The sequence below is a fragment of the Phoenix dactylifera genome, unplaced genomic scaffold (assembly GCF_009389715.1).
Source record: "Phoenix dactylifera cultivar Barhee BC4 unplaced genomic scaffold, palm_55x_up_171113_PBpolish2nd_filt_p 000153F, whole genome shotgun sequence".
NCBI classification, from domain to species: domain Eukaryota; kingdom Viridiplantae; phylum Streptophyta; class Magnoliopsida; order Arecales; family Arecaceae; genus Phoenix; species Phoenix dactylifera.
In genome coordinates this window covers 357,148-477,255 of record NW_024067702.1, presented here as the reverse complement: position 1 = coordinate 477,255, position 120,108 = coordinate 357,148, and the positions used below count along the sequence as shown (strand labels likewise).

At 39.1% G+C, this 120,108-nt stretch overlaps 4 protein-coding genes across 6 annotated transcripts; 3 read left to right on the top strand and 1 right to left on the bottom strand.

Annotated features, from left to right (window-relative positions):
- Window positions 1-24,088: 24,088 nt before the first annotated feature.
- LOC103718729 (homeobox-leucine zipper protein HOX20-like) lies at window positions 24,089-25,835 on the top strand. Its single transcript, XM_008807674.4, has 3 exons — window positions 24,089-24,539; window positions 24,646-25,037; window positions 25,130-25,835. The coding sequence occupies exons 1-3, from the start codon at window positions 24,491-24,493 to the stop codon at window positions 25,553-25,555; spliced, it is 867 nt and encodes a 288-aa protein (XP_008805896.1). The 5' UTR covers window positions 24,089-24,490; the 3' UTR covers window positions 25,556-25,835.
- A 17,952-nt stretch (window positions 25,836-43,787) lies between these two features.
- LOC103721050 (probable DNA helicase MCM9) lies at window positions 43,788-98,044 on the bottom strand. Of its 3 annotated transcripts, none has more exons than XR_005507370.1 (20): window positions 97,797-98,044; window positions 97,621-97,723; window positions 97,438-97,540; window positions 97,191-97,329; window positions 93,729-93,795; window positions 93,301-93,490; window positions 89,886-89,985; window positions 87,670-87,767; window positions 87,135-87,200; window positions 86,832-86,924; window positions 85,717-85,833; window positions 54,580-54,652; window positions 50,592-50,658; window positions 47,135-47,216; window positions 46,259-46,380; window positions 46,027-46,097; window positions 45,010-45,119; window positions 44,897-44,944; window positions 44,663-44,793; window positions 43,788-44,295 (listed from the first exon to the last, which is right to left on the bottom strand). XR_005507370.1 is itself a non-coding variant. In XM_039116985.1 (20 exons), exons 1-20 carry the CDS (start codon window positions 97,925-97,927, stop codon window positions 44,237-44,239), a joined length of 1,992 nt encoding a protein of 663 aa, XP_038972913.1. In that variant the 5' UTR covers window positions 97,928-98,041; the 3' UTR covers window positions 43,788-44,236. The 3 variants fall into 3 exon arrangements, 2 of the variants coding, with proteins under 2 accessions (XP_038972913.1, XP_038972914.1); XM_039116985.1 differs by having other exon boundaries at window positions 44,663-44,815; window positions 97,797-98,041; XM_039116986.1 differs by having other exon boundaries at window positions 44,663-44,815; window positions 93,301-93,475; window positions 97,797-98,040.
- A 12,186-nt stretch (window positions 98,045-110,230) lies between these two features.
- LOC120104967 lies at window positions 110,231-110,707 on the top strand. Its single transcript, XM_039116976.1, has one exon. The coding sequence runs from the start codon at window positions 110,231-110,233 to the stop codon at window positions 110,705-110,707; it is 477 nt and encodes a 158-aa protein (XP_038972904.1).
- A 4,617-nt stretch (window positions 110,708-115,324) lies between these two features.
- LOC103721047 lies at window positions 115,325-116,087 on the top strand. The gene has a single exon (XM_008811081.4). The coding sequence runs from the start codon at window positions 115,366-115,368 to the stop codon at window positions 115,876-115,878; it is 513 nt and encodes a 170-aa protein (XP_008809303.1). The 5' UTR covers window positions 115,325-115,365; the 3' UTR covers window positions 115,879-116,087.
- The last annotated feature ends 4,021 nt before the right edge of the window (window positions 116,088-120,108 follow it).

Genomic DNA, 120,108 nt, shown 5'->3' with positions numbered 1-120,108 from the left:
ATTTAGAATGATATTCTTGATTATATTTCAATCTTATAGTTATAATACATTTTATTATATACAACTTATACTAATTTTTATAATATATAAATTATTTACATAAGAGTATTTCAAGCTAATTTGAGCCAAGCTCAAACAAACTAAGTCTAGCTCTAGCTAGGCGTTTTTTTTTTTTTTTGTCTTGAGCTAGTGAAACTTGAGCTAAATTTTAAGTTGAACTTGAGCTAGCTCATAACGGCTTGGTCATCCAAACCTAAAACTTGAGATGTCAATTAATGACACTATGATCCGCCAAGTCTTTCACTTATACATATATGTATATTTATAATTTAAGTAAATTTCATAGTCGTTTCAAATTCCTACTTAAATAATTATATTTAAACATAATTTATATTTGTTAAACATAATTTTTGTCTAAGCATGTTTTAAGCGTTTTCGAGCCAAGAACGAACAAACAAGGCAACTCTCAAGCTTGACCCTTTACCAATCAAGAAAACATGCACCAGGCTGAGTTTCAAGCAAAATATAAGCTGCTAGAAAACTGTTTGCTTGTCTGCAGCCTAATCATACCAACACCCATAGGGTTGTTAAAATGGAGGCACCTTAAAAACTATTTTGACTGTCTTTATTAAAAATCCAGGTTGCTCTCCATGAATGAAAAAGAGTATGTAATAGATAAAATAAACAAAAATAAAAATAATAAATAATTGCTCTTCAGAGTGGAGACTGGAGAGCTCCAATTTAGTGAGGCTATACCTAACAATAGTTACTTGGCACCTGTTATTGCGAGGGACTTCCTCTCTTTGCTTTGATATAATCTTTGATAGCTGTGAGGAGGTAGAGAGGTTGTTATTACACTCTGAAAAGTGTTTTTTTTTTGTTTAATGAGATTGCCCCTCCTACAGGAGGAGACATCTCTCTCTGTATTATTTTAGCCTCCTGAAAAATATTGGTGGCCTTAGGTCCTCCATTAATTACACTCAAAAATTAAAAAATAATAATAATCTAGTAATGTCTTTGTAATTATGGATTTAACTATTGGTCACACATGATATATATATATATATACCATACTAGTATTTGGCGTGATATTCGAGATAATACGCGCCAAGTATACTAAGCTGACACAGCATAGCACATCTAGGTAGCATCATGCAAATACCATGTTGTCTTGCCACAATACCTAAATCCTCCATCTACCTAGCTTGTCCCTGTGCAGAAAAAATACCTGCAAAACAGGTTGCAAGGATTGTGACTGCCTTGCAGGGCATTTGAATTACATCACAAACATGCTATCATGAGCTAATTACAGCCAATCAAACATTGTAAGCTAAGCTAAAATTTGCTAGCCAAACAATTGCATGAAAGTACAGTTACTGCAATTGCTGTAATAAGTGATGCCAACCATACAAAAATCTAGTTGCTTGCTTAATAACCAAATAGGCTCTAAATGTAGGTTTAAGGTTCAAAGCGATATTTCTTGTGACTTGTGAGGCTGCGACATATAGCTTTAATGTTTTTATCTCCCATTAGTCAGTGGTCATCACCCTAGCAAAACGCCACAACGTAGACGAATTAAACGTGCCTGACTACGATCAACTCGATTCTTGGGCTTTGGCAAAAATAAATGAGGGTGGTGGCCTACAGGTGATGGCCAGTAGTCTACCACTTCCACTTCAACAATGTCAAGGTTCTAGTGTTGCACTACCGTGGATGATGGTGCACGGCCTCCAGAAGGAGTTTATTTGGGTTAGATATATTCTGAAGTGACATGGTTGGTGGGCTATGAACAGTAATAAACTTGGCATTCACAAGCTGTCACTATATGGATTCTGGCTGTGTTGAGTCGACGCATCATTTTCATCGGAAAAAATCGATCCATTATGGTGCACATGAAATGTGAGGACCCATGCGGATATATATTTAGTCTCATATCAGTTATTTGTCAAAAACATCTTGGATACTTATATAAAACTAAGAAACCCAAAAATACTTTACGACTAGTCTTTTTGGGTGAAGTCCCAGATTGGATAAATAGTATCAGGACGGACTAGTCCATAGCTTATGTAGACTATGAAGCATCATTGAGGTCGACTATGGACCTATCGTGGTGCTTGTGATTAGATTTGAATATATTTGTATTCTTAGCCTGACGAGGACTAAGAAATATGTTTAGTCCTACATAGCTATTCGTCGGAGAGATCATGGATATTTATATAGGACTAAGGAACCCAAAAAATATCTTCCGATTAATCTTCTTGGGCGAGGTCATGGGTTGTGACGTGAAATATACTTCAACGCTCTATGGTTACTTGACTTGCTTCACAGGACTACAAATGCTGCATCACATACGCTCGTGTGCCCACAAGAGCAAAAAGTTGCCTGCAATTCATTTGAAGTGAGCCCCTTGCTATTCTTTGAGTAGACCTGGGTTTGCCTCTCATGCTCGCATCCATGCAGTTTGCTGTTTGGATATGGGTAAGTAAATCCTTCTGCTGCTGCAAATAAAGCACGCCATAAACTTAGCCAAATAGTTAGGGCCATTGACTAATTAATCAAAACTTCCACAGGTTCCATTGTAGTAGGGAATTGGGAGTAATCCGTAGGGAAGGCCTCAAAGACAAAATAAAAAGAAAAAAGATCCTCTTTAATGAGTTCGCTTTAGGCCGGCCCATCGCGAGGAAGATTTCAAAGACAAAATGGAAAGAAAAAAGGTCTCGCTCAGTGAGTTTGCCTTAGACCCCCAAATGCATTGAGCCGCTCCCGGTAGTTATGCAACCTTAGTTTACCTTAGTTTTAGCTTTCCCCCGGGACATGGACTTTGATACGCCAGTAGTAGCTAGTCTGGGGTTCGGCAACCCTATGCCTCCTTAGTGGCACGTTGATCTCATTGTATCACCCTTTGGTCAAACTAGGAGGTCTCAAGACATATCTTATCCGAAAGGAAGCTTGTGTTGATGGCTTGATGGGCTTTTATTTGGGGATAATGTTCATCCCTGAATGAAGTAACAGTTGATGTGAGCCTCACCCACCTTTGAAGCAACAGCTAGAAGAGGAAAGAAGGAAGTTATGTGAGTCTCTCCCACCTTTGAAGCAGTCTTATCTTTCGTCCAGTAGTCCACCTTTACAGGCACTATTAAGTTATAGTTGCATATTAGAACCTTGGGAAATGAATGTTGAGGTTCTCAAAGCACAAGTCTTCGGATCCTTGAATTCGTCTGGGATACCATAGGTACCAGCTTTAACAGTTCCACCTTTTAATGGGGTTGCAGCAGTGAAAGATGAGGTTGCCCAAATGTAAATTTATGTAATGATTACCTGTTGATAAATCACAAAATTATGCTCTCAAAGGGACAGTCCTGTTGCCTTTTTCACTCATGGGCCATGCATTTTAATTGCTTGAGCAAAAAGTATGCCATTGCTTTGTCATCACTTGACCGAAAGGAAAAGTAAGGAGACCCACCCGCCTCAAGATGTAGCCTTCAGAGGACAAGACTTTTTAACTTCCCACTTCGCTGGTACTGTTGTTGAGGATCTAATGCGTTTCACTTTTAATAGTGAGGCTTCCCCTTTGGAGTTCCTTTCGCTTTAGTTTGTTACTAGGACAAACACTTTGGCAAAAAGTAGAGATTGAACTGAATCTCTAGCAATTCATAAATTTCGTACACTAACCCAAAGTAATATAATAGAAGGATAGATTTTTTTTGAAGGTTGATTTCACTTTCTCTCTCACTGGCCAAATCAGCCACCTGGATCAAAAGTTCAAAAACCATAGACAAATATCGGCTCTAGCTCGTTGTTTGATTAGTATCTCGTAATTCATGAAGGAATTCAGCATGATATGAACATGCCGATCGATAAGAAAATGATTATTGGCTCCTTGCAACCTTAAAATCTTGAGTTTTACATGTATGGCAATCCGAACACAACTACTCATTCACCATGATCAGATTAGATTAGATTAGGTATCTCAATTTACCCCTTGTATAATGAATTTAAAATAGCAAAATAATAGCTATACTTATTAGTATTGCACAGAAGTTCCATTTTAAGTGCAGCTAATACCATTTAAGAGTACTCAACACATAATTACATGACCAAAAGTGACTCCTTGACCTACAAAACTGAGGGTCATAAGTGGTCCTTGGATTTATTTGAAGTCCTGATATTGATTACATTGACGAGATTTTCTAATTCTATAATCACTTAACACCAATTGGAAGTCGTTTAGTTTCATGTATGCAGATTAATTATTCTCTTTTTGTTATTTTTTTGGCTGGATAGTTGAGCCATCCATTTAGGTGGGTTCTTGTCATTGGTTCCTTCGGCCAAGTACTGAAAAGTATATAAAGATTAGCCGACCCACTTAATCTTTGGCATGAGGAGAGTCTCGTACCACAGAATCATAGATTGCTCCTATCAAACACAACATATCATGAGCTCATAAAATTTCTCATGTTCTTCCCTTTTTAAAAAAAAAAAAAAAAAAAAACATTACCGAGATCATCAGATACAATTGGACAGCATGGTAGGGTCAGTGATCATAGCTTGGAAGAAATCAATGAAAAGATAAAAGGGAAGTGTACCCCCATGGCCCAAGGCAGAGACAGTGTCTAATGAGTACCACACTCATATGACATCTTTTATTCTGCTCCATGGCATGCAAGTCCGCACACAAGTTATGCCATCACATAGGATTAGCAATCAATTTCCAAGGACCAGCTTGCCCACACCAACACCCAAAACCAAGTGGAGCCCCAACTAAACTCCATGGCCTGCAAACCTTAAAGAGGAGGACCCCCCGATTTGGCTGTGATCAGGCTCTCTTTAGTCCTTAGAACCATTAGGAACGTGACCACAGCTACAGCCTTGTCCGCCACTCGGACGTAAAGGAAGACAAAGAGAGAACCCTTACTTTCTACAGTACTGGAAGCCATGTGGTCTTGTGTCAGGGCACCTTAAGTTTGTTGTCTGCAATGACTTAATTTCTTGCACCTTGATAAATTATATGATCAACACAATCAAAGTTACAAGCACACAAAATGGTGAATGGTACTTGACTTTCTATTCTACTCCTGTAGTTGTTTATTATGGTTTAGTAGGCTGTTACTTTTTTCTTCATCAATACCTACCATAAGCTAAGATAACAAAACATAATATATAACTTTTCCTTTAATACCTATGTATAAAATAAATGAGCTACATGTAGGGTAGTTGATTATTATGGTTTATTAAGCTGTTGCTTTTCCTTTTATACCTATGTACAAGCCAGAGAAACTTTATTCAATAGAAAAGTCTCCATCTATATACTCTTTCAATTTTCTTTATAATTTCTTGTCCATATGTCATCTGGATGACAAGTATCCACTTAATAATACTCTTCTAGCATATCCTCTGAAGGAAAAAGAATTTATAATATCTCTTCAACAGGCAATATTATCCAACCTAGATTTTGGATATTTCATGATACCTAACTTAAAATATCTCACCTTCTTAAAGGTGATACCACTCAACCTCAAGGAAACCAAAAGCGCACACGCAAAGATGCAACCATCCTTGGGAGAAGACAAACTAAAAGGGGAGATTTGATGCCTAACTTGCTCTGGAAAATGTAGTACAGAAGTTCCACATCAATACTCTTTAAGTATTGCCTTCTACTTTCAACAAAGAGCAGATGTGGTGGTAGCAAAGTTTAAATTTTCATCAAAAGGCTTCAATCTAAAGCTTCCTTTTATAAAATCTTTTTTCCCAAAGTACAAACTAGGTAAAAGATGGTAGGTTATGTGGACCTAATAAAAACCATACCTAGTGACGGGCTAATAATAGGTTGCTAGGTTAATTAACATCTCTTTAAAACTATGCAACTTGATTGCAAATGGAGTTTGTTACCATACCCAGAGTTTGTTACCATGTTGTCCTTATGACAACCTACAATCTCACTTAGAAAGGCTAGCTAGAAGGTACTATATAGGTTTTTTAGCCTCGTATAAATATTCAAATTTTTTTCAGCTCATAATTAATGTGGGACTAAATAATGCTTGCACAGGCTCTTCTTACTTACTTCCTAGCGTCCTCACCAGGCTAACCATTCAAATCTAATCAAATTAATCACCAACATGATGAGCAGCTCCTGAACAAAATTTAAAAGATCCATGCAATAGTGTTTTCTAGTCTACACAGTCTCTGGTTCAGACCTTGATGTCATTGCTAACAACCCAAAACCTTACCCAAAAAGACTAGTCAAAAAGTATTCTTGGATTTCTTGCCCCTGTATAAGTTCCTAAGGTCTTCCCAATGCAACCAATATGGAACTAAATACATGCTTGCGCAGATTTTCAACCAAAAAGGTTAACCAAAATGCACTATTTGGGTTTTTTATATAAATATCCAAGATCTCCTTAGTGTAACTGATGTGAGACTAAATACATGACCTATGGGTCCTCACATATTCTCCCCTTTAAGTTCTAGCATCCTTGTTAGGTTAGGAGTCTAAATCCAGTCAAATCTAATCGCAAATGCCATGATTAATCATTCATAAAAGCCCATGTTCAGCCCCAAACAGGTTGGTATTGTAGTATGCCCTAGTCAATACGGATCATGGGCAGAATCCATTCTAATACCATCTGTAATGACTCAGAATCTAATTCAAAAAGGCAAGTTAGAAAATATTCTTTGGTTTCATTAGCCTTGTATAAATATTTAAGAGCTCTACAACAATAAATGATATGGACTAAACATACACCTGCATGAGTCCTCACACGTCTAGATCTAATTCAAACTAGTTCTAGTTTGGAAAGGAGTGATGCATCTAGTTGATAGATATGGTCTAGGTGGTTTCTAAATGAATATTTAGCTCAGGATGATGCAGGATAAAGGGAGAAGAAGGAGGATAAAGAAGAAGAAGAAGAAAAAGAGTGAAGAAAAGAGAGTAAGAAGAAACTAAGAATCAAAAGGAGAGGGCAATTCAATATTCTCATATATCAATAATACAAAACTTAGGTTCTTAATTGCATATCAGTGGATATTTGTAGACTCCAAATTCTAATAAGAGTCCAAATGGAAATCCTAATATGTATAGAAATAGAAATATTGAAGTCCTCACAAAAGTCTAGTCTTAATACAAATAGAATTTCTAATAAAAATAAAATTCTCTAATTTCTATATTTGTACCTAATGGTAATGCGCTTAAATCTCTTTTTGGATGGTCCTCCATCATACACCTCCAATTGGAAAGAACTCAACTCAGGGGAGTTGGAGTGTAAATACCACTCAAAAAGCTCTGGATCCAAGCACACAACTTGTCCTTTGTAATCCAAGAAGCATCAGATGATGGGTGGCCTTTCAATTTTTTTTAACAAGATAACTATAGAAGCACCATCAGAAGAAGTAACAATCTCATCATTCAAGTCTACTTCAGTCTCATCTCTTTGTTGAGGAAAATATGGCGCCTTCAAAACTGAAATACTTGCATGATCACTAGATAGCAAAGCAGGAGGCTCAAAGGTGTAATAAATCCTCCACATTTAAAACATGGCTAATATTCAGTTGATCAGCTAAATTACGTAGATATGCATCAGATCCAAGTTTTCTACTAATGGGGAATGGGCCAATGGCTTGTTTTAGGCAATCATTTTGGATAAATGCGAACCATGACATTAACCCCTACATGAAACTCTCCATCCCTGCATTGTACCTCAACAACAAATTTATAATTTTCATTACTCATTGCAATTTTACCCCTTATCTCTATATATAAATTATGCATGTATTGGGCAAAATTTTTTGTAGGTTCAGAAACATGGGTATACCTATGAATAGAGTTCTTATAAACAAATTCAGTAGTGGCAAAGGAACAAGATCAATAGAAGCATGAGTTGATATCCATAAACACACTCATTTGGACTCTTACTCGTATACCTATGAATAGAGTTCTTATAGACAAATTCATAGTAGGTAAAACACGCCTTATGACATTACAACGGTGGTCAAATGCACTTGAATTATCCTCAAACTTTTTCTCATCTCTAGAATATTCTATAAAATCTATTATTTGATCCTCAATCTCTTACGAATCATTAGACTCTTGCTCTGAGGCTAAAGCTCGCTAAGAACAATGTGCAACTATGTCACCCTTATTATGATAGTGATGACACCACACTGAAGAACCACAAGGACGAGTAACAGTCTGGAGTTCCCTATTCTTAGTGGTATTATCTTCAGAAGCTGTTTGAAAAGCAATCCTAGACTGAGTAACATATGTAGATTGACTAGACCATTCACTTTAGAAAAAAACCTATATTGAGGAGTCCTAAGATATCTTTCTATAGCGATGGCCTTTTAATATGCTTCCTCCAAAAAATTAGGGGCATATAACTCTACTTCCCTTTTAATATCTTCCCTAAGCCTATTGATAAATCTCCTAATTGTATGGAATGGATCTTTCTGTATCCTGGTCCTAAGCATAAGCTCATCAAATCTCTCCATGTACTTGGACACGGTTGAGATTTACCTATGATTCAAAAGCTGATCAAACAATTGGGTTTTATAATAAGAAGGTAGGTATTTCTCTTGTAACTTCTATCTTATGACTGCCTATTGGGTGATAAGTAGTTTATCACCCAATATGTCGAAGGTTTTGCTGGATACTGCCAATATTTCTTGGAGCTCCTACTAACTTCATCTTAGCAAAATGATCTCTCTATCTCTCTGAATCATATCATACCAACAGATGTGGCAGGTGGTATGGCACTGATGTGGCAAAGTTGCTAATGTGTTGCTGACATGGCCGACGACGTCCACAAGAGTAATGACGTGGCAAAAAATTAGTTGGGTCGGCTAGTTGGATTTGAATCATACCCGAATCCGCAAGGCATTTATCGGATCTAGATTGGATCTAGGTTAGACCCTGATTCATGGCTTCTTCTTTCTCGTAAAGGGCTTTGAGCCTGACACCCTAATCACATGGTGCAGATGGCCTCAGCCAAAGGCAGCAGACTCGGTTCGACTGGCAAGGGAGATTGAGGCCGATGGTGAGGGTCAATGGTGACAATATGAAGACGGTTGAGAAAAGCAGGTAGAATCAAGGAGAGGGGAAGAAGCACGGATATCGCAATGGAACATGGTAGAACTAATGGATAGGGAGAAATGAGAGGAAGGAGAATAAGAATCAGAAGGAGAGGGTAATTCAATATTCTCAAATCTCAATTATACAGAATTTAGGTTACAGTAGATATTTATAGATCCAAAATTTTAATAAGAGTTCGAGTAGAAATCCTAATAAGTATAAAAATAAAAATACTGGACTCCTCATAAAACTCTAATCCTAATAAAAGTAGACTTTCTAACAAAAATAAAATTTTCTAATTTCTATATTCGCACCTAATGGTAGTACACTTAGATCTTTTATCGGAGGGTCCTCCATCATTTGATAAAGTGCCTTCCTGAAGAGCACATGTTTTAAATTTTATTGGGTTTAGTTGGCAGAAAACTTATGATGGTCAAGTTCGGTTGTGCTAGATTCAAATGGGACAATGTGAAATTTTTTTAGCAAAAGGTGACATGACCTAGACACAGGACAAAATCTCGGTTTCGGATCGAACTCTACCTACGGAGCAAGAGTTTGAGCTTTGGTCGAGCACTAGCTGGAGTAGTCTAGGATGAATAGGGCATCCACTCTATGAAGCCATGATAAATTTAAGAAAAGTAATATTTCTTGCTTTGTGCATGCAATTTAATTGATTATCTACGTAGGAATACGTAACAAGATCACACTAATATTTTGGCAAACCGATACCAGGTAAGTGCTAGTAAGTTACATAATTCCTGCTGATCATATAAAGGGCTAACTGTGATCCCTTGTGATGCACCTTTCAAGCACTATGGGTCATGGGATCTTTTGTTTTCTTTTAAAAAATTATACTTGTAAGCCTTCATGATGATTAGAGAAACCCGTCGACTCATTGACTCTGCCGATAAATTTTATGCCAATCTATACCGATTGATAAGGTGAAAAATAGTTATAGAAAACTGTGTCTCCATGTATAAACAAGAGCCCCATTTCCATCCTCTCTCTCTCTCTCGGTAAAACCTGCACGCATCTTCATCACCTACCAATGAACGCAAGCAGAGCCTTAAAGCACTCCAGTAAAAAAGCTACATAACTAATCATGCTTTGGATCACAATTCGGACAAAAATGTGACTCATAATAGATGCTTGGATGATACTTCTGAAATACCTCTGAAGTCCAAAATTTGGCTCCTCCTTTTCTGCATACACAAAGGTCATTCGAGATCCTATAAGCCTATATCCAATAAAATAAAATTTATCCAAACAGTTGAATAAAATAAATCTATCTAATCTATATAAAACTAAACCTAGACTTCTAGAATGTCTGAAGATCTACCATAAAGTTCATTATAGTTCCTTGAGTCAATTCTCAGCATCTTTTTAAAAAAGAATTATTGCACACCATGAGACTTTGAAAAAGCTATTTCTCCTATGAGCAATTTATTAATTTATAACATACATGCTATAATAACCCAGAATCTCCTCTAAAAAAACTAGCAGACGATGTTATTTAAGTTCTATGATTATACATAAGTATCCAAGATTTATCCAATACTACAAGACGTATTCATGTAGGACTTTGCATATCAGCGTGGATCCTCTCATTTCCTGAGTTTAAATTCTAGCATCCGTGCTAGGCTAAAGAAATCCATGCGGACACATATTTAGTCCTACATCAGCTATGCAATTGGTAAATCTTGCATATTCATATAGGATCAAGAAATCCAAATAACACTTTCTTAGCTAGTTTTTTTTGAGTGAACAGCTAAATCTTATAAATGGAATCAGAGCAGATCTAGTTTATGGCTCATGTAAACTAGAGAAAACTGCAGTACAAACTTTTTTTTTTGGGCTGACCACAAATTGATCGTAGTGTTTGTAATTAAATTTGTTGTATTTATGATTGGATATGAATGAGTTTGGATTCTTCACTTGATAAGAATACTCGAACTTAAACTGGGGGAACATCTAAGGATCCATGAGAACTTGTATTTAATTTCATATCGGCTATATACCAAGTACATCTTAAGTATTTATACAAAATCAAGAAATATAACTAACATCTTATAGATCAGTTTATTTGGATGAGATGTCATGTCATTATACATGCTCTAGAATCTAATTTACTAACAAGGCTTGACCCAACCGTGAGGAGAAAACAAAATAAAATCATTTTAATGCATGTATACATGTTGGCCCAAGATGGCGTGTGTAACGTTACTCTATCAGAGCTTTTGTTCCAACCCTACCACCATGTGACATGGACACATGACATTGGTTGGTGTTCCCCTACTAAAAGCATCATTTTTTTATTCTTCGAGCCCTTTCATATGGACCACAAGGAGTACCTCTCTTGTCAATTTGGACAAAGGAGAGTGGGTCTCGGAAGTTGGAACCACTTTTTTTTCTTTTCCATGGCAGCTTCCAACCCACAAGAATTCCTCTTTGGCCTTGGCAAGTCTCACCACCCAACTTCCTCCTCCCTTCCCATTCCAAAGAAGTCATTTCCTTCCCGTCTACTACTTCCGCTCTGGCTTCGCACCATATTCAAGGAAAGAAGAACACAACTAGTAGAACAACCAAAGAATGCTGGTCTACGGTCATACCCATGAATACCTTCCATAAAATTAATGTTGTGCTTGAAACGACTCCATTTATCGGCATCACTTCAGGTAAAGGATGCATGCATGCATGTCTCAAGAAGGGAGTGCAGAGGAAATATTAGGTGAGACAAAAAAAATGCCATAATTTATGGCTGGCAAGCTCTTTGGTTGCTCAATTTTAGGAAGACTGCTGATATCTTAAGAATAAAGTACGACTCTTCTATCTTAAATTTTGTGATTGGCTGATAAATAAGCAATGACAGGGGTTGTATTCATCTTCCTTTGCACGTAACCATCTTTGGATCATGCGACTCTTCGAGATCTTTGCAAGTGGATGACCCAAGAAGCTCGGAGTGCTTTGAGATTTATGTACGATGCGATCCAATGGTCGATGCTGCGAAAAAAGATCAACCATTCTTTGGTGCGAAAGATGCAACTAATTCAGTCATCAAGGGGCCAACTAATGGTTTGATTTATTGTTTCGCAACAGATGGTCTAGTCTGAACAATTGGAAAAATTTATGCCTGACCCAAAGCCCAACCAGTTGACATCCCTGCAGATGGCCTTTCTTGCCAAATACAGTGCATATATTTACAAAATACAGTTGTCCTTGTAATAGCTTTTTCTCAGTTTTATTTTTGCTAGGGAGAATTAGGGAAATGTTTAACCAAATATCCTCTCAAAGTATTCATTAACCTTTAAGAGGGATTAATTTTTAAATTTTTTTTACATAGGTGCATCCGTACTTTTTCTTCTTTATTACAGATTTCTTCTTTTAAGAAATATACTACTACTTAAATCCAAATAAGTAAGTGCAGCAAATGAAGAACCATGGATATCTATATTGTAATAACTTGATATCCAAGTTCTAGAACAATTTTCATGCAAAAGCTTGGACACAAACTTCATTTGGTTTCTCAAAGGCTAAATTACACAAAAGCTTCAACATTTAAGGAGGTAAGCGCAGGGGCGGCTCAATACATTCTGGGGCCTAAGGCGAATCCAATGAATGAGGCCTTTTTTTTAATAATATTTTTTTTAATAAATATAAAATACTTAAAAAAATATATGAAAATAGATAGCTATCAAGTACACTATTTCAACCATGAATCTAACAAAAATAGACAAGAAGCCTTTTCAATTTAATATAATTCTTGAATGGGAGCACATAAAAGTAATTATTCTAAATGAAGGGCCATGAAACTGATTAAATAACTGAGATAATACTTGGCAATACTGTTTACCATGTCAAGCAAGAGCCGGATAGGAAAATGTCATCTCATGGCACTTCATGGTCAAGGTAAAGAAAAGAATTTGTCCATAAAGAAACCTCAGAAAGTAGGGTTATTATGGGAAATTCACTCCATCAAATTAATAAAAGTCTCATCCCACATCCCACCGTCTCCCCTTCAAGTGAGTACCCAAGCAGCAACTGCAACATCACGGCACAACAGCCATTCAACCCCCTCCCTCCTTTTCTCTCTCTACCACCCAAGAGGGGAGAAGAAACCGAGAGGAGAAAACTAAAAGAATCTCCACCCTCCAAGACGTCCATCTCCAATCCCCCTATCTTTCTTCCGGATGGCCCAGCTGGATCAGGAGTAATGTGAGGGAAGGAAAACCAAGACCAAAACCAAAAAAGAGAAGGGATGAAAGGTAAGAGTGGCTTCAGGCGTCTATCAAGCCAACCAAATCCCTCCTCTCTCTCTCTCTCCCTCTCCCTCCCCCCCTCCCCCCCCCCCCCCCAAAAAAAAAAAAACAAAACTACTGTCCCCAACTTCCAAATTGCCCCTCTGCAGGCCAGTAAACTCTCCACCGATGGAGGGGGGAAGATTCGTAGCCAGCTCCTGATCCCGTTTATATGGGGCCTTTGCTTTCTTTTGGTCAGCCTCCCGGGGCCTTAGGCGACCGCCTCAGTCGCCTAAGGCTCGGGCCGGCCCTGGGTAAGCGGATTAGTTTATAACTCATACTTGTTTTTCCACCTACAGACCCAACATGTACTGACTATTATAACAAAAAAGATCATTAAAGATCTTCAAATAGCAGACAGACTACAAAGAAAGAAAATTGGTACTATATATATTGCTAGTTTCTCTGAAAGAATTAAACAATGAAGCCAACTCATGCAAACTTTCAGACCGAAATTGCCCAAAAAATGTCGTAATGTGTCATGTTCTTCTGCCATTAGATCAAAATTAGATGCTAGCTAGATTGACATTAGACACCCACCATGCATATCTTATTAATTAATCAATGGTGAGTTGGAAAATGGAAATGCTGTGTGATGGGGATTACATTAGTGCTTAATCCGCTTTTATAATGTTTTAAGTACATTTTTTTCACGATCCCGGCGCACTCGACTCGCCGCCCTGTTCCTTTTTAGAACGGCGATCCGCTGACACCACTCCGAATCTTCTCGGCGATTAATTGAATAAGAAGACAAAAGATCGGCTCCACCAACGGTCTCCTCTCCATACTAATTTGTTTTGCTGTTTTTTTTAAACGTTATCCTCCAACCAATCACAGCTTTCCATCTCTCTCTAAGTCTTGCTGTTCTTCTAGAAGCTCGGACCACACGGTGGCAAACAAACGCCCTCGTACTGGATCCCAGGTTCTGGGGTTAAGGTCACCTCCAAATAAGGTTAATCTTGCTAGCTAAAAATTATAACATGTACTGCACCAATTACAGAGACGTATTACTATAGGCCAACCACTAAACGCATGATGAATGGAACTTATAACAAAATTTCTCGATGATTAGTGGCGTGCACAGCTATGTGATAATTTCTCATTAGTTAATATACTAATCAATAATAAGTTAATAAAATTTACTATTAAGCAAGAGCTTGATCGTGTTAAAATCACTCATTTGAATTATTTTTTAAGATTCAAAAGGACTTTTACTAACAAGATACCTCGATGATTGGTGGCATACACAGCCATATGGTAATTTCTCATTGGCTAATATATTAATCAATAACAAGTTAATAAAATTTACTATTAAGCAAGAGCTTAATCGTGTTAAAATCAGTTATTTGAATTATTTTTTACCTGTACCAAAAAATATTTTGTACATTCAAAAGGACTTTTTGTATTGTCATATTTGCACAAAATTGTAATTATTTATGGTGATTTGAACTATTTTAACTTCAGTAATTGTTATGTCACTCCCATGTAACTCTGAAGGTATATTAAAGAGATTTTTCATTAAAATTAAACTAAGATATTGCTTTTTAAATAAAGATATTGCCTTTTAAATAAATATATTTTGGTTGGAGTTAGCAGCTCTTGTCATTTCGTTGAGTTATAGAAACCAACATCATGCATGGGATATATACATAATTGATTGAAAAGAAACGGACAATATGAATTTGTAATCCAGTTGTATCTTTTAATAGTGCTCATGTCTTTCATTTGTATGTTATGAATCAAAAAAGAGTAATGCATTTATAATGAGACTTAAAAATCAACAGATTTAAGACTTACACAAATCACAATACTGACGGTTGTAAACATGATTTTGGGGAAACCATCTCATCTAGCTACCCTACAAGAATTTCTTGCAAAAATTAATGCTATTAACCCTCTTTCTCCTCCTCCTCCTCCTCCTCCTCCTCTATTTCACAGATTGATATGTATTGCATCACATAATTTCTTCTTAAGTAAGGGGAGTGAGTATGATTTAGGGGTAATTGAGATCCAACTTTGCATTCATTTCCATTCTAAGTTTAATCCCTATTTAGTAGAAGTTCTATTCCTGCCCCTTGATGTTGATCATGTCCATTTTATCTTTAGTTTTTGGTACAAATAACCACATGCAAAATATGTATTACTATGTATGCATGGATAAGCATAACTGTATGCGAAAAACTATGTATTAAGATAGCTCATTTATTTATTTGTTTGTTTGTTTGATTATTTGTATAGAGAGCACATTTACTTCATCCAACATAAGGAATGATGAAGTTTTCTACAAAGTGGTTCTTTAACAAGTGTCCTTATTTAGGAGGGTCATCATTTACCCTAAGAAGCATGGCATGTGCAAGCCACTTAGTATTTATATTAACTGTATGTTTAATTTTGAGAAATATCATGCAGAACTATCTTAAGTTTTATAACTCATATGAGAGGCCTGCAACTCTATAACATACTCATGATTTTATAAAGTCGTCTTTAGATGTTTATATCCTGCGGATGGAAGCTACCTATAAAGGAAATTATATCATGCTCATTGTCTCTTTCGGAGGATCTTATCTAAAGGGGTCCAGCCAAGTTGCATCCTTGAACAGTGTTAGTTGAGATGCAACAAATGATCTCATAAACCCTTTCCACTATTCTTAATTTGTTAATTAGTGAACTTCTATTTGTGTTAACTATTGATGTTTGTCCACAAGGAAACATCTGATATCTACATCTAAAAATAACTTGTTATAAGAAACCATCAATTAAGACATCACTTAAATATCAGTGACTTTAGGTGAGCAGCCTTTGCTCAAAGTAGTATTCAGGATATTGAGATGTTTGTTTTCTTCTTGTAAGTACTGAAACAACAAGTGTAGAGGAATGCAATAATTTGATAAGGAGAATAAAATTTACACTAAAGAAAAACAAATTTTTACTAGACATCATTTCTTTCACATGATGCATCTTGAAGATAAGACGTTGATGTATTCGGAATACGCAAAATATTGATTTAGGGAGCAAGTATTTCAAGAAAATATGGACTTCAAAAGCCTCCATAAGGACTTGGTAGCTTCACCCTTTTTTACGATGTTCAAGATGGACTGAAATGGAGATGCTCATGCTCACAGGTTTCTCCATAAATTCTTATTTTAAATTCCTTAATTTTGGTGGGATTTTGATTCTTGTTGATTTTTATATTTGAAAAACTTCTATTTCTTAGCAAGCCAAGATGTTCACTTCATTAGCATCCAATGGAATAATCTGAAAAGAAAGTAATCTCAGCAAGAGATCATGCATTCCCATCATTTGTATTCCTTGTCATTATAATGAATCCTCCTCTCAATTTAGTTTTAGAATGTGGCTGTTCTACCAAAATCTAGCTATGTTTTTTTTTTATAAGGCAGATAAATCATATAAAACTAGTATGAGTACATCTAAGAAGATCAAAAAATGAAACATGATGGAAGGGAAGAGGGATAATATTGTAGTTAGCCCATAAAATGTTGTTAGAATGCTGTGCCAGATAGAAAGCGACCCAATCAGTTGCCCCATTTGTCTCCTAATATACATGATAATAGAAACGTGACATAATCTCTCGCTAGTCTGCGAATGTTCTGCAGTAGCGGATGCCTACTACGAGCCTTAGACTAGCTCCAAACTCATCCGGTCATCGTAGCTGAGTCCTCTTTGGGGTGAATGAGGTTTGCTCCTAGGATGAGCCTCGCACAGATGATGCCCTCCCAAGTTACCCTCAACTCATCTCTAAGAGTAAAGACATCATAGATAAGGCTGCCACTTGCCACTACAAGTCTAGAGTCAGGAAACTTGGTCATAAACTTTGCTCCTTCACTACTCGCACAATTAGTCACACTACCATCAAAGTTTATCTTAAGAAAGCTCGAGGATGGAGTCTCCTAAGAAATAAACATCATTTGGGTGGCTATAAGAGCACAACAGGAGTCCCAGATATTCTTTGCTATCACATGTTCTCCAATGGAGGGGAATTGAATGATCTCTGCCGCTTGAAGCAAGGCTTTGTCCACAACAAATCTTGAATGCTACCTTTTGTTCTAAAATACCCGGGCATTCCTATTGTTGTGGTTCAAATCTGGCATGAGGGTGACCACGCCGGGGGAGTAGAGGAAGCTGCCGGAGTGTGGGAGAAAAGGACGGGAGCTGCCTCCTGCGCGGCGGCATACCTACACAAAGCTTCACCGGTGTTTCCAGTGAGGGCCCTCCGACGATCAAGTTAGGATGGTATTTAGTTGGTCCAGCCAAAAAAGTTTCTTAGGTGTTACCTAACGGGGCTATTTATAATCCCTGTGGAGAGGTCCAGGTAGCGGAGGTATTACCTGTCCTTATCATGAGAGAGGATGGCTCTAAGTCGGATGGCACGCAGCTAGAGCTTGCTGGTGGCATGCGGTGTCGTCCGTTCTTAAAAACAGTAAGGCGCTCACAGTCGCAGCAGGGTATGACCGGAGTAGCACGGTGTTGTCCTTGACTATCGTGGGCCAGCAAGCAAAGCATGGCGTGGTGGCGTCGCTATGTACGGCCACGTAGGAGGGCATAGGCATGCATATGGGTGCGGCCGTTGGCAGGGCCGAGCTCATTGAGAGGTCGCATCATGCATTTCTTGAGGACGACCTGACAAGTGTTGAGGTTAGCCTAACATCTTAGATTTCGAGGTGTGCTTGGTAGAGCGCCCCGAGCTCAAGGATCGGGCGTATCATTGGAGAGGGCGCTCCGAACTCGATTGAGGTGAGTTAGCAAATACAGGAGGTGCCCCGAGCTTGGTCGGAACGAGTCGGCGAATACGGAAAGCGACCCAAGCTTGGTCGGGGCGAGTCGGCGATCGTAGAAGGCGCCCCGAACTTGGTCGGACGAGTCGGCGAATATTCGAGGTCCTAGGAGCTTTCGAAGGAGTCCGAAGTTGGGCTGGTTCTAGGCCGGACTGAAGTTCCGTTTAGCTGGTGTTGGTGTCTATTGGGCCGAAATTGGGGGTGGCCCTTTTATTGTGGGCAGGACCATCTATTTCGCCCCCCATCACCTATCATGCCAAATATGGTAGGCAATGTATGTGGTACTAATGCCCTATAGAATGGTAGCTGGTCTCTCATGGTTCCATTCATAAAGGCAAGAAAAGGTTCAACAGGGATTGTAGACTAAATAAAGCTCGAAAGGTGGTCCTGACGAGCCTCCATACCTGAGCCAACCTCGGACAACAAAATAATATATGCGCCTTGGACTCCTCATCAGGTTAGCCATCACAAGCAAGAGCCCTCTTCCACACAAAACACTCCTAATTAGGAGACAATCCCGCATGATCTTTCATAAAAAAGGGCAACATGGGGGTGAATGCGGAGCTTCTAGATCCAACCTCCATCAATCAATTGCATGGGCTCAACTCTGAACAAGTCACGAAAGTCCTTGGCTTTCACCTTCAACCTACATGTTGATCTCCAGATCCTTCTGTCAAAAATCTCATGCTTGGGGATAGGCATAGAAAGAACCCTCTCAACGAGCTGCTCCCTAAAGGTGTGCAGGACAGCAGCAACATTCTAACTTTTGAAGGAACATATCACAAACCTTTAGGCCATCAACACTATCTAGGTTGACCATACTAGGCAACATCCTCAGCGGCAATTCAAATACCTAGATATCATTCATCACGTCTACCGACTACCTGTCTTCGAAATACCATCTAATATTGGACAACACCACCAAAGCATGGGCGCATATCTCTCACCAAGTGAAAGAGGAGTGCCAGCCAACTTGGAGGTTTGTTGCTATGGTCCACAGGCCATACTTAGCCCTCATCACAGAGATCTAGAAACTATCCAGCTCAAGCAAGTTTTCAATAGCGTGCCTGGCCACTAGAGCCTCTTTTCTCATCAACAATGATTGGATACCTAAGCCACTGCTACATAGTGGTTGACATACCGCATCCTAGGCTACTGGGTGCACTCTTCCCATACCATCCTAAGTGTCCCATAGGAAATTTCTAAACATATGCTCTAGCATCAGCAACAGGGCTTTTGGCAAAATGGTGTTGGTTAGAAGATAGATTGAAACAGAACTGAGGACAGATCTCACCAGACTAACTTTGCCCCTCAAGCCATTGACAACTACTTTGCTCGATAGTGCTACACTCCATCTTCCATAACTGCCTTTCTGTAATGAGCACACTAAGATAACTCCAAATTCCATCCTGCTCTCTGACTCCAAGGCTTCTTTGAGATGTTTCTAAGCTGAGGCTTGATTTTCAAGCTAAAGTGGACAACAAATTTGGACAAATTCACTTTTTGCCCTGATGCAGCACAGTAGGTCTCCATAATTCTCAAGACAGAAAGTGCATTCTATGTCGTGGCCTGAACAAGGAGCACAGATCAAGTAAGAGGTAGGATCTGATCTGTAGGCCTCGAGGACTTGAGTCAGGAAAATAACCTAGAGTGCTCTAGATAAAGCGTCAGCACAAATAATAAAGAGATCAGTTGAGAGGGGACAACCATATCAAAGCCCAACCTTGGAGTTGAAGAAGTCTGTCAGTATGCCATTTATCAAGATAGCAAAGGAGGGAGTTCGCACACAACTAAGAATCTATCTAATCCACACCTCATGAAATCCAAAACTTTTTAAGAAATGAATTATAAAATTCTATCTCATACTATCATAGGCTCTCTTCATATCGAGCTTGATTGCCATTAGGCTGCGGCAACATGGGGCCCTCTGAAGATCATGCATGAACTCCTAAGCGATAAGAACATTAGAGTTGTTGGGGCTATGAACGAATGTCTCCTGTTCAAGGCTAACAAGGCGAGGAAGGACCATCTTTAATCTGGTCACCATAATTTTTGCTATGACCTTGTACAAAATGGTACACAACTGATGGGTTTGTAATGGCTGAGCTCAAAGGCATTCTTTTTCTTCAAAATTAGAGTGGTAAAGGTCCTCTTCCAAGCTCTAAGCATTGAGGCCATGTAAAAGAACTATTAGATAGCTGCTACCAACTGATGATGGATAATAGTGCAATACCTCCTAAAGAAGAAAGGGGAGAAGCCATTGGAACCTGGAGCTTTGTCGTCTACCAGGGATAAAATAGTATCTTGGACTTTCTTGGACGAAACCAGACTGGTAAAAGCAGCATTCTCAAGACTTTGAGACCTTTTCAGAAAGCATCAGTATGGAAGAAAGCCCACTTTCCCCAAGCTATGCAGTTCACCTCTGTCTGTAGAATGACAAAATCTCCCAACTGATAACGTCAGCATTATCAATCATTTAACCGCTACTGTCCCTTAGGCGCTAGATCTTTTTTCTCTACATACTGATAATCATCTACCGATTTATGAATTTGACATTCCATTCCCTCTCCTTAATCCACTGCACCTTAGACTTTTGTCACCATAGAACCTCTTATTGACGTAGTAAATAATGGTGCGTGGATAGCTTCATTTTGAGCTCAGACAGCTCCTCCAGAGATAGCCCACCACATTGCTCCTCCTTGGACTGGAGATAGGCAATAAAGTTTCAGCCTCCTCCAATCTCTTGAAGATATTAACCATCTTCTCTTTGTTCTACCTCTGAAGTCGGCGATTGGTTAACTCCAGTTTATAGAAGACACGATACATAGCATCTTTCTGCACCACATTCCTCTAAGCACCTTGCATAATATCCCAATATTGCGGATAAGATAGCTAGATGTTCTCGAAATAGAAGAGATAGTTATATGGAGTGAAAGAATCAGTACTGATTAGGATCAGCAATGATCTGATGCAATGATAGGCAAATGGCACACATGGGAGTCTAGAAACCATTGGATCCCCCCACCATGGTGAAAGGCATGTCAATCCTCTCAATTCTTAATTATCCTAGACAGTTATTGTACTAAGTGAATCTAGGCCTGGAAGAACCAAGATCAACAAGGCCATTAGCCGAAATGAACTTCTAGAATTCTCAAACCTCAATCTTGCCTGAGAAGATTTTGCCTATTTATCATGAGGCCCATCAATACAATTAAAGTCACCTGCCACCAGAGAAGAAATACTCTGTTGAATTAGACTACCCACATCACTCCACAAAGTGCGATGCTCCCTATAGTCCATGCTTGCATACACAGTAGACAAAAGCCAAGAGTCCCCATTGTAGTTAGAAATCACCATAACAACTTATTGATTACAGTTGTAAAAGACATAAAATATGGCAAAGACCAACTCCACATCACTACAATACCCCAAACAAACTTCGGGATACTACGACATAAAATCTCCAAGAGGGTGGAAATTGCCGAGGGACACGCAGAAGGCTCCCATTAGATAGACGTGTCTCAAATAAGACACACATATCCGAGTTGTGTAACTATAATAACCTCCTGAGGGAGCCAATGAAAGTGGGCTTTCTAGTGTGCCTACACTTTCAAAACCTGAACTTCATTACTAGGAGGGAGGCGGTAGGTTGAAGCATGCCACCAACATAGTCCTGGCCTCCGACGATTGTTGGCCTAATGCAAAATTTCCTATCTGCTCCTCCAAAACATCCAGATCCACGGATCCCCTGACCAAGGACAATTTGATCCTTCAAACCATTTCGCCTCCCTCCCCAGCCCGATCAACTAGCAACCCTGCCTCCCTCCCTACAACCCCACCGGTAGTTGCCGGTCCGCTTGTCCCAACATTGGTCGCGGCAGCCTCCGAGCGGGTGGCTTCCTCTGGCGGCCGAATCCCATCATATTATGGCTAAGAGTCGAATCAACTACTGTTGCCTGACTGACCTCTGTCGAGTCACCAAGGACACCAACCACCATAGGATCTGCCTTCAAGGTCGGGGTTGAAGGAGCTTGTTGGTGAGGGGCTCCATCTTCCTCCAGCATGCGAGAGCTAGTCAATGAGGTCTGCACCCCTCTCTAGGCCATAGGCGAGTCGACCCCATCTAGGGCGGCCTTTTTCTATGGAGAAGGTGGGCTTCTAGCCTATTTGAGCTGGACCAAGCCTGAGCTCGAATCCACCTTCTCCACGTCTATGCTGCCTGGTCCACTTTGTCACTATCTTGGGCTCGGCCTGCTTCAAGTCGTGGTTATAGGCTCAACTCAGTTCCTGTGCCGAGTTACCCCACCCCATCACCTTTCTATCGCGAATCATTAACCACATAGGCCTTCTTTAGGGATCGATGAGCACGACCTTAGTTAGTTTCTGCCAGCTGTTCGAATCTAGTGGGAACCTTAGTGAGCTTGGCCAGTCTGAAGTGAACTTGGGCTAGTTTCGGATGAACTCGACCTCGAGGTTGACTTGGTCTCCTTCCTCAATTGCAACACTACTTTTGAAATCTCGATTGTCAGATTTTTGCCGTGACATGCTAGGGGACAAACACCGGTCACCACTCAAGGCCTTGATGCTCTGCCTCTGTCGGAAAGGGGGTCTCCTTGCTGATGCATGTCTCCACTACTATAGGAGATGGTGAATCATTCCTCAGCTTGTTGTTCGCCGTCGCCGCAAGGGCATAGGGAACTTGCACTCTTCATTCTTGTGGCCTATCCTGCCACACTGGTAACAAAAGGCCCGGATGTTTTCATACACGATTGCTTGCCAAAATACCTTAGAGCATCCCCTAATGAGGATCCCTAGCTTGAGCAGTTTTGGTCCTCTACTATGGAGAAGGATTTCACGTCGTACTCTAGCTTGCCTCTTGGTTTGAGATCCCTCAACTCAATCGGCTAATACTCTTCAGCCAAAGCTTCGAGCAATCACAGCCGTCGACTTCCATGCTTGCCTCGATGCCTCCATCCTCTCCTTCGGCAACTCTAGGACCTCCATAAAATAATGTTGATAATTCTCAAGCTCCTCATGGAAGATTAGTCCAGATGGCTTGCCTTGGGTGTCCTTGCACCACATTCGACCACGGCTGGTACTTATCTACATGCTTAGAAGATAAATGGTCCTCACTACAGGAGGATCTTCTTACGGTTTTTCTACTCCGGTCATCCATTGCTCGCGTACCCACCAATTGCTCGATAGAATAATGCAGAGCTATGCAAAAATTAAAGCACCCGCTTCCGCATGGCGCTAATCTAGCTATGTTCAAAGAACAAACCGCATTACAAAAAGAAATTAAAAAAAATTGGCTACAAATTGGAGCAGTGAAATTGTGAGTTGTGGACCACATCTTGGATCTGACAAAGCCATCATAATCGATCTATAGGTGCGTCCCCCTTTGCACTGTTGTATGCCAGAAAAACTCTATGGTCTACTATGCATAGTGAAATTAATATCTACATAAAATTAGATTACAAATTAAAGCCTCTAGCATAGTTTTTTTTTATAATTTATTTACCTTAAGCTAAATGCATAGGAATGACAAAAGAAGGCAGGTGAAAACAAAACTTAACAAAGCAAAACTAGATATTGTGCACGCTCCAGCATGTGGTGTATATCCTCCACACGGCAGAGCGGAGCAACCAGCCATTCAAGAAGGGAGGCGCAACGAGGGTGTCATCAAAGCACGGTGATGCGGACTCCTCCTTTTCATCAAAATATCTCCTCTTTTTCCCACCGTCCACAACCAGATAATATATAACAGCAATATAAAAACATACGATCTCATAATAATATATACAAATAAAATAAGCTGCATTTGCGCCGAATTTCATTTCATTTCTCATTTCATTTCCTCTTAACCGGGGTTGCCTCTCAACCCAACCCCAACCCATGAGCTTTTTATTTATATTCTCCGGGAATCCCCCACCCCCCGAGCTCTCAGTTCTCCGCCCCCTCCCTCCCTCCCCTCCTCCCTACTATTCTTCTTGGGCTACGAGGACTTGTGGGGATTCACTCGGTGGGATGCGTCTAAGGTGATGGGCTCTGAAGGAGAGGAGATGGGGAAGAAGGACACTCCGACTCCTACTCCTCCATCTCTTGCAGTCTCTCACTCACCCACACGCAGCTGCTCCCCTGGCCGCTGTGTCGAATCTCTCCTCCCCGCCTCCTCCGAAAACACAAGCAACAACACATCTCCAGAAGAGAGGAAGTGTGTGTGAAACCTTTCAATTCTCGCACCATCTCTATTATTCCATCAGACAACCTCTTGCACAGCCAGATCCCAGATCTAGTGTTGGTATTAAGTGCGTTGACCGTCGACCACGTCAACAGCCATGAAGCGGCTCAGCAGCTCAGACTCTCTTATGCCCATCCGCCCGACCGGTACATTACGATTTGTTGCTTGCATCTTTTGCTCAAGTTCGAAGTTATATGAAACAATTTAAAATTTAGATTTAAAAGATTGTTTGGATGTTTTGGAACGATCTAGGAGAAGAGAAGGGGGGGATGTATGGAAGGGGATTCCAGCCCATGATGGACGGGCTGGACGAGGAGGAGTGCGGCGACGAGGATCTGTGCTCCGGCATGCAGGGCGGCGGCGGCGGCGGCGGCGAGAAGAAGCGCCGCCTGAGCGTGGATCAAGTGAGGGCTTTGGAGAAGAATTTCGAGTTGGAGAACAAATTGGAGCCGGAGAGAAAGGTGAGGCTGGCCCAGGAGCTCGGCCTCCAGCCCCGGCAAGTCGCCGTCTGGTTCCAAAACCGGCGGGCCCGGTGGAAGACCAAGCAGCTGGAGCGCGACTACGCGGCCCTCAAGGCCAGCTACGATGCCCTCCGCGCCGACTTCGACGCCCTCCATCGCGACAAGGAGGCCCTCCTCGTTGAGGTCAGTAGCGAAAATCTTGTTGTGCAAACAGGTACGCCGAATTGAAAAGGACAAAATTCTGAAATTTTTGGGTGACCATGAATTGCATGCAGATCAAGGTGCTGAAGGAGAAGTTAGGAGAGGACGAAAGTCTGAGCCTGTCCTCGGTCAAAGAGGAGCCGGTGGTGTCGGAATCCGAGAACAAGGCCTCGGAGGAGCCACCGGCGCCGGTGTGCAAGGACGGGTCGTCGGACAGCGACTCGAGCGCAGTCCTCAACGACGTCCTGAACGACGAGAATAGCCCGCATGATCGCGGGATGTCCTCGCTCGGATTCGAGAACTCCCCATCCTTCCCGTGCTCGCCGCCATCATTGCTGAATTCCGACTCGAGGCAACCAAAGGGCGGATTCTTCTTTCAACACCAGCTGCTAAAGATGGAAGACGGCGGATTTCTCGGTGGCGAGGAGCCATGCTCTAGTTTCTTCTCAGATGACCATGCAGCCACTCTCAATTGGTACTACCCCGAGCACTGGCCCTAAACGAAGGATGGCGGCGGAGGAGGAAGACAATAATAATAGTATTGGAAGAAGAAGGTAGGGGGAGGTCTTTAAAATTTTTGTAAAATTGGAAATGTATGTAGCTTTTGGGATGGGGTGCTCTGTGATGATGTACAAAAGCCTTTTTCCGGGTTGCAAAGGAAGAGAGACGAAAAAGGACGGGAAGGTGAGGAGGAAAGAGAGAGAGAGTGAGAAAGCTTGATCTCTTTTTATCTCAAATAAAGAATCCTTTTAATATTTTAGTAAAATGAATTTAAAAAAATATGGAGTAGAATATTGGGTGATTGGCGAAATAATATTATAATGATGAGATGGTATTTTTTTTGCTTCATGGGTGGGAGAGGTGGAGGGTTCACGTGGTTCTGGTATGCGTGACGTTGCCATTTCCTTTTCTTCTTTTGTCGTGATATAATATTATGAAGAAAGGACCGTTGGGGTCACCCTAATGGTTAGAAGTTTGTGCGAGCTTTGTCCCGTTTGATGCCGCATCATGTCGCGTAGAATTCGCCAGTGCACGGTGGTGATTGAGCTCATACAAGCTCAAGCTGGCACAGGAGAAGAGCCAAACTCTTGCCACCAAGATGGTAGCTCAGTTGGAACGGAGCGTTTACTTCCAACCAAATGGTTACAGGTTCGAAACGCGCGGGCATCGATTAAATTTGGGGACCGAATGCTCCACGCCTGGACACGGGGTCTGGAAGTGCTACTGGTCGGCTGATAGCCTGGGTGGTGCCAGGTGTGACGTACTCACACGGAGGGTCGGGTCGGATAACCAAGCCGGCTCACGGGTGGGGAGGGTATAAGTAAAATAGGTCGGCGTGCCCAACACACGACCCGGTTTGCCCGCATCGAACATTCTCCTGGCGGGGTGGGGGGCCCAGTGGGGGCTGCTACGCGGGGTTGGGCTTGTCCCTTCCTCCCCCCTGCTCCTTTTTTTAGCAAAAAAAAAAAAAAAAAAAAAAGAGCCAAACTCTTGAATCACAGATTCACAGCTGAAGACCTGTCCATGTAGTACCGTTCTTAATCACAGCTGTGTTGTACCAGGGCATTCCCAATGAACTATAAATCTCTTCAGTAGGTGTCACGAGAGGAGTCCGTATCCTCTTTTAACCTGTGATGTTTGAACTGGAGAGGTACAATTTCTCAGTCCTTGTCTTGCTCAATTATCAGCTAGTTTGCAGTGTATGAATAATTGCTGGTGATCGAGAGTTGGATGTCTAATTAGGTTCAATCTTGAAGTACTAGAGAGGGTCCCTAGTTGATCCAATTAAATGGTACAATTAAGATTGGCTAGTGTACTTGTACCTATTTGTGCATTTGAGATTTTAAGGGGCTGAGTTTGCTTGAAGATTGACCAGTGTGCTTATATGTTTCTACTCTATACTTGGTGCATTTTGAGAATTGGAGGGGGTAGATTTATTGGAAGATGAAGCCAGTGTAACATGGAATTGAGTGTTTGAGCCAAACTTGTTGGAGGAATGAGTTTATAATGGAAATGTGCATGGCTGACGGATTTTTCCACTATGGAAACGGCGCAAGAAGAGCGTAAAAATTGGATTTTAAGCTGATCAATTTATAGGAAACTAGCCATTTTGACGCTGATAAAAGAAGGCTTTGAGTTGTTTAAAAAATTGACATTTTGATCCTAAATTATGTTTCAAATTGCAACAGGAAAATCAAACTTACACTTATATCTTACATCCTTTCAGAGTACATTGTTGGATATGTTACGCATCCATAAAAGTTTCGTTCCCTTGCTGGAGAAAGATTTCAAATTCAAAATAGAGATAGATACTAGATAGATAGATAGATAGATAGATAGAGTGAGACTTAACGCATCTGCTATATCTATGGAAGAAACAATTAGAAAGAGGTTCAAGTTAAATTCAAAATAGAGAGAACAAGAAAACATCTACCATTACTATGGAGGAAAAAACTGTTGTGGCTGAAGGGTCTGCTATTACCACACACACCCAAAAAAAAAAGGAATTGTGATTTATGGGTTGAGGGTGCAAACTGGCATTGTCACAAGGGAGTTGTACCAACTTGGGTTTAAGTCATGCCCTCACCCAAATTTTAACCAGATTTTATCTTAGTTATAAAAAACCATTATTGCAGGCAATATATTTTTGTTTTTTAGGTACAACAAGGTGAAGAGTACCCTCATCACAAATAAGGCAATGAATAGAAGTAGCAGCAGTAGCAACAACAGGTTAGTATACAGGGGAAACCATGAGTTAGCCTCAAGGAGGTCCCATGCCATATTGGCCTCCCTAAGAAAATGAGTTGCAGCGAAAGAAACAAGAGGCTCCCTCATCCCTTTGACGTGCCTTAGGTGCCCATGAACACTTGTCCATGCCCATTAAGCCAATTTATTACCGTAAGTGAATCACCTTTAATTCATAAAAGAGCTTAACAGCTTTTCTAATTCCTTCCCAAGCTCTGGAATTAATAATGGGTGCAAATCTCTGTCGTAGATTACCTCTACATGGTAACTCTCTACTGAGAAATGTGGTGAATGGGCTTTTGGTTCAATATCACAGTCATACGAGGGACAGTGTCTTCTAGAGACCAGAGAGTTCACCACTTGTTTGTGTTTATTATGTATTGATGGAGATCTGATATCATCTTCTAATGTATTCAAATGGACCACACCGTTCATCCCTTCTTGAAAGCAGCTGGGGCCCCATAACGAGCTTAGAATTTAGATTGCAACTACGATGCGGTCTCGATTCATCATTCTTGTCACCTTTAACACCGACTTCTCCAGTGAGAGCAAATTACTAAACTTCGTCACCCCAGTGAAAAAGCAACCATACTATTTATTTAATGACACCGAACCTGGTCAGCCCCTCGTCCACCTTCGGTCCTGTGCTCTTGTTGGGGCCCACAGTCTCTTTGCCACGTACAAGTAAACAATTGAAAGCAGTTATAATTAAAGATGTATATGATGGTTAAAATTTTAGAAGGGATGATTGGATTGCCCCTTTGCTGCTTGCTCATATTTTGAAGTGATTTTCTGTGCCTACTGTGTATCTGTTTATATCTCTAAAGTATATTTTTTTTCTAAACTTGTACGATAGTACTTATATAAGATTAGTGTGAACAGCCGATGTAAAATATATATATATATATATATATATATATATATATATATATATATATATATATATATATATATATATATATATATATATATATATATATATATATATATATATATCTTAGAAATGGTTTCTTTCCCTTTAGAATCTCATCTCATGTCAGCCACATGGCCTTAACATGGCTTTAGTTATGTTTGGTACTCAGCACAACGGTCGGAATAATTACAAACATGGGTTAAAAAAAAACTTACATGGCTGTTATTCTTTCTTTAATGAACTCCTTGGAAGTTTCTACCGATCTTCTTCTTCTTCTGCTTTACTTTTTTCCTAATTGAAAGAGACCCATCGATTTCTTTTCTAATTTACAGAATTCTTTAAGAGATTCTTCTTTGACAACCACAACCATATTTGTTTGGATGTACGAGCATGATGGAAATGGAAATCTTAGTGGGGACCGATACCGCGAGCTGGGATGTCATTTAATCTTGAGATAGAACCATGGAGGATTTATAAATATATTGAATTACTTATTCATAACTTATATAATAAATAAAATAGTAATTCATGGATATATTGATGGTTCGATTTAATTTTCAGTAATTAAAAACCCTAGCGCTTTAGAGTGTGGTAAGCCTGGTATTATCCCTGGTCTTGCGAGGGAGATGGCATGCATTCTCTACTTTTTCTAAAAGTTTTGTCTTTTCTTTCTTTTCCGCTCTATGGAACTAGTTATGTTGATGCTTTTTTCTCGCGCAATCCGAAATGTGGTTTCACTTAACTTTGAGAACAAAAAAAAAAGTTTAGGAAGGAGAGAAGGCATTTTGGTTAAACAAGTAGCGGGGGGGACTCCACCCCCAATAGAACAGTATTAAAAGTATCATTTGGAGATATATTAGTTCAAATTAATCAAGTGAAACAAACATTGAATGCGAACGGCTCTAAGATGCCATGTTTGTCTAATCACGTGGAATTTTTACACTTCTATTTTGACTGTGATTTGTTGCATGCCCCAATTCAATGCCCCTAGGACTAACTCAATTGAGCCACTGACTTTGTGGGAACTCAAGCTATCACATTAGCCGTCCTTCGGTGCATGGATGAGTAGTAGGTTAGAGAGTTCTTGTCTTATTGCAAGTCTGATGTCTTGATCACAAATATTATTCTCAACAAGTCTTTCACAAAAATTATATATAGTGCATTCCTTTATTGGCATGAGATGATCAATGGGAATCCCCAATCACTATGCTTGTTTCAATATCTTGAAAGATAGAATCCATTTTAAGATCACCTTGGCACTTTGCATGCCAATATTGAGTCAACTCTGTCCATAGGGATGCCTTTGTCCCAATTCACCATCTTTGTTTTAGCTAAAGTCATGAGTTGGGGACCTGGGGTACTCTTTGCTGTTTTAATCTTTGTTTTGCTCTTATTTTTTGAGAAAATACTTGAGAAATGTAGCTTTATTTTCAGATCAAATTCAGCATGTGGAAGACACAGCTGAGGGTAGATCATTGGTTACCAAGCTTTCCACATAAGTAGAAACTGAAAGAATGTACTGAAACAAAAGCAGCATTTCTTTGAGTATCCTAATACAGTTAATAATACTGAAATCATTAGATACTTCACATTTTATACACAATGCATCTATAAGCTGTAATTTTCACAAAACACCAACCAAAGGAATTAATATTAGAAGATATTGTGAGGCAAAGACCAGCCTTACAAGCAACCATTATTAGCAACTGTTATTTTCATCCAACCATGCACGCAAGGCAACAGATAGAATGCCAAAAATAATCGACAAGACTTAGAATTCAAAGTTCTCTTTTTAGTTTTTACTATGGACAAATTCAAGGTTTACCTAAATCAATATAATTTTTATGTGAAGATAAATGTAGAAAAGATGTATAAGAAACAAGAAATAAAAGAAAACTTCACAAATAAAATTCCATTAATTAATCAAAAATTTAAGTTAAACTAAACCGTTGGCCACCTTTATGGATGAGTCTTACAAAGCTATAAAAATTAAAAATGGGGTAAAATTAAAAAAAAAATAATAAGATTGTTCACCCTAGTTACGTATCTGGTAGACTTCCCAAAGTTTGGTAAAGTTCAACTAATTATACTAGCTATGGTAGGCTGTGCAAAACTTTTTGACTAGAGCGAGATGTAATGCACTTAATTTCATCATATAGGTTTCCCAACTGCCTTGTTTACATCATTTGCTTAGTAAAACTCCCAAAGTCGATGGTGCCTTGTGCACAACAAAGTTTGTTGTATTTTTTTCTCAGGAATATAATTTAAGGTTTGAACTTGGAACATTTTGCAATAGCAAGATTTAAAAGAATGGCATCAACCAAACCATCGGGCTCAAGTCTTGTTGGTCTTAGCAGCATGCATGATATCATTGTCACAAATCAGAACCTTATCTAAAAAAGTTAAGCAAAAAATGTTATTTGGGTTTCTTGGCTCTGTATAAGTACTCAAAATCTATCCAATACATATCGATATGGGACTAAATATATGCTTGTACGAATTTCCATATGCTCTCTCTATTTAAGCTATGACTTCCTCTCCAGACTTATTAAGGATCTAGATCCATTCAAATCCATTCACAATTACCATAATCTAATCATGAATATTACGATCAACCCATGACCAACCCAAATAAGCTTGTGCCGCAGTATCTTTTAGTCCACATGAATTATAGGCCAGAACTGCTTTGATACTAATTATCAAAATCCAAGACATTCATCCAAAAAGCTAGTCAGAAGATATTATTTCCCTTTCTTGATTCAACATAAATATCCACGATTTACCCAATACATAGCTGATATGTGGGACTAAGTACATGGCTATATGGATTCTCACAAGCATACTACAGGGAAACACAAATAAACCATGTAGATATATAGGGCAATTGGTTTGAGAAGGTGGAGGATGGATCTAACATATCCACATAGAGTTTCACAGAAAGACTCATCAATAACATAGTTTCTCATTTCACATCGCCATCTCATATCTGCCATGGATGCAATCTTTTTAGAACTTGGGGAATTGGAAAAAAGTCTTCTTAGTATTTTTTGCATCGTGCATGTTATGGGGAATCTTTCTTATTTTTTTGTTGGTAAACATTGTTTTTTGTTTAAAGATCCTTATTATTTATGGTGCGAAAATTTTTGCATGATACAAACCTAGCATTGGCCATGAAGGATTAGCTAACGAATAATCTGAGCTGTCCCATGATTCCTTCCTTAAAATAAGGAGTTTTTGGATTGTTTCTTGCAGCTAGTGACTTGTTTGTCCAGTTGCTTCCATTGGTTGGTTGGTTTGCTCTTTAAAGCTTTTCCTATCCTCCACTTCTTGTTAATAACATACATAGGAAAATATCTGCTCAATAGATGAATGCATTTGTGTCTTCATACATTTGTAACCACTTTGATTTGTCTATATGATTTTAAGAATTATTATACAATATAATAGAACAATGTTATTCTTCCCATGCATTTGAATCCGGAAACGGCCCATGCACTAGAGCATCGTTATGTGTGCTGACCATCAGACTTAAGTCCATTAACTTCACAATAGAGCACATTTTAAGCAATGTATTAGCTTCAATGGCGTGACCCTTTTTTCCTTGAAACCTTAGGGTGTAAAAATGGATATATTTTAAAAAGGTGTTATGTTATTTGATCTATTGAAGATGTTTTATGATTTTAATTACAAGTTGAGATTTTATAAAATTGCGTCTCTGTTTGTCCAACGAGTGTTCAAAAGATATCGATCTCAAATTTAGGAGGGGCCTCATTCTATCATAGTGATCAAGATGTTTAGATTATCAAGATTTTAAGTGAATGCAATAACGTAACTCATAAAAGGCAAATGAATTATACATTGGGTCAGAGTGATCAGATTGGGAGCTTATGATTATTCCACTTTTGAATACGTTTGTGTATCAATGTACATGATAGAAATCCTGTGGAGTGAGCTTTTCTTCTTATCTCTAAATTATTGTATTTTATGGCATGTTAGACATGGTTGTAATATAACCAAGCAGAGTCTTACAACAACTATTTCTAGCATAAAGAATTCCAATTGTAATCTCAAAATCCTCCAAATCCAAAATACGAATTCAAGATGCGCGAGTTATTGAACATTGGAATGCTAGCAACATTTTTTGAGGACAAGGAACGATAGCAACTTAAGAGACTGGAGCCGTATCCAGAAGCTATTTAGCAATCCATGAATTTTTCTAAAATAGTTAGTTATAAAATGTGATTCTTTGTAAAACAAGTATTATAGAAAATTTAGAGAGTTATTTTTTGTAAAATTGATTTAGATTTTATGAGTTGTTCATTTGGGCAAAATAAGTTTTTCGCAAAAAAACAAATGACCTTTATTAAAACACATTCATTTAGTTTTCATAAACATGTTTAGTAAAACTTCGAGCAAAGCATCTCCTAGCGAACATTATTTGTAATTATAGAATAGCTGAATAGCTAAATGGCAATTTTTTCCTCATGCTACAATCAGACAGTATATTTAGTAATGCTAGATAGGCATTCGAATTTCTAGCTAAAAAAGCATAAGTATAATTTGTGAAGTAATTATATTTACACGCATAACTTCTACTACTCCAATGTTTTTTTATTCTCCAACCAAAAGCAGCCAAAGTAAACTGATGGAACTTTCTCATTTTTAAAGGGGAAAAAAATAAGAATAAAGAAAGGGGAGGGAGTGGCTAAGTAATGTACAGGAAATGAGGTAACTTTTCCCGGTTTAGGAATCTTTCTAGAAGCATTTTTGTCATTTCCAAAGTCTATTTTCGGGAGGATTCTATAAATGGGGTATTTCCTTTGCATGGTTATTAGCTATCAAACGTGTAAAGCTCTTCTTTCTTTTCCCTCTTTTTAACATATCATGGTTTGGTACCTGTCTCCATTTGTAGGGCCAGGGCATTGAAAAGCTAGGCCAAATTAACTGCTACGATACCACTAGTGCCTTTATTCCCATCCCGTACACACAGTATGAATAAATAAATAAATAAACTAAGTGACTAACTACTAATTATGGGCCATTTTAGCCCCTCATTAATCATTAGCAATATCATACAGAAGAATTGTATAACTACTATCAAAAAAATTACCATACAACTTGAGAATAAATCTACCTCTCCACACTTGTTGTGGTAGAGGTGGTCTGATCTTTGTGAAAAAATGAGCGTAAACATGATCGCGTCGAAGCTTGGAAAATTATTGTGAACGATGTCTAAAAATTGAGCAAGAAATGGCTGAGGATGAATTTTTACTCCAGTTATTTGCTTAGCATTGTTGAAATGGTGATGTATTAGAATCCATTGTCCACCAGCTACTAGTTTTGCTTCTCCCAATCGTTGAGCCTGATCGACTCGACTCTTTTTCCTGCCCCCCGGGCACTGTTGAAATGGTGATGTATTAGAATCCACTGTCCACTAGCTACTAGGAAACTTTATGGAGGACTTGAGCCTCTAATCAATTCAGTTTATCATGTGGAAGAGGCTGATGTTTCATTAGGCTATATGGTAAAATGATTAGGCTAGCTGATGCCAAATCTCTCTCAAAGTGAATATTGATATATGGTTCAAAATAAAGGGATTTTGTCTAAAGATATAGTTCGTTAATTTGCAAGTACTATATAATGTTTCATTAGAATGGGGTACTTTTTTGCCATGAAGTGGGAATGATCTTGAGTCCTGACATGCTGCGATAGCTACATTTGCATAAATTTATAACAAAAATTGTTTAAGTTTCGAAACTCACTTATGCAAATTTTAACAATAACGATTCTAAAGTATGGATTAATAATTTTATAAGAAAATTTACTGAAATCATCAATAATATTTGCATAACTTTTGATAGTGCATTGCATAATTCTTTTTGAATAGAGGATCCAGGGAGTAGAGGAATATAACAAGATAATAAGGCCATGGACATTTCTAGCGGTAAAAAAGAAATGTTCCATTCTCGTGAAGAAAAAGCATATCAAAGTTGCAAATGATAAAACCAATTTTTCTTTTAACCTGAGTTTTCTTAAAATAATAACCACTGGTACAAAAATTTAAATGCTACTGCAGCAATTATGAAGTTCCCTATTATGTTATACAAAAGTATAACAGGCACTAAGATTAGCAACTAGTGTATGATCTATTCTTCTTTTTCTTTTCAATGGTACATTATATGATTGTACTTGTATAACAATTAAAATACAAAATCTTATTTTACATTTTCAACAAAGTAACAAGAAATAATGAAATAACCTGTAAATTGTGATACTATCAAGTAACACAGATTTTATTGTTATTTTAATGACCAAGAACGGCCTTAATTATAAACTTTTTTCTTTTTATTTCCTTTCTTTTCTTTTTCTTTTTTGTTTTGTGTGTGTGTGTGGGGGGGGGGGGGGGGGGGGGGGGAGCTTATATAGATTTGCAGCCATTGTTTTATCCTCGCAAAAATTTTATCAAAATGCCCAATAGTAATTGCTGTAGGGTCTCAATCTGATAAACAATGTAATAGAGACCTTGAAAAGCTCAGCTCTGAGCACTCTTAGCTACTCTTATGTGAGAACCTTTTATCCTAAAAAATGGACATTGCTTGTAGCATATTTATCTATTTTTTTAACTAGTAATAAATGAATGCATAGAGAACTACTCCAGAAACATATTCCATCAAGTGCAACGAATAAGTTGCATTTTTCGAAAACACATTTGCACTAATGATTTGAAACTTTGTTTGGAAATGTTTGACAACAAATTTCTCTAATATTTAAAAATAACTGGTTTTCAAAATAATGTCCAAACATATAAGCATGTATCACTATATGCTCCGTTAATAAGAACTTGTTTTCGATAATTAAGGAAGTTAATTATGAAATGGGAAATTTCATTCTGGGCTTTAATTAAGCTATTAGATTAGTTTATTGTTGGATTACAATGTCTTTGATGTTAATCTTTAATTAAAATTGGGCTATTAAGTTTGTCACTTGAGCAGCTTACCCAAATTTTTTCAGTGCTTTAACAAATTGCTCAATGACCAAGAGTTAACTATAACTCTAAAAATAATTCACTTGTCAAGTCGAGCTTGGGCTCATGAATAAATTAAAACTCATTACAAGCGGTAATACTATAAGGCATTGTGCCCTTTGTGTATGGAATGTGAACTGCATGGACAGTGAGATTCTAATTTAATGAATGGATCAACTTCTCCTTTCCTTCTTTATTTGCAGCAGCATGGGATTTTTATGCAATGGTGGAAAATCAAATTACTATTGATTCAAAGAGTGAAATTTGGAAAAAATGCAGTTGCTACTCACCACCACTCAAGTTTGAACTTTCTTACATCCAACCTACTTCCTTTTCCTCCTTCTTCCTATACCTTTCTTACATCCTCATTCTTTCTTTATTTGAATAATTTTTCCTCTCCATTCCTCATTATATCTCACTCCCTAACTTCTCTCATAATTTACCCTAATTTTAATGGTGAATGGAGGTGTCTAGGAGAGTAATTCATAGGAAAGTTAGCTTGGGACCTTGGTATCTACTTAGGCTTTCAATTGTTGTCGAAAATAGAATTATCATCCTTTCAATTTGTGAGTTAGCATAAATTAAGTTGGGAAGTAAGTAGAGGAACCCTAAGGCTAGGATGGCCCTTGAAAACCAAGGTTTTAGGGTAAGGGATGCATGGTGATGCTTAAAAATATTTAATTAGGTTAAATAGGCTAAGTTGAACAATTAATTCTTATGATTTTTCTAAATATTAAATGCTAGTTGTGTGGACCAACACCTTCAGACTAATTGAGATTGAGCCATGCTCATGTGGACGAGTTTGGTCAAACTTTCTAGCCTGAACTTTATCGCTTAGAAAGCAGCTGAGTTCGAGTATGCTATCTCTTAGATCCGCTGTACCACACCCTTGCCTTCTTTGTTCTTCTCACATCTAATTTGTGTAATTTGGTTCGATCATCTAGACAAGGAAGGGTTTGATCATCAAATCTTGAGATGTTCTTCTCCTCCACATTTGCAGCTGTACCATCACCAGCAGTCTCTTTTATCTTCTCTACAGTTTCAAGACCTTCTCAATCCTTTTTTCATGTTCACTTTCTCTAAGGCGCTCATCTTTGTGGATTCCTAAGGCAGAGTCTGCATACCCCTCCCTTTGGTATCAACCATAAAAAAAAAGGACGTGATTCTTACATCCTCTCAAACAAGGACTTTGATTCTAACACAATTGTTTACGGATCTTCACGTTTTTCTTGATTTGCCCATTATAGCTTTATCGTGTCTCTTGTTTTAAAAAATAGGGACCTTAAAGCTATTGTCTTTTGATATACCCATACCTATCGATAGTATGCATCTGAACTCATCTCTAGAGCTGGATTAACAAATAACAAGATTACTTCTGCATCATTTGAGATTCATGCCATATTAACACCTACGAATGGAACTTCTCTTTTAGATGCTGCCCATTACAGCAAGTAATTAGTTGGTACTTGCCTGATATAGCTTATGTCATTCATATGATTAGTCAATTTATGGCAGTTCCTAAATCTATTTATTATATTGCTATTTTGTTAATTTTATGTTATGTCAAGGGTCCTTTGTTTCGTAGTTTAAATTTTATTACAAATTCCTTGCTATGCCTGAGTGCTTGTTCTTATGCTGATTGGGCTAGTGATCCTACTGACGTACACTTTACTACAAGCTATTATTTATCTTTAGGCGCTCTCTTATTTTTTGATGTAGTAAGAAGCAGATTGTTGTTTCCAAATCCAGGACTAAGGCCGGATACAGGCTGTTGCTGATACTACTGATGAACTTATTTAGCTCGAATGATATGGGAGTCACTCATCATGGTATTACCATTTTTTATTATGATAATCAAAGTACCATTTAGATTGCTCATAATGATGTTCTTGATGAGTATACTAAAGATATTGAAGCTGATTGTCACTTTGTCTGCCAATACATTTGCTATGATACCTTACATCTTCGCTCTATTTCCTTTAGCGACCAAATAGTAGATATCTTCACTAAGGCATATCCATCCAAATATTTTCGAGACTTAGTCTCTGAACTCAAGTTAGCTTCTATCCACTACAGAAAAAATGGGCTATCCCGACGCTTTTTAGAACCTCTACCGACGCTTATAAGCATCAATAATTTTAGCGTCGACGCCTCCAAAAGCGTCGCAAAAACATAATGTAGGTGGGGGTGGAAAGCTATGCCGATGCTTATAAGCGTCGGCCCGTTTTGGAGTCCGCCGATATTTATAAGCGTCGGCGAAAACCGAAGATAGGCTGACGCTTATAAGTGTCGGCATAATTATTATTTTTGAAAAAAAAATTATTTAGAAACCCTAACCCTAGAGGCCTTGAGGATGGCTTCCTGGGGTGGTCCCTAATCGTCCGAAGACGAGGAAAAAGAAGAGGAAGAGGCGGGGGAGGAGGCCTCCATTCCGAATCACTATCCATGCTTTCCATTCCTTTCAAACTATTGGAGAAATTATAAGAAGAAACATCAAGTTAATCACAAGATAAAAAGATACTACACACCTCAACAACGGACGGAGAAGTCTTAAAAAGATAAACATATAGTAATTCCACACAAGGGGGAACCCTATGCATTCTGAAATCCTAAAAATCGGCAACATACTAGTCAGGTAAATCACACGACAAAGGCTTAAAAAACAAATCAAGAAAAAAGATAGTGAAGTAGAAAGTTAACGGAAGACGATACTAGGGCTTGCATCAAGAAGATGGAGGAGTTCATCGATAGCGAACGGAGGAAAGGCGAGCCGGTTCCCAACCTCCTGAAGCTGGTCCTCTAGCCCTTTCTGCGCGGACATCATTCCTCCAGGCTCGAGATCGCCGACGCTCCGAACTCCCTTGAAGCGTTAGGGCATCGGAACCCTAGAAAAACCCTGGAAACCCACCATGAGGATTTGAATCAAGAGTCCAGAAGAACAAATTGGAGAGCGAAAAAAGCAAGAAAAAAAATCGAATTATAGGGTTTCGAATGGGAGAAAGAGTTAGGTTTTGGAAGACCGAGCTCGATGATATCGAATTTAGGGTTTCGAATGGAAAAAATCCAAAAGAAGACCCACCAGCCGCCCAGATGGACGACTCCTCATGCTTCATCATCCAGACACCTATGGCCCTCGATTCCCGTAGCAGAAGAAGCTTGTCGCCGCGAATCCATCTCGAGGCGAGTCTTTTTGCCCCTTCGCCGTGAAGAAGCTTGTCGCCTCCACAAGTTCTCCATCTCTCTTTGCTCTAGGAATCGAGAGGGGTTAGGAATCGGGAGGGGGCTGGGGATTTATGTGGGTGGGAGCGGAAAAAAATGGGTCTCGGACGACACTTTAGAGAAAGCGTCGCGGGGCTACGGGCAGGTGGTTCATTTAGATTCCGACGATGCTTTAGAGAAAGCGAAGAAGAGGGGAGAGTTCATTTAGACTCCGACGACGCTTTAGAGAAAGCATCGTTGGGGTATTTGGACTCCGACGATGCTTTTAAGCATCGTCTTATCACATTCTTTTTCGTTTGGCCTCCGACGAGGCTATCTAGCATCGTAATAATATCATGACCGCTGACGCTATTTAAAAGTGTCGGTATATTTTGGCGCTGGAGCTAAAATTACTGATACTTCTACCTAGAGTCGGCATATAAATGTTGAGATAGCCCATTTACTCTGTAGTGATCATACTATTTAGAGTTTGAGGAAGCATGTTGCTGTACTAGTCCAAATATGATTAATATTCTCTTATTAATTTTGATTCACTTTCTTAATATTAAAAATAATTTAAAGATTTTATCTTCCTCTTCCTCCTCCATTTTATTCTCTCTGCACGGTTGGACGATGACTAACGTGACTGAAAGTTTGAAGGAGCAAAGACACGATCAGACATATATAAAGCAGAAATTGCTGCAGACTGAGGACCAATGGAGACACTCGATAGTCCTACTGTAACTGAGGATTTTGAGTCAAAAATTTCGGCCAACTAATATGTCATCTCCCTGTTGCTCCTTATCAGGATGACGACGAATTTTTAGGTCATATTTAGAGCACCTTGGCCCCTTTCACTCCGAAAAGATTGGTCAGAGTTGTCCACTGCTATTATCTCGACAAGGTGCGCCTCAATACATTGCCCACTAAAAAGGCAGCTGCGTGACTACTTGGCTAGCCTTACTTGGTAGGCTTTTGTGATGGAGGATATAAATAAGTTGGAAAACGAAAAGGCCAAACAAAAAATCAAAAGGAAAAACGACATATGCTGGTACTTTGTATTGATTAAATTATGCAAGGTTATTGGAGAGGTCCAGCTCAATCCCATGCTATCAGTGTATAACAGCAAGCGTTCGGAAATGGTGGAAAGTACGTATGTTCCTGCCTTATCAAATCATTTATCTTGTAGTACAGCTATTGCACGATGAATGATTTGCGCTGGATCTCTTGAGCTCGAACGTGAACCTGAAAGGATTCAGACTGCCTACGGGGCCAGCTTCTGTTCACAACATCTCCAACAATGGTGGAATTCCTCGAGCTGCTTTCAAGTTTGTCCTCATGGGCCCACTCCAGGTGGACCAAACTCCCATGATTTGCATCCATTTAGCTGTCATCTTGCAGTTTGTCATTGCATTTATGGCCTCTGAAAGCCAACTGAGAGAGAACGATTCTTATTTCTTATGGTTGTGAATGTGAGAGAGGGGGGGAGAGAGAGAGCGAGAGCCGCTCCTGTGAGTTCGGATCCTCTGTGACCTTTGAAACTTGTGGTCTAAGATAGAGACCATAAAGTAAGATAACAACAATAAAAATTAATTCTATGGATCATGACTTTCATGTTAAACTAAGGGCGTGTTTGGTTTCTAGGAATTATCTGGTGACTAAGAGTGGATTATTTGTTTAACAGGCCAATGCATGAATTAATTTTATTTGATCAATCCCCCTCACCCCCCTCTCCAAAAAAAAAAAAACCTACTTAATTTGGTTAGCCTTATTTTATAAGGATAATAAAACAAAGTTAACTGATTCAGCTCATATTTTATGAGGAGGATCAAATGCAGCCTAATAGAAGTATTATAATAATATCAAAATCTCGAAAGCAGATGTATAATACTCTCATTGTAGCTATTAGTTACATCTAGCTCTTGATATATTCATATACATAAACATGTAATACACACACACACACACACATATATATATATATATATATATATATATATAGAGAGAGAGAGAGAGAGAGAGAGAGAGAGAGAGAGAGAGAGAGAGAGAGAGAGAGAGAAAGAAGGGAGGAATGGAAAAGTTTCATGTCATCTATGAAACTTTTATCTGTTACTTCAACAGTTCTCCTGAAATAACATAAGGGATGGAGAGCAAATGGTATGATAGAGTTTGTTGCACAAACCATCAATTTTCTTGTGCCAAATGGCTGGTTAATGGTGCAGAAGTTTCTCTGATATCAAAACGAAATCCAACCGAAGAACAATTATAAAAACAAATTATTTAGAAATATTAAACATTAATTGAAATCTTTTATGGATATATTTGTCGCCTAGAGGAATCCCATTGACTACTCCCTGCCCTGCTGCCTATCTAAAGCCACTTATCAAGCTCGTGACGGTACCAACCTTGGTCCCGAAAACACGCACCAAAAGAAAGCAACAGCCCACTACGGCAGTGGTCCTCGACCTCTTCTATCAACTGGACCCCACCCTAACATTTCTTTAAGCACATAAATTATTCTAGAGAGAAGAAAGAATAAAAAAGTGGACCGCGTTAGAGAGAGAAAAGGTGACAGGCGGGCCCACCCGGAGAACCGAACCTCGTGGCTTGAAGCCCCAGCGGAAAGCCGCTTTTCCACGGGCTGCGGACTTTTAAATGCCCGTGGTTTCTTGGTGGACCCCATCTCCTCGAGAGGTGTCCGTCGTAGCTCCAGACGAAGGGTGTGGGCCCCCTCACAAAGACCACCACCCTCGTCGTAAAGAGACTTACGGAGTTTTACCCTAAAAAAAAGAAGAAAAAAAAAAACAGAGACTTAACGAGAAGGAAGCTGGCCAACGGATAGCGACGAGTGAAAGGGTGGCGAGAAAGCGATGGCGAGCTTTTTTTTCTTTCTTTCTTTTTATTTTTTTTAATGCAAGAAAGGAGGAAATGGAGACATAAACACAGCATTCAGGAAGGAAAAATTGGGCGTCTGTAAACATGGCAGCAAGTATTCTTCCCAAATTAGGTGGGAGCTGGTGTCTTAATGCTTTGGCCGCCGTCCAATCCGCAGCTTGAATAGCTTCACACAGTATGTGTGTCGCTTTGGACGCCCATACTGGCCTCTTTCATTGCAGAATATCCTTCAACGATGCCTTTGGACCCCTGAACGCCTCCACGGCAGAAGCCATGGGTCGTTGCTTTTATTTTATTTTAGAGGTGTCAGATTACATTAATTAGATAGGCATGGCAGAATTTGGCTCATACATGCAAGAAAGAAGAGAGCTCTGAAAAAAAAACCTAGCCGAGGATTCTCGGTAATGAGCTGGGATGTGAAGAGAGAAGACAGGACAATCTTTTTCCCTTTTTTTTTTTTGCAGTTTATATGTGACTAGTTTTGGACATGTGAAATGCATATATGAAAGCAGATATATGTGGCTATAAATTATCTGGAGGTCATGTGAAACCTTTCTCTAATCTTTAGGGTCCATTGAAATTTATAATTAGTGCAGGACCATTTCGATTCTACAAGAAGAGAACATAGGGAAAGACAGATTGTTGGTGGAGAATAGAGAATGGATTCTCTAGAAAGATGTGTAAGAAGTGAATTGGGCAGATTACGTGAAAAGAAAATTCTAATTTATATTCAATGTACTTGAGAATAATACTACACGTAGAAGCCCTTGCTGATATAAACAATGTATGATCTGATTCTACTACAGGGAAACTATTTTACTGTGGCCAGTTATTTGTGAAAATATAGATTCTTCTCACAAAGAATGGCTAATTTGTGATGACTATTAACAATCCTCATGAATTACAAGTTCTGGATTATTTACTGTGATAGCGGAAAACCTTGTTTCTATTTAAAAATAATCTCCCCATGGAGAATGAAGCCATAAGCTGCATGACTGGCAAAACACTTCCTAACTGTTGCTTGTCCAGTCATACAGAAAATTTGCTTCTGCCATGAGGGAAGAGAGAAGAGAGTACTGTTGTGACTCATGGAATTTGGTGTGCTGCATGTAGGCTGAAAGAACTCTTTCTACCAGTTCCGATAATCCTTAGCCCACCAGCATTTCATAATATTTCTCATAAAATTCTGATGCGCCTGGCCAACAATTATCACCATGTTAGTTGGTTGGCACCCAGATATTTGGACACCAGAAAGCTGGTTTATGGGTATTTGAATTCTGCATTTGGTTCAGCAACCATCTCAAAGTGATGAATTTTTGTGCGAGCAACAGATACTTGATGATCTTGTCCTTGACCATGTCACTATTTTTTTACCTGTACTGTAAAAGGAAGATCGTAGGTTATTTCTTAGAAAACAGGTAGCATGAAGTTTGCAGGAGGGAGCACATCTGTGACTGCAGACATAATCCATGCAGGCCATCTTGAACTTACCCTTGTTATCATTCAATTAGCATGGTGTAAAATGTAAATCATTTATACAGTGGATGCCTTTTGTAGCCCTTCGTAACCAAAACAAGAAAAATTGCAAGAGAAAGCCTGATGGGTTCAAGAAATACAGAGAGGACGAATAATTGGTGACACAAGAAACCGCATGCCTGGGGGAAAAAAAAGCCTAAGAAGAAATACATTGACATGCAGTATTGCCGCACGCTCATGCACAAAAAAAAAGAGAGTTCCACTTTCCTTTGTCATTTCATCACATTCTTAAGATCCATTGACATTTAAGAATCAATTTTAGTCACACAAGCCTTTACCATCCATTTTATTATCTCCCATGGTATATACCATCACAGGCAATCAGTCAGCAAAATTATGTAGCTTTCAACGGAGGCTCTGCATCCATTCTTCATTAATGCACTCATTGCCCTTGAGGCAAGTCAACGGGCAACGTGATATATCAATTCAATCTTAATCAAAAATCTTGATTGAGATAAAATTGTATGCTTATAATGTTGTACATTGCATTGAATGCGATTGTGAAATATATATGATTCCTCTAACCACATTAATGGGGATGGTAGGAAGGACTCTAATTTCAGATGAAGGTGACAGCCACCTAACATAAACACAAGCTACATAATTCAGTGTATCAGTTCATATCACTTAAGGTCATTGACCCAAAATCCTGCACCTGTTAGTCCATACAAAAGCAGTCGAGTTGAAAATCAAGCGCCCATTTCTTCTTTTATTATCATACAGGTCTAGCTGCTGCCACCAAAGTAAAAAAATGATGTCAACAACTTCCATGCATCAAAATAATCCTTCTCATTGGTGATATGCACTTGAGTAGCACACCCATAGATAATTGCACATATGTAATTCAACTCTGCCATGTTTCTACAGGTTTCATAGGAACTCATCTATCACTTGAAGCTTCTCAAGGATCGTCTTCTCTTGCTTGGCATCTATGGCATGTTAAGAAACATTCAGAAGTTTGCAACAAACGAAAACAAGAAATAGATATATAGTGGGCAGAATTTATTTAAATAGTACAATTTGAAGCTAAGATGGTGGGATCCAACTACTAGTTGGGCATAGCTAATAACCAGGCATGGATAATGCTAAAAGAAACACAACTTCTATTCAGAACCAAAGAAAATCACTCATACAATATAGGAGCTGCATGCAGGGATATCTTGATGGTGCCAAAGATATAGAACATATTCTATTCTTAAAGGCAATAAACCATGGTACTATGATCAGATTACTCATATGCATGTAAATACTAACAGCACTAAACCACAACTATATATGAATCATTTGAGAGGATACATTCTTGATCAGGGTTATCAGCAAAGTTGGAGTGTAAAGCATTCCCAACACTGTCCACAATGGCGGATGTTGTCATTGATGATTCAATGCATAAGATGGCAGCAATGGCATCAAGCCGGGTGACCACATTCCTGAACATGAGCCTTGCATGTGCTATGATAGACAGAAGTTCAATATCCATAGATTAGAAACACTAGAGACTAGATGCATGAGTCCCAGGAATTTATGACGTACCTTGGGCTAATCGTATCAAACTTTCAAGCATGCGCACAGTGGTCCTAGCTGCATAACAAGTCTCAAGTGTGAGCCATTGCAATATATATCTTGGAAGAGGTGTGTCATCTAACCTGCGTTATGTGTTGCTGATCTTCTCTGAAGTTGATAATAACTTGAAATAACACTTTCTGACTCCTTTGTAAGCACTGGTGTAAAACATTGCTTTACATAGTGGATATACCTGCAGAAGAATCCTTGAGAAGCCAGAAGGAAATTTTCCCAGTTAACTGGAGAAATTACTGAAATTCAGTCACAGCACCAGGGCATCCGACTGGATATTATCCTCATCTAAAACCATATACCAAAGTCATCAATTAACATTTCTTTTTATCCTAGTCATATTAAAGCTACATCACCAGTTTTTGTCTGGCAATCCAATTAGAGATCACAAGAATCAACAGAACATGAAGACTGAAATTACACGGTGATAACTGCTGTCTACAGCTTCGGCCAAGAATTCTGCATATACAAGTGCTGATCAAGAAAGTTCAAAATGTCGAGTATTGCTGCCATTGGGAAAAACAGATCCTATGATTCGAACATTGATAACAATCAATTTGCAGAAATGTTCAAAATATAGATTAATGTGAAAGTGCATATCACTTTAGAGCAACTGGACTATTAATATTTGTGCCGTAAGTAACCGATTTCTCTATAATTATCCAAATTAGATACATTTGACTACACACATGAACTAAGGGCTGTGGAGTGCTGTTGCAGTCCTTTGTGAGTGCAGCATACACCATCATGCTTGTGGAACTATTTGAGCAGATCTGAGTGCTTGAAGGCTGTACTGGACTTTGTGGGCCAAAGTTGGCATGTTACAAACTCTCGATATGGAGATCTATTGGATAACTCTTGGTAAACATTTTTTACAAAAAAAGAGCATAATTTGAAGCATTAGTCCCATATTAAAACCTAAACTTCCTATCCATTTCACCAATACACTTCAAATACTAGAAAGTGAACTAACTATTCTTGCCAGTAAAGTCCATTAACCACATAGATGGATGAAAATGCTCTCTAGTCATCACATTAAGAACCTGCAAGGGATATATAGAAATGTGAAGAGTCGGTTAGGACCTTACCTCCTCAGCATTGGTACTGACCAGACATTGTCAAAGTCTTCACCTCTTTTCTTTTTTCCAGATTCTCCTTTCTAAGCAATTCAGAATAAGTGGGATTTAAACATCAACCAAATGCTTCATGTCCAAGTTAATGCAGAAAATGTATTTGGGATGAATAAAGAATCACACATTTTTGTTTTGGTAGCATGGCACTAACATACAAAGTTATGGATAAATAAGGATGAATATTTACCTCGGCTAAAATATGAGATGAAACAATGGCATCCCATTCAGGATTTTTTGTATCCAAGAGGACAAGGACTATATCAAATCTGCTCAACAATGGTCCAGATAGAGTTGTATTGACAGATAAAGCTGAAGTTACAACAGAAGATAAGTATTGAAACATTTAATAATGTATTGAATTTTTTTTTGCAATATAAGCATTTCAATTAAGAAAGTATGTCCTGAAATTAGAATTTTGTTGTTGTTGAATTCTTTAAGTAGGTGTCACCATTTGGTTACAAGGATGATTTTCTACAAAAATATACATAAGTAAATTTTGAGAAAACAATGTCTTATATTTTATGTTGAACATTAACAAAAAGAATAGAAAAAACTAATGCAGGACTCTTATTTACTTTTGTTTTATTTATTTTCCTACAAGTAGCCATGATAGAGGTGGTTTAGTTTCTTTTTCCCAAAAAAGTGATCTTTCACAGTGGTGGTAAGGCAAAATGTGTAACACCTCCACAGCCAGGAGGAATAACAAAAAAGGCAAAAAAAAATGCGGTAGTGCTAGCCAGTGGAAGAACAAGGTGGACTCAGAAACTTGGATGCTTCAAAAATTCTCTTATTCACAGAAACGTCCATTTTTATATGGTGGAGTAATAGCTGGGTTATCTAGGTATTAATGTGGATATATAGGGCCAAAAATGGAGAAAATAAAAGGTCTAGTGTTTGTTTGTTAGCATTGGTGCAACAAGTTCCAACAATGATCCATCTAACAATTTTAGGTAATTGCAGTTAACAATTAAATATAACACACTTCATAGTTGATCAGAGATAACACACTTCACAATTGATTGCAGAATAACAGTAGTGGGAATTCTTCAGATGAATGAAATACATTGAGTAGGATCATATTGTCCTTTTGGATTAGTTGCACCAAAAACAATGGTCCTGGTACTCAAAGTTGTCACGAGGCCAGCCTGAAGCATAAACAATTGTCAATCTAAAGGTCACAATCCTTTTAAGTAAGAAATCTCATTCATTAAAAGGAAAAGTAAAAGAAGATTAAAAATGCATGATATCATTATCTTTATAGATGCATGATAAAAAATGCATGATATTGATAAAGATAGTAACCATGATAATTGGCTCTTTGATTTAGGTTGAAGGAGAAAAGGAAAGATCAAAGAAAACTGGGAAGAAAGAGGTAGGAGAGGAAATCATGAAAGAGGATTTATGGTGTAAACATGAAAAGGCAAGAACTCATTATTTGTATTTTTTTATTTGCTGGCACAGAATTACACGACCATTTGATATTTCAAAGGTTGTAAACTTGTAATAATTATTTCCTAACTGGGATTCAAGAATGGCAGGGGAGAATCTAGTCAGGATCCTTATATTTGGTTACATCTACAAATAACCCATTCATAAATGTTCGTCAAGAAATTTAGAACTTATCTACTCATGTCTCTATCCCCATAACATGCCTTACAATATCGGTAGGTACGGTTAGTTTGAGCAATATATTTTGTTTTTCTATTGTTATGTTTCATCAGCTGATGTGCAAGTTATAAATATTCTTTTTCTATACCAATGGTTCATGGAATCATGATTTATAGAGCTTTTAATTGATGGTTTATTTAAATAATTCTACTTCCTCGAGTGATAACATGCTCGTATAAATATTGATGGTTTATTTTTTCTAAATTCATGGTTAATGATTAAGGCTTGGTTGTGACTTGTGACATTTAGAAATAAGTTAAATATTAATGTAAGCTTGAACCATGCTTGGGCCAGGCTTGGTTGATTTCAATTAGGGGTGAAAGTTGACCGGATAATACCCGGTTAGATCCATTTTCATATCCAAATCTATCCAAATATGGATAGAAATTTGAGCATCCGACTAATATCTGTAACTGTATATATATCCATCAAAGAAAAATGAATATAGATATGGATAGACAACTTTCTTGTTCGTATCTGAATATCCGATTCTATGTGTAAACCTATTTAATTTTATCTAGCACTAATGAATTTTTAATAAAAATATATGACCACATTAACATACTATTAACTTGATTTACCATCCATTTAGTAATATATTTGATTCTACGATCATAAAGTTTAATTATCCATTTATATCCATATTTATATCCATACTTTCCGTATCCAATTTGTATATGATCTGTTTAAAACAAATATGGATATAAATTTTTGCATCCGACTAATATTCGCATTCGTATTTGCATTCGTTAAACAAAATAAATATGGATATGGATATACTGGTATCTGATTCGGTTTCGGTCCTAATTCCAATTTGATGACAGGTTATCAAGCTCATTGAGATAGGCCCATGTACATACTTGAAATTATGCTCAATTAAATAACAAATAAACTAAGCTTGATCCTCGAATAGTGGCTTGAAATTAATTTCAGGTGATAATTAATCGGACCCAAATTCAATCAACCTCAGTTTGGTTACATTCTGTGAGTGTTGTCTGATATTGCACTCATCTGATTATTGTAGTTGATAACTTGATATTGTCTGGCCATACACGAGGAGCAATTATTACCTTAAACAATGAAGAGGGATCACGCTAACACAGGAGCATGTTTTAGAACTCGTCAGTCATCTCATTCTTGTCAGGTTAAGGCCAAAAATAGTAAACATCCATAGTTAAATGATAGAGTATGTTGGGTGGCTTATAGAAATGCATGGAGAGAGGTAAGTTTTAGTTTATCTTGGGTCGTTTAAGTTGGGATAAGTAAAGGAGATTCATTAATCTCCTTAAAGTGCAAAACCAAAATAGACTCTCACTATAGCAAGAAGATTGAGACTACTTGGCGCCTCACATTGCCATGAAGGTCATGTGGCTATGTTGCCTTGGAAATCCCACTCTTTTCTGTGATAACTAGAGCAAAATGAAGCACATCAGATTTACTTGTCACTCCTATCAGCACCTTTTCTGAACCATTAAATTGCTGAGAATTTTGGGTATATAATCAGTGAAATCATTCTATAATTTGCCAGCAGTTTGAAGATGGGAATATATCGCCAATGGATTGCATGGAATGTTCTATGTATACTTATGCATGATACCATGATGCATTATATGAGTGTTTTTCTAGTGACAGGATATAGCCAACTGAAAATTTACCGATTTAAGCTATTCCACCCATCTCAATTTATTGCACCGCTGCATCAATGCATCTTCTCAAAATATTGCCAACCACAAATTGTGTTTTTTTTTTAACTTAATCTTCTTTCGGAGGTTTCTAATTTCTATTTTCAAAATCATGATTCTGTTTTTTTTTTTCTTGATTCAAAATTTATAGCTTTCAGATATTGAGATTTTCTTGTTCCAACGTATTAGATTGATGAAATGGGAAGCATATAAAATTATAAACTGCAAATTAATAAAAGGATAGGGAGGAAAAAATTATAAACTTTAGATATTTTACTGAAAGTAAAAAATTCCAATTCAATGATTTTGGGAATTTTATGAATTTCCACCACACAACCAAAAACACAGATTCTATAATTAATTAATTATGAATCGTAATTTCACAATCACAAAAAAAACAAATTTTTTGATAAACCAAAATGCATCCTTACAGTGTGTTTGGATACACTAAGAAATCATGATATTTTGTTTTTTTTGGAAAGTGCTAGTCATGATTCTGGATAACCTGGTGTTTGTAGCACAATGAAATACAGATAATTCCTCAAGTTCATGTTTTCTCCCCTCCCTATCACATGGCAACTCCCCTTTCTTGAATTTCGCCTTTTAAAAACAACTAAACACCTAAAAAATCTCAAATATCAGAATCTAGAAAAACTGAAGGAATATGATAAGGTCATTTTCTTGAAATTTAAGATGTCCAAATGCAGCCTTAATCAGTAAGTTATTTGTGCTTCAAATTCATCATCATATAGTCAGCTCTTACTGTTTAAAACAATCTAGTTTCTAAAACTGGAAGTTGCAAACTAAACCATCTTCTTTTACAAGTCTCTTTAGTCTTTATGCATGAACCAGAAAGCTATGGATATTCAAGGTAGTGTTTTTGCTAAATAAGACCAACCTAGCCAAACAGGTTTATTATGTGGAATATCGGTGGTTTCTTACGCACCACAATGTTAAGTTTGAAGAGGATATTGTGTTCCCTGTTACAAACAATGTGTCTAAATGAAAATCACTTTTTATGAAAGCAAGATCAAGCAACAATTCAACAGTGTTTCACAAACGTATTAATGTATTATAATTAAATATTTCATATTCATATATAGATGATGATGTAAAGACAAAACAATTCATTTGGTGATAAATATGAAAAGACATGGTGGTACAAAATACCTTGGCAACACTTATTGTTTGTTGCTCCATCGCCTCATGTATGGTTGCCCTGTCATGCTGTCGCATGCTATTCAGACCAACAAAATTGTCAGCTCAAACCTCATATCAAAGCTCATACATGAAGAAGAATGAAGCAATAAAATCATCATAGATCCAGCATATTACAAAGTAGACATCTTAAAAACATACTATAACAATCCTGTGACTAATCACTACCTTGAGAATGCAGTTTCTAGCAAAATCCAAGTCCAAGGAGGATCTTAAATAACAATTCATTTCTCAAGATTATACCTGAGGACTGCATGCACAAGCATGCAAGAAAGGCTTCCATGTAAGCCCCCACTTCTGGATAAGTTCTCCCACATTTTTCTGAACTATGAATAAATTAAAGATAGGGAAAAGATATTCTTCTTTTATACAAGTTTCCTTTTCTAGAACAGTTTAAGCCTTACAACCTGCTAATCCTGTATCAGTGTTCTCCTGTTTTAATAGTAATCACCAGTAAGGGCTGGGGTACTGCCTGTACCAGCCACTCTGTTCAGTATTGGCTAGGGATCGGTGCAAGGTAGAAGTTAAACAACCCCTAGATTGCATACCAGCCTCATACCAAACTGTATAGCACTAGACTACATCACATCACCCCATACTGAGACCACACTGCCTGAACCACTCGATACACCCTTTTTTATTATTTGTTTGCTCGTTTGAACCAGGCCCATACCGCCTATGGTGACCTTGTACGATGATACATAGTACCAGCCAGTGACCAATATAGATATGTACCGCAATTATAAATCCTTGATCCCCACCAAGGAGACTCAATTCCTAATTACAGCCACAAGAACTCTTGGAAAAGCCGTTGCCAATCTAAAGGGCAAATTCAAATGTGACCATAACAAAGAAATTGCATTTTTCTTATGTTCATACAAGCCTAAGACCATGATGCTTCCAACTATAGCAAGCTGACATTTTTGTAAATTACCGATAGGTTATAGGAATTTTCACATATAGTGTTGAAACTCAACCATTCTAGTAACTTTTTAAGTTCAAAGAACCCCCACATGGATACAATTTATTTCATTGATGGTCAATTTTAGAAGCATAAAACTGCACCAAATTATCCACCTTTACATCTCGCCACCACCATTAAAGCATAGTTGATGGCCTACTGTAGATTTTGGCACTTGTGTACAAGATACCCCATCTCAGTACTGGTGTCATGCTATCATTGTGTCGATATAGTATGGTACAGAGCCGGTTCGACGTACCAAGTGTCAGTACGGTCCCCGAACCATATACCGGTAACGAACCAGTATGGGACGCCCCATACCATCCGGTTCGGTACAGTACAACATACCATGCTTGCATATAATCTGTCAAGCGAGTTTAGAGAAAAAACCATGCCTAGAATTTGCAAATTCAAAATTTGAAATATTTTTCAGAAAACTTAGTTGGCCCAAGGGTAAGGTGTGTAACCACTATTATAGTAACCTCCTCCTCACATGCAAGTGATGTGATAGGTCATGACCCAAGGCACAATGAGACTTGCACCAACAAGTGCTCAATGTGCACCTACATAGGTAGCAAAGGCACAAGCAAATTGCTTTTAAGAGAATTTGAATGCAAAAAAGACAGAAAAATTGGAGTTTGGGAGCCTATATTATGATCATTGGATGCTCTCTATTAGTGTTCCTAGTGACCTAGGATGGACCAATCAGATACCCCAAAAATCAGATCACATCCCCTTTTGTAGAGTCAGGGTGCGAAGACAACCCTTAAGGAAAGACCTAAAGGATACCTCAATGGAAAAGACATTGTTTCTCTCAGGCCAGTTCCGCAAAAGAGAAATCTTTTCTCTTAATGGATGCAACTGTTAGCGAAGAAACTCATATTAAATTTAACAACAAAAATTAAAATGTAACATCATTAAATGGCTCAGCCCAAGACCAGCATATGAGTGGGCTTCAGCCCAAGCCAACAACATTAACCAAGCATGGAGACCAGGTATACCAAGATAGCTACATCACCACATGTAAGATTCAGTATCTTTAGAAAGCCACATAAGAAGAAACTAAGTTTTGAATCTTTACTAGTTTTGATTCATATAAAGCCCAAACACACAAGAAGAAAAAACAAACTACATCATTAAAAAGAATAAAACAAAACAAAGGAAAAGTTCATGAATCAAAACATAATTGTCTTAGAAAACATCCATATAAATCAATTTTTCATAAATTGAATCAAAGAAAACAAAACTTTCTAGGTTCTGGCATGTCCTTAATTTATAAAATAACAAAATAACCACATATTTTCCTCAAAAAATTAATATTTTTCTCAAAAACAAAATAACAGCCATATTATGTCCAATAACAATAATACCAAAGCCACCAAAGAGTTGCATACGTCGTCACTTGCTTTAATCACTACTAGATAGCTACAATCTCCTAACGTTTCCATATAAGTCAATTGCCACCCACCAAAAGCACCATCTATGACCATCTATCACCACTTTTATACACTAATATGTATTTAGAGCCCAAAAACAAGCACATGAATCCCCCCCCCCCCCCCCCCCCCCCCCCCCCCCCGCCCCCGTCTTTACATGGTTCAACAGCGATCACTCTCTTGTTATAACAACACAAGTTCCTAAATGTTTGTCTTGTGTGTCCTCTTACACCATCCCTTCTAACTCCTTTGAAGCTCTTTATATCTGTCATTCATATGCAGGGAAATTCTTGCATATGAACCATTCGATATCCATTCAATCTAAATTAAGTAGTTAAACCACAATCAAAAGACCTGGCAAAATCCATATATGTAAAAAAGATTCACTTGAGATCATCCATCCATTTGTTTTCTCCTACACTTCCTTGAAACTTGTATTTTCTCCTCTAGAACTCATTTTTCTCGTCTAGTGAAAGAACAAAGATGCCTCAAGGATAAAATAAAGGGTTTTTTGCAGATTAGGTGTTGAAATCATCATACTTGTGTATTAATCCCTATCTTTTCCATTTCTGTATTTTAAACCTTGAAATTTTTAACTTCTTGCTTATACATTCCTCAAGTTAACTAGGTGAAAACAGAATATTCTACTTTTGTTTTCTGGACGATGTTAATTCATAACTTCTAGATATTTTTTCCCTTAGCCTCAAACTTAACTGACCCCTTACTGTGCCCTCCACCGTTGGGCCCCTAGCAACCAAGTCACAGGCAAGAAGTGGCAAGTCCAACCTCATTCTCCATTAAGACAAGGACATTTTATCCTTCTATAACCCTGGTAATCTTAACTAGGGTTCGGCCAATTAAGACTAGCAAAAGTATCAATTTGTACAAATGGAGAATTCTACAAGGATTTTATACAAAATATGAAAATGACAGGGATTAATAAGCAAATATGGATGATTTCAGGGACTGATATGAAAAAAAAAACCAAAAATAAAACAATCTTTCACTTAAGACCCCGATCCCTCGATTCCTTCCACTTTTACAATACGATTTTGATCCCTTTCTAACATATTATCGTTGGAATTTTAATATGTTTCTGTTTTCTTTGTTTCTTCTGTTATTTTTCTTCCAACTTTTCTAGAAGTTATCTTCATTTTTCTGGTTCTTCTAGAAATATATATATAATGGTCCTAATGACAGTAAATTGATAATGTTTTATTTAAAAACTTAACATTGGAAGATGGTCTATAGCTCAATGGTTGCATCTCCCCATGTGGATCTAGGTTCAAATCCAAGGTTCTAGGCTAAAATCCTGGTATTGCTGTTTCCCAAAAATTTGACCCAAGTAATTCCAACATACATATAGTGTACTACATGATCTAATCTAGTAATCATATGTATGTATGTATGTATGTATGTATGTATATTAAGCAGCTGGTGTTACTATCTTCACCTAGAACAAATAAGCAATTCGAATTGAAGAATTGCATTTATATTAAGAAAATCATGGCATTGTGCGATGTGAGGGAAAAAAGTCTCAAACCTATCAAATTCATCTATACAACAAAGTCCACCATCAGCTAAAACAAGGGCCCCAGCCTCTAGCATCCATTCCCCTGTTGATGATCATATGGACTATGGGGTAAGACATCATGAAATGAAATATCACATGAACAAAGAGAGCACCTAAATGAACTAAACTTTAGTAATAGAAAGAAAGGATATAAAATGCATCTTTCATTAAATATCAATTATAATAATGACAATTAAAAAGATGACATCATGGCACGAATGCCTATTAGATAGAACTGTAGCAAATGGTACAGCGTTATGTTGGCATTAGATGCAAGCAAGGTCCGCCGTACCGGTACCGGTCAGCGTACCAGTGGCCGGCCGGACCGGTACGGTACCGGTCCGGTCCGGTACGTACCGGCCAGTACGCGGTGGTTTCAAAAACCACAGCGCGAGGCGCTGTGGTTCTATAAAAAAAAAATCGTACCGGTGCGAACCGGCCGGTTCGCACCGGTACGAGGCCGGTACCGGCCGGTACGGGCTCCGAACCGGTGCGTACCGGCCGGTTCGGCTAAAAAACGGAAAATACCGGTTTTTTAGTGGTTCCGGTACCGGTCTAGGACCGGACCGGTACGGCATTCCATGGATGCAAGTAAAGGTAGATATTTAGCTATCAAAAAAAATAAATGCCTATTAACGGGCTTTAATGGGGACAACCCTGCAAATCTTCATTGCCTTCACAACGCTTCACCATAAGTTCACCATTCAGGCTTCAATTGAACCAATAAAAAAAGCATTGAAAAGCTGACCTGATATGGACATGATAGACATGTTCTCATGTCCAAATATTTTATGTGCTGATCCTGGTTAAGTGTTTTTAAGGTTTATGTACACTATGTTGGTCGTCAAAAGTTTACTGTCCAGGTGCACTTCTGGTCTGCATGAGGGGAATTCCACTATAACTACACTACTTGTTAGTAAAGATGCCCAACAATCACTCTTTAATAAAGGATTAAAATGAGTTTATAAACTAAAAGAACAGTAAATTAATCAAATTAGTCCAAAACAAACTTGACTAATGGGATCATGATGATCCATCAGAACCACCTTTTTGAAACAAACCATATGAATCAAATGGTTAAATCACTAAAAGTACTAACTACATTTCCCTCTTTTCTTCTTTCATCGTGAGACACCCACTATCTCTACACCTCCATCACCCTTCTCTGGCCTCTAATCTCCATTTGCCTCACAGGATTCTAACCATCATCCTGCGGTCCTTCCGTTTAGCTTCCTTATCTCTCCAAGATTGATTTCCCCAAATTACATATCCTGTAATAATGCCTATGGTGGTGACAAGGGTATGCCAAGCTATGTCACAAGGTCTGAAACTCTGAATAACATAGGAAATATCCTAGTCATAGGGTTGATGATATTTCCAAGCCAGATGACTATTTTGGAGATTTCTCAAAACAAACGCTAGATGATTATTTTTAAATATGTAAATTGATTTCTTTTTTTTTCAGAAATAAATTAATTTTATTCAATTGCGAAACTTTAATATCCCCCTGATAAAAATAAATCCTAGCTGATGCTTGACTTACTTCCTCTATGAAATCCTCAAGTAAACAAGCATTCTTCACATCTACTCTCTATAGGAGGCTAACATAGCTACAGGAGAAGTTGTACAGTAGGTGAAAAGGATTTAAAAAAGTAAAGGCATTTGTATAGTCTTCCATATCAGATATGCTTTTAATCATTCTTTGCACCTTACTATCGATATTTGAGAGCAGCGTCTTGCAATGCAGTGCATGAAAGCCACATATGCAGTGGCATAAGCATATGTGGTCCCTTCACCACATCTCATTCCCCATATGGAGCCACCATTACAGTCAGGCTGCAAATGGACTAAACAGATGGTTCACTTCACACTCTACAAAGGCATATATGGCAAGATTAGTATTTTGCAGCAGCATTTGTGACCTACTTATCATTGTGTGATTGCATGCAGCTCTTTTAGCATGACAACCACACGTGGCCTACGCTTATGCAAGCCCATGGCATGGGGTGGGTTCAAGCAAACCTTTAGGTTAGATATTAGTTTCAGGCAAAACTAAATCATGTATATTAATAATATGCATGTATTAATTCTGCTATAATTATTATATTAAGTAGTAAGTAATAAATCAGTAATTATTAGATATTATAACTAACTAATATTGCTCTTATCTATAAAAATTAAAAAGTGTTTCTGTTATTGTGTTTAACATATTTTCTTTTTTTAAAATATTTAAAAATACTAAATATGCATCCATATAATGTAGGCACTATGCGGCCCCTTCACCTGCATACTGCAACCCTCTTTTAAAACATCGTTTGAGGCTATGTAACCATAAGCATCTTACAAGTTCTTTTTTTTTTTGCTTTAAAAAAGGGGAAGGGGGGAATCTTACAAGTTCTTTGCCATAGTGTAGATTGCTCCAATTTTATGACATCCAAGTCCAGCTCAATGGATAATCATGGTTACGTTGCTTAGCTTAGGGACTAAATAGATCCACAGTCTACCATTCCTGATTGCACCTTAAAAATTTATCATAGCAGTGCCAAATATAATATTATTTTTACTTCTATAGTGGTTAAAAAGTCAGTGGTAACTTCATCACGATTCTTCCCTTAATCAAGTGGTATTCTGACCTTTTTATAATTATTTTGCTTAAGCCTAGTCAAGTTTGGCGGTAATAATTTAGGATGGCAATCATTCTTTAGTTTATGGACTAGGAGTGTGACCTCTTGTTAGTCATATTTTGGCATTAAAAACAAGAAGTTTTCAACTTGGAAATTGTTCTGATTTGCTTTTCCCAATCTTGACTCTATTGTGTTGGAAATTGTATCCTAAATGTCAATCGTCAGCGTGTTGATGATTGAATTTTATAAAATGAATTGACAAATTAATAAAGTATTATTTGGCATTATTCATCATTTCATCTTTAAATGAACTCTTATATGATGAAGTCCTTAGGACTTATTTTATGATAAAGGAGGATTTATCTTCAATTCCTTATACCTGTTCACGACCAAATGATAAGTTGTTAATAGGACGACAGCATTGTCGAGATTAGGTCGTTGTGAGACATATACGTTGGTTGTCCTCTTAACCAAGGAGTGTGGAGACACTGATATATCACACAGGTGAAGTGTAGGAGTACATTTCACTGAACGTGACCAATTCCGGAACGCTCTACTGTTAAGAGAAGTTCCAAATGGATATGAGTATAAGTATCCCTCAGACCTGAGATCACCACAGTGACTAGCAAACAACTCACTGTACTTTGAAACCGGACTAGCAGAATTTCTAATTCTGGAACAGAAGGTTACTGGGTGCAATCAAGTATTTGCGAAATCAGTGCGTAAGTCAAGATGGAATTGACCCCTTCTGAAAACAGGAAATAATGCTTTGTGTTCAATTTAGCAAAAGTAAGGTTCGCTGTACCGGTCGGTACCGAGCGTACCGTACCCGTACCGATGGGTACCGGTATCGGTACACCAATGTCGGTACGGTCGGTACCGAGCGTACGGTACCGTACCGACACTCGGTACGCCTATACTAGTGCGGCACCGGTACGGGGTTCGGTACCGGTACGGCGAACCTTGAGCAAAACCTTGGCCATCCTTGTGATGAGTCACAAGATTTCTAAAGTTGATCACATAGTGCATCTACTGATTAGAGAGTTGACAGAGCACTGAGGTCATCCTAGCATTAGAAGTCAAAGAGATGAATTATACAGTAACCATAGTCCAGAATTTCAGAATATTTGCTTCGCATATATTCAGCCTATCCGGACGTCGGGTACCATTGCTAGATGGTCACATCCATTAGTGCAGAAAATCGTTCCTGTACTACCGGCTTAGATTCGAACCTATGAGGTCACACGCATAATAGTTTCCTGATTGATCAAGATGGCTGATGGATGATTCAAAATCATTCAGGAATAATTTGGTCAATTCGATTAGCAAATTATCCTACAAAACAATTAAAGTAATTATTGAAGGATTAATTAGTAATTAGATTACTAATAAACTCAATTTGATTGAGTAAATGGACTAAGGATGAGCCAAATTGAATTGGATTCAATTTTGAAATCAATCAGAATTTTGACCTTGATTGGGGTCGACTCGAGCTAGGGTCGACTCGAGCCTGACTAGGGTCGACTCGAGCAGAGAATCCAAAAGACGACCTGTGAGACCCTGGAACTGGGCCCGGTCCACTTGATCGGCCCAGTCCCAATACTTGACCTCACGTGCAACGCACGTGAGGCAACGGGATGGATCCTCCATCCCGAAGAAGGAGGAGCCCTGTTTTAGGGCTTCCTTCTCCTTCCTCTCCTCCTTTGAGCCCACCGAACGAGAGAGCCGCCGCACGCAGGGGGGGTTCTTCTTCGTGTTGCCACCGAGAGAGAGGGAGGGAGGGAGAGAGAGAGAGAGAAGCCACGGCATCGGGTGGTCTTCTTCTTCCTTGCCGCCAGAGAAGAGAGGCGCCGGACGTCGGGACGGAGGTAAGAATCCTTAGCCTTTCTCTCCTCTTCTTTCACTGCTTGGCCATGACGTGTGGTGGGTTGGAGCCGGCCGATCGCCGGATTTGGGTCCAAAACGGCTTGCTCTAGCCGTCGGCGTGTTCGCCGCCGCCAGTCGCCGAGGGTGGCCGGATTTGCTCCGCCACCCGCTGCCGCTGCCAAGGCCTGTCACGCCCCGGATCCGGATCCGTGACACGGCCGTGCTATTGCCGACTACCGCCCACAATAGCACGCAGCCTCATACCTGGGTAACAGGGTAGTCAAACCAACCAAATCTTTTCATATGAAAGCATTCTTAGTACAACATGCTGGTCAGTACCCAAATACAGAGCTTCTATGTAGTTTATGTACACAAAAGTATACTTGCTTTACCCCAAAAGAAAGAAGCCCTGATACCAAACTAACGTGTCTCTGGCAGCTATCAGTGGTAAGGATCTGAAAGAAAAAGTAAACGAACGGATATGAGCTACACGGCTCAGTAAGTAATCATACATAATCTTACCGGATCGACTAGTAGGCTAAACATATATATCAGGGTTTGAGAAGCTGACATGCGTATTATCTCACAATTTATCATGGCAAAATATGTATGCTTCGAAAACAAAGCAGTATTTTCAGTCAAACAGAATTTTCATAAGGATATATTCAAAAAAACCCGTTGTAAAACAATGTATGCTTTGGCGAAGCACGTTCATAAATGTCACGGCCCGCCTGCGCAGGGCACGTGACTATCGGGCCCACATGAGGGGGAAACACGGGGCTCCCCTGCCAGATGTTGGCCGGTTCCGGGGCTTCACGCAAGCGTCCTTCACCCCTCACCGATTTTGCTTCTCCCCAAAAACGCATCTGCAGGATTTGGAAGCACCCGCCTCATATACCCAGGCTCTGAAATGAGCCTCATGATCATGCTTCAAATATCATTTTCATAAAGTATGCATATGAAACCGTGCCCCCGGCATGCCGTGGTCGTGCTCTTAAATGCTACTGCGAAGTCATTCTTGGCCACTGGCGAGACCGGCTCAGTTATTAGGCGGCCACTGGCGGGGCTGGCTCAGTCATTCTCGGCCACTGGCAAGGCCGGCTCAGTTACATTGGGTCAGTAGCTCTTAAGAGTAAATAATGCTTCGTATAGGTAGTACCTCATAGATGCTACGGCGAATTCATTAATGGTCACTGGCGGGGCTTGCTCAGTTATTAGTCGGCCACTGGCGGGGCTGGCTCAGTCATTATCGGCCACTGGCAAGGCCGGCTCAGTTGCATTTGGCCCGTAGCAATAGGAGTTCTTAGGTACCCCTTTACAAGCAATATGCCGCTAGAGCAAATCATTATCATTCTTTACACTCATGCTAATAAAAATCATAATATGGAATTCAATTCATTTTGCATGTATCACAAGAGCTATGAAAACATAATATGTGCACAACTATGAATTATGTGACTGACATGTACCACCCATGTTCATATTTCATAACTCATATCTTAGCATGTAATGTAATCCCAGTATTTTGTAGGCATAACGGAATATAAAGCATATATCATCATATCTTGTGTAACTAGAGCATGTCAGATACACATATCGTTCTTAGCCTACAGTACATGCATAACATGTTAAATTTCATGTATGATCCATAAAGATTAGGGCAGGCTACTTACATACATGATTCACAACAAGATTAAAACAAGTTACTTACTTTCTTCACAAATCATGTATACAATTCAAATTGTATGAAAAACACTGGTTCATCTTATAAAACGTAATACAAGATCTACGATAAGATTAAGGTAGATTACTTACATCAATTCGCTTTCCAAATTGCTCAAGTCCAGGTGACAAATCCTTAATCACCTAAAACAACATAATAGGGATTACATTATTCCCCATTTATTTATTATAAAATTTCTTAGTTCATCATACTATGAACTTGCTTGGATCCCATCCAAGGATCTAGCCCGAGTCCAATTTACCCAATTTAGAGCCTTTGGGGCTCGATTTAAAACCAGATTGGGTCTGCTGGAACTAACTCAATTTAATTGGGTTCGGACCTAAATCAATTTGGGCTTAATTCGGTTCGGATTTGACCCAATTTGCAGTTTGGGCTCGTCCAGACTTAGCCCAATTTAATTAGGCTCGGGTTTAGGTTCAATTGGCTAAATCAATTTCTTATTATTGGGCTTAACGGGTTTTGGACCCGAACCCCGATCCGTCTCGTTAGGTCGGACCCGTTAAGGGTCTCTTTTCTTCTCCCCTTTTTTTTTTCTTTTCTTTTCTCTTCCTTTTCTTTTCCTTTTCTTTTCTTTCTTTTTTTTTTTCTTTCTCTTTTTTTTTTTTTCTTTCTTTCCTTTTCTTCTCTTCTCCTTTTTCTTTTCTTTTTCTTCTTTTCTTCTCCTTCCCGAAGCTTCTCTCGAAGGCTCTCCCGAACCCTCTTTCCACTCTAACCTCCTCCCCTTCCCATCTCAAGGAAGAAGAGGCGGCGGCTTGGGAGAGGCCGAGCTTGGGGTCATGCCACGGCCGGCGGTGCCCTCGGCCGTCACCCGCGGCCGAAGCCCGCGGCGCCCTCGGCCGCGCTCGCGGCCGACGCTCGACGTCCGCATCCTCGGCCGGCCTGCGGCCGAGGCTCGTGCCGGCGGCGCTCGCGGCCGAAGCCGGTGGCCACCGCACGCTACGTCGAATCGGTGAGTCCCCGTTCCCTCTTCTTCCCAGAGCTTCCTCTCCTCCTCTCTCTCCTTGGTTCCGACCGAAAGCCCTAGCCGTTTCGGCCGAGCTCTCGGCCCTCTCCTCCGTCGTTCCCTTCCCCTTCTCCGGCGAAGGGAGGACGACGGTCTCCTCCTCACGAAGAGGGGGTTGAACCGCGATCAGCGGCGCCCGCGGCCGAGCTCTCGGCTTCCCCGGCTGAGCCCGCGGCACCCTCGGCCGCGCCTGAGGCCGATGCCCGTGCCGGCCACACACGGGTGAGTCTTCTTCCTTCCCCTTCCTTTCTCTCTTTGTTTCTTTCTTTGTTATCTTGAATAAATTAGAAGATAGGGAGGAAGGGGCTTACCTAGCTTCCAGGGCGCCGGCGACGCTTGCGGCCGCACGCGGTGAGTCTTCTTCCCTGGTAATCCCCCCTTTCTCAGAGCTTCAGGGCTCCTTGGCCTTAGGCTCCAGGGCTTCGGCTCTCTCACTCTCTCGTTCAGTATTCTAGGGGGTCTGTCACTTGGGGTTGCCGGCAGAGGCTTAAATAATTTGTTTAGAGGATGAGACCCCCCTCTGAGAGGTCCCATCCGCTCCATTCCTCCCCTCTCCGGGACTGGCCGCCGCCGCCCCCCTGTCTCCGGTGCGCCGGCATCGGCTGCCAGCAGGGGTGAGGGTCACCCTTACCTGTCGGTCTTATCCCTTCGTTTTTTTTTTTTTTTTTTAAACATTATAACAGCACTGCCCACAGTGAAATTTGGGCCCAAACCCTTAACTGGGCCTATTTCTTATTGGGCCTAGTAGGTTCTGGGCCCGGACATTACATCCTACCCCCCTTAAAATAAATTTCGTCCTCGAAATTAAACATACTTTAGGTTCTGGTTTTTTTTTTTTTTTTTTTTTTTAAGTAGTCAACCATTGAGTCATCCTCGAGATCTCAGTTAGTCTTTCTCTCAGAGTACCTACTCCCAAGATTTCGACATAAAGAATTACGACATACAAAGTCATGGCATTTCAAACTTAATCCCTTCCATCTATGATATAGGAGTTCCTTTGATCTCTTCCAAAAGAAGACTAATCTTCCCACCTTAGATTTTAAATGCTATAATCCTTGGCCCAAGAAATTAATTGCTTTCGATTAAGTCCACACAAGGATCGTAATCGGCTTAACAGAAATAGGTGAGAGCATTAGCATCAAATACTTTTTATAATCTATAATCCTCTTGCTTCTCTTAACTTTAACTACAATTTAATGATCAACCTTTATCCTAGCAAAACTTCAAACCCCTTTCAAATAGGTAGATCGAAAATGTCATAGCTAGGAGTAAGGAACATTCCAGGTCTAAGCCCATCCAAAGCACCATCAATCCGTTAATACTAAATTTAAGATGTTCAAAATCTCCCAAGAATTGCCAACAATAATAAAACTCACTAGTGAAATTATATAGCTATCTCCAGGTTATTCAGAGAATCAACAATACTTTTCTCCAGTAGAATTCTAATTCACATTTTTCGATAATTCTATTCATCGATACGGTTTCATCATTAGATTTTATCAAAAGAATAAGGTCTAACATTTTCAGATTTGATTCTTTTGGTAGGTGATCTAAATCAAACTTTTCTCTTATACATAAAAATCTACATCTCAATTCTGAATAAGAAGATCAAGTTTCTTTATCAAAATATCAACTTCTCTTGATTAACCGATCTATCACAAGATTAGATCATAACAATTCTAATCCATCCTTGGTGGATATTCATCAAAGTCGATTGACCACCTCAATTTCTTTCAATCAAATAAGGATTGATATTAATTAAAGAAATTCAAGCTTCAATTTTAGGAGGACGGAGGTTTATATCAACATATTCCAGATCTAAGATCAAAATTGATGATATACACAAATCAGGTCATAAAGCAATGAAAGTTCATAAATATGAATATGCATCATATAAAATTCTTGCCATTATTCATGTTTTGAAATCCGTACTTATCATAATTCATGCTTTGAAATCCGTACTTGTCATAATTCATGCTTTGAAATCCGTGCTCTCAGATAATAGTGCAGCTATGGTCACTATTATTACCCGTGACAGGGCCATAATCTTTACCAACTATTATTCCCCGTTGGCAGGGTCTAAGCCAAGCTACTATAACCCGCTGGCGAGGGCCGTATGCCGAGCTACTATAACCCGCTGGCGAGGGCCATAATCTTTACCAACAATTATTTTCCGTTGGCAAGGTCTACACCAAGCTACTATAACCCGCTGGCGAGGGCCGTATGCTGAGCTATTATAACCCGCTAGCGAGGGCCGTCTGCCGAGCTATTATAACCCGCTGGCGAGGGCCGTACATAGCAATCTGAGAGTTCATAAATCATTATTCTTTTTCTTTCATAAATCTTAAGCATCATAAATAGGTTGGAAAATGATAAATGACATCATATAATTTAAAATGCATAAACATGCCTCAAATATTCTTCAACATTGAAAATTATTCTCAGAATTTACTAAATGACTTCCAATCAAAATATTAATCTTGCATTATAATTTGCAAAGATCTAATATTTCACATTCCAAGTAAACAAGGAGAAACTCTTAAATCTCATTCTCAAATATACTTTCTTTCTATATAATAGTTTCATGCATAATTGTCATACAAATTTCATCCCCGAAGAATATAAAACCTTTCCTTGTCCAAGCATTAAACAACTTATGAATAAACCCTATCTTGTTATCAAAATAATTAACTTCAAACTAGAAGTATTATCCACAATACTCAGTATCAAGTTAAACTTTCAAAATCACATATATATTGATACGCACTGTACTTTAATATTCCATAGCTAGTACTCCACTTAACATCAGTCAAAATCTAATTTAATCATAATCCAAAATACAAATTACTCCGTCGAGAAATCTCCAAAATAGCTTTTTCTTATTTTGGCATGGCTCGTTAGCATTCTGATTCAAAACACCAAAATCCTTAGTAGTCTTAAATCTTAAGCTCTAATACCATACCTATTACAATCATGCCCCTAGAATGGCTTTGTATTAGCCCTAGCTTCTTTCTTTTTGTTGCTCATTATCACCTATCAAAATATTTGTGTCAAGCAATTTTCGTGACTGACCGATGATACGACCAATAAAATCTTTTCTTTCCTTTCCGGTTATGCGGAATCTCACTAAATGAGACTTAACTACCCATTTCCTTATTAAAGCTTAAAATTTTTACTCATGGTTAACCTATTGCTCTGATACCACGAGAATGTCACGCCCCGGATCCGGATCCGTGACACGGCCGTGCTATTGCCGACTACCGCCCACAATAGCACGCAGCCTCATACCTGGGTAACAGGGTAGTCAAACCAACCAAATCTTTTCATATGAAAGCATTCTTAGTACAACATGCTGGTCAGTACCCAAATACAGAGCTTCTATGTAGTTTATGTACACAAAAGTATACTTGCTTTACCCCAAAAGAAAGAAGCCCTGATACCAAACTAACGTGTCTCTGGCAGCTATCAGTGGTAAGGATCTGAAAGAAAAAGTAAACGAACGGATATGAGCTACACGGCTCAGTAAGTAATCATACATAATCTTACCGGATCGACTAGTAGGCTAAACATATATATCAGGGTTTGAGAAGCTGACATGCGTATTATCTCACAATTTATCATGGCAAAATATGTATGCTTCGAAAACAAAGCAGTATTTTCAGTCAAACAGAATTTTCATAAGGATATATTCAAAAAAACCCGTTGTAAAACAATGTATGCTTTGGCGAAGCACGTTCATAAATGTCACGGCCCGCCTGCGCAGGGCACGTGACTATCGGGCCCACATGAGGGGGAAACACGGGGCTCCCCTGCCAGATGTTGGCCGGTTCCGGGGCTTCACGCAAGCGTCCTTCACCCCTCACCGATTTTGCTTCTCCCCAAAAACGCATCTGCAGGATTTGGAAGCACCCGCCTCATATACCCAGGCTCTGAAATGAGCCTCATGATCATGCTTCAAATATCATTTTCATAAAGTATGCATATGAAACCGTGCCCCCGGCATGCCGTGGTCGTGCTCTTAAATGCTACTGCGAAGTCATTCTTGGCCACTGGCGAGACCGGCTCAGTTATTAGGCGGCCACTGGCGGGGCTGGCTCAGTCATTCTCGGCCACTGGCAAGGCCGGCTCAGTTACATTGGGTCAGTAGCTCTTAAGAGTAAATAATGCTTCGTATAGGTAGTACCTCATAGATGCTACGACGAATTCATTAATGGTCACTGGCGGGGCCTGCTCAGTTATTAGTCGGCCACTAGCGGGGCTGGCTCAGTCATTATCGGCCACTGGCAAGGCCGGCTCAGTTGCATTCGGCCCGTAGCAATAGGAGTTCTTAGGTACCCCTTTACAAGCAATATGCCGCTAGAGCAAATCATTATCATTCTTTACACTCATGCTAATAAAAATCATAATATGGAATTCAATTCATTTTGCATGTATCACAAGAGCTATGAAAACATAATATGTGCACAACTATGAATTATGTGACTGACATGTACCACCCATGTTCATATTTCATAACTCATATCTTAGCATGTAATGTAATCCCAGTATTTTGTAGGCATAACGGAATATAAAGCATATATCATCATATCTTGTGTAACTAGAGCATGTCAGATACACATATCGTTCTTAGCCTACAGTACATGCATAACATGTTAAATTTCATGTATGATCCATAAAGATTAGGGCAGGCTACTTACATACATGATTCACAACAAGATTAAAACAAGTTACTTACTTTCTTCACAAATCATGTATACAATTCAAATTGTATGAAAAACACTGGTTCATCTTATAAAACGTAATACAAGATCTACGATAAGATTAAGGTAGATTACTTACATCAATTCGCTTTCCAAATTGCTCAAGTCCAGGTGACAAATCCTTAATCACCTAAAACAACATAATAGGGATTACATTATTCCCCATTTATTTATTATAAAATTTCTTAGTTCATCATACTATGAACTTACTTGCTTGGATCCCATCCAAGGATCTAGCCCGAGTCCAATTTACCCAATTTAGAGCCTTTGGGGCTCGATTTAAAACCAGATTGGATCTGCTGGAACTAACTCAATTAAATTGGGTTCGGACCCAAATCAATTTGGGCTTAATTCGGTTCGGATTTGACCCAATTTGCAGTTTGGGCTTGTCCAGACTTAGCCCAATTTAATTAGGCTCGGGTTCAGGTTCAATTGGCTAAATCAATTTCTTATTATTGGGCTTAACGGGTTTCGGACCCGAACCCCGATCCGTCTCGTTAGGTCGGACCCGTTAAGGGTCTCTTTTCTTCTCCCCTTTTTTTTTTCTTTTCTTTTCTCTTCCTTTTCTTTTCCTTTTCTTTTCTTTCTTTTTTTTTTCTTTCTCTTTTTTTTTTTTCTTTCTTTCCTTTTCTTCTCTTCTCCTTTTTCTTTTCTTTTTCTTCTTTTCTTCTCCTTCCCGAAGCTTCTCTCGAAGGCTCTCCCGAACCCTCTTTCCACTCTAACCTCCTCCCCTTCCCATCTCAAGGAAGAAGAGGCGGCGGCTTGGGAGAGGCCGAGCTTGGGGTCATGCCACGGCCGGCGGTGCCCTCGGCCGTCACCCGCGGCCGAAGCCCGCGGCGCCCTCGGCCGCGCTCGCGGCCGACGCTCGACGTCCGCATCCTCGGCCGGCCTGCGGCCGAGGCTCGTGCCGGCGGCGCTCGCGGCCGAAGCCGGTGGCCACCGCACGCTACGTCGAATCGGTGAGTCCCCGTTCCCTCTTCTTCCCAGAGCTTCCTCTCCTCCTCTCTCTCCTTGGTTCCGACCGAAAGCCCTAGCCGTTTCGGCCGAGCTCTCGGCCCTCTCCTCCTCCGTCGTTCCCTTCCCCTTCTCCGGCGAAGGGAGGACGACGGTCTCCTCCTCACGAAGAGGGGGTCGAACCGCGATCAGCGGCGCCCGCGGCCGAGCTCTCGGCTTCCCCGGCTGAGCCCGCGGCACCCTCGGCCGCGCCTGAGGCCGATGCCCGTGCCGGCCACACACGGGTGAGTCTTCTTCCTTCCCCTTCCTTTCTCTCTTTGTTTCTTTCTTGTTATCTTGAATAAATTAGAAGATAGGGAGGAAGGGGCTTACCTAGCTTCCAGGGCGCCGGCGACGCTTGCGGCCGCACGCGGTGAGTCTTCTTCCCTGGTAGTCCCCCCTTTCTCAGAGCTTCAGGGCTCCTTGGCCTTAGGCTCCAGGGCTTCGGCTCTCTCACTCTCTCGTTCAGTATTCTAGGGGGTCTGTCACTTGGGGTTGCCGGCAGAGGCTTAAATAATTTGTTTAGAGGATGAGACCCCCCTCTGAGAGGTCCCATCCGCTCCATTCCTCCCCTCTCCGGGACTGGCCGCCGCCGCCCCCCTGTCTCCGGTGCGCCGGCATCGGCTGCCAGCAGGGGTGAGGGTCACCCTTGCCTGTCGGTCTTATCCCTTCGTTTTTCTTTTTTTTTTTTTAAACATTATAACAGCACTGCCCACAGTGAAATTTGGGCCCAAACCCTTAACTGGGCCTATTTCTTATTGGGCCTAGTAGGTTCTGGGCCCGGACATTACAAGGCCGGCCACCGCGGCCGCCTTGGGTTCGACCGGGAGGAAAGAAGAGGGGGCGGCGGCAGGGGTCATGGATCCCCTGTTTCGTTGAAGGAGAAGAAGCGAGTCGGGAGAGAAAAGAAGAAGAAAAAGAGAAGAAGGAAAAAGAAAAGGGAAAAGAAGAAGGAAAAAAAAAGAAAAAGAAAAAGAAAAGAAAAGGAAAATAATTTAATAATAATAAAGAAAGAGAATGGTTTACGGGTATGAACCCAAACTCGGGGTGCTAGGCACTCCTGCAGGGCTAGCCATGGGAGGATATTAAAAATTTAAGTCTTTATATATATTTATTGTGATGAATTTTAAAAGATGAATACGATTTTTGAATATTAGGTTCTGGAAAGGATTTGCAGAACTAATTGGATTTGTCGTGGATCGCGTTCGCAAGGTAAGTGATGTAACCTCTTTACTAGATTTATCGGCAAACTAAATATCTGTTTTACGAATCGAATTATTTGTGATTACGAATTTGATGCATGAATTATATGTATATTTTTAGAATATTGTATGACTCTGATTGAACGTATTTGCTTCTGGTTTGAATTGTATTTAATTGCTCTGACATTGTATTTTTCGGCTTGAAACACTGAACATAATGTAAGAAAAGATAATGACTTGAAATAGATTCAGACTTGCAGTCGAGATATGTTGAGGACCCTGCCAATGGGGGCTAATACGTTGGTACCGCAAGAAGAATAGTCGGTGATATGACCCTGCCACAGGAAACATGTGGTCATAGTCCCTGGCTGTTGAGTTGAATCTGATAAATTGAAAGAGGTTAAGATATGAACGATATTTAGTTTTGACACTGTATGTTTTTATAACTGAAATATGAAATAGAGAACTAATTGAACTATCAACCTGGCTATGTTGAGAACCCCGCCAATGGGGGCAGATACGTTGGCAATTGACTGTCCTGAAGGACTCACCGCAAGAAGATTAGTCGGTGTTGATGACCCTGCCACAGGGAACATGTGGTCATAGTCCAGGATCGACAAAATGAATTGAATATGTGAAAGAATCTTGAAACCGCGAAAAGAATCTTATGAATTTAAGAAATATTTGACTTATACTTTGGAACTGCATATTTATTTATTTTCCACATATTATTGCTTGATTTATCTAGCTAGAGTGTTCATTACTTACTGGGCTGTCTAGCTCATTATACCATCTCTTGTTGTTTTACAGATTTCGAGAACTAGTCTATTGGGGATTCAAATTGGGAGAGCGACTAGCAGGATTGTGGCACAAGTTATCTTAGATTAGGGTTATTTAAGTTGATTTATTATTATGGACATTTATTATGATTGGTGGACTTTTGTTATTTTAAGAACTAGGTTTCTGCATGTTGGTAAATGATTATTCCGCTGCGTATTTAGACTTGTGAGACCTTATGACTTGAGTTAGTCAATGGAATAAGATTGCATTTATTCAGTTAAATTATTTTAGAATTACATAATTGAGGTGTTTGGTTTAGATGCCTTGCATGCTCGTGGGGAGAGTTTCCTACGGGTGTGCGGCGGTTGGCGCGGACCCCTGGCTCGCGATCTCGGGCCGGGGGCGTAACAACTTTTATGGTATCAGAGCGGACTTGGATAGAATCTAAGACAAAGAATCATACCCGATATGAGTATAGGTGGGTAGACACTAGGGACATTAGGACGTTAGGTGTAAAGAATGTGATGATTATTCTTATAAAAAAAATTTATTTTAGTTCGGTGAGCTTTCTTTTTATGAGTCTGCTGTTATTTGATGCATATAGGTCAGGATGCCTCAACGTCGGGCGAAAAAGACTACTATTAGTGCTGCAGATGAGACACCGAACCGGCATGCTGACAGCACACCCCAACGGGTTGGGAGTATCCCTCAGCAGGAGGGAGTCATGAGCCCTCAAACGGGACAGGAACCGGGCTTAAGCCAGGTTATGCAGACCATGGTGGGCCTCATGCAAATGCAACAGCAGGTGCAACAGCAGTTGCTCCAACAACAAGCACAGTTGCTCCAGACACAGCCACAGCAAGGACGAGGGGAACAGTGTGAACATCGTAGCAGCATAGCTGAATTTAAGAGGCTGGCTCATCCAGCTTTTCAGGGGACTACAGAACCTTTGGAAGCAGACAATTGGCTTACAGAGATGGAAAAAGCATTTGCTGTCTTAAGATGCCGGGACGATAAAAAACTTCTACTTGCATCATACATGTTGCAGGGAGAAGCATTTAATTGGTGGCAGATATTGGAGCATAAATTTGAGCATGATGGGGAACCTCTCACTTGGGATAAATTTCAAAAAGCATTCTATGATAAATATTTTCCTCGGAGTGTAAGGACACAGAAGGAACAAGAATTTATCCATTTGAAGCAAAGGGGCATGACAGTGGCCGAATATGAAGCCAAATTCACAGAACTAGCCAAATTTGTTCCGAAATTGGTAGAGGATGAGCAAGACTGAGTGCACAAGTTTGAGATGGGATTGAATATTGAAATTAGGAAGCAAGTGGTACCCTATGAGTTGACTACCTACGCAGCTGTGGTGAATAAAACTTTAATCATTGAAAGGGAAGTCAACGAAGCTTTTGCTGAAAGGGAAAGAAACCAAAAGAAAAGAAACAGACCTGCTGAATTTAAAGGGAGAAACAAGAATTTCAAGAATCCAGCTTAGAAGCCAAATAAAGATAGAAATCTCAAAAATGAGAGTGGGAAGTGTTCAAGATGTGGCGGTAATCATGAATTTGCAAATTGTCCCTAGGTTACAGGTTCTTATTTTCATTGCGGATAGAAAGGTCATAAAATTGCAGACTGCCCACAAAGAAACGAGAATAAATCTACGCAGGCAATGGAAGGAAGTCAGAGGCCAAAGACTCAAGGAAGGGTATTTGCACTTACACAGCAGTATGCACAAGCTTCTAATGCAGGGGTGACAGGTACTATTCCTGTATCCAATATTTATGCTTATGTCTTATTTGATCCTGGTGCCACACATTCATTCATATCCTCAAACTTTGTCAAAATACATGACATATTGTGTGAATCTATGACCACTAAGTTCTATGTGGAGACACCAGTAGGCGGTATGTTGAGCACTGATGTTATATGCAAATCATATAAAATTGAAATAATAGATAGGGAGTTACCTGTGGATCTGATTGTACTTGATATGTGGGATTTTGATGTCATTCTGGGGATGAATTGGCTTGCTACCTATCATGCCTCAGTAGACTGTCATGGCAAGAGGGTAAACTTCCAAATTCCAAGGGAACCGGCATTCAGTTTCTGTGGGAACCAGAAAACTGCTTTTCCTCATATTATCTCGGCTTTGCAAGCTGGACGAATGTTAAGGAAAGGATGCACATGTTATCTGGCCTCAGTAATTGATATACAACAAGATGAACTAAAGATAGAGGATATTCCTATAGTGAATGAATTTTCGGACGTCTTTTCCAAGGAGTTATCAGGATTGCCACCGGACAGAGAAATTGAATTCACTATTGATCTTGTACCCGGTTCAGGTCCGATTTCTAAAGCTCCTTATCGAATGGCCCAGCTGAATTAAAAGAATTGAAAGATCAGTTGCAAGATTTACTGGACAAGGGTTTTATACGACCTAGTGTGTCACCTTGGGGAGCTCCAGTGCTCTTTGTGAAAAAGAAAGATGGAAGCATGAGACTCTGCATTGACTATAGAGAATTGAATAAAGTCACTATACAGAACAAGTACCCTTTGCCTCGAATAGATGATTTATTTGACCAGTTGCAAGGTGCACATGTTTTCTCTAAGATTGATCTCCGCACAGGATATCATCAGCTAAAGATCAAAGTGGAAGATGTACCCAAGACTGCATTCAGAACTTGTTATGGACATTATGAATTCTTGGTGATGCCTTTTGGATTGACGAATGCCCCAGCAGCTTTTATGGACCAGAATATTTAAATCCTTTCTAGATCGATTTGTGGTGGTGTTCATTGATGACATTTTAATTTATTCAAAAGGAAAAGAAGAACATGAGGAACATTTACGAAGCGTACTTCAACTCTTAAGGAGGGAGAAGCTCTATGCTAAATTAAAGAAGTGTGAGTTTTGGTTGAATGAGATATCGTTTTTGGGGCATATCATATCCGGAGATGGGATTTCTGTGGATCCAGCAAAAGTGGAAGTCGTAGTACAATGGAACAGGCCTACTAATGTTTCTGAGATTCGCAGCTTTCTAGGAATGGCAGGCTATTACAGACGATTTATGGAAGGATTTTCCTCTATAGCTATACCCTTGACTCGCTTAACTCAAAAAGGAGTTAAGTTTGAATGGACTGAAGATTGTGAACGAGGCTTTCAGGAATTAAAGAGGCGATTGGTTACAGCACCTATTCTTACTATACCTACAGGTGATGATGGATTCACAATTTATAGTGATGCTTCAAAAAAGGGACTCGGCTGTGTTTTGATGCAGCACGGTAAAGTAGTAGCCTATGCCTCTAGACAATTAAAATCTTATGAGCAAAATTATCCTACTCATGATTTGGAGTTAGCAGCTGTGATTTTTGCTCTCAAGATTTGGAGACATCATCTTTACGGGGTACGATGCGAGGTGTTTACAGATCACAAGAGTTTGAAATATATATTTACCCAGAAGGAACTGAATTTGAGACAAAGAAGATGGCTGGAATTGTTGAAGGACTATGATCTAACGATTAATTATCACCCTGGAAAAGCTAATGTTGTTGCAGATGCTTTAAGCAGAAAGTCAATAGTAAATATGGCCACTTTGATTACTAGCCAACGACATATTTTGGAAGATGTGAGGAAACTTGAATTAGAGATCCGAATACTTGGCTCGGGGACTCAATTGGCTTATATGCAGGTTCAGCCGACACTCATAGAGAGGATCAAGACAGCTCAGCGTAATGATCAGCAGTTATTGAAGATTCGAGAGTCAGTAGAAGCAGGAGATATATCTGAATTCGGGATACATGAGGATGGATCTTTGAGGTATCGGAATAGAATTTGTGTACCTAGGGATTTGGAAATTAAACAGGAAATTCTTAAAGAAGCTCATCAGTCTGGATATACAGTGCACCCGGGAGGAACTAAGATGTATAGAGATTTAAAGGAATTGTATTGGTGGAACAACATGAAAAGGGAAATTGCTCAATTCGTGGCACAATGTCTAGTATGTCAGCAGGTTAAGGCCGAACACCAAAGACCAGCAGGGCCGCTTCAACCTCTTGACATTCCACTATGGAAGTGGGAACAAATTTCCATGGACTTTGTAACAGGACTGCCAAAGACTCCCAGTTCTAACGATGCCGTGTGGGTGATAGTGGATAGGCTAACCAAATCGGCACACTTTTTACCTATCAAAGTTGGGTTCGGTCTGGAAAGGCTAGCTAAATTATACATTAAAGAGATTGTGAGACTGCACGGTATTCCAGTATCCATTGTGTCTGATCGAGATACTAGATTTGTATCACAATTTTGGAAAAGCTTGCATAAGGCTTTGGGGACAAAGTTATGTTTTAGTACTGCCTTTCACCCTCAGACCGATGGCCAGTCTGAGAGGACCATTCAGATACTCGAGGACATGTTGAGAGCTTGCGTCATAGATATGAGGGGTTCTTGGGATGAGCATCTACCTCTGATAGAATTTGCATATAATAACAGTTATCAGAGTAGCATACAGATGGCGCCTTATGAAGCTTTATTAGAATTTCAAGTTGGTGACCATGTATTTCTTAAAATATCACCTACAAAGGGAGTTGCAAGATTCGGTATTCGAGGAAAATTGAATCCCGGATTTGTTGGTCCATTCGAGATCTTAGAAAGAATTGGTAAGGTGGCTTACAGACTTGCCCTGCCGCCTTCTCTAGCTGGTGTACACGATGTTTTCCATGTCTCGATGTTGAAGAAATATATATCAGACCCAAGTAATGTCACGAAGCTTGAGCCTTTACAAGTTAGAGAAGATCTATCATATAAGGAGCATCCAGTGCGGATAGTAGACAGAAAAGATCAAGTTTTGAGACACCGTGTTATACCTTATATCAAGGTGCAGTGGAGCCATCATTCAGAAAGAGAAGCTACCTGGGAACTGGAAGATGAGATGAAGCAGAAATACCCTCAACTTTTTGAAACTGCAGGTACGCAAATTTCGGGGACGAAATTTTTTTAGGAGGGGGGAATGTGAGACCCTGGAACTGGGCCCGGTCCACTTGACCGGCCCAGTCCCAATACTTGACCTCACGTGCAACGCACGTGAGGCAACGGGATGGATCCTCCATCCCGAAGAAGGAGGAGCCCTGTTTTAGGGCTTCCTTCTCCTTCCTCTCCTCCTTTGAGCCCACTGAACGAGAGAGCCGCCGCACGCAGGGGGGTTCTTCTTCGTGTTGCCACCGAGAGAGAGGGAGGGAGAGAGAGAGAGAGAAGCCACGGCACCGGGTGGTCTTCTTCTTCCTTGCCGCCGGAGAAGAGAGGCGCCGGACGTCGGGACGGAGGTAAGAATCCTTAGCCTTTCTCTCCTCTTCTTTCACTGCTTGGCCATGACGTGTGGTGGGTTGGAGCCGGCCGATCGCCGGATTTAGGTCCAAAACGGTTTGCTCTAGCCGTCGGCGTGTTCGCCGCCGCCAGTTGCCGGGGGTGGCCGGATTTGCTCCGCCACCCGCTGCCACTGCCAAGGCTGGCCACCGCGGCCGCCTTGGGTTCGACCGGGAGGAAAGAAGAGGGGGCGGCGGCAGGGGTCATGGATCCCTGTTTCGCCGAAGGAGAAGAAGGGAGTCGGGAGAGAAAAGAAGAAAGAAGAAAAAGAAAAGGAAAAAGAAAAGGGAAAAGAAGAAGGAAAAAAAAAGAAAAAGAAAAGAAAAGGAAAGAAAAGAAAAGGAAAATAATTTAATAATAATAAAGAAAGAGAATGGTTTACGGGTATGAACCCAAACTCGGGGTGCTAGGCACTCCTGCAGGGCCAGCCATGGGAGGATATTAAAAATTTAAGTCTTTATATATATTTATTGTGATGAATTTTAAAAGATGAATACGATTTTTGAATATTAGGTTCTGGAAGGGATTTGCGGAATTAATTGGATTTGTCGTGGATCGCGTTCGCAAGGTAAGTGATGTAACCTCTTTACTAGATTTATCGGCAAACTAAATATCTGTTTTACGAATCGAATTATTTGTGATTACGAATTTGATGCATGGATTATATATTTTTAGAATATTGTATGACTCTGATTGAACATATTTGCTTCTGGTTTGAATTGTATTTAATTGCTCTGACATTGTATTTTTCGGCTTGAAACACTGAACATAATGTAAGAAAAGATAATGACTTGAAATAGATTCAGACTTATAGTCGAGATATGTTGAGGATCCTGCCAATGGGGGCTAATACATTGGTACCGCAAGAAGAATAGTCGGTGATATGACCCTGCCACAGGGAACATGTGGTCATAGTCCCTGGCTGTTGAGTTGAATCTGATAAATTGAAAGAGGTTAAGATATGAACGATATTTGGTTTTGACACTGTATGTTTTTATAACTGAAATATGAAATAGAGAACTAATTGAACTATCGACCTGGCTATGTTGAGGACCCCGCCAATGGGGGCAGATACGTTAGCAATTGACTGTCCTGAAGGACTCACCGCAAGAAGATTAGTCGGTGTTGATGACCCTGCCACAGGGAACATGTGGTCATAGTCCAGGATCGACAAGATGAATTGAATATGTGAAAGAATCTTGAAACCGCAAAAAGAATCTTATGAATTTAAGAAATATTTGACTTATACTTTGGAACTGCATATTTATTTATTTTCCACATATTATTGTTTGATTTATCTAGCTAGAGTGTTCATTACTTACTGGGCTGTCTAGCTCATTATACCATCTCTTGTTGTTTTACAGATTTCGAGAACTAGTCTATTGGGGATTCAAATTGGGAGAGCGACTAGCAGGATTGTGGCACAAGTTATCTTAGATTAGGGTTATTTAAGTTGATTTGTTATTATGGACATTTATTATGATTGGTGGACTTTTGTTATTTTAAGAACTAGGTTTCTGCATGTTGGTAAATGATTATTCCACTGCGTATTTAGACTTGTGAGACCTTATGACTTGAGTTAGTCAATGGAATAAGATTGCATTTATTCAGTTAAATTATTTTAGAATTACATAATTGAAGTGTTTGGTTTATATGCCTTGCATGCTCGTGGGGAGAGTTTCCTACGGGTGTGCGGCGGTTGGCGCGGACCCCCGACTCGCGATCTCGGGCCGGGGGCGTGACACGACCTCTTCTATTTTTTCAGGTGGGGTCGACTCGAGTTTTTTTGAGGTCGACTCGAGCTTTGAAGGGGTCGACTCACTGGGCGTATCAAGGGAAGAAGTTCTTTGTTGTCTCAGCCGGGGTCGACCTGTGAAGCTATGGGGTCGACTCAGCTCGACTTTAGAGTCGACTCGAAGGGGAAGGAGTCGACTCGAGGCGACTTGGAGTCGACCAGAAATTCTGGAGCTCGCGGACGGGCTGAACTTGCGGGATTCGATCCAGAAATGGTTTTTCAATAAAATCTGAAGGGATTCGGATCGTGGCACATGTGGGAGAATGGGTAGATGATGATGGAAGATCATCACCATCCATTTTGATCTTATCCCACCCGCATGACCCAATTATTGTTTGGATTTTGAATTCAAACAAGATAAGATCTATCTTGTTGCAACTATCCCCTACATGCGCCAACAAGATACCAGATTTCTATTTGAATTTTGAATTCAAATGATCAGATGGCATGCCTTTAAAAAGGAAGAGTTCCAAGTCGCCAAATGCATGAAATCATTGAATGAAATTCAGCCTTTATCCCGCCCATTCCATCTCCTCTAAGTCCATCCGCCATAGCTGATAGGGATCCCTGAAAAGAGCTTTTAGATCAGATCTAAGTCCTCTTCAATCCCTATAAACCATTCCTCCAAGTTCTTCTAAGAAGACGAATCAAAAGTTGATAGCGTTGGGAAGATCAAAGTTCAGCAAATGACGATCCTGTGCAAGCTAGCACTTCCGTGGGATTGGATCACTCCAGGAGCTTCGCGTGGATTACTCGTAGACGCCAGACGAGTGTGTGCCTACGAAGCTCGAGCATCGGATACATTACTTTCAGATTTTATAAACGTATGAATCTAGATTCAAAGTTGTATCACTTATAGGTTCCAATCCCCGAGGGTTAAATCTCTTTTGGGGTCTTCACAAAATAATCTTCAGAGCCTATTCGATGGGCATTCGAAGATTAGTTGGGTGTTAAATTAATTGAGTTTAGAGCTCAATAATCTCATTTTAGATCTGAAATTAATTGTGCAATGATTTTAGCGTAATCGTTTAAACGATCCCGGCATATTGATCATAAATACTTGTAGTGGTACTTTGAAATTTGATTTCTTATGCATGCTAGAATTAAAATGTTTAATACGATTTTTTCGCTGCGATTTTTCAAAATTAAAAGAACTACGTGTGGCTTGATCCCCCTTGTGAAGGGATACATAGGCAACCCGACCAGGTACAGCCATTGATTTTGAAAAAGTTTTAAATTTCAGCATGCTATCACTACTAGCGTCATCGATTCGCTTTCAGTGGTATCAGAGCCAAGTTACTTGTTTAATCTTTTCTGTTTTAAATCATTGCAATTAAATCTGGAATCATGAACATGTTTAGATTAGATCTAAAGTATTTTTATAATTGATTTAATTGCCAATTATGAATGATTAACTAGATCTGAAATTTGAATGCATGTGATGCAATGTTTATGTTAAGATATGTAACATGAATAAATCTGAAATCATAAAATTGTTTAGATTAGATCTAAATAAAATTTATGATTCATTTAATCAATGATTTTAAAAGACTTATCAGATCTGAAAACAAATGCAACAGTTGTATTAATTCATGACAGTTTATATATATGATGTATGAACATAAATCGTAATGATTTAAACATGAATTAAAAGGTAAACTACACATGATTAATTATCAAACTCAGATCTGAAAAATATTTTAAGAACTGAAAGTTTATAATTAAGGTGTAATTAAAAGATTATGCAAAGATCTAAACTTTCATAAGCTTACACTTAATTAAGAATTAAGTGATATGAAAATCTAGATCTAGAATTGTAACTCAATTAAACGACAATTGTATAAGCTTTTGGGGGTTTGGGTTAGCTTGAATCAAGTTCTTAAGACTGGATTAAACCTAAGGTTAGAATCATTCAAAGACTAATAGAATTAATTGATCAAATCTAATTAAGTAGTAACTAGATTAGGTCAAGGTAATTGTAGTTCAATTTGCAATAGTTGTAGATTGATTAATTCCATGTCTTTGATTAGACCAAGATGGAACTTGATTGAGGCTCAGAGGTTGAGCCCAAGTCATTTGAGTAATCAAAGCAAAATTGATTAACCAGTCGGTGTCTAAGGTAAGTTTGGCAGCTTGACCGGTGGTTTTTAATTGAGAGCTACTCGCACTGATTGGTTTTTGTCGAGTTAATGGCATATCTCTTCCATCGATCTCACTTACCTGGCTGACATAATCAATCGCATTTTGATTGGATCACTTAATGATTCGAGTTGACCCATGCCTTTAAGAAAAATCAGTATGACTGATTTAGGTGTCTCCTTAACCGGATTGAATCTAGTTCTTATTGATCTGACTTGATGAAGTCAGTGGGAGGATATAAATTAACCGGTTCTTCTAATCTATTCTCAATTAAATCAAATCCTCTAAAATTGTTAGGTTCTTAAAATGAAACAATTATAGAAATAACTAGGTCATAGCCTTCCATTAAGTTGGATGATAATGGGTCCAATGGCTAGATAATCATTGGAGGCACCACACGCCTGGTGATTATTTGACCATTAGGATTGTCATTCAATATATGATGAGTCGAGTGTACCTTCAATAGGTGATCAGGTGGGCCAAGCCACACTCGGGCTGGTCATCTATTAGTAGATTACACGGAACCCTATCATGTTAATGGTTGGATCTAACCAGAATTTTTGGTGGAGGCGCCACACGCCTGCCGGAAGGCTGGGGCAAAATCATCACTAAAAGTTGTTTGGTGAAACAATTGGTTCAGAACCTACCAATAGGTGCATATGGGTTGGCCGAGCCACACTCGGGCCCATATGCGATCTATTGGGTTCTAGTGCTCACTAAAGATTTAAGTGTAATTCTTCGAATTTGAGGTAGAGGCTACAAATTTGTATAAAATAGTGGAAGAATCTTTAGACTAAAGTCTAAGTATTTAGGGTATTGTCAATTCATATACTGATAGCCGATTTTCTTTTTATGCAGAAATGACCACTAGTCTGTCACTTCGTTCATTGTTGGATAATGACAAGTTGACTAGACCCAATTTCAATAACTGGTTTAGAAAACTTAAGATAGTGCTAGAGCATGGATGGATCCTTTATGTGATAACGAATCCGGCACCTGAGCAGCCAGCTGCTAATGCACGGGGTACAGTCAGAGACACTTATCAGAAGTGGCTCAGTGACCGTATCACTGTCCGCTGCATTATGCTTGCTGTAATGAACGACGAGTTCAGTCGTAGGTTTGAGAATGCCCAGCCTGAAGAGATCGTTCAAGTGTTAAACGAATCTTTTGGCACTCCCGACGACGTTGAAAGGCACAAGACTAGTTGTGCTATTTTCAGCGCACGGACGAAGGATGGGGCATCGATGACCGATCATGTATTATGCATGATTGAGTTGATCAAGCGCCTGAGCACTCTCGATTTTTTCCTTCATAATCAATTGGGGAAACATGCTATACTGAACTCTCTTCCTGGTTCGTACCGCCCATTTCTCACCAACTTTCTGACGAAACTGGTAGTAAATTATCACCAATTATTGGGTTTACTACAAACTTTTGAGAAGGATCACCAACTCCTAAAAGGGTCGGTAAATTTAGTGGAAGGTTCGTCCAGGGGTCGTAGCACCTTTAAGAAAGGGAAGAAGAAAAATAAGAATCAAAAAAAAAGGTGCAACATGCTAAGCCAAGTCAGACAAAGAAGATAAAGGCTGATCAAAGTAAGGCAGAGTGCTTCTTCTGCAAGAAGCAAGGACATTGGAAGAGGAACTATCCTCAATACATTGCCTCCCTTGACCCAAACGGCAAAAAAGAAAGATGCAATCAATTGCCGATTAAGGTACTTATATGATAATACCTTGTAATTTCTCAATATGTGATAATTCGACTTGGGTATTGGATACCGGTAGTCCTTTTAACATTTGCAATTCGTTGCAGGGACTGCAAGTCAGTGAGAGATTTGGAGAAAGCGAAAGATTCCTGAACGTTGGAGATAGAAGATCAGTTACAGTTCTAGCTTTAGGAAGTCTGAAACTTGTATTCAATTCTCAAGAAATTATCTTAAGTGACTATCACTTTTGTCCAAGTTTTTTGTTGAACATAATTTCTGTAGGCCTTTTGGCCATGAATGGTTATGAGATTTCAATAAAAAGAGATTATTGTGATATCATTATGAATGGTGTTACTGTAATGCATGGCCATTTAAGCAATGGAATTTATATATTGTCACAGCCTATTAATGTAATGTACAAGTCAAGTAAGCGACCTAGAATAGATAATATCACGGATGTCTACCTTTGGCATCATAGGCTAGGTCATATTAACAAGAACAGAATGAACAGGTTAAGTAAAGAGGAAATCCTCAATGTTAATGATTGTGAATCATTGACAACCTATGAATCATGTCTTCTTGGAAAGATAACCAAATCACCTTTTACTGAAAAAGATGAACGATACAGTGACTTATTGACCCTTGTACATTCTGATGTATATGGACCAATGAGCACAAATGCTAGAGGTGGGTATTCATATTTCATTACGTTTATAGAAGATCTTTCTAGGTATAGTTATGTCTATTTAATTAGACATAAATCTGAATCATTTGAAATGTTCAAATTATATCGCAATGAAGTAGAAAAACAAAATAGAAAAAGTATTAAAACTCTTCGATCGGATCAAAGAGGTGAATATCTCTCCAGTGAGTTTTTGACATATCTAGGAGAAAATGGAATTCTCTTCCAATGGACTCCTCCTGGTACACCGCAATATAATGGTGTGTCAGAAAGAAGAAATCGAACTCTGTTAGACATGGTTCGATCCATGATGGGGTTTGCTGATCTGCCCATATCCTTTTGGAGATATACACTTGAGTTAGCCTGTTATATACTTAATAAGGTTCCAAGTAAATCTGTGAATAAAACACCACATGAGATGTGGACGGGATGGAAACCGGTACTTTCTCACCTTAGGATTTGGGGGTGTCAGCTTATGTCAAACGTTTGAAAGCAGACAAACTTGAATGATCCATCAGTATAATTATCAATATTATCGCTTACCTGCTAGATGCAATTTCCTACCCATTTGGGCTCTCGACAGCTGCTCAATGATGTCGATGTACTCATGGGCATGGGCTAGATCTGCCTCCATGATCTGAGCGTTTACCTTCTCCATCATGTGATACAGAAACCCCATTTGGAGATACTTCTCGCTATCCACGACCCACAGCACTTGATATAATGGTTTGATAGCCTTGACTATCGCATTGGCCCGCTGCCAGAATGATTGCCTCGTCACCAAGTCTTCCATCCTGCTTCCTTCAGTGTCGGCCTGGGCATATCTACTTTTATGCCACTCGGGACTGACAAACATCTGACGTATGGCTCCTTTCTTCTCGATAAGGCTATCAAGTGCAATGTAGTTCGTAGCAAACCGTGTGATTCCTGGTCTCAGAATCTCTCACCCTGCATACTTTCTTATCAACGAAAGAACCCAAGTATGGCCATAAATATACCTAGTGATGCGTTGGGCTATCTCCACTATATGTTGCACCCTACGGAGCTTTTCAATGTCCATCAGGATGAGGTCGATGCAATGTGCAGCATATGGGCCCCAAAAAATTTGTGGTCGCTGCTCCATCAAGATCTCTCCGGCCAACTTATATTGCGGCCCATTATCAGTGACGATCTGCATGACATTCTCCTCTCCAACCTGATTAATCACCTCCTCTATAAGTCTAAGGATGTATGAGGCATTGTGCACCTGATTCGAAGCATCAACTGACTTGTGGGAGAAGGTCTTCACATCATAGTATGTCAGAAAGTTGATGATGCTCCACCTTGTCGGACCAGTCCAACCATCACACATCAGAGTAAGCCTATATGTGGACCACTTGCTCTTATAAGAGGCAATCCTGTAACTCCTTATTGTTGTCAAGAAGCTCACCGTAGATGTCCTTCGGGCCTGAAGAATCGACATCGGGACCGGCAGACTGTATGGCGGAAATGGCAGACTTGTAGTACGTTTTGTCTGCCGCATTCGCTGGAATATGGCTGAAGTGGAACCAGGATCCAATAGCTCGCCACATATCCTTCTTCACCTTTCACATTGTGTCTACCCTCTGCTGCTTCGAATCTCTTTGAGGAAGGCATGCAGATCTACATCATGGATTGACGCTCCTGGTAGAATCCCTCCGAAAGTCTTTTGGCTATAGGATAGATGCAATCCGGCTACATCCTCTGCCCTTGCCCTTTCTGACTAAGGTTGTCCTTTGAAACTCCGAATCTTGTCTGCTTCCACCAGAACCAGCGCCTGAATCGTAAAACGAGGGCCCAAATCGAGTCCGATGCCTCGCCACCTTCTCCTGCTGCCACTGATCATCCAGGCTCGGCCGCATGACAGCCTGGATCTGTGTCTCCTCCTCATCTGGACCCTTGACCTCCTCTGACTCCATAAAGTGATAAGAAGGTACCTCTACGGCTTGGCGTTCCACCTTCGCTTTCTTCTTGGCAGCCCTCGCCTTGGCTGCTTTGATCTCAGTGAGGTTTTTCCTCATCAGCAGACAGATCTTCGGTGGACACTCCGGGCACGCAGATACCTCACGAGAATTACCGGCTAAGTATTGTGTTAACCTGGTTATCCCTCCTTCCTTGAAGCACTTGTGGCAATAATTGCACTAAAACTGGTGCCATTCATCGAGCATCTTCCTATGCTCCCAGCCAATATCACGCTCTTGGGGTTGCCCTCTCCTTGATGGCTCCATTCCTATGACCATATTAATTTTTTCTAAAATTTTAAATTATTTTTTACTTTTTTAATTATTTTTAATTTACCAAAAATTAATTCTCCCTCCAAAATGACTTTTGAATTACGTACAACGTATGGTATTTTTAAAAAAAATTAATAATAAAATTAATTTTTAAACTTTTATTAAAATATAAATTATATATATTCTGTAAAAACAAAAGTTAATGTCACCGTTCACATCGTCTATATATCGACAACATATAAAAAATTCAAGACGAAATAAAAACATTGGGCATCATTTCCTTTTTCTGGCATTCTTTGACTTATTTTTTTAAGTAATTTAAAAGAAATATTAAAAAAGAATATAGGGAAAAGAAATCTTACCTTATTTAGCTTTTGCTGGATTTTTCTTGAAGAAAAACGATGTTTTCTGACCCTCAATTTTTTTCACGCCTGTCTTTGCCTTTCTCTTCTTTTCCTCCTTCATCTTTGTCTTTCCTTTCAGTTTGTTTTTGCCTTTGCCTAATGTATCATTCGGCTTTTATAGCCGAACCCATGCATTGTGCCAGCGACGCTGGGCATTGTGGCACTTTCGAAAGTGCTACAGCGCCTGTCCTCTCCTTTCAGCCAGCGCTGTGGCACTTTTAAAAGTGTCATTCAAACTACTGTACCTACCCTCTCCTTTCAGCTAGCGTGTGGCACTTTTGAAAGTGCCATTCAAACCACGCTTGGTGCTATGGCACTTTCAAAAGTGCCACAGTGCGTACCGCGCTATCTCAACTCACCCCAGACTAGTGCGTACCGCTCGGTTCGCACCAGTACGGGCATGTACCGGTGTGAACCAAGCCGATTAAGTCGGAATCGATTTTCTCCTTCGTACCGGACTGGTGCCTATCGGTGCCGGTCTGCTACGGGTTGAACCGACCAGTACCGGTCGGTTCAGGAGACCATGGCCTAGATCTAAATTTGAAAAAAATTGAGAAATAAGTAGCCTATGATGCATGCCCATGAGCCTAGAAAAATATATGTAGCATCCATTATTGGATTCTAGATGGATCTAAACTGAATTAAATTTTTGAAATATCTGAGCTGAGGATACGATGCAGTTGCAGATGACCTTGCACATGGAGTAAGATCGATAGACGTATTAGGTTCCGAATCGTATACTAGATCCTATTACCCACAGCTACGGGCAACCTATGACCCATACGAATACGGATACAGATATAGATATGGTGCATCTGAGGCATCTTCCGGTGGTTACCATCCTACGTAACCCGAAACATGAATCGGGTCGAATTTTATTGTCGGCTTATTCGGATGGGCCCTACACATGGTATGTCGTACCGTACCGAGCCAGACGGTACCGGAAGTACCGTAGCATACCAGTTCGATAACAGTACCAGTACCGGTGGCGTACTGAGGGCGCCAAAAAAACTCCATACCACACCGTACCAATACTATGCTAATGTGGCACCGGTACAGGATTCGATACTGGTACAGCGAACTTTAGCCTTGCATAGCCGTTTTATTGGCCAATTTATCAGCTAAAAGATACCTCCTGACTATGCTAATGATCTGAATATCTACGAGAAGTATCACCATTCGACGAAATTTTAAATATCAGCATGTATGTTGTTCTTTAAATATATATTTATAATTGATTGTATTATTTTATATTTTTTACCTCACTACTTGATTTAAGAATATTTTATGTTGCTTCTTATAGCATGCAACATCTCACTAATCATTTTATGTTTTGTATCATTTTAAAACAACAAGATACATCATTTTGGTTAAACCGAAATCATAAAAACATAAAAAAAAATCAAATTAGACTTAAAATTATTGAAAAAGTTAAAAAAATTAATTACTAATTAATTAAACATGAAGCGTACCATGTGTCGGTATGGTACCGAACCGGCACCGTATCGATCTGTTCGCCGACCGGTACGGATTTTGGTATCGGTTCGGCGGACCTTGCTTAGAATTAAAATTGCCAAAAGTTTTTCTATGCTACATACTGTTGAAATTTGAAACTTCGTAGCTTGATTAAGTTGAAGGCCCGATGCAACGGAAATATATATTTTAATTCTAATATACTCTTAAATAGATGATAAAACTTAAAATTAAAAAAAAAATCAAGAAAATGTACAGTATAAATCCAAACTTTGGATCATTCATTTTCAACTTAAGAATAAAAGAGAACCAAAAAAATACCGCCATCCTTGACAGCAGTGACAGTTAAGCCTGCACTGGTGCTCCCCAACCCAGTAGTAATCACAGATCTGTTGCTCAACTTGGCCGCGAACTTCAAAAACTGAGACTTCCCGGTACCTAAAATTTTAGAGAAGGCTTTAATAAAATATGCCTACCAGTGATACTATTTGTGTTTTATGCCAACTTTCATCAAATTCAATTAGAAAACAGCAATGCTACAGATGTATGTATGCATACCAACACAACATATTGGAAAAAATTAAGTGTAGGACAGATATCAAAGTTTCAAACTCTCAATAATAATGAATTTCATATTTTTAGCAAGGAAAAATCGACTGGACCATATTAATTTGATATACCACAATTTCGAACTAAGAAGCTATTAGCCAGATTGGAGAGCATTTGCCTACGTGTTTCTTGTTTTTGAATGTAATTTGTTTTTCTACCTCAGGAATATAAAGAACATTGTAGATGATGTAGCTTTGTGCTTTAAGAATTTTCGTGATATTGAAGATATTGGTTCTTATACTATGCTAGCATGATAAAAGGTACAAAGGAACACGTGAAAAAGAAAATATCTTGGTTAAGCATCTCCACAAAATTTACTTTTCATCACTAAAAAATATAGACCACAAAGTGTCTCAGATAATGCATGTCAGTGCCCAAACACAAGTGCAAATTCATCGCTGCATGATGTACCAATACAGACTACCCTCACAGTTTTTCGCATTTGACATCATTCTCTAATACAATCGAGCATAGTAGGTTCACTTTGGACCTTACTAACAAGACTTATCCCAACTAATCTTGTGGAATTCATGAGTCGTTTCCAGTTTCCACCATTTGTTTGTATTAAGATCCAACCCCACTATTAGTGTAAGTCTTCCCGATTAATTTTTCACATTCATCTGGATTCCTTGGATCTTCTCCAACAAAATATACAACGTTATAAGAGATTGACCAAAAAAAAAAAATCAAAAGAAGGGAACATATGAAGCTCGGTGCAGATTTTCTAGCAGTGTTATTGATTAAAAATTGCTTCTGGTGCAAATAGCAAAGCAGCAGTCAACCTTCATCGGAATGCAGATTTCACAATGGTTATTTATTAGAAGTACCTGGGTCACCAACAAGAAGCAGGTGAGATTCTCCACGAATCTTTGTCCCAGAAGCATCAACATGTTGCACACCTCCAATCAGAGTCAAAGCAACTGTACATTTGAAGATTTATTAGAAATGATTACAAATACCGGTTACACCTCTTTAATCTAATCAGAGTGAAAATGATGGAGCAGAAAGGTAAGCAAGCAAGCATGCAGAGAGAGTGAGGGAGAAATACCTGCTTCAATTTAGAACACAAATTACTCTAATATCTGCAGTCAAGGATGCAACAGAAGTGCTGCATGTATAGTTTTGCATACCTGCAAGCTTCACTGTAAAGAGACCAAAGATTTGAGGGCAAATTCCTTGCAGAATGGCATTTCTCCCTGTAAATTCCATATTCAAAAATAGTTTGAAGAACTATACACGAACTGTAAGGATAAGTGGATAACAAGACTATTATCAAAGACAGTGATCACTGAATAAAACAGTGAATTTATCTTTTCTGTTATAAATAAATGAAGGAAAACAAGAAAATGTTCGTTATTTAGGGAAGAAGAAGAATGGACTCTCTAAAAATGCAGCTTCCTTTTCAATGTTGGGTTGGTGTAAAACTTTGAATAAATACCCAACAAATAATTTTGACATGTTCAACAAATGATTATAATGAACTTCAGAAAAAGATAAAGAACAAAATAATAACCTCAAATACATATAGTTCTGCAAAAGAAGGTACTGATAGTGGTCAACATGATTGCTCTTACTAGCCACTTGGTAGATACTTGAAATACATAATTTATAAGTAATATCTAACACAGCACTGACAAAACATATAATGGACAGGTCAGAAAGTACCCTTCAGTGGAGTATCTCTGTAGTCTGACCAGAACTGCTCAAATTTCTTGATAACATCGTCAGGAATGTCAATCTCTGACTTCAGCTCATTGGTTCTTCTGAGAACAAATACAATATGAGTTAGAAATGCAAATAAAGCCAGAATATATTTTTTTATAGCAAAAACAAACCAACAGAAATTAATAGAATATAATATAAATAACAAATTTTGTTAACAGGAACGAAGGCTTTAAACAAAGAGCTTCATTATGAAACAAATTTCAAAGTCAAGCAAGCCAATTGGTGCAGGATAATGAACAGAGGGATACCAGGATTGGCTGATAAGCATGAACATAAGGGTTTTGGTTTCAGGTTTTGGTGAGAAGAGGCAATAATCAATGGATTTAAGGAACAAATAACAAGATTAAACTTCCAACAGCATTATTCATTGTGGAGAAGTAAACAAGCACATGAGAAGATACATAATGGCTTAGTTCAGAAGAATACTACCATTGAACAACAAAGAGAGGATTGATGATTTGCTGCAATCCACAACACCATGCTATGGTTTGTCCTTGATGTTGCACGCAGCTAGCCTAGTTTAGGTACCAACAGTCTTTGGTTGAAGGACAGAAATTTTCTTTTGTTTAGGGACTAATTAAGATTTCTCTCGCTGATTGCAATATGGCACTGTAAGGGTCTATTCTAGGATGATGGATAAAGGGATTTGGAGGTGACTGGCATGGAGTAACAAAATTCACAGAAGGGTGGTTGAATGTGGTCACAGATTTGGACAGTATGCTGAAACGGATGTGGTTGTAGACTTTAGGATATAAAAGGCAGTGGTTTTAGCATTGTTTCAAAAATTACTAGAACTTTACCATATGATACGGCTAGTACCGTACCGTTCTGGCATGAAACCGGCACAGCGATGGATGCCGGTATGCCAAAACAGCCATTGTAATATGTACCGATCCATATTGGTGCTTATCAGTGACACTATACCAGTTGATACCAATGGTCTTTCAATTTTTGAAAGATGTCAATTTTGGTGCATGTGGTTGGAATCGCTACCAAAAACAATACTATACCATTCTGATGGCAAAATGATACGGGGTTTGATACTGCTATTTAAAATATTGGGCTTTAGGTTGAGAGATGAAGAAGTTGAAAGGTAGAGTTATAGACAGGAACCTTGCAGTCATTCCAATTTTTTTGGACTCATTTAGAGAAAGATTCATTGCCTCACACCACTCATATTGAAGGCAAGAGAACTCTTAGTTACTTATCTACATCTGAGTTTACACCATTACTCCCCTTTTATTGCCATTTCATATTGTTTATAAAGGGAAAGCATAGTAAACTTGAGAAGAAAAATGAATAAAGGTAGAATACAATCGGCGAGAATACTCTCTTGATTCTCCCCTCATACCGTACTAAACTGGACCAGAATTGGGATGGTTCGGGCCATCAAACAGATCAGGGTGTGAACTAAGCCCACTTGGTTTAAACCAGGCCGAACCATCCGATTCTACACGGTTTTGGATGATATTGATGCAATTTAACTTGCCAAACCAACCATTGTTATAAAACGCCACCCATCTTCCTAGCCCTCGATCTCAATCTCTCTTTTCTCTCCCCGTCTCTCTCTTGCTTCTCTCTCTCTCTCGTCAATCTCCTTTGAGACCTTGATTGCCAATCACCTCTCATCAACTATCCATGCAAGTTGCCCCAGCTGATTGCCCTCATCGATCGCCCCCTCAAGGACCTCCTCAACCATGGCATCTCCCTCTAATTTGCTGCCTACCGGCTCCATCGCGTCTGCCACCACCATCGCGTGCCCTTGCCACCCTCCCTACTCTTCTCTCCCTGCCTCCACTTGTCGAGCTCTCAATCGACAAAAGAACAAGAATAAGAAAGGTTTTGGGGTGTATCAGTGCTCGACCAACACAGTCGAGCATATTGTGGCAATATAGTACAATACCATACTGTACCAACCGAGTTCCTAACCAATACAAGTCTTCATACCGGTTCAGGAAACCTCTAAGGATAATGAAAGACATTCCTATTGGAGTATTATCTTATATAATAGATCCTGATTGAAGTCAAAAAATACAAATGATGGTTAAAGGAACAAAACTTCTTTGCTTGAGTTAGTTAACTTGGTGAAGTTGTGAAAATAATCAAAATTGAAATTTTCTTTCAAATATAACAATGATGAGAATACTACCATTTACCTCACATAGTTAGCGATTAAAATAGGATCAAGGTCACAACGCACATCTTTTAAGTCCGAGGACCATTTTGCTGATAAAACTCCCGTAACTATGACATCATCTAAAGTAAGAATGAATCATGTTAACTATGACAAAAGGATCGAAATTTATCTTTATCATGATAAAACTAGCAATTAAACAAAATTCAGCAAGAATAGAGATAACAGCAATGCAAACTATGCACTAAACACAAATGGATCATTGCACATGAGGAATGAATGAACATCGATTTTGTATACACATCTCAGAATTTGAAATGAGAGAACTAAGCTTCAAACTCCACAATCATTTCCAACTCATCATATATTTAAAAAAAAACATATAAGGTGTGACCATCATAGTTCATCAAAAATAACATCAATATCAAAGCAATCCTTAAAAGAAACCACGTGATGAATAACTAAAAATATAATATGAGCCTAACTTTTAGATAAAATCCACTTAGAGCCATAAAAATAGCCTATTATATAAAATATTATACCTCTAGAACACAAGCAACAAAAAAAAAACACACTAATGTGGTATTGGTATTGCTTCAACAATTGCTAGATCCAAGGTTCTCCGTCTCGGTACCAGATCCCGTACCAGTACCATACTAGCATAGTATTAGCACAGTACAGTACCAAATTTTTTGGCATACCAAGTATCAGTATGTCATCTGTACCAGATACCGATACCGAACTAATATAGTACGGTATGTTCCATACCGCCCGATTTGAGCTAGTACGGCGTACCTTAGCTAGATCTTATAAAACAACTTTAGAATGTTAAGTCCTCTTTCTTTAGAAAGGTGGACTATAGCATTCACTAATCATTTTATAATAGATGAAGTTACACAGCTCGGCAAGTAACTCCTACCATGTTCAAAAAATTTAAATTTTCATGAAAAATAGATGACTTCTAAAACATAACATGTCAATCAAATTATCATTCTAAAATCCAAACTAAATAATAAGGTAATATGAATGACAAGACACATTTTAAAATTCAAAAAAGTTTTAATGTTCCCATAGATTAAATAATCTTACAAAGTTACAAGGTTTGCCTACAATTATTAAGGCCACATAAATCCTCCTAGTGTGGATGAGGTAGCTATATCCTCACTAGTTAACCAGAAGAGGCCACTTATTTAGAGATCTACTCATCTACATATCTCTTTATTCACAATTTGAATAAGACCAAATATGCCTCCCGGCTAGAGGCCCAACCAAAGTTTGTCGTGCCGGTACGGGAGCCCATACCTATCGGCTAGCGGCATAGTTTGGTACGCCCCTGTGCCATTCCATACTGGGCCCGTACTGACACAGCAGAGAGGGCGATGGAGAAGGGGAACGAGAGAGAGGAAAAAAGAGAGAAAGGGGGGAGGGAGAGGAAAGAAGGGAGGGAGAGAGGGTTTCTCAGAACTTCGGAGGCCGTTGAAGGGCGTCGAAGGGGTGCCAAAGGGCGTCGGATGGCCGCAAAGGCTGGAGGAGGGGCTCCACCCTCCGGATCCCTATTTTGTTTGAAACAGGGGTCTATTGAGGCTCCTTTTTTATTTTAAAAATTTTAAGTGAAGTCAATAACCCCCTTTGTCAATTTCACTTAAAATTTGGACTCCTTTTTTTATTTTAAAAATTTTAAGTGAAGTCAGCAAGAGAGTTTCCAACTTTACTTAAATTTTCAAAACAAAAAATGGGGCCCCGACGAACTACTGTTTCGAAAGAAACAGGGGTCCAGATAGCGGAGCCCCTCCTCCGACCCTCTGCGAAGCTCCAACAACCTCCGACAGGCGGCAGCCCTCCCTCCCTCTCCCCCTCCCTTCCTCTCCCTCCTCTCTCTCTCTTTTTCTTTCTTTCCTTATCCCTCTCCCCCTCCTGCCAATTTTTCAATGCTGGAACCATCTCAGTTTGCCGCCGGCACAACTTGGTATGCCCCGAATTGGGCGGTTCAGGACAATTCCACATTCTTTGGGTCCAATTGTAATATATGATTATAACAATATATGTTCAGATTTCAAAGAGATCCAGCATTTCACATGTAAATACATGAACACAAATTCAGAAATATCATTTAGGAACTCGTTATTCAAAATTTTTGAACGGATAACAAAACATGAACTGGAACTAACATGGCAGCAAATTTATAGAGAAGAATAAGTCAAAATTCCTTGCAACTAATCATAGATTTCACCATTCAGCTTGACTTTAAAACTGAGCTCAAAATTCCAGAATAAAACTTAGGCTTTGGAAAGAATCCTAAAGTTTAGGATTTAGAGAAAAGCTTTCAATCCAAGTTTTAAGAACAAAAGCAAAACTTAAGTTCAAGATGCTTGAAAAAGGCTACTTATAAAGGAAAAATTAGGTTTTTGAAAGGATTACCTACAAAGGAGATCATAGGCTTTTGGAAACTATTACAAGGTTGAGAGTTTCAAGACGAACATACACCCAAAAACTTGAAAGACAATGACAACCAAAAAAACCTTGTCCAACCTCCCACTCTCTATCTATCCCTCTCTATGTGTGCGTGCACACGCGCGTGTCTGAGTCTAAGACATTTCCTTTTCCTTGGTTTACTCTCATTGCATCTTTTTATTAGCAAGATAAACTGGTCCACCTATATAGGTTTATCGCCTAGCTATGTTAGTTCCCTTGAGTCTGTCAAGGGTTTGGGCTAGCTAGGTTAGTTGACTCGACAGGCGAACAACTAAAGATAGGTAGACAAGCTATTAAACATAGGCCTGATTTATATAAATATCATTAAAGTAAAAAATCATGTTAGAAATTTAACTCCATAAGAATAAAGTCAACTTAACAACCCAAAAAGAAAATCTAGATATTACATGTAAATTAGGAATTAGTCACCAACCGAAAAGTGAATCATGTAACATGTATGTATGAATGTGTGCACATGTGTTGCTGAGGGGGCATGGTTTCAGGTAAGAGACGGTAATAGACAATTCTCAAACTTTTAGAGTTTCAATATATTATAACTTGATAACAAAAGTCAATAACAAAAGTCAATAACAAAAGTCAACTCTATATTGATGAGAATCATGGGACAGAAAATCCTTATTAAGGTGAAAATAAAACATTGGCCAATAATAAAAGAAAAAGATTGGAATGATTTATTTGCTTGTAAGTTGTGAACGATAACTAGGAAATCATAAAGAAAAATTCAAGCTTAAATACTACTATTGTATCTTTGAACAGCCAACGCATGGAATTGCATATGGAAAATACGCATATCATATGCGGAAACATAAATATCAGCTAGTAAAAGCACCTAGTACTGTAGATAGGATGTAGCAGCTATTACAAATATAGAGTTGCCATAGATGTCTGAGAGGGCAATTATTACTTGAAAAAGAATAAAAACGAAAGTCTGCATGGTGTAATACCTCCAGCTTTGACAACATCAACCAGATCATCCATTAAAACAATTTGAATCGAGCGAGGTATAGATCCAATGCCCAGAAGCCGTGTGCTTTCTTGGATTTTGATCTCTTGGTAATCGTGGCATACTTTACTATCCTCTACATATTGGAAATGTGTCCCCTCACAAGATTTAGACTCCTGATGAGAAAAGTTCTAGCAAAATTCTCATCAGCTGCTTGCAGCATCAGTAGGATGGAGCTTTATGATAATGATGTAACAATAACATGGGTGGAAGGTTGCATGTAAAGTGCATACTTAAAACTGACAATGAATAAACCAGGTCATAAAAGAATTGCCACAAAATCATTCAATAGTAAAACGGAAGGAAACAAGAAATAGTAAAATAAAAATAGCAATAAGTGATATAGCAAAGAAGTGCAAAGGACTATACTCGAGATGGGCAAGAGGCAGGCAATCTTATACTATTTCCAGTTTCCAGTTCCGGATAAACTTTGAACCTAAAAATTATAAAGTAAAATAATTGTTATTTAATGCTCATAGAAGATAAATAAAATCTGAGAAGGATAACTTTTAAAATATCAAGGAAATATCAAGCTGCATTTAACCAGAGTTCTGCTTCCCGCCCCCAAACCAAAAAAAAACACTAAGATAAAATAATTAATGAGTTGCACCAATACTCCACAATAGATAACAGGATACTTTAAATGACGTTTAAAAACATAAAATAGATGCAAGAATAACTTGATGGAAGTAATCTAGTTTGTATACAATAATATGCCTAGACTACTAGATACAATTGCAAGTCCTTATAGTTGCTTAAGCACAGCATTCTTGCCAGTCATTTCTTGAACTCTACCAAACACAACTAAGAAAACCTGCTAGGCCCAAAAAGCCATGCAGAAAAAAGCAGCAAGGTGTGCACCAGCATGCCCTGCACCTACTTTTATGCCAAGCCAAACAAACTTTGTTAGACAATAGAGAACCAAGATTACAATCCTTGTTGTCAATGTTGGTATCCTTGACATCAGCATGCTCGTAAGATACAGGTACTTGAAAAGTTTCCAACAATAGGTTTTGAAATCAGGGACCTAAGTCATTTGATTTCTTTTTTGTGAATAAAAGGGACTAAACTGAAGCAGAAAATATTTACCAAGTGTACACTATTTTTACTCTGTGATCTTGTGAAGCAGGGACTCTAACAGAACAATTCTATGGACCAAATTTTCATCCTGACAAGCAAAATGGAGAACATCTTTGTAGCATGTTTGTTTGTGTTCCAAAGGCAAGTTAGGAGGTAAATTTGTCCTATGCTTGCTAATACAATGTTATTATGATGTAACTGCAATCACCCATCTTTTAAATTCAGCTAAAATTTGAAGAATCTGCTATCTTGGTAGCACCAATCACTTCCAAATTTACATTATCCCCATGCCTGTCTGAAGAGATACGCAACACTACCGATGAATACTCAAAATATTCTAACTATGTTTTCCTAATTCTATTGGAGGTTTAAACAAACACACTTAAAGCAGTGAGAATCAATGATAGCATGATATAAAACACATAGAACATAAATACCAAAAGAACAACCCTATTCTTTTATTTAAGTAATGGAGGTTCAGATTGCAAATTCTGTAAAACAATGAGATGTTTTGGGCCCCTGTCTATCCGAAAAAAGCACGCAAGAACAATCATCCATGCTTTGCTTGATCCCAATCTGAGGACTCAAAAATTAGTTGCTCATTTAGGAAGTTATTTACTTAATTAAAAGTTGAAGTGCTGATTGAACAAAATCAACTGTCAGAGATTGTTTGGGGTTTTCTCTCTTTTCTTATATTGTTACTTTTCCCATGACCTTAGCATGGTTACTTACATTGCAGTGCCTTAAATGAACAAGGGCTTTGGGTACCCCAAAAAAATCTGTTTATTAGTCGTTAAGAGTGGTTGAGAGATCCGACTAGAAAACATACAAGGTGTCAGATGAGTCAACAAAAGGGCTTGAGATGGCTGGTTGAGGGGGCCATGTATGCTCAGTGCTTCTTTAAGAAGAAGAAAGAAGAATGATGAAGGGGCAGACAGTCCATTTCCCCTAATGTATTTACTCTTTTCCATCTCCTATCTCAACTTAATCTCTCTTCTTTTTTTAATATTTCTGCTCCTTATACTACTGCATAATCTAAATCAAAGCCTTTCTCTGTATGAACCTAATATCAGGTCTATTTTCTGTTGAATCTGCTGCAAATACTTCTCTTCATTGATTATTCTTTGTAATAACCATCTATGAATTCCAGAACCTGATCTAAACATGCACTCAGTCAGATCTAATAGCCAATATCATGGTACGCCATATCGTACCAATCCGGATGGTACAAAAAATATTGTACCATCCCTGTTTGGTACCCGTTCATGGTATGGTAGGCATACTAACACTCGGTATGCCGAACCGGCCTCCGTACTGGACGTACCAACACAGTAACAGAGTGGCACCGATATGAGACCAGTACCGAAACGGCATACTTTAGTGAAAATTTTTTCTTTAATCCATAGTTGAATACCTAGGAATGCTAAAGGATCCTAGTTTGATAATTAAGACTACACTTTGTTCTTCCCCTCTCAGCTCTTAATTCTGACTAGAATTAATTAAAATCTTCACTAGCTGTGATTTCCTGCACAGAAATAAGGAACCTGAAATCTGATATTCAGCAAAGACCAAACCTTTTTTCTTTAATTTCAGAATATGAAGGCATCCTTCCTAAACCTAACCATATTGTAAGAAATTTAAGGCAGGTCTATCGCACGCCCAAATTTCTCATGATAATAACTGTTCTTTTCTGTCATATTCTAAAAACCATAAGGCAAGTTAACAATTCTAACTTAAGCATACGCTCTCCCAGTTCTTTTAGTTCCCCCATTACATAAACACATATGCTCTTGTTTCTTCTATACTAATGTACTCAACGAAGAAAGCACCATCTGGACTCAATTAAACAAATATTGAATCATAATTCACCTTTAACAATGAATATGTCTACGGGCAACAAACAATGTTAACTTGAGAGAGTATACAACATAGCAATACATTTATTTTATCGATTTCAAGTTACATGTTAATATTTGTAAAGGTAGCTAAGTGAATTTCTAAAAGACACTGCTGAGTAATTACATGTAAAAAAGGATTATCCAGAGGTGGTAATTCATAAATTAAAAATCTTCACTGGAGCATTGTACAAGGACATCTTAGAAAGGTCATCACATGATGGAGGCCTAGCAGTTTCTTCATTCCTAGTGGCACAAGATAGCTATATGACTGCTTATTAGGTTCAATAGGTTCTGTTTCAACAGCTCAGGATGGATTTTCCTCCAGAATAGGTGGATTATGCCTTTTCCCCTCTCTAAAACTCTTCTTGATCTCATAGGTCATCCTACCATAACTGGCATGTAAACCAATCAGTAGAGTCCTACTAGCAGAAAGTGGCGATTGTTGGGTTGTCATTGAGTCAACTGCTCATTGGACTCTATGAAATCAGCTATCATATGTCAAACAACCAATATCCTAGCATAAACGCTGGTGGGACACTAGCCTAGCTGGAGGAATTCAAAAGTTTCACAAAATGTAGAAATAAAATTTTGCATTTCTCAATAAAAGCTGTTCAAAATTTAGATATGCAAGTCATAGATCATGTTTTTGGTCACAAATTTGTCACTCCTAATGTACATGAAACATTCTAAAGAATGAGTGATTACCACTAATGACGGCATCAAAATTATATCTTTTCAATCTCTCTAGCATATTTCAATCACGAATCTGAGATAAAACCAACAAAAAATATGTACAAACTACTCATCAAATTAATGACAGCAACAAAATTGAAAGAACTACACGATTTCTTGCCTGTGCTTGCACTTTCTGCACTCATACAAGCGCTCCAATTCTATCATCTTGATGGCCCCAGACCTAACGACAGTCCCCTTCAGAGTGAGCAAAATCCCCCGGTGCTTCACCCTGACCCTCCCGATGCTAGGGAACGCCTCTGAACAAATTTAAAAACCCCAAAAACCCATCTTTTCCATTACATATCCATCTGCCAAATCAGAATGGAACATCAAATTTGAAGATTCGAAAAAGATAAAGATCTCACCCGGGCATTCCAAGGGGGAGCCGCAGACGTTGATCCGGACATGGACGAGGCCCTTCCGGCTGGCGCTTTCTTCCAGATCCTCGGAAGCACCGAGAATGACGCCCTAGAAATGCGATTATTAAATGGGGGCAGAGAGAAGGGGAAATTTAGAGGAGGTGGATGGAAGAGGAGAGGAGAACGAACCTGGGCGCGGAAAGCGGCTTCATCGAAGAGGGGGAGGAGATCGGAGGGACGAGAGAAGAGGAGGTGGGCGAGGGGAGGATCGTAGTCCAGTAGCTCCGCAAAGCTGGGAGAGAACAAAAGAGAATTAGAGGGAGAGACAGGGAAGGGGAGAGAGAGAAGATATGGATGCGTTTTACTCGATGAAGAGAGGGTAGTGAAGGGAGCAGTCGGGGGAGAGGAGGATGGAACGGAGATAGGAGGAGTGGCGGCGGATGAGGAAGGCGGCGAAGGCGTTAATGTGGACTTCAGCATTGCCGGAAGCCGACATTCTCTTGGAGTTTGGGCAGTGAAGGGTGAGAGGGGGATGGAAGGGGGATTGGCGGGAAGGGGAAGGAAGCAGGCCAAGGAATAAGTATAGGGCAGCAGCAGTACATACAGCGTAGCATAACTTTTTGGCTGCCTCCTCAGTATTCGAGGCCTGCTGTTCCAATTCGCGTGCAGAAACAATATATAATATATATATATATATATATATATATATATATAATACTGGCAGTTATGGAAAATGGTCAGGATACTAGACATAAAAAGCCCCTATAATTGCAAAGTTTGGAGAAGGTAAAATATATGAATCTTATCCCACGTAAGAAAAGATTGTTCCTATGTTTTAGATTCATAACATTCATGTTATAATGGAGCAAGTTTATTGTTGCACCAAGACTCACTCTTTAAGCTATCATTGTACATTATTTGTAGCAATTCAAAAGAAAAAGTTGTCTGGCCATGATTTAAAGTATTTGTGTGATCATAGCTATCCAGCCAATTTGCTATGCCATTTACCTTTGGAGATATATATTAAAGGCAATATTCTACACTAAAGGCTTATTCATCTAAAGGATATTTTCACCCTTCGTGAATATAGTAACAAGGTTGAGCGAATCACTTTCAATAATCAATTTTAAAAAATCTAGAATATTATTAATAACTAGTACCTCCCTCATGGCCCAAGATTCAGCAGGGAGAAAGCATTTGGCCAAAAGCATCTGAGCACCTATATAAAGAACTCGAGCTTTAGTTGAAAAAAATAAAATAAGCACTTGCAAAAGGATGATTCTAAAAGAAGAATTCATCTGCATTAACTTTTATGAAGTTAGGTAGCAAAAAGTTCTCATGTAAAAATGGTAGGTTAAGGCTTGTTGCTCCCTCGAATTCTTCTCTCCATTTTCTTCTCCTTCTTTTTCTTCTCTTCTTCCTAGCATGCCAATCCCCTCTCCTCCTCCTCATAGCATACTAACTAGCCCAGTTGAGCTAGCTTCTGTTCTCTCTTCTTTCCTTTTTTTTCTTATTCTCCCCTGCCAACTAGGCCAACAAGACACACGCTTCTCCTTCTTTCCATCTTTCTTATCTCTTCATGAGTGCAATATTTCCTTTTTCTCCTTCCCTGCACTCTAGCTAAGCTAGCAACACTTTCTTTCCCTCTTTCCTTCTCCCCCACAAGGACATAGTATCCCTAATCCCCTGCCTCTCTTCCATTATATTCTCTCTGCCAGGTTGGCCTCTCCTTCCTTTCTCTCTCCCCCAACATAGTATCCTGATCGTAGCCTCTCTCTCTCTCTCTCCAATTCTTCACCCTATCCACATACTTCTCTCTTTTTCCATTTATTTCTCCCACATGCACCTCTCCTCTACTTTATGGCATGCTCAGTAGGACACTGCATAGTCATCATTACACTAGTTTCAATGGAACAATTACTTAATTATCATCATGCCACTACGAAGGGAAGTCAAGGAAGCAGCTGCAGAGAAAGCAACCGCTACACTAAGGCTACTTTTGGAGCAGTGTGCAACATCTTCAACTTTGATAGCGGAACGGGTTGAAAAACTTGTGTTTAGGATTGAAAGCCAATGTGTTCAACCACGGTACATTCCAGCATATCCTGTGGAAGAGAAATTTGATTCCATTCTAGTGAAGGATGAATCGATTCTATATGAAAGTACTAGGATAGATGAAGAACCCAAATTGAAGGCTTCAGATCATTGAGAGATAATTGCCAAAGATAATTCAGTAGAACGCTCAGAATCCACTGAATAAGTCATCACAAAAGTTACACTAGCGAGGTTGCAGTAGACCAAACTACCGAGGGATACTATCGGTCAATACCTGGTTGATATTTGAGATTGTCAATCATAGTAAACTACAAAAAAACATTGGTGAAGCTGGCAAGTTCACACCAACAATAATTCTTTATCATTTGCGCAGGAGGAGTGAAGGAAAAAATGATAATGACTTCATAGTGCTAATCATTTACATCATAACGGCTGGGAGGTAACCTTACCAAGGGATGCTTCCAAAGTTTGTCTATGTGATGCACAATCTATATGCCAGAAGGCAACACGATATAAAGGTCAATTCAGCCTAGTACCCAAATAATACTCTACTATGATGGATTCTATATTGTAGGCCTTTCATAACTCAATCACTTCTACTTTTTTGTTTTGGAGAATATTGGATGCTAGTTCGCAAGCTTCTCCAAGAGTCATACTTCTTAGCAGATGTTGGTCATCTTTACCTCAAAGGACTCGATCCATCTTTTCTAGATTAGCCAATATTAGAAATTTTAGGCCAGTCGATGTTGAAGATCGTCGACTTGATCTATCAAGGGCTAGGCCGAATGTTGAAAAATGCTGATGCTCGAGCCATTAATCGAAAGCTTATATTGAAAGAGGCATATAAGAAAATGTAAAGTTAGAAGATCATGATATTTTATTACTATCAGCTCTCTGGGAATCAAGTTGCTTCAGTCAGACCAATGACCGCCGCCTATCATTTTTAGGAGAACCCGGGTTCTAAAATGGAGTCCCAGAGCTCTTATTCCAAGTATGAGTACAACGCTGATTGAATCGATACTCTAGGAGTTCACTTCACTCCTGACTACAACTAATACATCTTTTATCATTGTTGGTTTGTTGAAGCTTCAAGATGATTAAATGTTCTACCAATCACACTTCATCGTCGATTGCAATAGAGGTAAAGCAAGTGCAGCGTGCTTAGGGCTTACGTGCAGACGTGGTTGATAAGAGTGGAAATGTGCAAGAATTTGCTCCAACTAGCCCAAAAACCATGAGGGCTCAATAATAGTAGAAGGTTAGTTGGAAATGTATGAACTTGCTAATTTGAAAGTCCTTAACTAAACAACAAGATCACTACCAGAAAACAAGCATATAGTGACGAAAAACTAGTGACGGCCCGTTATCAATCACTATTTATGACGGATTAGTGACAGACAGAAATTCGGTCACCGTGGTGTAAACTTAGTAACAGATTAGTGACAGACCGGTTACAGAATATGCGGGTAGGGTGGGCGCCAAAATTTAGTGACCACCGTAGTGACGAGGTATCTGTTACAAAACTTATAACCAAAATTACAACCAAACAGTGACAAATTCAGCCATCACAAAAATTGTAATCCAAGTGTTTATAAATTTTTAAAAGATTATTTTTGGCAGTGACGGATTATTAAAAGAAACTTCCATCACCAAATTTAATTTAATTCTAAAAATATTAAAAATATTATTTTTGAGTAATTATAAATAAATAAAAAAAAGTAAAAAGAGGGAATCCAAGATGAAACCCACCACCCTACCCAAATCCTTTCAATAGCCCAAATCCTAGTCGAGAAAACCCATTGCCTTCAGCAAAAAAAAAAAAGAAAACCCATTGCCTCTTTTGCCCGTGCCCTAATATTCTCCGCTCCTGTCTGAAGGAAAGATCACCGCTTCCTCCCGCGATCCTCTTCTCGTCTCTCGATCCCTGTAAGTTTTTCTTTTTTTGTCTGTTTGATCTCTCTGTGGAGGTTTAAATCTATTCCTATTTCATTTCTTCACCTACTTTTGCTTCATCCAGCGCAAAATGTTTTCTTTCTTTTAATGTCCTAGATCTGAGCATCGTTCTTTTCTTTTGAATCCATGTAACCGAATATCTGGTTTTCTTGGATGCTTTGATCCCAGCAGGCGACAAGGTAATCCAATGAGGTAGAGAGAGAGGTGATCCCAGCAGGCGACAAGGTAATCCAATGAGGGAGAGGGAGAGAGAGAGGGAGGGAGGGGGAGGCGAAGGAGAGGGAGGGAGGGAGAGAGGTTCCTTGCCTGTTTTCAGGCTACGAGTCTTCCCCCTTGATGGAAGGGAGGTGGAGAGTTTCCTGGCCTGCAGAGAGGCAATTTGGGAAGTTGGGGACAGTAGTTTTGTTTTGGGTGGGGAGAAAGAGAGAGGAGGGATTTGGTTGGCTAAGAGAGAAAGGAGGGAGGGGGTTGAATGGCTGTTGTGCTGTGATGTTGCAATTGCTGCTTGGGTACCCGCTCGAAGGGGAAATGGTGGGATGGGACTTTTATTAATTAGATGGTGTGAAATTCTCATGGTCATGTCTATGGCTTTAGTCGCCTAGAGGATCTTACTGGAATTATTGGGCAATTATCATCCTCTTCCACCTCTACAAGTCAAGTTCCAGAGCTGTACATGCGTGAAGACCTTCTAGGTATTCTTGAGCACGAAAAGAAAAAATGGCAAGACGAGGTTCTTCAGAAGATGAGAGAAGAGATTGGCTTTGGACCAAGGCATGCATATCAGGGGAGTAATGGTGATTCTGGTTCTGCCGATCATGCTTCATTATGATTGCTTTTGCCTTAGATGATAGGTCTTTGCATTCGTAGGAGGAATGAAATCTCTGTTGATCTCTATGACATACTTTTGGACTTTGATTTTGATGGATTTAGGACATGTTGATGCCTATTTTGAATGACATATTAAATGACTTTTGCGTAATGTTAAGTGCCTTTGCTATTACTGATATTATTATTATTATTATTATTATTATTATTATTATTATTATTATTATGAACCAATCAATGTACCAAATGTACTAGGTTATTGGAATGTGATTAGTGACCAAATTTGGTTACTAAATTGTTTACCAAGTATTATGACGAGCAGCCATAAACTTAGTGACAGGATTTTGGCTACTAAAAATTGATTTTGCCCAGTGAGTTGTGACAAATTAGTGACGGTAACCTTGTCACTAGGTCAGTGATGAGATTAATGACAAATTTAGTGATAAAATTTGTGATCATGTCTATGATGACTAAATTTATCACTGAAGATTGTGACAGATCAATGACCAAACTTGTGATCGAATTCTGTGACAAAGCAGTGACCAAGTTATCTTCATCACTAACTCAGGGACTGGTTAGTGATGAAAAATACGTAATTTCTTAAATATTTAATTTTTGAATTTGTAACGGCTTAGTGACGGCGGTTCTGTCATGGAGTTTAGTGACGGAAATCGCTGTCGTCACTGAGAATTTAGTGACGCATATTTTTGTAACCAATTTAGTGACAAGAGCTCCAGTCACATATTCCATATTAGTAACCGGAAATACGGTATAGTGATAGAAATCTCCGTCACTATACGCGTGTTTTCTAGTAGTGGATGGTGGTGGAAGTAATCCAATTCATCAACAAAATCAAATTGCGATAATGCCCCAATTTGTGATGGTATTCCAATTTAGCAAACCAATTTAAAGTTGATCAATCAAAACAAATGGGTTGCCACGGCCCATACTCAATCTCACTCACCATAATAAGTGAAAAGAGATTATAAGGCATAAAGACAGTTAGGAGGAAGATGAGATGTGAGCACTAAAGAGAAGAATGAAGGACCTATCTATATAGCAGAAGCATGTTTTACCAGAAGATAAATCAAAATCCCTATGGAAGATAAATCCAGATCTCTCTAAATGTAGAAGATCCTTTGAGTGATATACAGATCATTTCGGCACAAGAGTATTGCACGAAGAGAGATATGATAGAAGTATAAGGCTCTGAGGAATAGAAAAGATTTGAGCATATTACCAAAACGATATTTCAGTAAAAAAGCAACAATAATCAAGTAGCAAATTGAGATTATAATTCTAGAAGTACCAAGCAATGACAACAAACATCCCATCGACCTCTTGATCATTGGCCGATGGGATGTGGGGCATTGTTTATATCCCATCTCGATAACTTAGCTGGAAGCCATGAGTAAGTGCCTGATGGACAAGGTAAGACGAAATAAGGATAAATAGAAATCATGTGACCCTGCTGAGATGGAAAGGGTTCGGACATAAGAAATCTTTCCTTTGGTGGTGTAGATCGAAGAAATAGAGTTCAACTATAGTGTTGATGAGCAGGCCAATAGACCAATCACTATAAAAAGCATTTGAAGTCAAATTGCTCGCAGGAGTAGGCCGAGCTGAATGAACCAGTCTTCAAGATATTTTCAAAGTTCAAAAGACCAAATTGTAGGCCGAAATAAAAGATGACCAATGTAAGTATAATTAATAAGACATGATTATGGATCTAATAATTGGTGCAGAGCAGCCATGCTCACAAACATGCATAATGAAGAATCACTGGTGATAGCTATCAAAACAACTAGAAGTGGAGGCCAGACATAGTGGTAGCCACCAAAGGGTGCAATTATTATCTATTAATATAAATAAGTAAAAATTGTACTTTGTAAAAGATCCTTCGGCATCTAATTTAATGAATTTTATCTTATATTAGTTTTACTCTATTAGTAGTTTCTATCCTAGGAGTAGCTATAACTTAGTTTTTTTACTATAGTTCAACGTTGCATCCCTCACCCAATGCTACACCCCTTATCCATCTCTTTCGAATGGTGATGTGAAGGTGATGGAAGTTCTTGAAGGCCAATGCACCTAGCCACATACTACCTTCTATCCTTGAGTTGATTATCATCTTTCTAGTTATCTCCACTCTTCTTTGCCACACCTAGCCGGTGTTCCAATGGGTTTTGTAATATATTCGGATGGGACAAAAAGAGCGCCAATAGGATGTTAATTGTGTATTCTATGAAGGATAGAGAGAATAAATATGGCATCATGGTATGCTATACCGGTCAATACCGATGTGTGTCAAGCGTACCGTGCCAAGCTTACCACATTAGGCTTATCATACCATACTGTACAGGTACCAAACTATTATGCGGTACGAAAGGGCGTACCAAGTGTTAGTATAGTAAACCGATCTCTGCACCAGATGTACCAACGTTGTATCAGGATGGTACTCATATGGGATCTAGTACCAAGATGGTAAATCTTGTATATTATCTTTTGCTCAATATAGTTTTGCATCTGTATTATAGAATCGCTTCTGGGGATTATTCAATGTAAGAAGGAAACCTGAAATGGTTAAGTACGGTTGGTTGAAGAAGAGGGATCGTCAAAGACGATGGAGGAAAGTTGGATTTCATTGATTATAGCTACATGTTGGCAAATTTGGTTAGCAAGGAATTGACAGATGTTCAGAAAGGATAATAAGGAGGTATAGAGATGAGATGGGAAATTATTATGTAATAGGCTAAGAAGTAAAGGAGTTTATGTGTGGTTCTTGTTGTTTTTTTTCCTTTTACTCCTCTATTTCTCCCCCTTTTTTTCTTATCTCTGTAATTCTATCTTTTCAACTAACAAATCTCTTTAGGCATTGTTGTGCCTATTGTCTTGTCACAAAAAATAATCTGGGTGCCCAAAAAAATCTTCCTCTCTAATCAATTATGACATATGAATTTTTAGCTCAAACTAATGGAAATATATATTACATAATAATCAAGATAAAAAGAACTAACTAAGTCTATCATATGGGACTATACATACGTGTACAGGTCATCATATGCTCTGGTTTCATAGCATCTCACCAAGCTAAGGGTTTAATCTCAAACATAAATATAAATACCATGATCGGTTATAGTCAATCCTAAAAGGACCATGCTGAGGATCCCTAATCATACATGGACCATAGGCTAGATCAACTCTAATACTATTTATAACAACCTGAGACTTCACCAAAAAAGGGCTTTGCAATTTGGGATCCTTGGCCTTGTTCATGTAGAATCTCCCCTTTACATAATTGACATGAGACTCAACATATGGTCATATGAGTCTTCACACAGTATATCCCATACAGGCATTTGCTAAGTCTCGCATTATTTATGTATTTAAGAGATCTTGGATACTTATATAGGATAAAAGAACCTAGTAATGATTTTCAAGCTAGCTTTTATTGGATAAAATCCTTGGTCACTACACATAGTATCTGAATGGACCTAGCCCATGATTCATGTGTAGGAACACTGCAAATCAAGCTTTTTTGAGGTTAACCACAAGCAAATCATAGTGTTTGTGGTTTATTTGTGATTAGATTGGACGTTAGTCAGGCAAGGATGCTAGGGATTAAATGGCTGAGTACCTATATGGGCATATGTTTAGTCCTTATATGTTGTGTAGTAGAAACATTTGATACAAGCTAGGGGCCTAGTGCAAGCTTTCAGAGCTACCTAGCGAAAGAGTAAAGCTAGAGATACAACGAAAAAAGTTAAACTAAGCATGGAATTTTGAAAACAATCTTAGAATTTTAAATCAGAAGGGAAGGGAACTAGATGCAACAAAAAAAAAAACTAAAGGAATTAGAAAGGGATAAATAGTAGCATTATTGTCTCGCTACAAAGAGAGCACCATTATTGCCAAATACTTCACTAACCAACATCTTCAAAGTGCTCCATGATCAAGGACTCCACCAACTAGTTGTGTCCCCAACCTGAAATCTATCCTAGTGTCACATAGAATCTCTTAAAATCTTTCTGGCTACTTTTTTTTTGATGAAGTTCTAGGTTGGTACAACTACTTTACTCACACTTCCTAAGACCTTGACCTATCAACAATTAGCTTTATAGATAGAAAGATTCCCTAATGTTTCAGTCCTACCCTTCCATTGCAGAAGAATGCGGCCTCTACACAAATCAACAAGCCCAAACTTTAGATTGGCAATTTCTTTCTAGGACAACCAACCCATTCGAAATAAATAGGTTTGAATGACGATTTTTCATAATGGGATGAGTTAGGTTTGAGTTATCTAAGATTAACTTAATAAAAGATAACTCAAGCTTGGGCTTGGCTCTTGAACTTGACAAATCATCATAGATTGAACAAACCTTTACGAAATAGAATCCTAGAATCCTAGTCCCCAAGGATAGGGGTAATTTTGCCAATGACCATGCTAATTGAAACTTTGTTCAAGTGATTGTGGATGATCAAATACAATAATATATGTCCAAATATGTTTCATTGTCCAATCTATTGGATATGGACATAATTCTAACATTTGACAAACATATGTATTTGTTTTTGCAAAAGTCAAAGAAATTAAATTGAATGCAAATATGACAATTTGTATCCAAAAATATTTGATTATTCAATCTCATATATCTCTAATAAACTTTTAAGGTGGATAAGAGACAATATTGTTATATTTTTATTTATGGCTGGGGCAACAACACAAGTTGCTGCTACTGGAGTCAAGATCCTCTGCATGCATGTTTTGCATTGTAGAGAACTCTACATATTTTTCCAAACAACACGATGGGTGATAGCCATCTATTTTCAAGGGGTCAAGGATGTACCTTTTACACAAAAGAAGAATTCTCCTTCCTTCGTGCAAATCTACTGTTGGATCACTCAATGCATAAATCTCAAAGCACTCCAACCTACATCATTCATCACTTGCATAGATCTCAAAGTGATAGTGGATAATTCAATGGTTTGATTCTAATCCTTCAGCATGAAAGTTACACCCTCGACCCATTTCTAAGATGGGAAAAATGTTGCCTTCCAAACATGCAAAGTGCTGGTGCACCGCAAAAGATCGCTGCTCCCCACAATGATGAATGGCAACTCATTATTACCCATCATGAAGCAATGCACTGCCCAAAACAACTGTTCTTTCTAATATCAAGTCATTAATACAAAACTAAAATCTATAGGCAACCGAACTAGATTAGAAGATGGATTCATGGAAGATTGGTCACACATCCCTTTCCAACTAAGTATCACGGCTTTCTCCAGGAACATTACTCTCACATGAATGTGGATTGATGTGAGAGGGCAATGCTACAGTGGAACAGGACGAGATTATTTCAGAAGAGGCCCTAGAGAATAATTTGTCCCCATGAACATGGAGTGAGGAGGTACATGGTGCTGAATCACCATGGCTGAGGTCAATATTGTGGAGGAAAGAAATGGGGATATTTTCGGAGGCACAGGTAGGGATGAGCATGGCCTAGGCATATCTCTAATTAATCAATCTGATTAAAGACGTAAGGTATGTTTGGATATTCCTATAAAAATTGGGCTTGTTGGCCCGCCCAACCTGCATCTTCTAAGAGACTGTTCAGGGCGTCCTCACGGCCGTATGCAGTGAAATGCTACTACACCAAAAAAAAAAAAAAAAAAAGAGAGGAAGAAAATATTTTTCCTCCTGTCAGATTTGAGTTGAAGGTATTGGATTGATACGAGTCACTTAAATAGGTTGCACAATCCACAAATCCAGCAGGATGCCTAATTTTGCAAGATTTCCCAAATAGGCCTTTAATAGTAGAAAGAAACTAGGTTTGAGAGGTAGGCGTAATATGTTTAGTTTTCTAAATTGCAACCTTAACAATTAGCACTTTTCAACTAAATCGTGGAGCATAGCAAAGTTATTAGCATCCACCATAAATATCATATGGTTAAGTGGATTAGAACAATATTATTTATTTATTATTTTTTGTAAGATCATCTTTTGTTTTAAAAGCATAACTGAAGAAAATTGCAGGCTTGTTTGTTAAAATATAAAGCGGCATATATGATATCTTCCTCACAAATTTGTATTGGCTCTTATTTCCCTATGTTTAATATCTTGTTCACATTCATGCATATTCATTTACTTGTATATAGATATAAATTTTAGCATCCAGTTGAAACCCATAAATGTACTTGCACTCGTTAAACCAAAAATGAGGATATACTAGCATATAAAAATAAAAGAAAAGCTGGATGCGGTATAATACCTAGGTCTATTTTTATTTTTATTTTTTTGAAAATGTACCATGCATTCAAGAATCTAACCCGGGAACCAATCTTGATTTTTTTTTTTTTCTTTTGGAGATGCACCATCTGAAAACTGAACCCAAACCTTTGTAACCACCACAGCAAAACCCCACCATAATTTTGTTTCTTGGGCCATGCAACCAGTCTAGATTTTTTTAAGAAATGCACCATTCAAAAATTGAACCTAAACCTTTGCCACCAGCGTAAGCCCAAATATAAGTTAGGACTTCCTGCGATTTGTTCCGGTCTAAAATCCCCGCTACAAGCCATACCAAATAAGCAAAGATTACAGGCTCCGTCCTTCCACTTCAGTTAAAGTTTTATCCGCTCTAGGATGGTCTCGTGTAAGGCTGCAAATAGGTCGAGTTGACCCGTGACCCGACCCAACCCGACTTATTTTGGAAGACCCGAGAGATCAGATTGGGTCCTAAAATTAGACATGTTTCATTTTTTTGAGTCGGGTCTGGATTTACTGAATTCAGACCCGGCCCGACCCATTTGAAATTTTGGTAATTTGGAATTTTCAATCCTACGACCCGACCCGACCCAACCGAATCTATAAAATTATTTAAGCCCGCAGGCTGCAGCCCGTGGGGGTGCAAACACAAGTTCTAAAGTCATGGATGAGTTGACAAAAACCGGACCCAACCCAGACTCGACCCAGACCCGAACCGGATTCAAACTGGATCCAAATTATTTTGGTTGAGTCTGGGTTATACGTGGACCCAACCCAACCCGAATGACCTGTTGGATCAAAAATTGTAATGGTGGACCCTATCCGATCCGACCCGATATGATCTTCTATCGGGTCGGGTCTATATCCAAAATTAGGACCTAAGAAATCGGGTTGAGTCAGGGTCACTCATAACTTGACCCGACCCTACCCATTTGCACCCCTAGTCTCGTGCAGTTCTTTGTCGTTTTTGTAGGTTCAGCCCGCTTCCAGCCGAGGCGCCCGGTCGCGCGGCACATGGTTGGCCCTCATGCGGGAGGCCTCCGAGCGCGCCCAGGACTCGCATCCCGACCATTCAGGTCACACGTCCCGGGCGAGCGGATAGAGCAGGCCAAAGTGTCGCGCCTCTCGGTCTCTATCCCGGTGCCTTCGGTTGAAGTCACATCCAAGCATGCGCAGGGACCTAGGGTGATTCGTCGGTCCGGTTGAGCTCATTTCCGGTTGGAGGACTCCCATGGTATCGTGCCCGGCTACCTTTCAGTATATCTCGGAAGTCGAAGTTTGTTGGACATATTAGCTCTAGAATTGCTATAGTTATTCAAGTAGCACCTTTGATTTTTTTTAAATACTAAGATTCCTAGAAGCTGACCAACGCTAACCTAGCAATGGATTCTCTCCAAGACTCCAACCAAAATTATAAGAAATTCCTACTATATTAATTCTCCGCTGATTTCATGGGCCCAAAATAAATAATATACATGGAATTCTCTCCCTATTTAAAGGAAGCTTTCCGCCAAATAAGATGCATGCCAAAGTTAGCGTATAAAATTCTCTCCGTAATTAAAGCAAGCCTTGCCACGCACCGAATGATGAAAATTTCCAACAACCACTTTCGTGTGTAAAATTCCCAGTCTCCGCAAGAGAAATCACAAGAACCCAGAAGAAAATAACTGCTCAGCTTTAAAGAGAGAGAGAGGAGATATGATCAACCCGGAGGCGGAGGGAGACAGGTGCGAACGGCACCCAGTGCACTTGAAGTCAATAGGAGTTTGCCCCTGCTGCCTCCGCGAGGCTCTGTCTCGCCTCCTCTGGGCCTCCTCCTATGGAATCTATGCCGCTGCTGCTTCCACCACCTCTTCATCTCCTTACTCTTACCTCTCTTCTGTTTCCGTGTCTCCATCCTACATTGATCTGAAGAGGCCAAGGCCATCTTTTCACTTCGAAAGGAGCGTCGAGGACCGAGACTCTGCCGGTTGGAAGGAGCCGCTGACAAAGAGCCAGTCTTTGGTCTTCGCGAGAGGCCGGAAGAATGGGAAAAAAGAGAAGGAAAAGGAAGGGAAGAAGGAGAAGAAAGGAAGGTTTTGGTCTAAGCTGCTGTGGGGTTCAAGCAAGAGGAAGGAGGAGGGTGTTGCCTCCTTGGACTCCAAGGCTTTCAAGGGGAAGCCTTCTACCAAGTAGGTTTAATTAGTTCTAGCAGGCCTTTATCCTTCTTTTTGTTGTTTCAATAAAGGAGGGGGTTTATAAGGTCTATTTCTTTGTTGTTATCAGTGGAACCTTTTATTTGTGTTGGATTTATTAAAAGATTGGTATCTGTTCATGCACAGAGAAAAGAAGAAATACTTGCTTGGATTCATGAAAATGTGCTTGGTTTTACTGTGCTCTATAATTTTCTTTTGAGTTGAGATCTGAAAGATTATAATGATGAGAGTAGTTTAGGCACTTGGATGATGCCCAGTGTGCCATGCACTGTTTACAGGGAAAGGAGATTGCACTAAAAATATCATGGTCTTCATGATCAATCAAGATATGATCATAACGATGATGTGGTGATTGCTGATTCCATGACATAATGATTGGTTTCTATCTCTTGATTTAATCACAGTGATCATATCTTTGATCGTCATCTCCTTTCTGAATAAGGTTATGTTATCATTATTAAGTAATAACTTGCCTTTTGGGCATAGGACTCATTAGTTAATTGAAGCTTCTGGTATATTATTTCTTTCTATATTTCTTGCACAGGATCTCTCATATTCCCTCCATCTCAATCCCATATTGAGTGTCCATGGTTCCTTAATTTTGAAATAATTAATATTAGGAAATATAGGACATGCATGAATTGTATATTAGTTATGCAGCCTAAAATTTAGAGTCTAATGTCCTAATGACACCTCTAATCAGATCTTGGCACATAATTTAAGATAACAAGGTTATTGTTGCCTTTTGCCATTCCTTTCTAGCTAGGAAAATTGATCCTGGTAAATCAGAAGATCTTATGTGAAAAAGGTCTTGCTTAATCTAGGAGACAAAATCGCAAGGGTTTGGTTTTTTAATTATTTTTGTTTAGATTAATCATGCTTAGTAAGAGTTAATTGAACCGCTCATCCTTACTATATTAAGAGTGTCAAGTTTGATGTAGGGGCTGGTTGGAAGCACAATTCCTACGCCATGCATAATTTTAACTATATAGAGAGAAGAAAAAAAGTAAATAAAAAAAAATATAGAAATAAATTAAAAATTTAAATTAAATAAAGAACAAATACAAATAAAGAAAGAACTTTTATAGCATTGATAAAGTGCCTAGTTCATCTACCAATGCTTAATGAAACGAACTAAACTTAATGTGTCGGCATTTTACATTTGATTAGTGATCGACTCTAAGGCCCTTGCGAAAGCTTGATATATTGATAGAATCTGTGTAATGATAAGAAAGTCCTGATAAGAAATTTATATATGGTAGGCCACAAATGGCATGGTTAGAGTGTCAAATTTAGATTGTTAATGATTTGAGTAAATCAATGAATTAGATGAGCTAACTCATGAGCTAATAAGGAATAACTTGATATTAAATTAGAAATGTAGAAATTTAAACTTTCATACCGACATGTTTAATGTAGCTAGAAAGTATATTTACGAGAACAATTCCAAGAACTTGTCTTAGTTACTGAATTGGATCGTTGAGTTTTTTATTGGAATCTTTCCTCAAATTTAGATGATCTGTCCAATAATTCCACCAATCCAATCAGTGTGATATTGTATGAGTTCTGCATATTTTCTGAACATGGTCTAGAGCTATCTATTATGAATTAGCAGGCATTACAATTTCTCTAGCACATTGTAAAAAAAATTGTTCAACATGTCCTCTCTAACAGTGGAGACTAAGAACAAGACTGTTGTCATCAAATTTTTCATAAGCTTATACAAAAATAAAGTTAAGTTGATTTTCCAACAAAAATTTCAGTTGACATAGACCAATCTGAATAACATCTCAAGTAGAAGCGGTAAAAGTTGCAGTAATAGTAGTAGCAATAGTATTATATCCATTGATCTAGTTTTTTTATTAAATAGCTCAAGCATAAATAATTTGTCAGCAACATCAAATTCACCCTTCACACCCTTTCCCTTCAAATATATGACAATAGAAATTATCGATCTTGATTGAGCATGAACATACCAATTCGGAACCCCAAGCTCCAACCACATGGATAAACCTTGGAAAACCAAATCCAATTTGTCTTCTTATCACTGTTACTAAACATCCAATTGCTTATCATTTCCAAGTCCCTATGCCAATGTTGGCACTTTCTTATACAAACCTCACCTAAACCAACACCTATACATTCCCCTGCCTGCCTTAGAGACAACACCAGAGTCATATAGTTGGCACCCATATGGCATCCTTGTACATTAGTTGAATCCAATATAGCAGTCGAACCTTGATAAAATACAAGCAAAATGAGCTTAGAATAATGTCATGTGATAAAGGGGCACGAGCCATACGGGTGGTACCTTGTGGTTTGGTCAGGGGGACGGGGGGACACGGCACGTGCGCACAGGTCTCTCTTTAGGAAATGATCGACATATGAGTCACGTATAAAGACCGAATGGGTTCGTTGGCACACGTGGAAAGACTTTTCGGGACGGAGCGCAGCTTCCGCGCGCATGCGGGCAATTCCTCGCGGCTTCACGCTCACGCAACTCGCCGATTTTTTGTCGGCGCTCTTTTTACGTGTCAAACTACGGGATTAAAAAAGGGTGGAAAGGGAGACTTGAGAGTTGGCGTAAAGCTACATTTGAGCTGCTGCCGAGAAAGTCGAGCACGGAACGAAACTTAATCGAGTCTATAAATAAATATTATTCAATGAGAAAGCTGGAGACTCTGCCCTGATTTTCCTTCCTTATTTTTTTGAAAACTTTATTTCGAAGATCCATATGGTCAATTTTTTATTAGAAATATCTTAAATATATTTATAGAATTAAAAATCTAAATAATATTTTTTGGCTAATATTTTGTGATGAAGTTCTGAATTGTTAGAGGCGAATGCGGCCCATAACCTACGTAAACTAGAAAATACTGCAGCACAAGTTTATAGAAGTTAACTACAAATCGATCGTGATGCTTGTGATTAAATTCGAATATTCAACAGTGGAGATTGGTAAATGTCACTATAGCCAAGAGTTACTCATTGAACCATTGAATCGTGCATCATGTTTTGGGCCCGACGTTCGTACACATAAGAATCACTGCCATTAAATTTTATTAAGCTTGGATGATGTAGGTTTCCTAGTAGAATTAGTAATCTGGCTAAGGGAGACAGGCACTAATGAAAGTACACACGTCTTAGTGGTAGTCCTCTGATGGGAACGTTAAATTTGAAGGAGAGGAGAGCAGAAGGAGCGCAAGGTGATCATGTCGCACAACCCTTCTCATCTCCTCAAACAGGAAATCAGGAGCTTGTTGGAACGCTTTGGGATTTTGAAGTCTATACCGATATGGTCCTTAAAGATGTCTCCAAATATGAAATCATAACTGAAGGCCGCCAGATGATCAAAAATAATAGAACGGTTATATTGTTGAAGCACGCTGATGTTTATTTTCTCTATCAAGTTTGTGATCTGATATAAATCAAAATCCAATAAGCAGATTGTTTTGAGGTGCTTGCATTCAACTTAACATTCAGCTCAATTTTAGCATGCAAGGTTAGTAAATAATCCAAGCTAGAGCTAGACTAGGCTTTCTCAAGCTCCTCTTAAATATATATACATATATATTTATGAGCTAGATTTTATTCCTCTCAAGAGGAGAAGATATATATTCTTCTTGGTTATCCAAATTAAATATCCACACTGTTAATTAATCATGATCTAGACTACTAACAATATCTAAAAATTAAAATTCATATTTTTTGCTGGTTTTTAATCTATACATTGGGTAGACACAAAAACAGACAAAATATAGTCCATCCATATATATAATTATTATTTATAAATATATATTTTATAATAAAAAATATTAAATAAAAATATAATTTAAACAAATAAACATATTTTAGCTAATTACTAAGATATGATAGTAAAATAGGAAAGCATTGGAGGATCTTGAGCTTCTAGTGATCCTGGAGCAAGTCGGCTTGAGTTTGATGTCAAATTAAATGAACTAGTTCAAATTTGACTTGGTTATAAATCAAGCCTATTAAGCTATGCCAAGCTTGTTGGCTTAGAACTCTAATTACAAGGTATGCTGGTTATTAATTAGGTGCAATAGTCGTAGCAATGATAATGATGCACCGTAGCACATTTTGTTTTTAATCTTCATTGTACAAACTTGATTTCACTGTTATAGAGCATAATCGGAATTTTTCCATCAAAATCATATGGTCATTATTTTTTCAGTTAATTTTATTTCTGAAAAATTCTTATTTTTAGTTACATACATCCCATAGAAATATGTCAAATCCATAATACCAGTCGCACTTTCATGCCAAATTCCAGTCACTCATGAAACTTTCTCCGGTTTCCCTGCTTTTATATTTTTTTTGGAAGTTTACCGGCGGCCATATCAGATCACCATAGATCGCGACGAGTTTTTCGCGATTAGCGAGCCGGGTGGGGTCTGGTCACCGTCTTGGATATCCTGTGGTCCGCCAGCCAATCCCAGTCAGTTGAATGCAAGGCCAAACCAAACACCAACTTGTGGACTCGGAAACTTTGAGAACTATCCAGGAAACTCTCCGACCCCTCACCTATATTACTTGCACTTCCAACCCCATGCCCATGTAAGAGAACTAAGAACAATTCTCTGAGAGAGAGAGAGAGAGCGAGAGAGAGAGAGAGAGATGGGAAGGTCAAGGATGGAGGAGACCAGGTGCAAGAGGCACCCAAAGCACCAGTCCAAAGGGGTGTGCCCCTTCTGCCTCCGAGAGAGGCTCTCCGGCCTCCTCGCAGCCTCATCTTCTAGGACCTACGCTTGTTCATCGACGGTCTCTTCGTCCCCTTACTCTTCTGACTCCGACCTCTCGTCATCGGCCACCACTCCTCCCTACCATGATCTGAAGAGAGCGAAGCTTTCTCTTCTGTTCAAGGCGAGAGGTGATGGTGGTCGGTTGGTCGGTATCAGCGAGCCGCTGACAAAGAGCCGATCTCTAGCTTTTGCAGTGGTCGGTAATCGGAAGAAGGAGGACAAGGAGGACGAGAAAGAAGAGAAGGAGAAAGGGAAAGAGGAGGAGAAGAAGAAGAAGAAAAGAAAGTTTTGGTCCAAGTTGTTTGGTGGCTCCTGGAGGTCGGGTGAGGTTGGTGGTGTTTCATTGCACTCCAGGACCGTCAAGGAGAAGTCCTTCTCATTTGTGTGACAAGCTGTCCTTGTTCTTGGTTAGTTTTCAATTTTATTTTTTCTTTTTTCATTTGATAACACCATACAGGTTGCCATAGTGTATAGATCAAGGAAAGATCGATGAATTTATTCGATTTCTTTTTTTGTTTGGTGGTGATCAATGTCGGAAATAATGGTGTTAATGGAGGCCTGCTGCCTGCATATTATTTTATGTTAATATTTGGAATTGAAGAATGGAAATCATCTGGGAACTAATCTGTCATAGATGTCATTATATAATTAGAATGAGAGCCACTATTTGACATTTTCACAGTTTATCCATATGAAATAATATTTTTAGATTGACATCTCTGTGCCACCTGGTGGAAAATGGATTGGTAAACAATTTTGGTTAAATAGAGTTTTTTTTCCCTGCTTAATAGCATTATTATTTTTAATTGTATTGACAAATTACAACACCTAAATAATACATCAAAGGGATGATGCAGCAAATTTTCCAATATTTCGGGGATATCGGCATCTTTTTTGTAGTTATCGATAATAGTAATTGGCTTATTTCTTCGTAAGATTATGGGTATGCAGATGCAATAATCAAGGTGATGAAGTCAAAAAAAAGAGACATCATCCAAAATAATCTAATCTATATAAAATATATAAAAATAAAAGTTTTGAAATCAAAATATATCACTCTTAAATAAATATTCCTATTTATTTTTAAAAAATATATTAAAACCGTGCGAGCTTTTTCTCTGTTAATAATCATATGTATTTCTCATTTTCTGATAAGATTGGATCTCTTTGGTAAAACTCTTAAACAAATTGGGCTATATCACATGCCCTATTTTGCACATGCCCGGTTACTGGTCGTATGCAAAACTGATGAAATATGAGTAAAAATAAAGATAAGGGAGAGAAATACTGAACTAGAAAAGAATGAATAAGGCCCAAAGGCTGCTTCAAGAATACTATACTTGTAATTGTAGTGTCTGTGGCTTTATCTACTAGCTATATATATAACATGAAACTAATTATTTACAAAGCCAGTCCGCTAACTTAGCAATTTGCAGACTTCTATGGAATTTAATACTGTACCCTCTAACTGATAAGCTTCTATCCTATATCCAAATAAATGACCCTTTTGATTTTATCCCAATGCTCTGATTTGCACTGATTTTTTTTTTTTTTGCCAAAGGATTTGCAGTGATTTTAGCCGTTTGATCAGAAAAGCGTGCATAACACAACTGCTGTTTGGTCAATGCCCGAAAACTACACTTGTAAAATCACAGGTCACAGTCAGGAAACAGACACAGAGACTAGTGGTCAAACAGAATATGTCATCACTATCATATATGTGGGGCAATGGAAAACTTCCAAGAAACTAGCTTACACTTGAATTCAACAATAGGAATTTTCTAGGCAACCCCGCATTTGGAACACAAGTAAAAGATGAAATCTATATTTCGTTGAATCATGTGCTCAAACCCAAAGTAACAAGGACTCAGCTGGCCAAAAATCATTGATACAGACTTGCCTGCTTCATTGACATACAAGTTACGTATCTCCAAAGGCATGCTAGAGTCTAGCGCTCTACTTTGCTTGTGGAGCGCCTCGGGCGGTATTTTTACCTGAAAGCCCCATCCGCGAGCTTTTCTAAGATCAATTTCGATAGATGCGTGCTAAATGACGGTACGAGAGAAGATGCTGGCTTCATCATCAGAGGTCCAGACTTTAGTGTAATTGTTGCTGGTGGGTATTAGATCTTTGATACCTCGATGCTAGAGGCTGAGCTGAGAGCACATGGGCCGGGTTGGGCTATGCCCGACATGTGCTGTGGGCCAAAACAGTTATGCTTGAGAATGACTCGCTATGACTATTGGTTAGATCTAGGGATGCATAGACGGTGTGTGTGGGTGTCACTCCATGCTTTGAGATATCTGGACCATGGTCAGTGGTGGCGTGGTTCTCCAGACCAACGGGCCGTAGGCTGGGTAGCCTCGTATATGACCAATTACTTCGGAGGTGCCTTGTAGGCCGAGGAGAGGGAACTGCTTAGAGCGCTCCAGAATGTATTGTTTTTTGATCTTTTTGGATGCGTCCGTACTAGAATTATATGAATCATCCGTTTTAGTAAAAAAAAAAAAAGTTGGAGTTGGAGATAATCCTAGGCCTCATGGACTCTGTCCATGTGTAATCCTTGGACGCTCTTCCTGTTCATAGTCCATCTGTAAACATATAAAGCTTTTGGTATGTAATCCAAAATATCCTTCCTGTATGACCTGCAGGCAATCCAGTCAACAAAAAAACAGGAGGGAAAAAAGAAACATTGCTTTCGTACTAACCAGCTTCTGAATCTGTACATTGTCTGGAATCCCACACTGTGACATCCTTGTTGCCTAGAATCCCACATTGTGACATCCTTGCCATGTAACCATTTATGTCTGCTTTTCTAGATGAGTGATGTCCTGTACTATCTGCTTAACCCTGAACTTGTTACATACATATCATCATCATCAAAATCAAAGTCTAAATCTTGGTCTCCCTTTGGATGTTGCTTCAATGTTTGGAAGATTTCATCGAGGGACTAAAGAGGAGACACGGGAATGCAGAGGGGTTTGCAGAGCTTGATGCAGTGGAAGACACTTTCCTTGCCCCTTTGCTGGCCTTGAAATTCTGTAAGCCAGTCTTCATAGACGCCCATGATTTCAAGCCTTGTACTAGATCTACAGCCCTCTTCTTTTAGAGGTCTTGATTGACTTCCTTTTCCACTTCCCATGGATTGAGTTGCCACTGGTTTCATCTCCACTGTGATTCTATCCTGGACAGAATACTTGAACAAGTGGCTTGAAAAAAGAAATGGATCAACAGAATGCAAATCAAACATGAGATTTATTGGTATGAACAAGCAATATTTTGGGGAGATGGATGTTCAGTATATGAGGGTTGTCTTGCTACCCGATCACCATCTTTCCTCGCATTGTTGCTTTAACTTTACCCAGACACCCAACCACAACCAAAAAACAAAGGACACAGAACATTCCTCAAAACATAAATCCCAATATGAAATCATGGTGAGATGTCTAGGAAAAAAATGGTAAATTGAATGGAATTGACTGATTCTGGACCGAAAAAATTGTTTATATTATCTCTCGTCTATGAATCCAACATTCTCCCACATCAAATTGCAATGCAACCAAGGAGATGACATATATACCAGTGGTACAGTGGCAGATTCAGCATCCATACTTGTACTGTTAAAATTTCTTGCTAAAGGTATAACCTGCTCACCAACTTTACGCCCTTGCTCAAGCCAAGACCACTCTGCAGTGATATAAAAAGCCTGCAAATATTAGATTTCTATCTCCATAGGTAATGGCTAAAACACAAATAATGGTCTGCTACAACCATCCTGCTGCCTCTACTCATGTCAACACCTCTATGGTGATATAAAGGACGAAAAGTATCCATTAACTACTGACTTATGCAGGGGCGGCCCAATACATTTGGGGGCCTAACGTGAATCCAATGAATGAGGCCTTTTTTTTTAATAATAAATTTTTTTAATAAATATAAAATATTAAAAAAATGATATGAAAATGGATAGCTATCAAGTACACTATTTCAACAAAGGTACATGAATCTAACAAAGATAGGCCAGAAATCTTTTTAATTTAATATTATTTTTGAATGGAAATGTAGAAAAGTAATTATCCTAAAAGAAGGGCCATAAAACTGATTAAATAACTGAGATAATGCTCGACAATTTTGTTTATCATGTCAAGCAAGAGCGGAATAGGAAAAGGTCATCCCATGGCACTTCATGGTCATGGTAAAGAAAAAAATTTCTCCAGGAGCTTCTCTATAAGTGAAAGTAGGGGCATTATGGGAAATTGACTCCATCTAATTAATAAAAGTCCCATCCCTCCATCTCCCCTTCAAGTGAGTACCCAAGCAGCAACCGCAACATCACAGCACAGCAGCCATTCAACCCCCTCCCTCCTTCTCTCTCTACCACCCAAGAGGGGAGAAGAAACCGAGAGGAGAAAATTAAAAGAATCTCCACCCTCCAAGAAGTCCATTTCCAATCCCCCTTTCTTCCTGATGGCCCAGCTGGATCAGGAGTAATGTGAGGGAAGGAAAACCAAGACCAAAACCAAACAAGAGAAGGGATGAAAGGTAAGAGTGGCTTCAGGCGTGTATCAAGCCAACCAAATCCCTCCTCTCTCTCTCTCTCTCTCTCCATCCAAAACAA

What these genes read in the sequence shown, in the direction of transcription:
- LOC103718729 (XM_008807674.4), top strand. Translation starts at nt 24,491, where the DNA reads ATGAAGCGGCTCAGCAGCTCAGACTCTCTTATGCCCATCCGCCCGACC. An exon ending in TATGCCCATCCGCCCGACCG is followed by an intron (nt 24,540 to 24,645) that starts GTACATTACGAT and finishes GGAACGATCTAG; the next exon opens with GAGAAGAGAAGGGGGGGATG. An exon ending in AGGAGGCCCTCCTCGTTGAG is followed by an intron (nt 25,038 to 25,129) that starts GTCAGTAGCGAA and finishes AATTGCATGCAG; the next exon opens with ATCAAGGTGCTGAAGGAGAA.
- LOC103721050 (XM_039116985.1), bottom strand. Translation starts at nt 97,927, where the DNA reads ATGTCGGCTTCCGGCAATGCTGAAGTCCACATTAACGCCTTCGCCGCC. An exon ending in TGCAGAAAGTGCAAGCACAG is followed by an intron (nt 93,796 to 97,190) that starts GCAAGAAATCGT and finishes TATAATTTTTAG; the next exon opens with GTTCAAAGTTTATCCGGAAC. An exon ending in TGATAACCCTGATCAAGAAT is followed by an intron (nt 44,296 to 44,662) that starts GTATCCTCTCAA and finishes AACATGCCATAG; the next exon opens with ATGCCAAGCAAGAGAAGACG.
- LOC120104967 (XM_039116976.1), top strand. Translation starts at nt 110,231, where the DNA reads ATGATCAACCCGGAGGCGGAGGGAGACAGGTGCGAACGGCACCCAGTG.
- LOC103721047 (XM_008811081.4), top strand. Translation starts at nt 115,366, where the DNA reads ATGGGAAGGTCAAGGATGGAGGAGACCAGGTGCAAGAGGCACCCAAAG.